General features: G+C 41.1%; 1 protein-coding gene across 6 annotated transcripts; it reads right to left on the bottom strand.

Moving 5' to 3' along the window:
* Positions 1-23,094: 23,094 nt before the first annotated feature.
* Positions 23,095-94,858, bottom strand: GLRA3 (glycine receptor alpha 3). Of its 6 annotated transcripts, none has more exons than XM_081875393.1 (10): positions 94,149-94,858; positions 71,952-72,079; positions 63,367-63,434; positions 50,690-50,913; positions 48,158-48,240; positions 41,942-42,079; positions 39,409-39,623; positions 36,407-36,553; positions 30,678-30,797; positions 23,095-25,171 (listed from the first exon to the last, which is right to left on the bottom strand). In XM_081875393.1, the coding sequence occupies exons 1-10, from the start codon at positions 94,217-94,219 to the stop codon at positions 24,890-24,892; spliced, it is 1,476 nt and encodes a 491-aa protein (XP_081731519.1). In that variant the 5' UTR covers positions 94,220-94,858; the 3' UTR covers positions 23,095-24,889. The 6 variants fall into 6 exon arrangements, with proteins under 6 accessions (XP_081731519.1, XP_081731516.1, XP_081731518.1 ...); XM_081875390.1 differs by lacking the exons at positions 30,678-30,797; positions 94,149-94,858 and adding exons at positions 75,417-75,580; positions 77,467-77,535; XM_081875392.1 differs by lacking the exon at positions 30,678-30,797 and having other exon boundaries at positions 39,409-39,491; positions 94,149-94,852.
* Between the last annotated feature and the right edge of the window lie 26,949 nt (positions 94,859-121,807).

Genomic DNA, 121,807 nt, shown 5'->3' with positions numbered 1-121,807 from the left:
AGAACAGTTTCAGGTTAAGAACGGACCTCCGGAATGAATTGAGTACTTAACCTGAGGTACCACTGTAATCAGTGGCGTAGCGTGGGTTGTCAGCACCCAGGGCAAGGCAAGTAATTTGTGCCCCCTAACCCATGGATTTGCGCCCCCTAACCCATGGATTTGCACCCCCTAACCCTAACCCCCAGATGTTGCGCCCGGTGCGGCCGGCCCCCCTGCACCCCCCATGCTACGCCACTGACTGTAATGTCCTCCTCATATAATTTGCACAGCAACCCTGTGAGGTAGGTTAGGCTGAGAGGCAATAATTGTCCCAAGGTCACCCAGTGAGCTTTGTGGTTGAGTGGGGATTTGAACCCTGATCTTCCAGGTCTTAGTCTGGCACTCTAACCACTATACCACACTGGCACTAGTACTGTGGGAGTTTTCCGCTGAGGCTAATTATGCCCAGTGTGCTAAGGAAGAGCAATTTAAATTGTTGTAAAACCTGCTGAGAGAGACTTGCCTGTTTGCATCAAGGGCATTTTCTGGGCTATAGAGCAAAGGTAGATTTCTCCATGGTGTTTTCATTAATGGCGGCTGCCAACAGATACTGTAGGTGTGTTGATGTTTGCTTTTTACAGGCGTAGTCACAAGGAACACATTAACCTGCCTAATAAATCTAAAGTGGCATAGAAAATCTAAAAAGTGCAAATGTTTACATTATTGTTTTAGGAGAGGCTTATTGGTTCAAAACAGGCAACACCCACACACATACGTGTATGGTGCATCTTATAACATTTTGTGAACCTTTCATTTGTCTTTGTGTTAACATTTTAAAAAAAGGAGGAGGGCTGATAGTCTAAATTAAAACTAATAGACCAAAGTTGGTTCAACTTGCACACTTCCTGCAATTATTATTTTTTTAAACTCCCTGTGCACAAATGAATAAGTAACTGCCTGTGTGCCTAGTATGGGGGGAAAAAGATGGTGCAAGAGTGATTGCAGAGAGGGACAGAAACACAGGCAAGCTGCATTCTGTCAAGGTCTGCCCACTGGTGTGGATAGCAAGCTGCAGAACAGCAGATCTGCATACAGGCAGAATTTGTAAAAACTCATTCTCCAATCATGCACACAGGGGAAAAAAATGAATTACTTTTGTTTAGACTCGCTCACCCTGCCCTACTTCCTCAGAGTAAGTCATAGGAATGGGGCAGGCACTCTGCAGAGAACCAAGTAGTTGCAATATCTTTGCTGGGTGAGTAGCTGGGGATGACATCAGTGGTGGATGATGAGGCAAGTTCATTCACTGCTAAGAGAAGTGCTTCATTAAAGGTAGAGGGACCCCTGACCATTAGGTCGAGTCGTGACCAACTCTGGGTTTTGCAGCACTCATCTCGCTTTATTGGCCGAGGGAGCTGACATACAGCTTCCGGGTCATGTGGCCAGCATGACTAAACCACTTTTGGCGAACCAGAGCAGCGCACGGAAACGATGTTTACCTTTCCACCGGAATGGTATCTACTTGCACTTTGACGTGTTTTCGAACTGCTAGATTGGCAGGAGCTGGGACCGAACAACAGGAGCTCACCCCGTCGCGGGGATTCAAACCGCGAGCTTCTGCTCGGCAAGTCCTAGGCTCTGTGGTTTCACCCACAGCGCCACCCGCGTCCCAAGTGCTTCATTGCATCTCATGCAAATGCCAGCCCTGAGCCTCAGTGTTCTCTAGGAACTACAGAAATAAGTTAAAACATCAAAACTATTTCCGGGATATGAATGTTTTCAGTGATGGTCCAGTCTCACATTCTGCATTTGGTGTGATTTTTGAAAGCCTAAAGAAGAAAAAAGGATTACTATGTCAGCACTCTGAAGAAGAGTTCATTACCAAAGCAGCCTGAGAAAGTGATATGAGTCAGGCTCCCAGCTCTAACTAGTGTTATCAGTGCTGCCATTTGCAAGATTTCCAAAGTAAACGAAAGTTAGGAACAAGCAAGATTACATCCGTACTAGCTAGAATACAGAAGCAATTTCTCAGGAGCTTTTCTAGGAGTTGATAGTTGAGGCCTGCCTTTAAAATAGTTATCTGATAAATCTCAGTTCAGTTTGTTATGAATGAAAATAGCATTGTTTAGCAGATGTCAATATGGTAGTGTAATCAGGCCTGAAACAAAAATTTCACTACATTGCGGGTGGGGTGGGGGTGGGATGCCAAAATTAAAGTTGTCTAATATTTCATTTTAGACTTGAAAAGCCTTATTAATGATTGTTATTTCAAATTAGGTTGCTTTGGTGAAACTTACGTTAGCTGATTAAATATGACAGAGCAGATTTGTTGCTGTTTAGGGATGATATATTCTTATTTTATGTGCAGATATGTGCAGCTGTTCTAACTTAAGATACAAGATGCAAGACCAGAACTTTATGGCTGATATCGGTAGTGTGAGCTTCCAGAAATACCTAGATCCTGCCTCTGTATAAATAGGTGCATTTGCCAGACTATTTTGAATTGTGGAACAAGAAGAAATACAGATATGATTCATTCATTCATTGTTTTTGTTGAGAATTTAAAAGCTGCACATCAAAATGACATGATTCAGAACTTTGGAATGCCATAGAGAAATGTTTGATTTCTGTGAGGAATTCAGAACATTAGGTTATTTCTGACATTTTGTCCCTAAGTGCTTCTGGGAAATTATTTCTTAGAAGCCCCAAGGAACAAAATGCCATAAATAGTCATATTATATCCATAGTAAGGAAGAATGAATCTGTCAGTTTCGGTTCACTACTTTTCTAATTTTTCCAACCTTAAATTCTGTTTTCCATATTTCTGCAGCAATCTGCAATCTGTTGTTTTATCTTTTTCTAAAAAATTGAAAATACGTCAGCATTTTACTACAACTTACTCCTAATATTTGTATGCAGTTTTGACTTTTTAGAAGAAATTTCCCCTTGTAAAACATGTTTATATATTTTATGCACATTCTTCCCTAATACGTATCTTTTGTACATATAGTATGGATAGAGTATTACAAAATTCAGCATTTTGAAGGGTAGCTGTGTTTTCATTCACATATTAGTTCAAGAGGTGTGAATTAGGTAGTTTCTCATTAAATGAAAACAAAATAAATTTTCTCCTCCATTCCCAAAGTATATGCAAAAACAATATATTTATTTAATTTGATAATACAAGAACCATTTCCTGTCTGACACTGAATGTACCTCACTTATTTACCTTCTTTCTTTCTTTCTTTCTTTCTTTGATTGATTACCTTTGATGTGTTCTGCAGTAGCTACACAGTGGCCTGCTTTTATATATATATATATAAGCAAAGTGTGATACTGAAGCTTGAGTCAAAGCTAGGGCTTGTGCAGAGTCAGAGAAACACCTTGAGCTGGAATTTGAAGAGTCACAGACAAAAAGTGAATAGAAAGCCATGCTTCTAGTACTTGTGCCATTTCTCACCAATCCAAAGGCTTCATGCAGCCTTCACTTTGGCCTGTGCAAGTGAAGGCTTCATGCCGCCTTCACTTTGGCCTGTGCAAAGTACTTGTGCCATTTCTCACCAATCCAAAGGCTTCATGCAGCCTTCACTTTGGCCAGGCAATGTTGCACACCCTGTTCTCTTCTGAAGCTCTGAGCACACACAGTTCTGAATCACAGGGCAATCCTAATCGCACCTATTCAAAAATAAGTCCTCTTGACCTCAATGGAGTTTATTCCTGAGGTAAGTTGGGTACGGATTGCGGCCCTAGCCTCATTAGGAGTAGGTCTTTTCTTAATGCCGTGAGGTTCTTGGTCTCTATGTCTCTCACCTGGGATGAGTATGAGAGAGGTGGTTATCTAGATTTGATGATCCAGATGTTGTGCCAAAAGTGGCTCACAACATATGAAGTGAACAATTAAGTACAACAGTTCAAATACAGTGGTACCTCGGGTTAAGAACTTAATTCATACTGGAGGTCCGTTCTTAACCTGAAACTGTTCTTAACCCAAGGTACCACTTTAGCTAATGGGGCCTCCCGCTGCTGCTGCACCGCTGGCGCACGATTCTGTTCTCATCCTGAAGCAAAGTTCTTAACCCAAGGTACTATTTCTGGGTTAGCGGAGTCTGTAACCTGAAGCATCTGTAACCTGAAGCATCTGTAACCCAAGGTACTACTGTGTGTGTGTGTGTGTGTGTGTGTGTGTGTGTATATATATATATATATATTTGAAACAATTAAAAATAAAAATAAATATCAATAAATACATACCAAAAAAAAACCCACACAAGTTTGCATAAAACAATACAAATAAACCAATCTAATTTAACACCTTAAAACTAAACAGGAGAGCAAATCTGGACTGAGCTTCAGTTTGTTGGCCCTCACCCATTATTGAAGCAAGACATCGGTCCAGCACATCCCCTACCACACCTGCAGATGTAAAGGAGAAGTGGAGCTGGGTGTCATCACCATATTGCTGACAACATAACTCTTAAACTGGAAATAGTAATTCAAGTAGGACCTGAACCACTGCAAAGCAGTGCCGCTCACCCCCAACTCTGACAATTACGGTACTCCAGAAGGATACCATGGTCGACCAAAAGCTACTGAGAGGCTGAGGAGAATTAACAGGGACACATTTTCCTTGTCTCTCTCCTGACAGAAGTTGTCATACAGGGTGACCCAAGCAATTTCTGTGCCAAAACAGGGCCTTAGCTCTGACAGAAATGTATCTAGAAAACTGAAATGTATCTAGTCAACTGTCCCCTCTCTCCTAGTTTTTTTATCAGCCACAAAAGTCTGATGAGACAAATGGAATACTGATTTTTGTACTTTGCTCAGCACTGCTGAGAAATGTTGAGAAATGACTTGGAACTTTCCAGTCAATGCTCTACGCTTGATTATTAGGTTTTTATTTTTAATAAAATATTGGAGGGATATTTATGTGTGCACTGGCATTTTTTACATTTCAGAAGACTCATGAGACTCTTTTGTCTGTTTTCATGATGAATTTAGGTAATGAAAGCCAGCACTGGAAAGAAAGCCAGTATGTTTGACCTTATACAACTCCTGCAGTTTCTTTCATACAGATAATATTTGCTGAATCTAGCTAAGAGATAATAGTGTGTATATTGGACTAAATGACTTTGAATCAGTGTAGTCCTAGCAAAGTCCAAGTGAAAAATGGAACCAGTCACCATAATGAATGAAGTTTATTTGACTTCTTAAGCTCATGTTTCCTGTTAATTCTTCTCATTTAATAAGTAACCATTTAACTCACTCAAAAGGTCTATATTTTGGACAAACGTACCTTTCAAAATAGTATATACCTTTCTTCTCTGAAATGGATTGAATAGTCCACATATCGCTAAATGTTAGTACAGATAGCGATACAGTATTTCTTTTTCATTCAGCACCATAACGGCACTGTGAGAATTATTACATTTTAACTGAAGCTGAAAAGAAGCAGCATGTTACTAGCTGCCATTTGAATAATAAAGCTAACAATTATTTGATTCTATTTTTATGTCCCGAGATAGCCAAAAGGCATAACTTCTGCACAGCAGATGGGTGGGGTAGAAATAATAATAATAATAATTATATATTTTCTCCATCCATACATTGTTATTATCTCCCCTTTTCCCTTTATCCACCTGCTCCAAAACACTTTTTTTTATTTATTATTTATGCCCCACCTTTTCCCTGACATGGAATCAAGGAGGCTTACAGATAAAATAAAAACACACAGAACCTATCAAAAACATACGTATAAATACAATAAAAAGTGGTAAAAACTGAATGTTCTTCCCACAGCTCCCCTGCCACCAAAACTAGTTCTGCAGGTCTGTTTAAATGTGGACAGTTTGTGGCTTGAAGTTTGAAGGGGGTTTTTCATTGCAGACTTCAGTTGCAAACAAGCAAACTACTAGTAATCAGAGATGTGCAGAACAAAGTGATGAAAATGCGCAGAAGAGGAAAACAAGTTGCAGGTTGCGACCTGAACGTATTCTGGTGCTGCATATTTTGTGATCTCATTTGAGAAGAGGTCCCTGAATCTCAGAGGTCAGGTTCTCTTGGGAGAGAGACTTGGGAAAGATATGTCCTTCTTCAATGGACACATTGGTGCCTCTGGAAAGAGAAGCCAAGGACAGGATGCCTAATCAGCAAATGTAGAGCCTCATGACAAAAGCAGGATGGCCATTCTGTAGAGTGTTTCTGTTTATTAGAAGCGGCTTCTAATTTGTGCATTTTATAGGCAATAAATAAAAACACCGTGTTCTATATTCAATTGAGATTGATAGGCGAGACACACATATAGTAAAAATGAAATAAATGTAACCACAGGAAATAAAGGAACATTCTAATGCTAAGTACATTATTTGGATAGAGGTTTATTCGAAATTGACATACTTGTGTGTGACGGTCTTAATCCAGTAACACATGCAGTAGGATCAATGTATCAAAGCTTTTAAACTTCTGTTCGCCAACAGTACTAATTCTCAAAGCACCAGAAATTAGTACTGAAACAGAGAGAGGTGGTAGAAGACAGTTTTCCATGCAGTGTTGAGAAGGCTGTGTTGTGTAAAAGAGACATTAGTCCTTCAGAGACTCGTCTATCAAATATATAGATTGACATAGGCTGCAAACCGTAAAGCTGCACAGCTTCAGTTCATTTCAGTAAGGCATTAGTGATGCATGCCTCACAATAATTAGTAAGTATGAGCAGTAAGACAATGCCTGATGGATTGCAGCTGTATTTTCTTTAACAATGAAAACAGCCCAGAAAATGAAAAATTGCATTTAATAAAAGATACTGGGAAGGAAGTTGTTTTGGCTCAAACAATATTCTGGAACATTTAATGCAGAGCCAGTATTTACATGTCAGCAGTTCTAAATGAACTCCTAATGGTGATATAATTTGAGGTATTTGGCACCTATCTGTCCTAAGATGTCAAGGAACTGTTTCCTTTAGTGTGACTTATGCATGGTGAGGGTGGGGCAAAAGCACCACAGCACTGATTTTATGTCTTAAGTGTAACAGTGTCTCTGTTAAAAAAATATTTAGGGCAAGTTTATATTAATTCTGAAACTGTGTCCAATTTTATTTTACCCGCACAATAGCAATGTAGTCATGAAGCTTTAGGGGAAAAAGACAAAAGAAGAAGATCCATTATTATATCTACTGCATTTAAAAAGGGGTAATCAGAAAAAAGATCAGGAGCTACTGGTAGATCTTTAGATCAACAAAGGTTTCTGGTTCCAAGCTGTTTAACAATAGCAACAACAAGACAACTTTTCCCAGCTACATTTCCCAGCTAAAACGAAGTCAATGAGGACTAGAGTGAGCTTTTGTGTGGATGGATTGTGAACTCAGTTCTGGTCCTGAGAACAAATTCCTAGGTCAGAGGCACCCTATACTTTCAAGCTCTGTGATTTTGGCACCTGGCTCTCACTAGGAGATTCTGGAATTCTAGTAAAGAAATAAAGTAAACCTGACAACTCTGAAATCTTCCCACTCCTGATTTAAAATGTCAGGGTCTCACATTTTGATCAGGGGTATTATTCTGGGCTAAGAGGGAGTGCTCTTTCATGCTCTTTCCACAACTCAAATCGTATGCCTGGCTTTGAAGCTATTTCATTTAGCCATTAGCCACAGAGCTCAGTGAGTGAAAGACCACTACAAGTACCTTTCTTTCTCTTCTCCTTGACAACTAATAGCTTCATGGTGTGTGTGTGTGTGTGTGTGTGTGTGTGTGTGTGTGTGTGTGTGTTGTGGGGGTAAATGGCTGATTTAAGTTAATGAATTGGTAGGGGAAAGTGTTAGTTCCTCCCTCCCTCAGTCCAATAGTACTGATCACACATCCTCTTAAACTGCTTTCAATGAAGGAACGTTGGGAGTTGTTGATGATGGATCTCCAACTTTGGATTCTTTTCCCCACCACACAGCTGAGAGATATTAGTCATGAAACTGAGCATTTGGGCCAAGCAGGCTAAAGTGAAATAGGCACACTTAAGCCTATTGACTTGTTGGATCACGCCCCAAATCTAAATAGGTTAATTATTGTTTAAAGGAACTGTTATATAATGAAGCTTTCAGAACATTTGTAGTACATTTGCAGAGTTCAATCAAACTAGACAAAATACCAAACACGGATCTTTTGATGGTGTAGGGAAGGGGATTAATGCCATTCATGCAATTTCCCCCACAAAAGTTTCCTCCCACAATCTGCTATTTGCCTCGGGAGATAAACTGTTATTTGTGTTTCACCTTGAGGCTTGTTGGATGGAAGGCACTCCACAACTCCATGATCAACTGAATTGGTGGCACTGCTTGTGTGGTTCTCTTGGAGTCTTCCAGATGCCAAATGCTGAGTTGTGGTGGTGGTGGTTGATACTAGTCAGGCCACACACCTATGGCTTCGCTCTATGGAATATGGTTTTGCCATCTTTCATGATAGCTTGGGTGAGGGAGTTGCTCTAGGGCGGTTTGGCAGGAGATTTCCCGCCTGGCAGAACAGGCTGTGCCTCACCACACTTCTGTTTGGATTCACACAAATTCTTCTATGTTATATTTTAATAAGTATACCCTTTAAAAAACTATAAATGTTTATTTATGGATTTTGGAGTTTATATATCACAGGTAATAGTGCTGATACCAAAGTTTAGGTACACCCAGTAGTCAGGACTGGATTAACTATTAAGCAAAATAAGCACATGCCAGTAGAGCCAGTGTGGTGTAGTGGTTAAGAGCAGTGGATTCGTAATCTGGTGAACCGAGTTCGCGTCTCCGCTCCTCCACATGCAGCTGCTGGGTGACTTTGGGCCAGTCACACATCTCTGAAGTCTCTCAGCCTCACTCACCTCACAGAGTGATTGTTGTGGGGGAGGAGGGGAAAGGAGATTGTTGGCCGCTTTGAGACTCCTTGGGGTAGTGATAAAGCAGGATATCGAATCCAAACTCTTCTTTTTAGGACATCAAGGGAAGAGGAGCACCAGAATTTTTTTTCCATTGCCAGATTTTTAACATTGTTGTTGTTTAGTTGTTTAGTCGTGTCCGACTCTTCGTGACCCCATGGACCAGAGCACGCCAGGCACTTTTTTTTTTATAATAATATTTATTAAATTTTTAAACAATAATCAACATACATAACAACATGATCTTTTTCAATAACCACATTTCATTCTCATCTTTGGACTTCCTCACATCTCCTGTTCCTGCATTCTGAGCACATAAATTTTTCTAGCAAATTATTTACTTAATTCAGTTTATATCATGTAATTGTCCAGTATTAAATCTCAAATCTTAGAATTTAAATCACTCTTTTTTTTAAAGAACTTAATTCTAACATATTATTTATCCAAAATTTGTCTTTTCTTTCAGTCACGTTTAAATTTATATTCTTTGTTACTAATTTGTTGGAGCCATATTATTACAGATCTTACATCTTTCTTAACATTCGTACAATTTACAGTGTTTTTGTAAATAGTCCTTAAATTTCTTCCAATCCTCCTCCACCAATTCTTCTCCCAGGTCTCGGATTCTGCCAGTCATCTCTGCCAGTTCCATATAGTCCATCAGTTGCATCTGCCATTCTTCCAATGTGGGCAAATCTTGAGTTTTCCAGCCTTTAGTGATGGGAGAGCACGCCAGGCACTTCTGTCCTCCACTGCCTCCTGCAGTTTGGTCAAACTCATGCTGGTAGCTTCAAGAACACCATCCAACCATCTCGTCCTCTGTCGTCCCCTTCTCCTTGTGCCCTCCATCTTTCCTAACATCAGGGTCTTTTCCAGGGAGTCTTCTCTTCTCATGAGGTGGCCAGTGGCTCATCAGGGTCCTTCCAGTGAGCACTCAGGGCTGATTTCCTTAAGAATGGATATGTTTGATCTTTTTGCAGTCCATGGGACTCTCAAGAGTCTCCTCCAGCACCATAATTCAAAAGCCTCGATTCTTCTTTATTAGAATTAAAGACTCAAGACTTCTTTATAGCAGTCTTCTTTATGGCAGCCTTCTTTTTAACATTAATGGTCACAAATTGCTCAGCTGAGCGTTCATTTTTTCAATCAAACATGTTAAAAATCCCAACAGAACAACTATGCAACAAGGCCAGTTGGATACCTTATCTCTACTAAGTACTGAAGCAGATGCATTACATAAGATTAGGTTTGAGGATCTGATCGAAGACTTGGCAATTAGAAAAATCAGGATAAAATTTTCCAATATAAATAAAGTGGAAGTATACCAAAATAAAATTTATTTTCCATCTTACTGTAGGTTTTGCTTCATTTTGAAAAATAAAACTTTCTTTTATAGTTTATTATTATTTATATCTTGAATTAGATGTATATGGGGGCACGGAAATCTCTTAATTGCTTAGGCCCCCTAAAGGTGTTAATCCAGGCCTTCCAATAGTCATAACATGTCAGGAATAAAGAACACTATGCCTGAATCATGCAGCAACCCTCTAGCCCAACATCGTCCCCTGATTGGCCTATATTTTTCTCAAACTATGGTGCATGTAGTCTGTGAAAAGGAAACATGCATTCCATACTTAGGACTACACAGAAGAAAAGGTATAAATGTTTATAATTGTCTTTTCCCCAGAAAATCAGGCTTTATGCTTGTTTATCCCACACTTTGATTCCAGGTGCCTATATATAATTGTGCCTATATATTTTCCTACCAGGCAAATAAACAAAGAACTGGTGCAGGAGGAAAGCATTGATCCCACATCACCCACAATGTAGCCCTAATTTGGATCAGAGGCTTCTGTAGTTACTTTTAAAAATAATGAAGAATAAGGAGATGGTCTTGTGATAACTCCTCTTACATCTCAGAAACTTAGAGACTGAAATGAGACATATTTGGAGCCAGAGCCACTGGCAATTTGCAATCAATCATAGACCTGTCTGTTGCGAAGTAACCCCACTTGAGTTCAATGGCACCTATTATCAGTTAAGTGTAGATAGCTTTGCAGTCTTAGCCCATCTTTCTTAATAGCTTAAGTCACCTTAGAGACAGGGAAACTGTACAGTCTTTGCCTTCCATGTGGTTTGGAGATAAAATTAAGTAGAAGCATGCAAAATGAATCAGATTCCATTTATTCCCCCCAAGACTGAAAAAACCCTAGAGAGATTTGTTTATCTAAAAACACGGCACTAGAAATTTGTCTAGGCAGCTTAATTTTTAATCATTTTATTAGTTGATATGAACAAATTGCCTTTCAACTGTGCGAGTTCCCAAAGAGGAGATTGTGGGTGCTATCCTTCTCCCTTGTCCTCCTGATGCTTAAGGATAAACCATCGTTTGGCTCAGTGTGTAATCCAAACCTAGGCTATGGTTTGTTTCCTCAAGACAAGGCATCCATCTTTTTCTGCTTAGTGGTATCTAACAGGACACAAGTTGAAAGCTATGCATTGTAGTTCATAGACATGTTGAAGAGGCTGGTGCAAACCCCAAATACCTCCCCAAATCCAGGCAATACCAGATTCCTCTGGCATTACTATTTGGAGAGAGGGTGTGTGAGAGGAATTGCAAAGACATTCACCACAAACTCCCTGGAAATCTTAACATGTCTCTTGATTTAATTTTGGACAGCACCCTTTACTATGAGGTCTAGCTTTCCTTTTGACTTAATTTATTATATATACCATATATATATATATATATATATATATATATATATATATATATGCGCAGGTGGCACTGTGGTCTAAACCACTGAGCTTTGGGCTTGCTGATTGGAAGGTTGGTGGTTCGAATCCCCGCGATGGGGTGAGCTCTCATTGCTCGGTCCCAGCTCCTGCCAACCTAGCAGTTCGAAAGCTGCTATATATATATCAAAAGAGAGAATATTTAGGGGCATTATTTCAAAGCTTTTAGCCAGGAGAATTCCTAATTCTTAGCCAAAATAAATGGGCACCTCACTTAAACAATGTTTTTTTAAAAAAGAATATTTTGTAACCACAAAATTACAATAACAAAATCCCCATCTCATCTGATTCACTTTGGTCCTTTCAGTCTTAGTTGTCAACATGGCATAGAAGCCAAACTTAAATTTAGCAGTGTTAAAAGAGGATCAATATTTGGCTCTGTATATTAAGAGAATACCTACAACAAACAGTTGAGCAACTTTAATGCTGTGCCTTTATGAAGTGGGTTTTATTTAAATTCCCTGTTTAAGATACTTAGCTTTATATTTCTTTCAAGTTATACAGCAATGTAGAAAGCATATGAGTGTTTATTCTTCCCTGTGTATATAATCTCCTTTATATTTGCAAAACACGTGTAACAGTAAATATAACTCCATTATATTATGACCTTCAAAGGTCGTTGGCAGTCAGTTTTGTCCTACACAGTTGCTAAATAAACTTTGCATAAAAACACCATGCCACCTACCTGGCTGGATGCATTGAGATTGAGATACCTGTGTTGACTGGTACAGGACTATAGGCCAAAATATCTTGAGGGCACCAGCTTGGCAAAGGCTATATTATACATATGCATATAAATGGAAGGCCAGTATATAGCTAACTTTATTGTTAATTAATTTGTCCTGGTGCAGGGATTGTGTGACATACCCTCAGGTCAGAAAATCAGCAGTATTGGAGTGCACACGTGCCTCTGTGATCTTTTCACATCTCTGATGAACCCAGAATTTGGGCAACAGTGTTTGAGTTAAAAATACGTTTTGAATCAGGAGTGGGGAACCTCTGGTCTTTAGGCCAAACTTGACCTGGCAGGCTTCTTCACTTGGCCCATGAAACCCTTTTCCTGGGGCCTTCCTGGGGACTTCCGGGTTAGCGCGAACGGCTAATGGCGGATTCCCTCCGAGCTCCGGAGGGAATCGGCTCTGCTGAGGACGGGTCTTGCCGTGCCGGCGACACGGGGACCCTCAGAAACCGCAGGCGCGGAAGCCTGCGGACTTGGTGACTCGGTGGGCACCTTAAGCGCCCTCCCCGACCCACGAAGAGCCTTTTTAAAGGCTGCGGAGAGGGTACGGAGAGTGGCGTGGTGCTGAGAGTAGACCGCTACCTCAGTAGAGCGAAGCCGCAAGCCATGGCCGGAGAGCGCTGACTTTCTTCCCAAAATTTGGACTGGATAACAAAGGACCCGTGAGTAGTGGAATTTGGACTTTAAAAATTTTATCCTGTGAATTCGGCACGATCGGGGGATGTGTTAAAGGGAAGTCCGCACCCCCTCTACTTATAGACGTTTCAAAGCAAGGAACGGAGAATTAAGGCGGAATGAATACTGTTTTGAGGATTTAAAAGTTTCTCACAAATTTGATAGAACAAGATTTTTGTGCTGGAGAGAAAGGGAATTTGGAACTTTGTGTGTATCCCCCCCAAAAAACCCGGGAGTGTCCTATTTGGGTCCCGGAGGAAGAAGTGAAAGGAGTTTGACAGCTGTCAAAGAAGCTGTCAAACGGGCGGACAAAGTAAAGAATTTTGCTATTTAATAACTCGTGGAATTAAAGCTGATACATTTGGACTGAGGCGATTGGAAATAAAGTATTGATAACAACAAAGTAACAGATTATTGGAAAAGGACAACTAAATAACTGAAAGCCCCCTAGGGGGAATTAGTGACATTACAATGGCTGCAGAGGGAAAATTACTGGCGGAGATAGAAAAAATGTTTTTTCTCGTGGGAATCCTGCAGGAGCAGAGTATGGCTTTGAGTAAAGTTTTTATGACCTTGAATCCTGAAACAAACAACTCTGCTGAATGCACAAAGGAGATGTACGATAAAAATTCTGCAGCTGAGCAGGAAGAGATGCCTTTGGAATTGACAGAGAAAAAAGAAGGAGTTCAGACACTACAAGTGGAAAATATCAACCAGAAATCTGCAGCGTTAGAGTATGAGCAAGAAGACCTCTGGATTACAGATCTGCGAAAGATGAGAAAGAAGAAGAGAGAAGCCCCTGGAGTACTTGGAATATTAAAACTAGAAAGAACAAAGCAATATGATTGGGACTTTTCTCTTGAGTATGGAAAACTAGATGGTCTTTCGCAGCAAACACTCTTCAACATTCTGAATGAAAGAAAATATGATCTGACTCTGACTGAACTTCTTCGGGGTCTTAGGACCATCAAAGAGGACTACCAATATAGCTGGCAGAGAGGGACTGACAGAGAATCAGACGCCTCGGACGTGAGGAATCCGGGCTAGAAATATTTTTTGTTTGTTTTCTGGACATTTGTCTAGGAAGGGACAGAAACCGGGGCAGGGGGGGGAGAGAATAGAATTATAAAATGTTATGTTTTGTTTTACTTGGTCAATGTGACCTATAATTAATATAATAAAGGGAAAATTTGTGAAGGGGAAGTTAGATCGACCTTAAAAAAAAAAGAAATTAATGATTATAAGAGAATTGGATAGTTGAATACAGATAAACAAAAGATTTTAATTTTTAAAAGCAACGTGAATATCTTTAAGAGGTTAGGTAAGAACTTGCTGAATTAATTTTGGAATTGGGATGTAAGAGGAGGGGGTGGGGGGAAGTCAATGAAAGTGGGTAAAGAAACTTAGGGTATGTAATTGTATTTGTGTGTTTGTTTGTCTTTGTCTTTGTGTGTGTGTCTGTTGTTATAAAATGTAAAAACCCAATAAAAATTATTTAAAAAAAAAAAAATGAAACCCTTTTCCTGAAACCATGTTCAGCTGTTTCTCATCTGACATCATATGGGACATTAGCTGGCAAGCAGGTAAAGATGCAGCTGCAGAAGGCAGGATTAATCCTCTAGCAGATAATTCCACAGGCAGTGTGCCACTACCAAGAAGGCCCTGTCTTGCATCGGCACCCAGTGTGCTATGCTGGCTGGTGGGACCATGAGAAGATCTCCCTCAGATCTTAAGGCTTGGGCCAGCAGATGTTGGCTTTGTGTAGGCAAAGCCCTACAGCTTCCGTAAAACTGTGCCGCCAATTCCCAACCCACAGACCCACTCCGAGAGGATGCCACTGTTGGTAGTATCCAAAGCCACTGAGAGATCAAGGAGTTGTTTTTCACCCCTCTCTCTTTCAATAAAGGTCAGGGCAACCAAAACTGTTTCACTGCTGAAACTAGATCTGAAGACATAGCCCATAGGAAGCTGAGCCAGATCATTGATCTCCCTAGCTCAGGGGTGGGGAACCTTTGGCCCTCCAGATGTTGACTCTCATCACACCTAGCATGCATGGCCAATGGCCAAAGATGAAGTAGCGAGTTTAGTTCAGCAACATCTGGAAGAACAAACGTTTCCCACCTGTGAGCTAGCTCAGTATTGCCTACACTTGACTTGCAGCACCTTCCTAGGGCAGATATGGATTTTGGCTAACATCTGTGCATATGGCTTCCTGTGGGAGTGCCCTGGATGCAGAGTAAACAGGAGTACGCACACAGCCTTAATTAGAAGAGGCACCCATATTGAAGCTGCACCGTTCAGCCATTAGCTATACAGCTGAGTGGGATGCAAAGGAGAGATACGAACGTGAGGTAGGCATGGACTTTGCTAAAGTGTTTTATCTCGTCGTCAGCACTGCTGCTATAGTGAAATAAAAGCAGCCTAATTAGGAACACAATTTCCTCTAGCATGCACATTCTCCTGGTGCCTGATCAGGGTTCCTAATTAGTAACACGGCACCTTTCAACTATGGTTTATTTGACAGTAGGAATGAAGCTCAGTAACCTTATGCATTATACTCTCGAACAGATAGGGAAAGAGAGCCATCTGGTGGCAGGCTTGCCATGATACTGATAAGTAGACTGTGCTTGTGAACAGAGTAGCATTAGGTGACATTCTCAGGAAGTGATAAGCTGTGAAATAATGGATACACGCGGCATATTTGGAAGCGATTCACATGGAGAAGAGATGGCATGTCCAGTGTTGTTGGTCTTAATAGCTTATCATTTCTATTTTCTGCTGACGTAGGCCACACAATAACCCAGTCGGAGAATGCATGAAAAAGGTCCAAGTAAACTGCTTAAAGAAACTTTTGTGTGCTTTTTAATGTCCATTTATAAAAAATAAGTCTACACTTACTTCAGTCTTCGGTGCATACTAATTTATGACACTGATCCTAGCTGATTTCTTCCCAATTTTCAGGCGTGTAAATGCGCCAAGGTAAATGGTGTTGTAAATGATTTGGAAAATGTGGCAATTAAACAACTGCAAATGTATATGCCTATATAATTCCAAGGTTACAGACTGTGTGACAGAAAGCCAAATAACGTCTTATGTGGAAAAATCTGTGATTGGATCTCCAAACATAATTGTCTTCATCTAAAAGTAACTGGGGGGGGGGGCATGTCCTGATTTTGATAATATCATGTACCCCAAGAACTGCCAAGAGATGCACAGGGGGGAAGTACTACTAGGAAAAGAAGGGAGAGTATTTTGCTACCACCATAAAAGGATCAGGTCATATGGAAAAGTTTCATCATAATAAAGTTTGGGCTGCTTTCAAACAACCTGTTTTATTGACTATTCATCCTGATTTGTTTGCACAAAGTTTGCAGGGAAGTTTGATGTTTACTATTTCATGAGCATTTTCCCCAATCTGTTTCAACAAAGTTGTTATCTGGAATGTAAGCTGTGGCCAATTCATCAATCTATTTATATACTAAAAACAGTGCTTCCCTGCCTAAAAAAATGTTTAGAGGTACTCTCATTTTGACTCAAGAAAAGCACCATTTTATATTTTAAATCAGGTAAAATAAATACAGTAAATGGACAAAAGTACAGAGATTCACAAAATGTTTAGGGGTATGCGCCCCCGAAAAAAGCACTGACTAAAAAGAACCGCACACATGAAAATCTTTTTAAACTGATCACTTTAGTTTCTATTTTATCTAAATTTCATTATCTCATGCTGTAATTCTGTACTCACTTACCTGAGACAATGTCCCACTGAGTGCACCATGCTTACATGTTCAACTTCTAAGTGAAAATGTTGAGGTTTGCAATGTTCACACGCTGATTCCATTGTGTCCACATAATAACTGCTACATGAAATCATCATTTCTATTCTTCACAACTTCTGCTTATCCCATACAATAATAAAACTGCATATTTTTCTACTTTTTCAATCAGTGAAAACATCTTAAATTTTTTTATATGCTGTAAGCTGCCCAGAGTGGCTGGGGAAACCCAGCCAGATGGGCGGGGTATAAATAATAAAATTATTATTATTATTATTACTACTATGAATTGCAGGTTCAGTCCCTATATGGGGCAACTGCATTGGAGTGGGCTGGACTAGATGATTCCCCAGGATCCCTTTCAAATCTACAATTCTATGATTCTATATAATGTGTTTATATTATGTTCATGAATGTATGTGCTTTTATGCACACTTTCCCCCTAATATATGCATTTTTGTAAACAGAGGTTGGAGTACCCTGTTGCAAAATTTGGATAAGTGCACATTTCGAAAAATGGCTGTTTTTCAGTTCTTACATTGTTTTGGAAAGTACTAATTTGATAGACAAAGAGTGAAGTGAATCAATTTTTTTCCTTGTTGTTGCTAGAGACTGAATCCAGAGTTAAACTTACTTAAAGTTTATTTTTTTTAATAGAATATTTATTAACATTTTCAGAATTAATACTTACTTAAAGTTTAAAAGGTACTGGTATTTGGGGGATTTCAGCCCATGCATCTTCTTTCAGGATAACTGCTTAGACAAGCTGATGTGCATGGACTATTGCTTTTGTAGACAAATTATTCACCTCATGGCACCCATATGATATGCATACATTATTTTTTAATATTTCCTTAGAAGCATCTCCCACTCTGTAGTGAAGCCCCTGAACTTAAGAGGGCATTTGGGTATTGGGTACTGAGTGTTGCTCATCGTGGGAATTTCCATATTAGCTGCTCTTGAAGGAGGTAGTTCACAGGATTTTGGTTTATCGTTTCCTCTCATGTTTGCTCCTGTATTTCCACCAGAAAAAGCATTCCTTTCCCTGACCCCAGATTGTTTTCTAAATATTAGCGATTTGACACTCAATAGTCAGTGCTTAAATTGTGTTAACAGTCTGAGCAGAGTCTTGAAAAATGGTAGCTTTTATTCTTGTTTTAGAACAAAATATATACAGTTACATGAACACCATAGGCAGCACACAACTTAATACCTCTGTCAGCAGAGCATGTTAGCTGTAGTGCTGAATATAGGAATACAAGAAAGAAAAGGAGTTTAATTAAACTCATGCATGACACTTTTCATTGGATTTTACTGAAAAGAAATACTTCTAGACACAAATTGGTATTTGCTGCTGTCTAGACAGAACTCACAGGATGATATGTTTAAAAATCACAGACAAGTCATTAACACACTAGTATAACCATATTTATTTATTTTTTGCTCTCACCTTTTAAGGAAGCTTGGCTCACTATCACACAAGCTACTGTATATAATGTTTAAACTCCATGTTAAAAGCTTATGGCACAGTTTCTTTTCATGTGGCTCACAATTAAATATCCATAGAATGTCAAAATTTACGCAGTTCATTTCATCCATTGATACTGTCCTGTTATAGGTTGACGTTTGCTAACTTAAGGAATGGCTCTTGCATATTTCATGGAGATGAAAGTGAAGAAGTGCAATAAATATCAAAGCATATCAAGAATACAGCATGAGCCAGCATTTCATGGACTTTAACCCAACTATTTCCCTCAGTCTCATCTGTTTGCACAAATATTCCAAACTGATAATGGTTACAAGACCACTGTGCAATGTATGTTTTGCCAGGAGGCACCATTCTGTAACCTCTGCAAAAAGAAGAAGCTCCCATACAATAGACACATCCCAAAACCTGTATGCACATCTTTGTATTTCCATATAAGTTAATTTGCAAAATAGATTTCAGAGCTGTTTTGAAAGCAAACAAAAACACCATTAACTCAATGTTCTCTTACCAAACTAACCTCTGTTAGTACAGATTCTGCATTGAGTTACAAGATTATTGTACGAATTACTATGAAGCAAATTTTGGAGAGCTATCAATGCATTGAAGCAAATTCTACCCCAACTGAGAATTGGAATTACATGTGGAGGGTTTATTTTGTGCTCTTAGTCTTACTGACTATGTCACTTTCTTGCAGTTACAATTTAAGCTGGGCTGAATGATAATAACAAACAGTTATTTCATCTAGTAGAAAATATCATGAAGTAAAAATACAATTTTTATTTTTAAGGTTAGAGAATTTATTACCCCCAAAATATTTTTAATCTAAATATTTCTTAACCCTAAAGAATATTCCTTAAAATGATTACTTATCAGTGCTGTAACAGGCAGAGCTATGTTGTATTAGCATTTGTCTTTCCTTATGTCTAAAGTGCACGTTTAGATTGCTTTATAGAACTCTACCTGGTATTACACAAACAAAATATGTGCTTTTAATAAAGATTTGTATCAGTACTCTCAAATATAAAAATTTATAATAATGCCTAAAATAAAACTCAATGAAGAAATATATATGATTAAAATGGAACTGGTGGGAAACAAGACGTTTATTTTGTAACATCTCCAAGCCCATTTAAACAAATGGTACATGCACTCAAAACTCCTCTAGCTATTTTAAATACTGGGTCATATTTCCCTCTGAAATAACACCTCTTTCCCTCCACTTATGGAAGCTTCGTGGTGAATGATAAGCAATAGCACATTAGCTGCTATACTTAGTAAACCATACAACTTTACGATATCTTGCATCTAAATGTGTACTAAGCTGGCAAGAATTGAGCTGCTTTAAATTCAGGAGACTGATAATAGTGTGATATGCCTGCAACACAGGATAAATTGTAATGAAATTGTTCCTCGTTCTCCCTTAACATTTTATGTGGTTATAATCTATAAAAGAAGCCAGATCCAGGCCTCCAAATTTCAGGTCAGATATCAGTGCTTCATATGAAGCTGCTTTTATGCCTGATCAAATCATTTGTCAAGCAAGCCCAGTATTGTCTAGTTTGACCTATAGAAGCTCTCCAGGGTTTCCCTCAGAAGTTTTTGATATGCTTTCTGCCTGATACTTTTAAATGGAGATACCAGGGATTGGGCCTTGGACCATCTGCTTGCAAAGCTTGTGGTCTTCCAATAAGCCATGTCCCATCCTCCATGGCTTCTTCTGCCACACAGAAGACAGAGTGACTAATGCTGTCCTGAGCATTAGTGTGCACCTCAAAGCTAAGTTTCTTTGTGCTTGTTCCAGAAAGAGTGCCTGCATGATTACCTATAACTTCACTTTCCACTCCTTCAACTCTCTGATGGAAAAATCTAAATATCTGCCTGCCATGTACCAGCTCAGGAAGCAGGACATGCTAGTGATCAGAAGAGATCAACTGGATTTCATCATGGTAACCTAACAACAATTAAATTGAAATGCATTTCCCATTGCACGGTCTTATGACCAAATAAATTGTTCTCAAAACATCCTGTGGTACCTTCTTCCACATATTCTACAAACAATGCTCTCAGTGAGGTTTTTTTTAATGTCCTCGGGTAAAAAAAGTAGGCTTTCACTTCAATTGGTGTCTAACATAAATTTTAACACCCTAGTGGTCAATATTTGCATTTGTGCATCTCCTGCAATGCCAGTGGGCATTGATCTCTGTCTGCCCCATTTCAAAGCACTTTTTAGGGGGGCAGCACAGATTAAAATTGTGCCCAAAATACATTAGGTATGCTGTTCCTTTTTTGGGGGGGGAAACTACATGGCTACAGTAGGGAGAATCCGAGTGTGTAAACTGGATTTTGAAGTGTTTGCATATGTTCCATAAGGATATAATAATGATACTTGCCTAAGATAACTGAGCCCTTTGATCATAATTTGGGGCTGATAAGGTCATTCATATTTCCATATGGATGTGGACTACAAACAGTTCTTGTGTTAGTGGGCTCCGTAATAAATAATAATATTTAGAGAGTGGAGTAGGAAACAGAATCCTATTCATGTGGCTAATACATGAATGAGAGGTAGAACTACTATGCTGTCCTTTATGTTGTGCATACATGTCCAGTTCTGCACCCTGAAGCTCTGAAGGTGGAATCAAGCAAACCTTAAGCAAACCCAATGTAGTTGGGAGCCCTGATCACATACAGGACCTACACAAGTACAACATATGGGGCTGGACACATTGGAGGTAAGGCCAAACGATAGGGTTCCTATCAATGCATTAGCTGTCTCCATGGAAATATTAATGCCTGGAAGGGGTTAGAAACTGAAAGAGATAAATTCCACATATCTCCACCCATGAATGTTTTGAGCTTCCCATATTTCCATATGGCACATAAGAATCCATGGTTCATTTAAGACAGCATTTTGGTTCCAGCAAAAGCCAGTCGGATGCTTCGATTCATGAAAGGGCTTGTCTACAATTCCACTCGTCCCATGTCTAGAAAGCATGGGTCCAAGTGGCTTCCCACTTTCCCTGTGCTTTCGAGGAAGGAATCTGAGTGGTTTTGGTTTTGCTCTTTCATGCTAAATCAGGAAAAAAATGGGAATCTGTGGAAAACGTGATTGCCGTTTGTTCCAATTCAGCACTTTACTGCAGCCTTGTTTAGAGGTTGTGAAGTTGCATCTGATTTTTGTTGTTGCTTTTTTTCGTGTGTGTGGAAGGACATGAAGTTCAGCCATTCTGGTGTCTCTGCCTCCTCCCTTATCCACGACTTCCAACACTAATTTCTTCTGGGTTTGTTCACAGGCAAAATAATGATCACCATGTTGCAAAACAGTGACATCAGATCAAAAGTGTTGCCCAGTTGCCTAGGCAATGCAGATACACTTCTCTGACTTTCTGTACTTTGCTGCCTGCATTACAGTGATTGAAGATAGGAAGAAATGTCCATTTGACTAAGAAATGTGGGGATGCTTCATTATCTTCCGGCAATTTGCTGGAGATCTTCCAATTTTCTGGCAAATGGTTCTTATCATCATGACTGTGAGCAGCCATGAATAACAAAATTGGTGTAAATTGGATTCTCTCCCCTGCTGGGGATTTCACACACTGGATATGTCCTAATTCACCTCAGAATTTTGCAGTGGCTTATACTTCATCTCAGTCCCAGCCGTAGTACTATAGAGCCTGCAGTAACCTGAATACAGGGGAAACATGTTTGCTAACTTTTGTCACTTTGCTAAAATAACTGGGGGTTTTGTAACAGTGCACTAAATCCGTAAGAAGCATTAGTTTGTCTGACAGGGTCTGCAACACCATTCCTGGATTTATTTGTGTGATAGGTTGTCATATGCCTGCTGGTATTTTAGACTTAATAAAATAGGCACTAGTGGGTTGCTGGTAATTTTTGGTGGCATGAGACAACACAAAACCTTCCTTTATCATTCTGCATTGTAAAGAAGTGAAATGAATTTGACAATATGCCCTTATGCCCCAACTTTATCCCGTTACCTGCACTCTATATTCAATAAAAGAATAATTTTATGAGTAATAGTTAAAACTTAGTTTAAAATGCTTTGTGCAGAACATCCCCCTAGGCCAGGTTAAAGGGTATATCTTAGTATCACACTTACGGCTCATGAACTGAGAAATACTGGATTTTCTCTGTAGGGCTGCTTGCCTCCACTCTTTCAAACTCACCACCTTTCTCATAGATTAGGCACCTCATCCTGTTCAAATAGAAACTATCTCAAGCCATTCGTATCCTCAATAGACATGCCTAACTTTTTATGTTGAGTTACCAAAGAAGTATGGCCGCACAATCTGTGACTACTGGAAAGAAAGCTGAGAGGGCTCCCTCCTTTTTTTCTATTCATAGTCATAGAGTGTCTATAGAATTCCGTTATGTTCAGAAATTGTACAAAATTCATTTGCACGAATATTTAGTTAGATTTAACAACGCATTTTAAATCCTTAACCTTTGTATCGATCACACTGAAGGCAGATTCAGAAATGTATAAACGAGATGGCACAGTCCTCACAGATTGGCCACGCCACCTCAAGTTTTGCATTGGGAATCAATTGTTTGAAAGTACTTGCTCAAGAAAATATCTCCTGACACCAATAAACAACTATGTTAGAGCTGTTTTTGACACAGGGCGCAATTTGCATATGGTTTTCACCCACCCATACTTAAATAGATCTATTTAAATCAAATTTTCTTTTTCTTATTTTCTTTTTCTTTTTTTCTTTTTGCTTTTTAAAGTCATCTTAGTAAATATTTCTATAGCAGACACATTACGGAAATAGTCCTGTATCACATTTGTTCTTATTTAAAAATCAAAGTAAAACTTCAGCTTTGATTTTCTTTTTCCTTCAAAGCAGCATGTTTTCTCTCCCCTCTCTGCTGTACAACAATAAACTTGTGTGGTTTTTCTGTTGGCACATTTTCAGAACATATATCATTCCACTGCATTAGATATGTTGTAGAGCAAATATATTCTGTCTTTGCTGATGAGAACTGTCCGAAGAAACAAAAAACAGATTCTGGATGCAAAGTTCTATTCTATATTTTCTTTTAAGCCTATAACACAAAATATAATTATTGAGAGAATTAATTTAAAGGGCTGTGCCATTCTAGAAAAAGGAAATAATTTTCCTTAATTTAAATATCTAGATGAAACATCGCACCAGGAGGTGTGCTAGATTTTACTTCCACCATTCACACTGGGGCCCTGCAAACTACGCCCAATCAGGGTTTCCCAACTACGCAGAGCAGATATTGGGAAATGTGGATGGGTGGGTGGAATTGGGAGGGAAGGGAACAAGAGCAATTCCTATTTGTGCAAGTGACAGTCAGTTGCACAAGTAGAATGCCATAGTTGGCTATATGGTATCTTTACTAAAGAATTTGACTTTCATAGGAAGGTTTTCGTTTCCCCCAATTTTGTTCTAGCACTTCTTTTGACGTTGTTCAGCACATATGTATGTAAAGTCAGTTAAAATAAATGGGAGCTACATATGATTTTCAGCATGTTTACCTGGAAGTAAGTTGAACTGATTTCAATGACACTAACTTCCTAGTGTATATTATGTGTATATTACAGAATCAAATATGCACCATTGCCCCATAATTTCAATAGCTTTAAGCATATTTAACCTTCATGGAACAAAATCCTCTCCCTCTCCAGGGCCCTGGAGGTGACAATACTCATTTGAGTGACTCAGAATATCTGACCTCACATCCTATCATGTAGAATTTATGTTACATTTTAGAGTAAATACCAGAAGCAAGTGATCTGTTTACTCAACAGAAGGTCTAGCCTGCTGAGTCATACTCTCTGTACTGGTAAAGGATGTGATTAGACAGTTTCCTGCCTTGAATGCTCAGAGAAATTTCGCCAAGGCATACTTTTTCTTTTTATAAAATGGCCAGCAATTAACAAACTGCTTATTCCAGTGCAGAACTGAAGCCTCACCAGAAACACCAGCAGCATTTCACAGAGTAAGTGGTTTGTGGATTGTGTCATTATGAAGTATTTTATATGAGATTTCTCTCTTTAATATGCAGCCTAATATATGCTCGGTGTTTATTGTAAAAGACGTTGGCAGTGTCTTTAAATTGAAAAAATGTGCTTTGTCACTTAAAGGGAAACTTCTTTTTTAACCCCCCCCCAATGGCAAATCTTGACTTATAAAGTTTAAAGGAAACTTTAAAATGGAATAGCATTTCTGTTAATATGGCACTTTGCTGCAAGAAACGTCAGAAAATACTATATCATTATGGAACAACATCTATAATCACATTGGCAGTAGAGTTTTAATCTAGAATGTTGTGGTTTTTCTTTGCAAAAGCTGGCTACTTTTAGCTAATAAGAAGTTGAATTGCTGTTGCAGCAGATACTGTAGCTTCTTCGGATTCCACTCTTCTATCCTTTTGTGACTTTGCATAGCAAGTCAAATGTGATTTTTTGCCCTCCACGCCCTTTATGAGCCAATCGGTATTTGTACCATAGTAATAGAGAACCAGAACCGTTAAGCACTGGAAACCTTAATCTTGTTTTTGGTGAATGTCCTCGTGCCGAACGATTTTGTAGATGACCCAGTAAAAAATGTTGAATATCAGAAAGGCTAGTGGGAAACAGGCTCGGGAGATGGTGTCAATTTTCTTGGCCCGATCAATAAATACCTTCCTCATGTCTTCAGGGCTTTTTGGTGCAGGTTGAACTGGATTGTTTGGTGCTTTTGGAACCACTCCATCTTTTGCTTGTATACATGGTGGCCCCATTCCATAGCCTGTAAAACTGAACCGATTTTCTCTTGAATCTTCATCCTGTAAAAATGAACAAACAGGAAAAGTCTTCACCTGGAAATTCTAACAACTGAAATCTTTGAGACCCTTTATATCATTATTCAAAAAAATATTAAAACTATCGCTCTACAGTGGTACCTCGAGTTACATATGCTTCAGGTTACATACGCTTCAGGTTACAGACTCCGCTAACCCAGAAATAGTGCTTCAGGTTAAGAACTTTGCTTCAGGATGAGAACAGAAATTGTGCTCCGGCGGTGCGGCAGCAGCGGGAGGCCCCATTAGCTAAAGTGGTGCTTCAGGTTAAGAACAGTTTCAGGTTAAGTACGGACCTCCGGAACGAATTAAGTACTTAACCTGAGGTACTACTGTATATCCTCCCCGCCCACAATATAATCAGCTGCTGCAAATGCAGAAATACCAGTAGCCCAACTACTGATGTGTTGGCTGCAATTTGATTTCTATTTGAGTCGCAATTCAATAATTCTAAAGTACTTGTTGGCTATTTCATCTATGAAGCATGTATCCTGGTTCCATCAACTCCGTCAGGCTTCTTGCATTGAATGAAATTGTCTGAATGGAGATTGTAAGCATGGCCAGTTGAACATCTTTTCTGAAATCTGGTGAATTAACATTCATCTGGACACACTAACAGTAACCCCTTCTGACCTTCCTGTCCAACATGGGAAGTCAATTGCAGGGGTTGTGGAGCAGTATGCTCTCCTTTCTATATTCACTAAAACAATTAAATCTGCATATCTGCATAGGGCTTTTGACATCTGCCCATGTGAGAAAATTTTAAAATCCAATATCTGTTCCTGCCTGTCACTGAGTATTATGTTTCTTAGGATGTTATCTTACATCTGCCTATAGATGATCTTGTTAGCTGTAGCCAGTGCTATTTTTCTAGAAAAAGAAGTGCCATAATTCACCACAAACACCTCCCTTGTTCTGTTAAAGAAGGCAGTGGCACTCACCCGAGAAGTGCCAGAACTGAGTTCTGGCAAGTTTCAGCTGGGGGGAAAAAAAAAGCCCTGGCTGTAGCTGTGTAGATTGTAGCTTTCAGTTGCTTGCTGTAGTGGAGGACAGTATATAATAATCACACCTCTCGTAATAACTATGTTAACTTGTGATCCTGGGCTAGAACTGGGCTGTTACCAGGATACATGCAATAATAGTTAATGGCCTAGCTGACCATTACAAGTGTGTACAGTGGTACCTCGGGTTACGAACTTAATTTGTTCCGGAGCTCCGTTCTTAACTTGAAACCGTGCTTAACCTGAGGCGCGCTTTTGCTAATGGGGCCTCCTGCTGCCACTGCACGATTTCCGTTCTCATCCTGGGGCAAAGTTTGTAACCCGAGGTACTACTTATGGATTAGCGGAGTTTGTAATCCGACGTGTTTGTAACCCGAGGTGTTTGTAACCCGAGGTACCACTGTACTTGGTTCAGATGGATAACAAATTTTGGGTTGAATCAGGAAGATTCAGAGATATTTGGGGATCTTCCAAGGCAAAGTGGGTCTCCTTTGAACTGAGCTGCTCCTGAAGCATCAAATAGACTCAGATTGTTGGTCCCTTTGAAATTTCAAGTGTCTAATGCAAAGAGCTTTTTTTGCATAAGGTCAGGAAGGGGACTTTAGTTTTCTTTCTGACAGATCTACCTTCCAAAGAGGGAATAGCTTTTTACATTAGGAGTTATGAAAAAGAAGGAACTGACTGTTCTCAACTGAGCATAAATTTCCCCGCAAAACCCAAAAACTGCTTTTATTGATCACAAGTCCTTATCCCCTGCACCATTTAATTCTCCTGAAATGTTACCGGCTACTGATCTGCAGACATTTCTACAACATTTGCTATTTTCATACAAACTCTGCCTAAACCACAGAAAGGTAAGTAAATCCTTTTCTTCATTTAGTTATCCAACCCCCCCAAGTGGTTTCAAAGGAACCCAACACAAAAAAATGTTGCACCTTTGCTTTTGAAATCTAGCATTTTTTAAAACCTAGAAGCACCTCTTTCACATATACTGCTTTCATACCAACTGTCTAAGAAACAACAGAAGTTGGTGAGGGTTATTGGACAACAAAACACAACAAGGAATCACTTTCTGGGCTACCTTTTGAGTGCTGGCTGAAAACTTTTCTATTCCACCAGGACTATGCAGGCGATTAAGAATGCACACTTTCACAATGGTTAAATGGTTAATGTCTGTTTTTAACTTTTCTATGTTTTTTATTGTATAGTTTTATGTTTTATTGTTCTAAAACACGTTGATATAGTTTGTATGAGGTAGTGGTATATACATATTTTAATAAATAAATAAAAATTACCTGGGAAAAGAAAAAAACCCCTTTAAAACCACCCTAAAACTGTAAAGGCTGTCTTGGTAGAAACTTCCTTGTACCTATCCTCCTTACATTTGATGGTACTCCTCCCCAGAGAAAGGGAAATGCCACCTTGCCAATGGAGTGGAAACAACTCCATCAGAAGCCCCTCTGGTTGGCTGCTGGAAGGCTCCACTGGCTGGAAGCACTGGAGTGGGGGTGCAGAGGGAGCGGACCGCCTCGGCACCACTATTCCGGTAGGGTGCCATCGCAGTGGGCCCCCCCAGATGCGTGCAGCGCACCCCTGAGCGCCGGGTGCCACACCCCCACAGGTGACGCGTCGCACCCCCATAATGTGTGTAATGTCCCCGCAGGCGGTCTGCCACACCCCCAGGATGTGTGCCACACCCCCAGGGCGCCGTCATGCCCCGGCTGCTCTCCGCCCCCGGTAGTGGAGCATGGAGCTTTGCCACTGGCTGGAAGGTTTGCTGGCAAGACCTCCCAAGAACAGGATGTGAACATAGCTAGGTGTCAGTGTGTGTGTGTGTGTGTGTGTGTGTGTGTGTGTGTAATTTCTGAATCATTGTGTTTTTGTCCTCCCCTTTTGAGCAAGAGACAGCCTGCATGCAGTGGAGCAACTGTTGGCAGACTGGGGGTGGGCCTCAAAACCAGAAGATTCCTGACTTTAGTACTGCTCAGTACTGGACAGCTTCCAGGTTAACTCTGCTAAGATAATGTCACATGAAGATTTTTGCCATGGCATTTTAGTATGTTGAATATTCCATTTCAAGGCACTCCCTCGTGTGGTGAGATGTGGTGCTTTGCCCTCCAAGGGAACATTGTTTAAGAAAAAAACCCTGTGCCCAGTGTGTAAAATGCTAGTTTCCTCAATGTGAGACCATATTCATACAAATTGAGATTGAAAGAGTTACCTCTTGGTAACCTTTTCACATTAAAAGGTGATGTGTGATTATACCAAATGATGGGTAAAGGTTGTAATTAAAATTATTAAATCATTAATTGATTTTAAAGGGTCTTAAAAACAAAAGAAGACAATACACAATTATTTTATCAAGAAATACAGATGCATTATTTCCATAGAGTACCTTCTAGAGGAAACATGACACAGAGTTCCATGACAAGGGATTATTGTTTCTAGGAGACTTCTGCGCTCCTAACTTTCTCTAGACTATGTACTTAGTCTGCAGCTGAGCTTGATTAAAAATGTTCAGTGCGAAATAGTGAAATCAGTGCAACAATAAAGAGGAAATTGCTTTCAAAGCCTGCAGGTGTATCCAGAAGAACTCACAAATAGGATGAACTGAAAACATTAACTGGTCTCCAAAGAGAGCTCTTTTCAACAAGAAAGTCTACATTGGCTTTCCTGCAGGTATGGCTCCCTCCCCACCCCTGAGATAAACAAACATAAATGAAGATTGAACACAACAAGGAAATAAATAAGCTATGGATTGCTAACAAATGAAGAATAACAAAGATATAAAATGAAAATAGGACATGAATGGTATGACATGATTCAAAATAATAAAAAAATCTTGTTTTTACTTCAAATACAGTGAAATATAACTTCTTCATTATAGTTAACCCTAGGCAATTATATATAAAGCTTGATATACATGGTCAACAAATGTCAGGCATGTAGATTCTACTAATATGGAACCCATTTTAAACCCCTAGCAATGTATTATATTATCTTATCATTTTACCCTGTCTCTGTATCCTGCATCATTCAACGGAATGAAGTCACATTCAATATAATTTTTTCCATATTATTCATAATTTAACATTCTCCTATTGACTGCAAATAATGTGATTGCAATCCTTTTACTATTACTAACATTGTGCTGCCACAGTATGGTCACACCTGTCTGCCATTTTTAGTGACATAAAGATGGATTGAACTACCAGATTCTTTTCTAGAAACGTTTTGGGGAAGTTTAATCCCACCCAAATTAGATTTTGGATTTGTAGTGGCATCTGGTAAAATGACAGACTGATTTCTAAATGGCTGTCAAATGGCTGCTATATCTTGCCACACATATGTGGTAGCTTTTCATATGGCACATGGCCATGAGGGCCAACAACACTCTCAGCCTATACTCGTTGATGGAGATGCCCACCATCAGTTATAGCAGACCGAGAATATTCTGAAGCTAGTATTACCTCTCTCTCTCTCTCTCTCTCTCTCTCTCACACACACACACACACACACACGTGAACTGGGCCTTTCTCAGATAAAAATAATAATCTGATTAATTTTTATAGCAAGAAGATCTACTTAAACATACCACTTAGAAACATTTACAAATATTCAGTCCATCACCTCTCTACACCATGTCTTTTTGAATTGTTGTGATTGTTAAAGATTGTACCTGATTTCTGCTGCTCTGTCTCCTGTTCTCCTTGACTGACCAAAACTATAAGGTCTCACATACCATAGATGTACTTTATATCAGGCCCCTTAAGCTTACCCTGGTGTAGGGCCCTCATGAAGTACCCACTTGAGTACATTTAAGATTGTGGAATGCACCTGACACTCAGTTGCATGGTTGAATCATTGAAGCTTCCAGAACCTATCCCACCATCTCCAGTAGCTTTTGAGAAATGCATATGCTTCTTTACAAAGACACAGTAGGAGTGAAGCAGACAATATTAGATCATTTCACAATGGTCATGTGCGAAGCATATTCATGCTCCTTTCAAAGAAGTAGATCTGGAGCTGCATTAGTAAATGGTGAGAGGTTGCTTCTTCTGGACCATGGGCACAAGGGGCACCCTATCACTGACTATTTTGCTTATCTACTGAAGGTTTCTCAGATCCTGGCAATGCTTAACATTGCATCAGTATAGGAAACCTTAATTGTTTCTTAAAATTTATATTGTTTTTGCAGAAGTATGGTGTACCATATTTAGATGTATTAATTTCTAAAGTGTGTTTTGAGGAGAAAGAAAATCAGATGTGAATTCTATGTTACGAGCTCCAAATTAACCACCACAAATTTTATTTCCATGATGAAGGGAGGCTGAACCTCTCTAGTTAACAATATGTATCATCACACAGAAGTAGTAATGGAAGTTCACAGAGTCCACATGGAAAGACATTAGTTCAGACAAATGGACTGGGCCTTTGTTAATGACTGGGTAGCATGTTAGGACAAATGGGACATCTTCTACATAGTTTACCCTTAAATTTATATTGTAGATTTGAGGCAAAGTCCCGTCTATGAATTCTGTACTTCTCAAGCCATTGCTACGCCGCAATGATTCATTGATTTCATTTCCATCAAGCACTCCCTCATAAAACTTTCATCAAAATGGAAGGCAGACCACAAAGACAACAAAAGAAAATAAAAGGGAAAAAAGGAAATGATTATTAGTGAAAAAACATATAATCAACCTAGTCTGCAAGTAGTATGGCATATAGAACTTGGGTTAAAAGGTTGAAGAAAAGTTGAAAAGTAAATAAAGACTAGTAAAATGTAGCCTTAGATGTAACACTATATTTTCTTCAACACAAGCACAAAATTAGTATGCATGCTTGCTTCTTTTAAAGTGGAAATGCCAACAAGCAAAGCAATATCCATATGTATCATTTATTTATGATACACCTCCAACTTACTCTCTGCAACCCCTTGTAAGTGCTTTTTAAAGGGCAAAATGGGTGTGAATTTTAGATGTATTCATCCTAAATATCTTTAGATCCAGTTCATGAATTTAGTGATACTGATTCATGCAAAGGCAAAACCCCAACTTGCACAGATGACTGCAGAATCTTCAAAATATAAATACACAATTTCCCAACGCCTCTTCCAAAAGTTTCCAGTTGTAATCACTGTTTTTTAATCAGCTGCTGTATGTTTTACATGCTTGCATTACTGATACCCCTCATAGATGTGATGTTCTCTCTTCTCAAAAATATTTCAGAAGGTACAGCTCCCCATCATTATGTGGGGAGCCCACTTTGTGCAATGCCCATGTGGCATGATGGGAGGGAGCCCCACTTCCTCCCCCTCAGAACCTCCCTTGAGATCCAGGCCCATCCTGCTCATAGAAGCCAATTGGAAGTCCAGAGGGTAGAGCTGGGCAAGCAGATCTGATGGATAACCTGTTTCCACAGGCCTGTTCCTAGATTATAAATTTGGGTATGGACCATGGGCATGGCACTTATCTTGTTGTCATGTTTCCTACCCACCTTCTTTCAGATAATGGGCATCGTTGCTATGGGCTTTGGTTCATCACTGGTTAATAGGCCTAGAAAGGAATGTTACTTGCAGCTGCAATTGACCAAGAAGCTGTGAGATATATATATAAATAAAAATGTTTATTGTCAAAACATTTATTTGGTTGGGATTCATAACATATTGAAAGGGGGACCCACATCATAAGGGGTCTTGGGAGTGTCTCACTACAGCATCAGAATATGCTTGAGGGGCTGAGCTGCCCCACATCCAGGCGTCTGAGGGGTCTATGGGTTGCCCACCATGTGGACTAGGGGAGACATAAGACAGTAGATGTTGTCTGCTTGTTTTGTCAGGATACTTGCTTATACTATGTCAAAAGTTGTGGCAAGTTCCAATCCACATCAGTTGTCCTGTGCGTGTGCCGTGCCTGTAGAACATGCCATAAAGTGTGAGGGCCACAATCTCTCTCTTTGCTGTAATAATGATTTCAGCAGGTAGTGTGGAAACCTGTCCATGAATTTACTTGTTTGTAGTATTAGCTTCTGAGTATTCTAAACAGAGCAGCTGAAGTCAATTTGCAACTGCAGCTCAACCCTGGAACTATCTGGTGCAGATTTCAAGGTTAAGCATCAATTGACTTTTCAATATCTAATATTCAGTGCTCATCCAAAAGTATCAGATCTTTGACATGTGATTTTTTATATCCATCAGTAGGCAGTGTTCGACACATTGTCTGTCAGGACTGCTGGTTTACCATATTTCCCCACATATTATTTCTCATTGAGCAATATTTGATACTTGGCACTTGATACCCGTCATTATCAAATGATTTGTTATTTAATAATCTGCACATAATACAGAATTTACTATTTAACATTTAGTTTTTTGCTATTTCTTGTGTTAGTTGGAGGCTGTAAGTGACTATTTGCTCGGCTGCCTTTAGCAGGAATAATCTCCAGACAAGTGGTCAGGATTTTAGTTTAAAAAACAAAAGAATAAGAAGATAATTGTTGGCATTTGTGGGCTGGTGGGCTCCCCCCCCTTAAGGCCTAATTTCTCATGTGGGCATTTTTTTTAACTAGAAGCTCTCCGAAGCTGGTGTTGTTTTGGGAAAAGTTCAAGCCACTTGTTTTCTCCCTCAGTTATATAGCTCACTAGGAAAAATAAGTAACACCAAAAGCATGTTTGAATTGAGGTGATACATGGAGTGATTCCATTAAATGAATGCTTGATGAGAATAATAAAAAAAGGGAAACCCAAATGGAATCTCACAAAATATTTACGTATCAGTGTTTGACTGATCACAACTTTGCTCCAAGAACTAATAGGAGGAACTGTGGTGAATTTGACACTGGAAGGGTTAAAAGGAAAAAAAAAGAGTATTTTCTACATCTTGTCCTAGAACAGAGACTGGTCCAGCACTACAGCTCTGATCATTTCACTTTTTCAGTCAACTACAGTTTGTTGACCTGAATATTCTACCAGAAACCACTAACCAGAAGACTATTTTAGCACTAATTCATGCAGTCTCAAAAAGTTGTGTGTGTGTGATGAGAGACTGTGCTCCTATGCATTTCCCATTGCATATAGATTGTAAGGAAGGTGGGACATACACATCTACAGCCATATAAACACAGGTTTGACTGCAAAAAGAATCCTTCCCAAAAGTGGAAGAATTATGGAAATCAAATGTACCTCTGTGCAAATATACATACCGGTATTTGTTCCATGCTGTATGATGAATACAGCATTTGCAGTCTACAGATTATATGGACAGAGCATTATTCAGCAAAGCAAAGCAGGGGGATTTAGCTAACAATGGTTCTCCAATCAGGAAGGAATGTAACAATTAAATGTCAATAATCATCTCACCAAGGGACAACCCAATCATTCATTCTCAATTCTTGAATGCTGAAGTCAGATTTCAAAATCATTAACAGGTTTCTAGATCATTGGCCTGATAGTGTATAAAATAGCTATCCATATGTGAGAAACTCTGAGTGGATGGCATATGATTATTGAACGGCAGTTTCATTATTCTGACCACACTTCTCATACAGTATTTAATATTGCTATGTCAGAAATGGAATACAGTGGTACCTTGGTTCTCAAACATAATCCGTTATGGGAGTCTGTTCGACTCCCAAAACTGTTCAAAAACCAAGGCACGGCTACCGAATGGCTGCAGGAGCTTCCTGTACTTAAGCGGAAACCGTGTCGGACGTTCGGCTTCCAAAAAACGTTCACAAACCAGAGGAGTTACTTCCAGGTTTGCGACATTCAGGAGCCAATATTTTTGGCAACTAAGCCATTCGAGAACCAAGGTACGACTGTACTGTGTTAAGCAGCACATTTCTTTGATCAATTTACACAGCATGCTTCTAATGTTCATGAAAGGAAATAAATGTAGAACACAACAGATACCTTATGGTTGTATCCAACTAAGTCATATTCATAGTAGACCCCATGAAATCAATGGACTTAAATGAATTAATACCAAAAAAATTCAATGGATTGACACTGAGTAAGCCTTAGTTGGATAGAGCCCTATGGAAAAAATTTATTTCTTGATCTCTGCTCATCTCCTGGTTAGATAAAATCCAACTGGCCAAGTTTTTTTTCTTTTTAACCTGACTGCAGATTAAAAAGAAAAAGAAAATTAAAAGTCCTAAACTAGAAAACTAGTGACTGTTTAACCACTGTCAGATTGATAAAAAATTAGAAACTAAGCTGTATAATTATCTGAGATCAAAAGGGAAAAGCAAAGCAGGATATTGCAGGTTGTTAATGAAATCCAATTACATGTTCTAATTTTCCAATGAGAAAATCCATTCCTCTTACAAACTGAAATGGAACCAACTATTTGCCCGTGTTCACTAAAATTCATTTTTGTTCCATAGGGACTTCAGCATGATACAGATTCTCACTTCTGCAGATTCTATCACATTATAATCTGGATGATTGGAGCTCATCTGCTAGCAATGTTAAATACTTCTAAGTTCTAGGTCACCTCCAACTGCATAAGCCTATAAAACATCTGTGCATATGTGTATGTATTTAAATTTGTGTTTCATTCGGTACCAAGAAGAATATTGGAGTTAACTCATTGTCCCATGAATACCAGTCATTTTATAATATGATAAAACATTTTAAGATTTGTCAAGACTCAATGTTGTGTGACTGAATTTTATTCCTGCTGTTATCTGGGAAGAAAGATAAATGTCAGCTTTGAAACAGGAGGACTTTACAGCCCAGCCCTCAATGAGAGTTACATTAGTCACCACCCATAAGGAGCTGTTGGGTTATGAGATCACATTGGCACTCTTCTTGTCCTTGGATACTCATTTGCATCTATTTTTATTGGTGCAAAAAAGAAATGAAAATGTATTGCAACTTATAAAATGGTTGATGTCTATTAAGTTGTGTGGGGGGTGAGTGTTAAACATCTTGCATTGTTTTGTTCCACTTACAACATCTAGAGTGCTTTACTTTGAGCATGCCACCAGCCTGGTGCTCACAGGTGTCATGGCACCCACAAAGTCTTCTAGTAGTGCTACACACTGAGTTTCCTTTCCTTCCTTCCTTCCTTCCTTCCTTCCTTCCTTCCTTCCTTCCTTCCTTCCTAGAACGCTTCTAGCCCTCCCAGCGATGAAGTTATGGGAAGGCACCTTCTAAGCAATTTATATGAAATGAGAGTGATATGGTTACCTTACACTTTCCCTCCGGTACTGAGGAATGATCCCTGTTGTTGTTAGACGGGAACAGCACCAGTTTGTGTGTGAACACCATAATCAGGACCAGCAGGACACAGCTGACTTCCCATGGTAAACACAGAGTTGTTAGGCTGATTGTCTCTCTAATTTTGTGTTATGCCATGCTCTTTGTGGCAGACATTTTGTTTTATGCCATTCCCCCTCCACGACAGCCATTTTGTCACAGGCACCCCCAGCAAATTCAAATGTGCCCACTAGTAAAAACGTGATTGGAGACCCCTGATGTAAAGAATGTGATATGGATTTGCGGTGGCCGTCTGCATCCATATATTATTTCCTGCTGCAATTTCCAGCCCCTTCTTGTCTCCAGAGGATCAGTTCATAGGTGTCCTTCCTTCTTATGATGCAACTATGTCCTCAGGGTCCTTGTACCCCTGCTCAGTTTCCTAACCCCTTGGCTATTTTGTGGGCTCATCTTCAACTTGCTGCACAACCCATTTTTAAAAGATCTTGATAAAAAGATAAACCCATATTGATGATGTAAGTGTGGAATCGAACTGCTAAATACATGCAACGTCTAATTCCCTCTCTTGCCACTCCCCAATACAAAAGTACCAAAAACAAGTCTTATGTAAGTAAGTAGATTAAACAAATGTGAATACATCTATCAAGGTCTTCCATTGAACCATAGTAGGAAATTATTTTAACACATTTCAAACCATCAGTTTCCATCGTGAAGGGGCAATCTGCTAGTATTCTCAGAGGGTGAAATTAAACTCTGTGCAGCAAGCTTCCACGAGGCTCTTGTCCCACTTAAATCCCTTTTTAATCCTTTCTCTGAAGGTTTCAGCGGGATTTGTGAATTACACAGGGCTTGTGCTGACCTTAGGCAGACAGAATGTTATCCTGTGTTAACATGTTACTTGTACAGCCACTCCTAAGACACTGTACCATTGTTACAAAGCAGACAGCCCTTTCTGCTGCCTGTATTTCTTTAACCTATGGCTGTCATATTTACCTTGTTCTTCTTCCTCTTTCGGTGGAATCTCAAAAGTTCTTTGTGCTGCCTTGACACAAAGTTTACAGCTGCATATTCCAGAAGTGCCGAGAATACAAAAAGCAGGCATACAGCCATCCAGATGTCAATAGCCTTGACGTACGAGACCTATAGATAGCACAGAGTATAAGACTGCTGGTATTAGAAACACAGATGGGAAGTGCAGTGTCTCCTAATGTCAAGGAAAGAGAAATGTGTTTCCCCAAGCCCAGAGAGAAAGCTAGTTTTACGGGGGGAAAGGGCAAAGGCCAAATCTATATTTCCCATAAAAGTAACATTTCCTGAACACTTCACACTAAAAGCACTATCCTAAGATTTCCTGTGCCATTACATATAAATATATAGGGTGAAACCTACCAGCTATTGCGCTAACACAGCATTGCAAATCATTCTTCTTTCTTCTTTGGCAATCACTCGTAGCTGAGTAAGATTGTCTTCCATAAACACGGTTTTAACAGTGAGTCTGTAAGTGACTATGGAGGACGATTCTGGAGCCACACGTCCTTCCACAGTGGGGACATTGGTTTATGGGCAGGAGTTGAATACGGTGTGGATTTGCCAAGCGTGCCTTTCTCTTAGCACATTTCTCCCTAGCGTCCTGAGTTCGAATGTCTTCAAAGCCCATGACAGCTTTGGTAAAGGCTGTTTTCCAATTGGAGCGCTCGCAGGCCAGTGTTTCCCAATTGTTGGTATGGAAGGAACAAAACCTCAGCACAAATGCTCACAATCTCGCCCACTGAATATTTTTGAATCTAACAAAAATGTATTATTATTCTAGATAGAACTATGGCTTTGAGCTCCACATGTCCCCACATGGTCATATTGTTCCCATTTCCAGCTTAGATGGGTAGAGTTCCACAAATTAACTTATTTTAGGATTTAAGCTGGTGGTAAGATTCAATGATGCCGGCTGCTTTTGGAATGGACCTGCTCATTTAACAGCACTTGCCCTTCTCTTTCCGCTGCACCCACTATCCTTGAAATCTACATTGTGGGGTTGGGGAACCCACTGTGGAAGATTGGGGGGGGCAGGGTTGCAGGAAGAACAAGAGGAGAGTCCTATTGCATTCATTTCCACAACACTGACACATACTAAAATCAAGAGCAGATGAGCTCATATCAGGCATTTAGCTTTTTAAAGTTGTTTGCCTGAATAGGAAAGTGAAAATTATCTGTATTTTGTTTCTAAGATCATGCTCTTTACAAGCAGTATTTTTTAAAAAAGAAATATTTCTTAAGTGCTAGTGAGAAATAGATCACTTCTCTTTAGATATTTAATCAGATTTGATGAAAATATTCACTGTAAGCCAAAAAGGAGCTGATTCACTTTGTTAAAGCATCTATAACTTTTTTTGGGGGGGGGAAGCATATGCTTTAACTTCAAAATAGTGCATTCCAGCTATTCAAAACAGAACTTTAGCTTTGCATCAAAAAAGCTTTGGAGCTAGAAAGAAATATTTTAACTTTTCTCTTATGAATAGATGGGATGTAGTATATATCTAGAAGCATTTGGAACCATTTAAAGAAGCAGCAAATATTCCACTTTTAGGTGCTGAACACAGTATTTTAGCCCAGTTCCTCACCACATCCATTATGACAAAAGAAATTAAGCTACACATCCAAGTGGACTATTTCTTTTCTTCAGAGACATCAGCCAATTCTTTCTCAGAACTGAACATCTAGTAGTAAAAGTTTCAAACAGTACAACACTTCAGAGCACTTTTTAGTTTCAGTTATATTGATGTACTGTTCTGTTGAAGTCAGCATCAGGGTTTCTTCAAAGTGAAAGGAAACGGAATTTGACCTTGAAACAGTAAATCAAATAACAGAGATCTCACACTAGTGATGCTTTATGTCTGCCATCACCTTGTGAACTACAGGGAATTGTAAGACCTGTATGTACAAATCAGGGTGTTGTAACTGCCAAAAATGTGTTCAGGAGAAAAATAAATAAAGCTACTACTTACAACTATATTCACTATTTTATAGCAATGGGTATCAAGTGGCTATTGCACAAGAGAGTTGCAATACTACTTCTGAACAGCAGGTTTTGTAATCATAGATTTATTATCATACCTAGCTTAGTCATTCAAGTGCAGCTATATAGAGATTTTACACATATAATTGAAATAAAGGCTGAAGTGCACTACACAAATGGTTTAGCTTTAATCCCCAAAACTTGCCCCTCTTAAAAGATCTTTCAAGGTTTATGAAGGTACACTAGCCACCCCCCATCCAGATTCTGCTGAAAACACACTTTCTCTTCAATTATAATGTTTGCAAGTATCAATAGCATGAGATACCCCATGATTTGTGAATCCACCCACACTGGATTCTTGGTGGTATCTGGAGAAAGGCCAAAACTTACAAGATGATGGGCTAAGGCAACAATGAGCATTTACAAAGATTATGACCAGGAACGGGTATTGTTTGCCTCAGGGAAGCTATTCTTGGCAGCAGCAGCATGGCAACTACAGCTTCAGCTCTAGCCCTCAGCTTGGATCTCAGCAAATCTCTGGACAGTTCCACATGTGTGGGTCTAATATAACTGCCTGTCTTAAGTACTTTCGCTTCCAAAAGTAGTTGTCACAAGAAAGCACTGTTAACTGATCCTAAGAGGTTCTGAGGGAAGGTGGCACAAAAGGAAGTAGATCAATATAAAACAAACGCCCTACTGCGCAGTAAGGAATATCTCCAATGAGAATCTACATTTCCACCACCAGCAGAGAATTTGACATAGCTGAAAATGATTAAAGCAATTAAAGGTTAATTTACAAGATGAAAATGTCCTTTGCTACTGCAGTTCTTGCATAAACTGTGCTATACTGTAGATATATTGCCAGCAGCACGTGTTTTAAGACTAGGAGGGCTAACACACGATATATGAAAAAAATAATAGCCCCATGTTCAAGGAGGAGCAAAACACACAGAGAGTGTTATATAAAGTCCAAGAGCTTGCATACCTTTGGCAGGGAAGCCCGTGACCCTGAACTCTGTGTTGTCATGGTGAGAACTGTTGTTATTCCTAAAGCCACTCTTGCTGGCGCTGCATCCATATTGATCCAAAACGACACCCAGGAAAGTATGACAATGAGGAGGCTGGGTATGTACATTTGAATGAGATAATAGCCCATCTGCCTTTCAAGATGGAATCGAACTTCAATGCATGTAAACTTGCCTAGTTACAACAGAGACAAATTGTTAGCGGAATTAGCTGGGGGTTTTTTTAATCAGCAGTAAGAAATGCAACAATACAGCAATTTTTAAAAATAGCTTTCTGTTTATAACAATTGATGAAAGTGACTAATCCAGGGGTTGGCAACCTAAGGCCCATGGGCCTCCGTGTCGGAAATAGCGTTTGAGCATGCGTGCATCCGTGCGCACTCCAGCCCACCGCAGTGTCTGCAGGACAGGAACTGGCCCAAGCTGTAAAAACTTTGCCGACCCCTGCACTAATCTATAAATTTTTCCAGGCTTTTCTTGCTCTTTTCCATTTCTATTTGGGGGGGGGGGAATACATTCATGTGATTCACAGTATACTTAAATCATGTTACATGCCAGAGACAAACAGCGGGTAGCCTTTCATGTCATGATTGTGAACTTCTAGAACAGGTGATACTGTTCTAGAGAGAACAGTTATGAAGAGAATGCTGGACTAGGTAGACTTTTCATCTAATCAAGAAAGGAGTTTCTTAAGACTACAGTCACAACACAACTTTGAAGGCCACTTTAACAGCCATGGCTTCCCCCAAAGAATCCTGAGAACTGTAGCTTGTTAACAGTGCTGAGAGTTCCAGTTACAGATAGGTAGCCGTGTTGGTCTGCCATAGTCAAAACAAAACAAATTCCTTCCAGTAGCACCTTAAAGACCAACTAAGTCAGTTCTTGGTATGAGCTTTCGTGTGCATGCACACTTCTTCAGATACTTCAGATAGTCTATGAGGGAAGCCATGACTGTTAAAGTGATGTAAGAGTACTTGAATTGTGTGGTGAGGCTATTACCTAAGTCAATTGGAGTGCTTCTCATGCAAATAGGTGTTTTAACCCACAATATTACAAATGTCTTCATCATAACCTGCTTCTGCATTAAGGAATCCAGTTTGAGCTTTGTGCAAGGCCTGATGAAAACTGGAACATTAATTTGGGAATACAGGGAGTATAAAGAGCAAAAATTAAATTCATGATAAATGCAAGAGAGTGAGTGAGAAAGAGAAAGAGAAGCAAGCAAAATACCGTTGGCTGTGTGTGAGGAAAGTCGTCATGCTGTTTTCTTGGGAAACTGCTTACTTAAATCATTGTTAATAATTCTCCATTTTCTCCTCTGATCATTTTATTTAATCAAGGAACTCTTATTACAGGGATTGGCATATGGTTTGTTCCACAGGTTGATCAACAGAGGCAGAGGCATAGCTCTGCCAGCTGACACAAAGGTGATTAAATTTCTGTTTTGCTATCTACCCAGCAGCAGTCTAGCTCTACTATATTTCTGTCCAGAAGCTAAAATATAGGCTAGGGTTGTTCTGAACATTCCACCTTGCTGAACTTTTGGTGGGTTCAAAGAGGGACCAATTTTTTTTAATGCTAGAAATAATGCTACATTACCAGGTAGCACAATTTCCAGGGACATTCCAGGGCTGGTTTGAAAGCACATGGCTTTGTAGCCACATGCCCTAGCTCTTACTTTTAAGAAAAGTTTTTTTGTTTTTTTTAATGGATGTAAAGTCCTCAGACCACCTCATAGTATTGTAAGCTTACTATGTACTCTCCAACCCCTCACATGACTTTCTTTCTCCCCTGGATATTGCCAAATTCCTTCCCTTTTATGCTTTTCTTTCAGAGTCCATGGATAATTGGTATTGAGACTTAGGACGCAGGTGAAAAGATGTGGTGGTATTATTATTATTATTATTATTATTATTATTAATTACCCGCCCTTCACCCTAAGGTTTCAAGGTTACAATTTTTTTAAAATAGTATGTTCCAGAATGTGTGAGACTTAGGTTCAAATCTCTGTTCAGACATGAATTTATTGGCTTTGGTTCACTGAGTCTAAAAAGAGCTCTGACAGGATTGTTGGAAGACTCCAACAATCTACCTGCTTTCATTTGTGTTTCATTGCATGCCTCTTCCCCAGCTTCTTTGGCTTTCACCCAAAACCAAACCTCCATGCACTTCTGCTCCTTTGTGTCTTCCTGCTTCCCTCTTGCCTTTCTTAAGCTCCTACATGTAAAATGGGCTCATAAAACTATACTTTGGATTCTTTTTTTCCTACTTCAAAAGTCTGGTGCTGTTTTTCCTATGAGATTATGATCCCCTTGGTTGCCACTTGGTGGTGGCTGCCATAATGTTCAGCAGACAACATCCCCATCACTCTCCACAAGCCATTGCTGCTTTGTTAGCACTTGTTTTGAGTACATTGCTGAATACTCCCAATGACTAACAGGAAAGAGAAACAATGGAACTTTCAGTTGTCAACAAACTACGTGATTCTTCTACCTGTGTTGTAATGCTTGGTGCAGTAACATAAATCTTTATCTTCTTTCAAGAGAAATTGTGGCAAAGTGAGTCCATCGGCCACCTGGACAGCCCCCTTTTCTTGCCACTCAAAGATGAGATCGTTCATCGTGTATCCAACTAGGAATTAAAAACAAAGCATACAGAAGATGTTGTCATAACATAAAATTTGCTTAATCTCCAGATTCCATTATGAAGGAAAATTTTCAAATTTTGCCTGAGATTTTCCTAAATGAAGAAAAGACTTTTTCTTCTTTATCATTATTATTATTATTAATCATCATCATCAGTGCAAAGTGTAGGAGGAAAAGTTTTTGACATCCTGGCTCAAATTAAGCTCAGAGTATCCCCATTAAATGTGCTGATCTATGAAATCAGTCCTTATTAATTTCATCAAAATTGACCAGATGTTCTGAAATATTCAGTCTATTTGTTTGTCTTCCATGAGGTTTTCCTTTGATGCTTAGCTGGGCAGTGATGAGAACAATGCAAAAAGGTGTAGTGTAAATGTTTCCTGTTTTAGTTTGGATTCCTGTGTTCTTTTGTGTTTGAAGTTTTTAATAACTATCTAGAAAGCAACCTTAGCTCTAAAATGGTGTTATCATGTATATAACCTTACTGCTGTGTTTCTCAATGAACAATATCATGCAATATTACCCTATTACAAATCCACAGAAGAAGCTTACAGAGAGAGAACCACAGATGCATATATTTTATCACACCTTGTATACATTCAGATGAAAACCAGCTGTGTGTAAAACAAATTATCATTTGAAGCATGTAGATTCTAGCCAGGAGTAAAATCTCATGAGTGCAACTCATTGAACTGACAAGGAACAACTGCTATGTCAAAATGGATTTTCAGAAATGAGATTCATTCATTTAATATGTATTTTAATTATAATTATCTGCCATGGCCACTAACTCGTTCTATGTTACAATTCATTTAACTATGAAAAATGCATAGGCAATTGCTGATACAATATTTTCTTTCTACCTTTTGTCCTTTTGAAGACATGAGACAACCTGGAATTCACCTTTTCACTGCTATGTTTTAAAATCACTAAGAAAAAGATATCAGACTAGTGAAAGTTGAGATAGCATAAATTATTCTACAGGGTTGTAGCTGGGTTGAATTTGTGCTTTTCATATATACACACTATATAGCCTGTGCCAAAACTTGCATTGCACCAGCGTGTACCTAATCTGTAACAACAGACATGCCAATTTTAATAAATCTGGCATTATGGGAGCAACAAGACAGCACCCTAGGCAGATATGCCAACATAACACATCTAAGTATTTGGGTTCCATTATCAAAAGTAAACCATTTTAGCATTATATAATAGGCACATGGAAGAGACACTTAAGGGATTTTCTCCACAGATAATACATAAATTAAGGTGAAAGCCTTGGATACTCAGATAGTCATTAACTCAGCAATCCTATAGTTCCTTGGAGGGCATCTCAGGGGCCACATGAAACATCAGATCTCACTCTCTGAGTTCAGAGAGAGCGCTACAATAGGAATGGTGGTCTGATTTAAATTCCTCCTCCCCAGTGCTAGGGAAAGATGTAAAGCCTGGCCCCAAAGTCAGGAGAGTTCCACAAAGGGATCTGTTGGGGTGGTTTGGATCGTGTGACAGAGTGGTTTAAGAAAAGCTTTCTCAACCTTGGGTTCCCAGATGTTGTTGGACTAAAGTTCCCATCATCCCTAGCTAGCAAGACCAGTAGTCAGGGATGATGAGAGTTGTAGTCCAACAACATCTGAGGACACAACGTTGAGAAAGAAGGGTTTAAGGGAATGCGCACTAGCTCAGGAGCTGGTGTAAATGAAGCATCAGGAAAATCAGGAAAAGTACACAAAACACGCCTCCACCTTCACTTTCATCCTACTGGGGGAGAGCTCAGTGGGGTGTTTGATAAGGCAGAGAAAACACCTTCAGTCTCCTTTTCTTCTACCCCATGGTCTTATGGATGTTCACAGGAAGAAAGGTTCTTGTTCTATCCTTTCCCCTCAAAATGCATCTCTGGAAAGTTGTGGGGGTCGTGCTCCATCCCTCATGGCTCAGGAGGCCCCCTCAATTGTTCAGAGAGGCTTTGAGGACAATCATGTGCCTGTGAGGCACTATTCTTGTGTGAACTTATCTAAGGATGGAAGCTTTTAATCTTAATGTGTACTTTACACACCAAGGAGACCCCCTTTGTGTCTCTTCCATATACCTATTATATGACAGTATGTGTTGTTTTTAAAGATGTGACCTAACACTATATAAGCCTGATATTTTACGCACTTCTTGTCTATCAAAGAATAAAGAGTGGTGGCATCAGCACTATTTTTAGGGTGTCTTTCTTCGCCAGTGTATGATCCCAAACAATCAGGAATCACAAGGAGAACATGGTGTCCTTGCATCACATAGCTGGTCAAATTCATGGTGGTGTCACCAAGGGTAGACAAAACTTTTCCACTGTTCTCTCTCTGAACTGGGCAGGGAGAATGAATATGTTTGTACACATTACCCAGGCAACAATTCCCTATTTTGCCACAATGCGCTAACAGTTATATTATTTTCCAAGGCTACGGTGCAAGAATTTTGCCGGAACCAATTTATAGTTGCACTAGGTTCTGCATGTCTGGCTGGGTCAGATGGTAGACATAATGTAATGCAATCTTTACGTGCACCCCCATTTACATTTTGCAACAATGGGAAGTTAGTTAGGATTGGTGAAAGGAATTCTAGCACAGTTTCCTCCTCCACTTTCCCTGGACCAACACTTCCCTTTGAACAATGGTACAGAAATTACCGAATAGGAGAGAGATGTTATGTGAGATCAGACTAACACTTCATGCATTAAGTTTGTACTGCAATAAATATATTACAGCACATTCCATTATCACATTCAGTTCAATGGGATTGCATTTTAAAGTGCCACATGACTATTTTCTGCCTTTGCTATAACATTGTCCCATACATGACAATGTCAATGAGAAAGCTATGTATCTTTTTACATGGCTATTTAGTTCATTTTAATTTATAATATCAAAATTTATAAGTGATCTTCATGGAAAACTAGGAGACAACATAAAATACTAAAGTATGAGTGTATCATTGGCTATAGTTTAGAAATTATTGGAACAGCCTGCCAAAACAGTGAGACTTTGGACTGATCCTGTGAGCAGTTGGCAGTCCCCCGTTCTTTCCCAATTCAGTAAGATTAGCACTTTAGACTGCTTTGTTGATAAGAGTGTCAAACTTATTTCATTTCATTGCAATCATGAGCTGACCCAAGACATAGAAATATATTAGGAGAACTCTGTGTTAATGCACCAGAAATGACATCATTAACAAATACAGTTTGTGCACCAGAGGGCAGAAAGTCACTGCGCTTGCTTCAGTGGGGAAGAGTGGGATTGTGAAGAGATGGGAGCAGACAAGCAGACCATGGTGTGTTCAAACAGCCTTTCAGAAGCCGCCAAGCAAGCTACATTTTTGTAATTCTACATGCTTGATACAGGGTAGAACCAATAGGGATATGATTAACAGTCAGTATGATAGGACAGACTTGGATAATAAGCTTGTAGCATGATGCCTACATAGCAAAAATATTACCCATGGGCATCAAAGTCTTATTTCTCCAGCCTACCTTCTATGATTGCCATATTTTGAAGAGCAAAAAAGAGGGCACTCTGACGACTCTGATTTTAAATACCCCTACTATATTTAGCCTATAGAAGTTGTGATATATTGCTGAGGGGGGCGGGTAGGAGAAGAGAAGAGGAAAGCAAGTTTTCAACCACCAGTTATGTCTACGTCTCATCCAAAACGTATAGACAGAGACATTTTGGCAAATTTGAAAAATCCACTCAGAAGAAATTTAACCCCTGAAAAAGCAGTGTCCTGGAAAAAGAGGCACATATTACCCTACTTATCCCTAAGCTTTGACTATGTGCCATCTGCAGCCCAGTCATCCTGGATGAGAAACAAGCCCTCTTCAGGCATTGTCTGCACACAATCCAATTCCTGTGGAGGAAGGCAGTGGAGATACATCCACTTGTCCTGCTGCCATCATCACATCCTTGTAGCCTGCTCCTCCATTGCCCACATGTTGGGGTAGTGTCTGAAGAGTGGCGCCTATTCTATATGTGACAGAGGTTCTAAAGCACAGGGAGACAAGCAGGCTCTTTCTTCAGATATCCTACCCGGCAACATGTAGCCACCAGGAGTATGGGATCTGTGAAAATGCTAAGGAGATCGTGGGAGCAGGAGACACAGCTCCATGCTCTTCCTCCATGTGATTATGGTCCATGAATAACCATAGTTTAGAGGTCCTGGGCCCTAAGGAAGTCAGACTATCCTCCACCAGGGCCAGGACCTTTTCAGTGATGGCTCCGACCTGGTGGAATGCTCTGTCCCATGAGACTAGGGCCCTTCAGGATTTAACCTCCTTCCGCCAAGCCTGTAAGACAGAGCTATTCCACCTGGCCTTTAATTTGGATCCAGCCTGATCTTTTATTTCCCTTCTCTTCCCTCCCTCTCCCTCCCCTTTTATGAAGATTACCCGCTCCAAGACCCCACAGCTAATTCTCCCCTGGCCTCCTCGCTGGCCCAAGTAGGACTAATTCAGCCAGTTAGCCCTGGTGACTATCTAATGCTTTTTAGATGGATTTCCTCCAAATTGATTTCTGAACTTTGAATACTATTGTTATTCATGTTTTTATACTGTATTTTATACTGCTTTTACAATTAAGTGTTTTAAATTTGTTGTTAGCTGCCCTGAGCCCGGTTTTCTGAACCAGGAAGGGCGGGGTATAAATAAAAATTTATTATTAATTTATTATCATGATCATATGGAGGAAAAGACCTTAAACTATGGTGAGGGGCTTTACTAGGGAAACTGGTGGCCTATATGTGTCCCACAAAGCCTAGTCTAGTCTACATGTTGATAACTAATACAAGTGGTGGACTCTGTGGCCTTAAAATAGAAAAAAGGAAAACTGGAAGAAATCTTTAATTTTGTTTTTCAGTGTTACTTTTTCATTCTGCAGAATGACCAGCATTTATTGCTGGATGTCATCCCCCTCTCTTAGTTTTGTCATATACACAAAAGTGCCCTCAACACAATGGAAGGCTCCATAGTGTTTTTGTATAGGAAGCTTTTGTTCACAAAGATCTCGATTGGTTTAGACATTTTGCCTTATAGTTCTCTGAGCCGAAGTGACTTATTTGAGTTCTGTTCTCATTATTTTTTTACAAATTACTATTTAGGGCACATGTTCCAGAGCAGCTTTGCTTTGCTGACTGAATCTGAGCGGATCTCTAGGAATCCCGCTGTGGTTGAAAAATATCAAAATGTTGACTGCAGTGATTTTACTACTTTTCTGCAAAGCAACCCAATAACATGCCTTTAGCAGGCCCAATCCACTTGAAGAGTAGAATTCTAGGAACTAGATATATCAAACATGCTTTTCAGTGTGACCCAAGTTCCACTGAGAAAAACAAGTGGATACTATGGTTTAACATTCCAGCCCGCTTATTCTAGTCTGACTAGAGGACGATCACTACTATTAATATAAATCTCACATACATACAATATATATCACCCAATAATTGCCATTTTCTGCTGCCCTATATGAGGACCATTACAGGTAACTACCAGTAGCAGGGCAGTTTGGCTATGACATAGAAAATGTGAAAGAGAAGGCATCAGTGACTGTGTTTCCACTCTCCAAAATTAGGGGTATCATTCAAAGAGATTGGGGAGATGAGTATATTCTTCATGGAGAAATGTGTATTCTGATCCCGAAACAAGGGGATCATTATTATTATTTAGAATTGATTTTTAGCATAATTCAGAAACTTTGGCCACTATACTGCTGCTCATTCAATCAGACTTCCCTTTTATCTCTTCCCCTGCAACCCCTCATGCTCCCCAAATTAGCTTTGGAGGGTCCTACAAGCAGAAGGAGAGGAAGGTCTGATTGTGCAGAGGGAAGTCCATTCCACTTCTGCATGGATACCATTGGATTTCACCCATTACTGCCTATAATATTTGATCCATATAACATCAACATGAAACATGATGCATTTGAAGAAGGCAGCTTTTGCCTATGAAAGCTTATGCTGCAATACTTAAGTTGCCTTCAAGGTGCCACAGGACTATGTGCTATGAACATGAGAATACTATGTTCACACTTACAGCTTTCCAGCTGCATGATACATGTTTGGACATCCATTGGGAAATTTTTGAGGTCCATTGGGCAGGAGAGTATTAAAGTCAATCTGAAAGAATACAGAAGAACTATTATAAAGCGAATGTTGGCCAACACATTGTCTCATATTCAAAATTACTACACACACATCCATTATGCAATAAAGAACAAGTGTCTTGGAAAGCAGGCAGGTATACAAACCATTTAGGCATTTGGAAAATAATATGAAGTCAATATGCTTAATTTGTGGAGGAAAATTAGGTTTTCAATTCTACCTTACTTGGAAGTAAACCCCATGAAAATAAATGGAGCTTACCCCTGAGTAAACAAGTTTTTCACCACAGCATTTTCTAAATACAATTCCTGCCCTGATCGAATTGTATTAGCCTAGACCCTAATCCTGCAAGTCCGTATTAGTTGTTTGTGATATTACAACCAACAGCAATTTAAGTCTTTCAAATAAAAGCCCTCTGAGCCTGCTGGAAGAAACCTTCTGTTTCCTACAAGGAAAGCTGATCCTTTATGATTTCAGTGAAAGTGTTGCACTGGTATCCTCTGTCTACAGGTGCCAGAAAGGTAGAATGAGTTAATGGAAGAATCCCCTAACAAGAGTGCAAATGAAGGACCTTTGGGAAACAACATTCACAGAGTTGTTTTTTGTTTTCCCCCCGGGGAGGAACTATCTAAGAAGGGGTGAAATATAAACAATGTTACACTTTGCACAAAGTTGTACAATTATCTACACATAGATTTCTCAAAGGATGAAAAGAGTAGCGCCAGAACTGGCTCTGTGTGTGTCTCCCATTTCATAAAGGCAGCAGGGAAAAGTCACTTTGTGTCTGAGACGTGACCAAGGGGCAGCTATTACTGGGTGATTAACTTTCTGGATCATGGTCAGAACTTGGGTCCAAGTCAGGTCTTGAACCAAGAACCTGAGAAACATCCAGCAGAGATTTCAAACCCAGGTTTGAAGGTTACTTCAGTTCCAATTAACTTTATCAGTTTAATAGATTGTATATTGCTGCTGCTACATGATTGTGGCCATGGAGGGGGAAAAGGCAATTCTGCACAGCTCTTATTTATTTGACTTCACTTTAAATGTTTTCATAAAGGTAAAGGGACCCCTGACCATTAGGTCCAGTCGTGACCGACTCTGGGGTTGCGGCACTCATCTTGCTTTATTGGCCAAGGGAGCCGGCGTACAGCTTCCAGGTCATGTGGCCAGCATGACTAAGCCGCTTCTGGTGAACCAGAGCAGCGCACGGAAACACCGTTTACCTTCCAGCTGGAGCGGTACCTATTTATCTACTTGCACTTTGACATGCTTTCGAACTGCTAGGTTGGCAGGAGCAGGGACTGAGCAACGGGAGCTCACCCCGTCACGGGGATTCGAACCGCCGACCTTCTGATCGGCAAGTCCTAGGCTCTGTGGTTTAACCCACAGCGTCACCTGCGTTAAAACTACTATTATCTGCTACATATGCTTAACTGAGTCATCAACACACCCCAATTGGTGGGAAAGACTTCTTTTTAACACACATTGCATACTTACACTATGGACTTCACTAACACTAGACAGCCACCAGGTTAGATGGATTTAAAAGATTATTCAACTTCATGAAGACAAAGCTATAAACAGCTACTAGTAACGTGCTACCTCGTGGATCAGAGGCAGCATGCCTGTGAGTATCAGTCACCAATATTAGGCAACAGTCGGAGAAAATATTGCCCTCATATCCTGCCTGCAGCCTTCCTATAGGTATCTGGTTGGTCACTGCAGAAGCTGGATGCTGGACCGTTTAAGATTTGGCCTGATCCTGCAGGGCTTTTCTTCCATCATGTTTTTTGTTCTTATTTTGGTAACTGCTGATCTATTGTGGTCAACAATATATGAGAAATTAAATATTACAAATCTCTAGACATCTAGAAGTGAATAATCACTGAACTGTTACTGAAGTAAGGAATTCAGAGTAGACATTTATCTAGGACTTCCATTCAACAGTATTACTTTACCAGAGAAAAGACTCGCCCCTAAAAAAGAGACACAACTCTTATTAGCACAACACTTTCCTCCCACATCTAAGCTTTTTGTTGTTGTTTAGTCGTTTAGTCATGTCCGACTCTTCGTGACCCCATGGACCAGAGCATGCCAGGCACTCCAATCTAAGCTTTAGTTTGTTAATAGAAGGCTAGAACCAGTAAATAAAATTAAAAATAATGGGTTGTGGGTTTTTTTGCTTTCAGAAGAAAATTCAGCAGTGAGACCTCTGTGCGCAATTGAAAGAAATGGCCTCTACATGGAACCATGGCATTTTAAACAGCCTCCAGTTATTTCACCAATTGAATTACATATGGATGACTTAGAGAAATCAGCCTATGTCCTTGTATCTATGTATGTGAACAATCCACAACAAGGGAATGCAGTGACTGTTTTCATTAAGGGAATGTGCACCACATCCAAACTAAATCATAACCTCATTGCTTCCATATCACATCAGAGCCTTTTATTTGCAATTTACCTGATGGAATAGAGAACATTTCCATTTTTAAAAATCCGTAGCAATTTGTTGTCTGTTGTTACTTCATGAAAATTGGCGCCTTTTTCATTGGCAAAGAACAAGTCAGGTTTCCAAATAGAGTCCAACATGGATGGGTCCAAATCTAGAGAGTCATCTGGATATTCACTATAAGCAAGACGGGGGTCATTCCAGTTCTGACGGAGAAAGATGTTCACACGATAATCCTAAAGTAAAACCAAAAGTATTTAGTGTTTTTAGCTCCTACCTTTCATTTGGTTGAATAATATGGAATTTACTAGCTGTATCCTTCAAATAAACTTAACTCCCTGGAGTCCTTGATTATATTACTCATCCCTGGCTTCAACCTTATACTGTTTAGTCACTGAACATAATACTGTATTAAAACCTAAATTGCATTACAAATATTAATCCATCAATTTGGAAAGAAATGGTCACAGTCCTGAAACACTAATTATTTACAGAGAATAAAGCTTAAATGATTCAAACATGTATTATTTTGTACAATCAAAGAGCAGATTTATATTTACAGAGGTAATTTGCTTTCCTGTAAGAGGATTATTATATAATAATTCAGTTTCTTCTGTTCTCAATTAGTATTAATGGACAAGAAATAAGCCTGACCTTATATAAGCCTAACAGAACACGTGTGTGAAGTACTTTCCCAAAACTCTGGAGAGATATTTGGGGGACTACAATATACTGTTGTATGGCATGCCACTGACATTCTTCAATGAACTCAGCAGCTTCAGGTGTGGAGCAAAGAAGAGAGAAGGCAAATCCTCCTGGATAAGGAGTTGCCTCCTTTGTTCCTAAGGTTTTTTCAAATGTCTGCTAGGGCCAGTGCAGTGTAGTAATAAGAATGTGTCATCTGACAGAGGACTTACATCACTCCTGAGCTATGAAACTCACCATTGTTTCTTATTTCATATATCAAGTTTTTCAAAAGGGAATGAATATGTCTCAAAATATAACAAAACAATGTGCAAATGATAAACATATAATATCCAAGAGTGATGCAAATGTATATTGGGAGCTTGTAGTGTAATACATTATGAGGACTGGGATAGCTGATAGTAACTGTGAATGAACAGGAACAAATGCAACAGTTGGAGATGTGAGCGTCGAGGGTGAATCCGTTGCGGGGAAAGCTGGATAGTGAAAGACATAATATAGCCCTTCTGGTGGTAAAACAAGTAGATTATTTGTGCATTTGTCTCTAGCCAGTAGAAATATATATGAATCTGGAATAAATGGGGGGAGGGCGTATAGTGGAAAAATTAAGAACATGCACTCGACCATAACATGCACATAGTTTTTAGAGGAGGAAAATCCGTAGGCATGCCACCCGTAGGCATTCCCTCCATAACACGCACAGACATTTCCCCTTACTTTTTAGGAGGAAAAAAAGTGAGTGTTATGGTGCAAAAAATACGGTATGTTTTAGACATTAATTTCCACTCTTTCTTTTCCATTTCCATTTTCCATTTCCCCTTTTCAAAAAAGGGAAAGTCCAACATTTATATGATGATTATATTTACTAATAGTTTACAGTGAATGTTCACCTGATACATTTTGACAGCCTTTCTAACTTTAGGAACAACTCAGTGAGCCATCAAGGCAGAAACAAAACCCCTCCGGAAATTTTGAACTTTCTCTAATAAAGCCTATGAGAGTGCCCTCAAATTTGGGAGTTTAGAGACAATCTCCCCTGCTGTTCTGCTGGGGTAGCATACATGCTCAGTGACATTATTCTTCCCATACATCTTTTATTCCTTTAGACTAGAAGTGAGAACACCTTTTTTAAAAAAAAACACACACAAATCTCTTGATAGTAAAATCCTTTATGTGGAATAGTTGTCGTAAGTGTGTGATGAAGAGACCGAAAGCTGTCAGCGCTGTCAGTAGTGTGAGTCACAATAGTGCTGCTAATTTCATCAAGGTCATGCAATCAAAAGAACTGGACACATTTCAAGGGAACAACAGGCTTGCACAAAACAATTGCTTTTCCTGCTGCACCAGCCCTTAAAGGAACCACCGCAGCTCCTTTCCTTGTCACCCTCCTTTTGCTTCATTTCAATCTTTTCTTCTTCTTTGCTTAAAACACAAACACAAAAGCACTTTTAGCTGCTTGAATGAAATCTGCAGTGTCCCCTGACCTTCTAATTTCATTACTGTTTGCTCAAACTTGGATGAGCACACTGGGTGCATGTGCCAACACCCCCAAGCAGCTTTAGCGTCTAATCTTTTTAAACCTCACATGGTAGAACTGCATTCTATAATTAAAAATACAATGAATGGTTTGCAGTTAATTTGGATTGCATGCTTTACATGCTTACAACACAGAGATGTTTTTAAAAATCACAAAATGTTGTTTGACTAGGGCAAAGGATGAATGCAGCCTCGTTTCCTCAAACTGCAGACTCTTACAGTGCGTCCCTCCCAGGAATTGCATGCTCTGTGCCACAAGGTTAGCTTACCAGAGGAGGGAGCTGATAACCTCTTTTCTGCTGTACTTTGATGCAAATGTAGCAGATTGAAATAGGGCAGTATTGTAGGAGTTAGGTGCCAGAGCTGAGCTGAAACAGTGTCTTTGGTTTTGTTTTCAGTTTCATTACAGTGGTACCTCGGGTTACATATTTCAGGTTAAAGGCTCCGCTAACCCAGAAATAGTACTTCGGGTTAAGAACTTTGCTTCAGGATAAGAACAAAAATCAGGTTCTGGCAGCGTGGCGGTAGCAGGAGGCCCCATTAGCTAAAGTGGTGCTTCAGGTTAAGAACAGTTTCAGGTTAAGAAGGGACCTCCGGAAGGAATTAAGTACTTAACCTGAGGTACCACTGTATTGCCAAAAAGCACTTCCGTTTTTCAGTGCATTTTCCACGGCTTCCTGAAATTTCATTTATTTTTTCAGTTAAACTCTGCACATTAAACCTCAGACACAGTTGTAAAAACCCTCAAAGGATGTTTGTTTAAGACACTGTGGTAGTGTTCAGGCCCTGAGCTAGCTCAGGGATGGATGAATCAGCTTGTTTCCTTACTGTGCTCAGTCATAATTCTGTTCCACCCTGTTTCCACATTAATCTGTGATCTGCATGCATATTTGCATAGTATTTCAAAGACACATTTCTTCTCCAGATAAGCATTTCATTTCTCAAGCTAGGATTTCTCAAAATATATATTTTGAAATGCACTTTAAAAAAGAAGACAATAAACGTGTCGCCGCAGAGCAAATCTGATAGACAGCTATGCTCTGATCGACAGATTACTCCAAGAGGTCCAGATCAGGTCAGTTCATATCAGGATTCACCAGAATAGATTCCTCCTGCATCCTTTGCTCATCGTGCATAGCTCAGGTGAGCTCCAGAGCTTTTGAAGCAAATGAACTGTGCAGACAGGCATGTTGGAAGCTCTCAGACAGAACAGAAATGCTGTGACAACTAATCCCTAATCTTGTGTAACCAAGCCCAAGGAAGCTCCTCACCCAAAATTGCTCTTGTAACTCTTCTTTGCTATGTAGGGCTGCCAAATCTTTAATCAGCTCCTACTACTTTGTTTATAAAGCAACATCATCTGCAGGCAGGTGATAATATTTATCTCCATGCTGTGAAAAGCAGCTTCACTTATTGATTTTTTTCGGAGTAGCTCAAACTGCTGGTAGACTGTTTAGCTTTGATCTGGTCAATTGGCAATGCTGGGAGGGTTTTTTTTTTGGGGGGGGTCTTTTCCGCTTCTTTGCCCACCAGCCATTTAACCAACTCTACAGCTGCCACCATACAATGCTCAGAAGGTGATGGAATAGGAAATAAGGTAAGATCAGAACAAAAAGAATTTTGTCTCACTCATATAAATAGTAGGTAGGCAGTCATCAATACCTTTTTAGATTATCTTGAATCTTTGCTGTCTACAGAATTAACGATTGGAGAAACAAGTCTCTTTTCAGATGGTGAAAGAATTTGACAGACAGGCTCAATAATGAACCATGTACCTAAAGGTGTGATTACTGACTGTGACAGCAGGCGTATGGATTTTAAAAAATGTAATCCCTGTGTTTATCATCAGTGCTACTGCAAATCAGTCACCAGGGAAGTGAAGTGTGGCAAACAATTTGCTAAAGGCCTGCTTGGTAAAACACACAGACTTTTTGCTATTTGCTCTGTCCCAGCTCCTGCCAACCTAGCAGTTTGAAAGCATGCCAGTGCAAGCAGATAAATAGGTACCACTACGGCAGGAAGGTAAACGGCATTTCCATGTGCTCTGGTTTCTGTCATGATGTTCTGTTGCACCCGAAGTGGTTTAGTCATGCTGGCCATATGCTATTTTCTACGTACCATCAGTAAGCTACCAAAAAAATAAAATAAAAATAAAATAAATGGCGAGCCTGATCCTATGCATATTTACTGACTGTGTTCAGTGGGCAAAGAACAACAGCACTGGAGTATGATATTGTTGTATCCTTTGTGTTTCTCTTGACTCATCTAACACTTTACATATAGAATTCAAAAGTGACTAAAACTATGGAATGCACTTGCTGATACATTGTAAATGGTTCTAAAGTTAAAGGGACCCCTGACTATTAGGTCCAGTGGCGGACGACTCTGGGGTTGTGGCGCTCATCTCGCTTTACTAGCCGATGGAGCCGGCACACAGCTTCCAGGTCATGTGGCCAGCATGACTAAGCTGCTTCTGGCAAACCAGAGCAGCACACGGAAACGGTGTTTACCTTCCCGCCAGAGCGGTACCTATTTATCTACTTGCACTTTGAGGTGCTTTCAAACTGCTAGGTTGGCAGGAGCAGGGACCAAGCAACGGGAGCTCACCCCATTGCGGGGATCCGAACTGCCGACCTTCTGATCGGCAAGTCCTAGGCTCTGTGGTTTAACCGACCCCTCTCGCTCTCCAGGCTTCAGGAAGCTATCAGCAAGCCTGGGGAGCCGGCGGGAGTTCCCACAGGGCTCCCCAGGCTGTGGATAGCAGCCTGCCGCCCGGCGCACAGGGTGCCCTGAAGTGGAGCGCCCCGCGCACCAGGCAGACATCTGCAGCCTGGGGAGCCCTGCGGGAGTTCCCGCAGGGCTCCCTAGGCTGCGGATAGCAGCCTGCTGCACGGAGCACAGGGCACGCTGAAGCAGAGCGCCCCACGCTTCGGGCAGACATCGGCCAGCCCCACAAGCTCGGGGGACAGTGGGGAGGTGCAGCGCCGCCATCCCGCTGTTCCTTGACCTGGTTTTGGGGGGGAAATAAAGGAAATTTCCCCCCTTTATTTCCCCCCAAAAAAACTAGGTGTGTCCTATGGGACGGAGCGTCCTATGGGACGAAAAATATGGTATATTTACATGTTATTTGTCTCAAAAGTTTTCTTAAATGCATCTTCAGTTGATTTAAAACAAAACAGAACAAAACATGGGAACAAGCTAAATGAAAGACAGAAACTTGGGTAGTAAATACTTCAATATTTACTGTATGCAGGGGACGCAGGTGGCCCTGTGGTCTAAACCACTGAGCCTCTTGGGCTTGCTGATCAGAAGGTCAGCGGTTCGATTCCCTGCGACAGGGTGAGCTGCCATTGCTCTGTCCCAGCTCCTGCCAACCTAGCAGTTTGAAAGCATGCCAGTGCAAGCAGATAAATAGGTACCACTACGGCAGGAAGGTAAACGGCATTTCCATGTGCTCTGGTTTCTGTTACGATGTTCTGTTGCACCCAAAGTGGTTTAGTCATGCTGGCCATATGATCTGGAAACCTGTCTGTGGACAAACACCGGTTCCCTCAGCCTGAAAGTAAGATGAGTGCCGCAACCCCATAGTTGCCTTTCACTGGACTTAACTGTCCAGGGGTCCTTTACCTTTACCTTTTATTTACTGTATGCAAAATATTGTACTTCAGTTTCCACATGAGAATAACTTTATATTGGTTTCTTCTTTCATTTACCTTGGTAATCACTTCACACAAGAGTTAACACAGCAGATTCAATTTTGAGTGTGCAACAATTTCTGTTACCATCATGCAATTTATGTATATCTATACAGTTGCCCTTATTGTGTCAGATGCTTCCCTTGCTTAATTTGTGAACGTACTGGGACCAGTCTAAACATAATACGTGTTAAAAACAAAAAGTAGCCAGAGGGAAATAATTTTTTCCAATGTCTTCAGCATTTAGCTGTCTCTCCAAGTGTGTAGGTTAATCTCAGCTTGATATATATTAGAGTTAATGGCACTTAAACTCGCAAATCCCTCTCCATCAGCATAATGCACTCTTCTAGCCTATATTCCTTTTGCAGCTGACAGTTTATTTGCAGTCTTCTTTCAAAGCCAAAAGTCACAGAACTTTACAATAATGTGAAATCTGAAATAAACACAGAAGCAAAACAACCTGCCAACTTCTTAACCATCCATGGTAGTTGCACCATTAACAGCTGCTTGCTGTGCATCCCTCAGCAGGTGACAATGTTTATTTATCTACAAGGTGCAAAAAGATTTGCCTGTTGATGTCTGCCAAGCAAGTGATGGCTGAAGGCTTAAAAAAAATTCTCCGGCTATTGTAGATACAGTACAGTACAACATTCTGTTAAATTTCTTCTCAGGACCAATGGACAACTGAAGCCTGAAACTTTCTATGAAAGTTTCCACGAAGCTTCTATGGGTAGTCTAAAAGGTGGTGTTTCTAACATTTATAGAGGTATTTTATCTTGTTTAATGGTTTCCAACATGAGTTTAAAAGGAAGTATGGGAAGCTGATATCGGTTTGACAATAGATGATAAAACTTGGCAAGCATGGTGGCAAAAGCCTCCAATTAGTGTTATGTTTGCTATCCATGATGAAAATAATGTTATGCTAGTATTTTACCCCTGCGAAAGTTGCTAGGAAAAATGCTGGTCTTTCAAATATATATTGGAGAGGGTGTCGGGGGTGGGGATTCTTCCACCCCTCTCTTTTTATTTTAAATTAATAAAAGTGTTGTTTTTTTAAAGAAAAAGTCAGGCCCCATTTTTTCTCCATCAGTTAAAAACCCCATACATTATCATTTCCTTTATGATTATGGTGCTTCAGTTCCTAAACACTCAACAACAGTTGCCCTCTCAAACACTTAATTCAAAGCAGTCTTATTGACTTTCGTCTGCTCATTATGAATGATGTATGGTCTGCCACATTTTGACTTTTGAACATACACAAGGCGTGTAGCCACTTCTTTTTTACACCAGCAGCATGCAACCCGGTGCCCCCACATGATGCTGATCTACAGCCTCTATCATCTCTGACCATTGATCATAGCTGGGGTTGACAGGGGCTGGAATACAAACACATTACTGGGAGGGCATCACATTGTTCATTCATACTCTCTGTACCCTGGATTGTCAATGAAATGCAAAGCTACACACTTGCTTCTCATGAGTTTTCTGGAGGCTAGCTGGGCTAGCAGCTTTGGAGTTGGGACAGCTGAGGTTGTCACATCCAAACAATAATTATCATTTTTGCTGTTCAGGTTAGGCACTGTTGGCAATCATCTCCTTGTGTCTTTAAGTCTATTTTCTCAGTATGAAATGCAGGGAGTTAAAGTTCCACTTGTTGAATTTTTAATTGTCACACAGCAAGGTATATGGAGTAGGGACGCGGGTGGCGCTGTGGGTAAAACCTCAGCGCCTAGGACTTGCCTATCACATGGTCGGCAGTTCGAATTCCCACAGCGGGGTGCGCTCCCGCCGTTTGGTCCCAGCACCTGCCAACCTAGCAGTTCGAAAGCACCCTCGGGTGCAAGTAGATAAATAGGGACCGCTTACCAGCAGGAAGGTAAACAGCATTCCGTGTGCTGCGTTGGCTCGCCAGATGCAGCTTGTCACACTGGCCACGTGACCTGGAAGTGTCTGCGGACAGCGCTGGCTCCTGGCCTCTAGAGTGAGATGAGCGCACAACCCTGGAGTCTGGCAAGACTTGCCTGTACGGGCAGGGATACCTTTACCTTTACCTTTACCTTAAGGTACATGGAACCTGCCAGAAGTGAGTTAGCATGCAAGCCTAATTTCCTAGGTCTTCTTCAAACTGTGAATAATGTGTTTCCAAGGCTGACTCTCTCTATGATTATGAGATTAACAGCCTCTTTGACCTGAGCTTTCTAAGAATAAGACAACTAGACAGCCTCACACCAAAGAGCAGATCTAGTGCCAGCTTCAGCATGCAAGTCAGATCAGTCACTTCCTGTTCCTGGTCCAGTCAATGTGCCTATTAGCAGCCAGCCTTGAAATGCCTGTGAGGAAAAGCTTGGCAGGACTAAGCAAGAGACATGGTTCCTTTACACAGATAATTGGCTCCATTAAAGTCGCTTGCTGTTCGATCCCTTTCCAAGTGTCAATGAAACAGTGGCACATTTACTAGTCTCTTAGGATCTCCTGCTTATTTCAGAAGTGCTGCTGTACTCTGTTAAGCAGCTTAAGAACAACGAAGAACAATCTCTCTCATTTGGGGAGATCATCGCAGAACTACGGGAAGGGTCACTGGCAGGATCTAAAGAAAGACTTCCTGAAGAATGGGAGATTCCTGATGACAGGAAGCTGGCAAATACAGGGCTGACTTGCTGCCTCCTCTCCTTCTAACCCAATGTGACATGTAACAGCCATGAAAAATGCTGAAGGGCACTCTGCAAACAATATACAATGGTACCTCGGGTTACATACGCTTCAGGTTACATACGCTTCAGGTTACAGACTCCGCTAACCCAGAAATAGTACCTCGGGTTAAGAACTTTGCTTCAGGATGAGAACAGAAATCGTGCTCTGGCGGCACGGCGGCAGCAGAAGGCCCCATTAGCTAAAGTGCTGCTTCAGGTTAAGAACAGTTTCAGGTTAAGAACGGACCTCCGGAACGAATTAAGTACTTAACCCGAGGTACTCGAGGTACTGATAATGAGAAGAAGAGTCTACAATAAAATAGGCAAAAAAATCATTACAGTTTCAAAACATACATCCCAGCAAGACGTACAAAGAACCATATAGCACAAACATTATTACTGTATATATGTCTCTCTTGTATTGATCTCTACAGCCACAGCAGGTGTTGCAGCCTTCCAACAGTATGACTTCACCCCAAAGGCGCATTCCTCCATAGTATCCTGGGACAGATGGATGCCAGACCCAAGAATTCTCTAAGAAGCAGATGAGAGGCTTGCAGGTAAGATCCTGTTTGAAAGAACTTCCTAAGATGGTAACACCTTAAAAGCATTTTTTTAACTTAAGGCCTTGATTGCAGTTTTCACAAATGGGTGGGGAGACTTCAGGAATGTTTAACTCTCCAAACTAACTTGATTCCAGGAGGGCAAACCCACTGCAGAGGTCTAAAATTATAGGCAGGTGATAATTTTGGGCTGCCTGGACATTCCTTGAAATCCTTTATGTGCAGTTTGGCCATTAGGCAAGCATGGTGATGTGGCAAGTGTGTGGTTACATAGAATGGTGCCCTTGCATTTGATTACCCCCCCTTTCTTTTTTGTACAGTGTTCTGAACTGCCTAGTTCATGGGTAGGAAAATTGTGTTCCTACAGGGGGTGTTAGACCTGCAACTCCCATTGTCCCTGATCTCTAGCCATGCTGGCTGGGGCTGATGGGACCTGGAGTCCAAAAATGTCACCCAACGGCTATAGGCTAGCCACCTTCTGCTCTCATTCATTAGTACTCCTTGCTGGTGACAGGCAAACAGTGCTATCAGGCTACAATTCAGGATGCCTCTGTAACCCCTCCCCACAAGCAAGGGGGAGGAATGCAGCTGTGACTACCAGCTCTTGCATTTTTATTCCAAGTTTGATGGAAAGGAGAGACCAGCTGAAGAAGCAAAGCAGTCCCATCCTCTCTTGGAGTATGTAAAGGTATAAACTAGTAGTACCATATGCAGGCGGGGGGTGGGTGGTAACTTAATAAAGCTCAGCCTACTTGGATACTGTCACCATCCTAAAATTTAATTTTAAGAATTTATTTTGCATGTAGATTTCCTCTTCTTCATTTGCTCCATTACTATGTTTTCTACATTAGCTTCTAGCATTCTTTGATAAATGGGGCACAACTGAGCATGAGTTGATCTATGCTTAGAAACTATAACTGACCAAGCACATTTCTGTTGTGTTTAGGAAGTTCCCTTCACACTCAGCTTCCCTTTTTCACTTAATGTAACAGAATCAAGCATGACCCATTTGGGAAGGGCCAAGTCTTGGTGGTAGAGCATCTTCTTTAAATGCAGATCACCCATCCAACCCACAGCATTTCTAGGTAGGACTAGGAGAAAGCTCTGTCTGGAACCCTGGAGAGCTACTACTGTTCACTGTAGATGATGCTAAACTAGATGGACCAATGGTCTGAATCTTCAGAAGGCAGTTTCCTATGTTTCCATTATAGTTTAAAGAGTTATAGACAGGGTATAATGCAAAAGAGGATAAAGCTCCTGCGTCATTATTAGTTGTAGAGAAGAGGGAATTTCATCAGATGTAGCTTGCATGACACTCTCGTTGAAGATCTCTAACTTTTTTAAAGCAACCATCACACCCACCCACCCACCCACCCACACACACACCTTGTTTTGAATTTACTCAGCTGTTGGTTGTTTTGTTATGACCAAGCCAGGGAAATAACAGATTTTGGTCTACATATATTAGAGTTAACTACATTAAAATAAAATGGACTTTAAAAGTATTTATTCGATTCCTGTGAAATATCATGAATGCACATTTGAGAAGGTATGCATGCTAAATAACATAGATAGTTCAGAATATAGAACATACACTTAATATTTTTGTCTGCTGTGCACTTGGAACATAGTAAAATGTAGGGGAAATGTTGCACCCCTAAATTCTAAGCTTTCTTCAGAAAACTTCTCCTTCATCCAAAATAGTAAGTGAAATGTAATAGTGTCATGGATAAAATAAAACAATATCTGAAAGGTGACCAATTGTTCAAGAAAACAGCATCAAAATATTCCCAAGCTATATTGAAGTATCAGATGTTAACCTGTAACTAAGGTACATAACATCCCTACTTTAATTTTAAAGAGCTTTTCTTGTTCGGTACAGTGAAGTTAAAGAATATAGATGCTAAACCAAGAGAGAGGTTACAAATAGAGCTATGTGTGTTTTAAACATGCTCATATTCTCAAAATGATGGCTTTGATTCTGACAGAATTTGACAATTGCTGACCGCAAGAAAGTCCTCCTTTGCGCTGCATCAATGCATAATTTAGAAGTGAACTATTACAGAGCCCTGGCATTCCTCTACATTCAGAGCAGCAGTTTACTAGGGAGTTCTGAAAATGATGTACTATGAGCAGTGAAATTTTTTTTAAAAACCCTATGCAATAATTCATAATTGACTGCAGCCAAGGCCCTAGAGATGAATATGTATTGCATGTACCCACCTAACTGCAGCATTCATTTTAGATGAGTGAGTTTCTGACTCTTATCATGGAATGAAAAGATCTCAATGTGTGTGAGGAGGGTCTGCCAAAGACTGATAAACTATGGAGTCAGTATGATCAGGATACAACATTTCTGTATATATCTGTGCATCTTCCTCTCTTCCCTAGGACCTTCCCGACTTTGTCCACAATATAGTTCCACTCAGTTGCTCCAGTCCAGTGGTACCTTGTTTTGATAGGATTCTTATGCAACAACTTATCCATTCACTTCAATGTAAAGAGCATCTCTGCACATGTAGATCTTTCACTTCCATTCAAATAAGTGTGAATGTTCTCATATTGTTTCATAATGTGCAAATATGATAAATTAGGCTTGAAAGATGAAATGCATTGAATTTCTCCTTCACAGTCACCCTTCTTTGAATTTTGCAATGCAGTTCTCCAAATTTTTTATAAAAATGTACATAAAAACAAATACAATAGTGGAAGTAACACAAAAAAATGCATTATATTAGCAGAAATTGGTTGCAAAAATGTATGTGTTAGTCAAAACTACATACAAAATGTGTTTATTAGGAGAAATCCACTCTGAATTTCCGTGAGGATTTGGTTTTTTGTTTTGTAAATTGCTGCAGAAACACTGAGAACTGAATTTAAGATTAGCAAAATGAATTTAAGATTAGCAAAATGAAATTGGCAGATCCTTCCATCCCTAGCAGTAAGGTGAAGGAAAATTAAATAAGGGCAGAGTAGAAAACAAGGGATGAAAAGAGCACCAGGTCACATAATAGCAGAAAAGAAGTAAAAGATCATGCATTTAAAATAAACAAACCCAGATAGGTTTGTTTCCTTCAAAGGCATTCAACAGCCAAGTCAATCCTTAGCATTTAGAAGTTAGATTTTAATACAAAGTTCTGGAATTCTAATACAAATTTTCTTGAATGTATGACATGAGGAATAATCCTTCATACTTGGCAAAGGGATGCAGACATGAAGCTGCCCTTTTCAGTGAAAGGAATGGAGATGCTTATGCAGGAACCCTGCAAGTACATGGAAGCATATGCCCTGCTCGGCACTCAAGGGTTTAACCACAAATGAGTGTGTTTCATTTTAGAAGGCTCCACCTGCCATCTAAAGATCACTGATCAGGATTGCATGCAAGTAAATACAAAGATAAGTGCTAGTAAGATCTGTAGGACTTACTTCCAGGTTAGTGTGCACGTGATTGCAGTCTAAATAATTTGAAATGTAATTGTTTGTGATAAAGAACATCTTACCATGGTTGTTTCTGCAATGGATCCAAAACTGTTTATGAAGATGTTGCATGTCACATTTACTGGAGGCCCTGTAAATGAAATCAAAACATGCAGAAATTACTTCCCACACCAAACAAACAAGCCAAAACCTGTGGCTGCTAAACCAGGGATGGCAAACTTTTTTTTAGCTCAAGGTCCACATTCTCTTCTGGACAACCTTTTGGGGGACCACATGCCATGGCAAAAGGAGACGGAGCAATGAAGGTGAGGCTTATCTTTGCACATACGCTAGTTTCTACACACCCACCCACTCTGCCCTCCATCCAAGCCAGAAAGAGACATTGTCAGGAGAAGGCAAAGCAGGGGGGCAGGGTGGGGTGAGGATCATTACTTGAGAGAATGTGTGGCCTCTGAGGGCCAGGCTTTGCCCTCCAATTTGGCCCCATGCATGAGCTTCCCTATGCATGAGCTAAGAGAAAAGGAGGTAGTACTGCAGCCCTAAGACCACCTTTCATATATCCTTTTCTTTGAGTACCTTTCCATTTCTATGTGCATTTTAAAGAATTTCCCCTTAAAACTCCATAGAGAAATGGCATAGGATGGGCTTACTTTCATTCCCTTGCAGAACTGGAGTGGAGATTTTTCCACAACATCTTTTTTCTGTAATCCACAATAGGCTGCCACCCAGAGACTGTGAAAGCCTATGCAAAGTTCATCTGAGGGCCAGATGTTTGGAGAAAAGGCATGTGGGTGAGTAGATGCAGAAAGTCCCCGGTTCGGTCACTGGTATCTCCGAGAAGCTGAAAAGGCTCCTGAATGGAGCTCAAGGACAGCCACTGTCAGTATGGGCAAGAATGAACTAGTTGAGCCAACAGTCTGACTCAACAGCAGGACTGGGACCATGTTGTGCTGACAAAATCACAGAATTGTAGATTTGGAAGGAGTCCAAAGGGTCATGTTGTGCAACGCAGGGATCACATAGAGGTTTAACTCTATTCCTGTGCACTAGAGTTTCCCCAAATACACTCATATAGCAGATACTAGCAATCAAACTTTCCCTCCCAGAATTCATATCAGCTTCAGGAAATTTTTGGGCAGGACAGGCGGAGAGTAGAATTAATCTGGCTTCCAAAATCCTTGGCTCTGCTTACATGCATGGTGGTGTCATAATCTTTGTCCTTTTGGTTTTCAAGCATCTCATTCCGCTGCCCCCCCCCCCATTTGTGAGTGGGAAGAAGAAAAGGCTGTTGCCAGAAGGAAGGTGATTAAATGCTCCAATGCACGCATGGAATACCATTATTCCAACACCTATTGCACAATTGCGCAAATTTAATTTAAACTGGATGCTAAAATCGTTTACCTTTGGAGGAGAAAAAGCAATCCAGCTGGTGCTACCAGTTGGTAGCTGATCAGCACGATCAGCTAAGTGCCTGCTATGAGACCTATAATAATGGGCAGTATGCTTGTCACTTTCAGTGGAACAATGTACACTGCAGCCTTTCGGTGCAATGACTGAAAGTGACACTGTTTCAACAGATCTATTCCTTTAAGTTAAATCAAATCACATTTTACCACCCTGACAAGTTAGACAGAGTTGTCAAGTAGAAGAAAAGGGACACACTCCCTCAGGTATCTGTCAAAGGCAGTCTAGACATGTTTCCTGCCTCAACATCCAACATTTGCAGAGGTCCAAAAAAACATACAAAAACCCTACACCCCATTCTGAACACTGGTTGTGTAGCCCTTTGTTTCACATGCATTTGAATGTATATCACTGGATTTTTCTATTCTTTGCTGGGAGATCTACTAGTGAGGGTGGGGAACTTGTGGACCTCCAGGCATTGTTGGACTCTGGTGCCCACAGTGGTGTGCCTAGCAACTTTACTGTTTTCCTTTTGCCATGTGCTGAAGATGCACCTCTTTACCGCAGCCTTTGACAGCTAAGGTACTCTTTTGTTCCACTGGGATTGGTTTGATAGTTGTAATGGTTTTAGTTGTTTCTATCCTTGTGCACTTCGTTGTTCTATCCTGCTCTGGGACCTTGCGGCAAAGCGTGGGCATGAAATCTTCTAACTAAATAAATAAATGAGACCCAGCCAGCATGGTCAATGGCCAACGGATAACTGGGCACTGGATCGCTAGAGGTTTGCCATCCCTGAACTAGGAGAACTGTATGTAAATTGCTTTGCGTCCAGTGATTATTTTCTGGGGGTACTCAAGTCTACGCAATACTGGCACCTTCTCCCCCTGCCCCAATGTTAAAAGTGTGTCATTTACTGTAACAACTTCATGGTGAGTACCAGCACCTTTTTTTCTTTAAAGAAAGCACTGTTTGTGCCACTTAGTAAAGTGATTAATTACTATTATTAATAATAAACACCTGTGGTTCTGCTCACAGACATGCCCATCCTTCATGTGGGTATTGTGAGGATGAAATGCCCCTCAAACCCAACACTTGGGAGTGCGTTCAAACTGCACTGCTGAAGAGATGGAGCAATTCAGAATTGTTGCATAAAGGGATTAAATTTCGGAATAATAATCATTCAATCAGTGCTTGTTCTGTCTGAAATGCAGCTTTTGTATGGCTGATGTAAGAAATAATGGATTATTCTTCTGACGGGAAAAGTGCTTTTTGCAGAAGTAATGATCTCCTTTTAAAAAAATTATTCTTATTAAATATTTTCTTGGTTTACAAAAGTAGATGCCCTGTCTCTTTTTTCAGGTTGTGCAGTCATTCTTACAAATCAGTTACATTTGTTGTGAGACATTAGTGTTGAGTACAGTATAAGGTTGGGGAAGAAGAGGGGGGAAGAGGAGGGGTGGGGTGGTGAGGCTTATATTCTTTTGTATAGTGTACGTATGTGATCTCCTTTAAAAAAAAAATCAAATAAGGTGTCTTTTGAGACTCATTAGTACTTGGTTATTGACACTGTGCAGTGGTACCTCGGGTTAAGTACTTAATTAGTTTCGGAGGTCTGTTCTTAACCTGAAACTGTTCTTAACCTGAAGCACCACTTTAGCTAATGGGGCCTCCTGCTGCTGCCACGCCACCGGAGCACGATTTCTGTTCTCATCGTGAAGCAAAGTTCTTAACCTGAGGTACTATTTCTGGGTTAGTGGAGTCTGTAATCTGAAGCATATGTAACCTGAAGCTTATGTAACCTGATGTACCACTGTAGTTGGTGTAGCCTCCTCTCTTTTATATATATGGTAACAGGCCAGTTTTGTTGTACTTTCCCTCTTTTCTTCTAACATGCACTGGGTGCACTTGTGGGGCTGAAGGTGAAATTCATAAATGGGAAATGGAATAAACTGTCATGTGAATGCAGCCAATGTTTCTCTCTCTCTCTCTCTCTCTCTCTCTCTCTCTCTCTCTCTCTCTCTCTGTCTCTGTCTCTGTCTCTGTCTCTGTCTCTCTCTGCAACATATCTAAGTTTCTGTCTGTTATTCAGGGAATAAATGTTTGGAAGGTTTAACTTGAATTTTAATCACGAGGGGCAACTTGTATTAGTCTACTGAATGTTAACCTAGAATGTTTGAATTCCTCTCCCACCATCAACTACCAAGTGGACTTGGATATCCCAGACTTAGATACACATCTGTAAAATGGGAATAATTATATATTATCCAAAGTAGTTATAACAAAAGGAGGATATTAGTGCATTTTATTAATTTCCATTCTTATCTAATTCCAGGAAAATTAAACTAAACCTAAGAGCTCCCGTCTTTCGGTCCCAGCTCCTGCCCACCTAGCAGTTCGAAAGCACCCCTAAGTGCAAATAGATAAATAGGTACCGCTTTATAGCGGGAAGATAAACAGCGTTTCCGTGTGCTGCTCTGGTACTGGCTCGCCAGAACAGCTTCGTCACGCTGGCCACGTGACCTGCAAGTGTCTCTGGACAGCGCTGGCCCCTGGCCTCTTAAGTGAGATGGGGGCACAACCCTAGAGTCGGACACGACTGGCCCGTACGGGCAGGGGTACCTTTACCTTTACCTTTTAAGGTCCTTCTTGGATAACACAATAATTAACATGCAAGGTAGAAAAAAACCATTAAAAACCACTATGAAGAACCATAGGGCTGTGTCTGAATGAATAAAGCAATTGAATCACTGGAAGATTACAACGATGCTTTGCCACCATTTTGCTACAGGCTAAAAAACAAAAGTTTTTTGATTTATTTATAATGAGCTAGACTGTCATAAGGGATAAGCGGTTGTGTCACTGCTAATGCTTTCCTGCACAGAAGCCAGTAGTAAGAAAACAATGCGCTTGACAATCAATAATTGAAATAATAATTTGCCTGCCGGAAAGTGCTTGAACCATCCTAGAAAGAACCTCCATACCCCCTCTCTAAGGTATGCAGTCCATACACGGCAAAGCTTTTTCAGATGTAAAGCTGATTGAATGGTGTCTATCAAGCACCAATTATACTCTACAATAGAGTTTGCTTTTTAAATGATTTTGCATTAGGCTATGGTTTACCATGACCACTTGAATGTGAGAGGTCCCAGAGAACAATTTGCACCTCCTATGCCCCTCTGTGGTTTTTTTTTAGCTAACTGAAGTGTGGCAGAGTTTGTAGAAGATTTAGGACGGATAAAAGAAACCTCTGCTTCATGCAGTGCACAGTCAAACTATGCAACTTGGTCTCCAGGAGGCAGTGATGGCCACTGATTTAGATGGTTTTGAAAGAGGATTAGACAAATTCATGGAGGAGAGAGATAGCTATCAATGGCTACAAGCCATGATGGCTATGCACCACCTCCACAGTTGGAGGCAGCAATGCTTCTGAATACCAGTTGCTGGAAACCACAGGAGAGCAGAGTGCTCTTGTGCTCCTGTTCTGCCCTCCTGGTTTCCCACCTTGTTGGCTGCTGTGAGGACAATATGCTGGACCAGATGGGCCATTGACTGTTCTTAGCTCATTATGAGTCTTTCAAACCAGTAATCACAGCCAGTGGCATAGCGTGGGTTGTCAGCACACGGGGCAAGGCAAGTAATTTGCGCCCCCTAACCCGTGGATTTTAGTAGGGGCAGAGAGCTGCTAGTGCGAGCGCGCCCCCCCGATGTTGCGCCCGGTGCGGCCGGCCCCCCCTGCACACCCCACGCTACGCCACTGATCACAGCTAAGGTCTCTCCACCTTAACCATGACCTATAGCCAAGGTTTGTTCCCATGCTTACAGTTTGTAAGCATACAGTTTGTAAGGAGGAGAGACCTTAACTGCAACCCCAAGTTCAGATTACATCCCATTCCAAACTTTGGCATAGTTGATGCTAAAAAGCCCAGGGAGGAGAAGGAATGTGCAATTCTGCCCATTTCGGTTTCTATCGGGCCTCATCCACGCTCTTTTTTTCCCTGTGCCTAGAAAGCACAGATCTGAGCAGTTTTCTGCTAGTCCTGTGCTTTTCTAGGCATGGTTCCAAGTGGTTTTGCCTTCGCCCCACCACTTTCCCCCAGAAAACCCACTCTTTAGCCCTAATTCAGAACCAACAGCTATCCATGGAAAAGCCAATTGCTGTTTGTTCCAATTTAGCACTAAACTGCTGGTTTTCCCACAGGGAAAGCAGTGGGGCACACAGGGATATGGATAAGCCCTTAGTTTCTCATTTCCCCCACATATGTTGTTTTCCACATTTCCACATCAGTTTGCAGATTTTTTGAAAAAAACAAACCCCTTCATGATAATTCAGCCTTTTAGTGTGATTTTCTCCTAATATACACATTTTTGTATGCAGTTTTCCTTATATACACTTTTTTCAATGCAGTTTCTCCTAAAAAAGAATGCATTTTTGTATCATGTTTTCATTAATATCTGCATTTTTATGCACACTTTAGCCTAGTATTTGCTTTCTTATACATGCTACTTGTCTGGAAAACAGCACTGTTTAATTGGGAACAGTGTGAAGTTCAAGGGGTGTTGTGCCTTGTTTAAGAAAGTGTGAATTAGGTAGGTTCACATTTAAATTATAACTGAATTGAAATTCTTCCCGTTCCTGGTGAGAAGCAATGTGGCTGCCTCAGGAGCCAGGACATTTGAGCATTCATGCTAAGTCATTGGTTGGCTTTAGGTGCAGAGTCCAAAATAATACGAAATTCTATTTGGCAATATTTTCTCTCACAGTATAGAAACACACACAAACCAAAAACTCAGCAAAGAGGATGCTTATCTGAACAATAAGTCTGAACCTCTCGTTGCAGGTATTCCCGCAACTGACATCTTTAAATGGCATCTCAAGATGTCCCTGTTTATCTTTGCTTTTGGAACATGAATTGTATTGTTTCTGGGCTATGATTTTACAGATATTACTTAGTGCTTTAGTATTTTAATTGCAATCTTGTGATTTTATTGATATTTTTATAGCATGATTGTTTCAGTTTTATGTTTCTATTAAGCCACTCTGTGGCAGGACAGGACTTAAAAACATTAAAACTAACTACCACATAATAGTTCAGATTTATTTTTTTTGCAAAGTACGCTTTTAAGAAAGAGAAAAATGCCAAATTAGACTTGTGTCCCTTCTGTATTCCAGCAATTACAAAATAAGGCTTTTGATATTTGGAAAACATGTTGCAGAAGAATTCACTACGTGCTCAACATCTGCCCTATTCCACAGTTGGCATGACCTCCTGGCGTCTATAATAAGCTCAACTATCCAATCTCCAAATGACCCTCCATGCCTTCAGCTTTCTACTGATGCTTTCCCCTGGAGATCTTTAAAAGATTCCAATAAAAAGTGGAAAGAGATTGGATTGCCTCCTATTATTTGCCTGAAGTCATCTTCTGTGCAGCGTAGCTAAGGTAGATTGAACTTGAAGTTTATGTGCTAATGGGAATAACTATGGTAAGTAAACGAGAACAGCTTCGGCTGCAAAGCAGTGGCAGTGGGGGAGAGAGAGTAATTAGGAAGATGATACCGCCACAACATCAGGAAAGTAATATTAGAAGTGCATATCTTATGTAACTGTGCAAGTTCACTTATATAGCAACCTTCTTTTTTCTCTCACCAAGCAAAAAACCCAAGCACACAAGGCTCAGCACATATGGAACAGCTGCCCATGGAGGCAGAATTAAATGGTTCCCTATGGCTAGGAAGCTGTTTGTGTGAAGTGGTTCGCTGAGTTGCTATGCAGATGAAGGAATTCAGGCTGCTCCTCTGCACATGTTTGGGTTTAAGGTTTCGAGGACACTGAGAACACTGATAGCTTACTATGTGGTCCAAGTCACCATGGGGAATGATTTAAATAAACCTCCCGATGGAAACCATTTTGTGTGAAAGAGAATATCTAGAAAGGGGGGAGCACCGTATGCAAGCAAATGGGATAAAATGGTCTAGCAACCTACATTCCCACATTATTCTGAGTTTAAACTCTGCCACTGAAGGCTCTCTCCTGCATTTTGAATCCAGGCACCCAGCCAATCCATACACATGGGTCAAAGGGTTTCATATTTTCCTCCCACATATAATTGCATGATGCCGTCCTCCACAGGGATGGTATGCACACGGATACTGGACACGAATACTGGAATCGTGGGCAGGACAAACTGGGTGTGCCTTTCCCAATTAGGTGATTATTGTGTTTGAAAGACCCACACAATTGACTTATTCATACACTATTGAATAAGATTCCAATACAAGGGTAGAGCCAGGATCAGCTATGGCTGAGCCATCTGAAACCCATGTGGTCTTCTCCCTCCTTTAGGAATGGTGGGCATTGCTCTCTATTCTTACCCTGACCCAGTGTTTTAGTTTGCCCACAACACCTGTGGGGCCCTGACAGCATTGCGGCATCTAAGTTTTAGTTCTGACCAAATCTCTAGCACCTGATGGCTTGAAACAAACAGAAAAATTGAATAATGTAAGTTCTCAGCACTACCCATAACAGTCCATCTTTTCAAGGGAGCATAGCAGAGTACCACTGGCCTAAGGAATCTCATATCTGTCTATTTTTTATTATTATTTCTAGCCAGTTCTAGAAATACTTGCACCTTTGTATATTTACATAAATGTCATGCAATTTCTGTGGTTGCTTTTAAACTATGTGGGCATGTGGATGTTTAATTGCAATAGGGTGCATTTTTTCACCCCATGCCTACTGATAACCAACTGTTTTATCGCTGTGCTACCTGTTATAGCTACCCGCTTGTGTGATGTTTTGGGGACTTTCTGCTGGATAACAGGGAGGACTAGCTGGGGCAAAGTCAGAAGGTTGGCAAACTAGTTCTGCGTTCTTCCCTTTTGTTGACAAGACTGTCACATCCAGTTTGACACTTCATAACAGGCACATTACAGAACTGTTTGGCACTGAATAGCTGCAGTATCCTTTAATGTTTCTAACATAACCTTAACTACATTTTGTAATTTATATTCCGTCATCCAAAAATGTTGCAGGAATTCTCCATTCCAACTGAAATTTAGCACTGTAACATCTCTAGAAGTTTGAACCAGCAGAAGAACATGTAGTTGTTGTTTTAAAAAAGAGAAGATTGCTGAAGTGTCAATGATTGAAACCGTATTATCAATTATAAGCCAAACATTTTTCTTGCTTCTAAAACAATTCAAGCAACATAGTAACCCAAATGGACACCTGGGAGATGACATTACCTTTGAAGTTTGGTCTTATTCTTGCATCGTAGCCAGACATCCTACCCATTAATTTATCCAGGAAATCTGATGGAGACATTGGCATGCTGCGTGATCTTGCACTGTCTGTTTCCTTCGTGGCCACCAAACTAAAAGCAAGCAAAATCCACACTTTTAATCAGCTTAAGCATCCAACATTTTTGAGATTCAAAAATGATGTCTTTGTAAGAATGAGCTTAAATGATAATTGTTGAAAACTAAATTGAGAATTTCATTGGTACTACTTTCCATATTTTCCCCTTACCCTAAATTAACCAAACATATTTTAACAGAATAACACCAAATGAGAAAATGAATATACAGTATTTTGAAGGTTGCCATCCTAAACAAATATCAGTGGAAACCAAAGTTGTGGCTTAGTGGAAAAAAGTTGTACCAAAGCTCTTTTAATAAATTTCATCTGGGATGCCCAAGAAGTGAATGACTCCCATTGTGAAATATATTTCCATGGGAAATAAACCCTATTCAGGAGTTCAACTCATGAGTAAGTGGCCCAAATGCTACAACAGAGGTTCTTACATGCAAGTAAGGAGGAAAGCTTTATTTATGGCTTACAATGACACAGGTCAGGCTATGGGTACAGATTGCCAAAAGCACAGCTAGAGAATTTAAGATCATCAGGGATCTAAAACTAGATGAAAGCTGAAAAGATGTCCCAACAAATGGTCACACCTCCCTGTCAGATTTTGAGTTCAGCTGTGGCGTGCTCTCCCTGTGAGACTGACACACTTGGAGGCACAAGCTTCTATGAAGAGCATGTATCTGTTACCAACAGCAGAGGCAGCCCTGAGTTTTCAGTGATGGGATGGAGGTCAGTCCCACAAGCTGAGGTACCACTCCAGCTGCCCAGACTCCCCTCCTGGCAGGTTAAAACCCTCATCCATTGCAAGGGAATCTTGCTGCTCCATGGCTAGAGCAGGATAGGCAGCTAATGGGACTGCCTACATTTCCCCCCACATCTAAATGCACAGGAGGCCACATCCTCCCTCTCAGCCTGCTCCCCACCTGTGGTGCCTTCCATGCTCTGCTCCTCATCTTCCTCATTGAACACCAACAGCTGCTCCACTTGGACTCACGATAGTAGAACATGGGAGTAGAAGTGAATACCTTAAGCTTTGGCCCCTCCTTCACCTGCTACAAACTGTGGCCTTTTCCTATTCATGGGGGCTTCCTGCACCACATATAATCCTGATTTCCCAGAGCTCCTCTTTGTGTGGGGAACCTACACAGTTAGGGCAGCATTCCCCAACCCACAGCAAATAGTTACCCTCCAACTTACTGAGGGAAACAGCAGGGGTAAGAGACAGCACATTCTGTTTGCCACCATAGCTTACTGGATGTCCACAGGAAGACCACAAGCTGAATTTGAGGGTAACCACCCTCTCTCTCTGCTGTTCTCCAGTGGTTAGTGTTCAGAGCACTGCCTCTGTTGATTCTGGAAGTAGCATACAGTGGTACTTCTGGTTACGAACTTAATTCATTCCGGATGTCCGTTCTTAACCTGTAACTGTTCTTAACCTGAGGTACCACTTTAGCTAATGGGGCCTCCTGCTGCCACCACGCCACTGCCACACCATTTCTGTACTCATCCTGAGGTAAAGTTCTTAACCTGAGGTACTACTTCCGGGTTAGCGGAGTCTGTAACCCGAAGTGTTTGTAACCCGAGGTGTTTGAAACCCAAGGCACCACTGTATAGCCACCATTACAGCATTACACAAGAATAAATTACAAGACTGACTGGTAATGCATACAAAGATTTCCCCAGTCACCCACCGATGACCTAATCCTCTGTACTTATGCTGTGTTGTATAAATAACATACAGTCATACCTTGGATCCCAAATACTTTGGCTCCCAAACAAATCAGCTGCCAAATGATCAAAACCCATAAGTGAGTGTTCTGGTTTTTGAATGATTTTTGGAAGCCTGGCATGGCTTCCACTGCTTCCGATTGGCTGCAGGACACCCCTGCAGCCAATTGGAAGCCGCGCCTTGGTTTTTGAATGGTTTTGGGAGTCGAATGGACACCCAGAATGCATTCTGTTTGAGAAGCAAGATACGACTGTATAGGAATGGACTTGGTAGCACAGCCATGTGCATATATTCACAGTTTTCTGCTGGGTTTACATCCATTTAAATGGGCATAGATTGCAGCCTCAGAGTCTGAACATGCAGCTGAATGCAAGCAGGTTCCAATAATTAAGTGTCTGGATGTTGCAGCAAGAGCCACCCCTGTTGGGTTTTATGAGTGAAGGTGCCTATGCAAATTTGACGGCCAGTCATAGACTTTGAGGGTGTGGCAGAGAGAAATTGGGTAAAGCGATCAAATCCCAATCCCTTTTACGCATGTTGGATCAACCATTTGCACAGAGCTACTGCTGTATCACAGATTAAAAGTGTTCCATGTACTGCCACCCAATGTCAAGGACACCTCTTAATGTCAGGGGGAAAGCATTAGAGTTTCAGAACAAGATGCCACCCATTATCTTTCATTCTTGTCTTTTTAACTTGGATCATCCTTCGACATGCTTCCTTCTGAATCTACTTCAACGGTTTGTCTCAGCCATTACCCAGAGCAACACAAATCCATTTCATACAAACGGTGAAGTAGGTGACTCCATATGAAAGCTCGGCCCACAGGAAAAACACATAAAGTACCCCTGCATCATGTGACTTTTGCTGCTTACACACTACAGCTTAAATCATATCACACACAGCTCCCTAAGAGGCTTTGCATCACAACAATTTGGCACGGTGGCAGCAATGACACTACAAGAGTAAAACAAGTATTAATCCTCCAGTGACTACTCTTCAACCAGGCCTTGGACTGATTAATACTCTACAGCCTTTTAAGTGTGTCTGTGGGAAGGGGGGGGCGTTATTGTTTTGTTGTTTTGGTTTAATTATTTACTCGTGTTTTACCCTGTATTTTATTCTGTGAACCGCCCTGAGATCTTCTGATGAAAGGCCGTATATTAAATAAATAAAAATAATAAAATAAGAATCTCTTCTACATTTTACCTGTGTCACACATTTCGGGGGGGGGGGATACATTTTCTTCTAAATCCATTTGAATGACCCTACAGCTGTGCTTCTAAAACAGTGGGGCACATGACCCACTAGTGACCTTGGTGCCACAGCCTACCCTGCCCTTTGCTATTCCACCCCCCTTTTGCTTGGACTAATGCCAGCATCATAATCTTTTTGTATGCTGAGTAAAAATGGCTAGAAATCAAAAGAATTTGGAGGGTAGAGGAAAGTCTCCTTCTTCTGAGGCAAAAATGCAAGAGAAGGTGCTGAAGGAAAATTGAAAGTGAGATAAAATGTGTGGGTGGCATTCAGTTCTTGTCCAGATTAGATCAATTGAAGTTAATGGACATGGCTAACTTAGATTTATTATGGTATGTTCTACAGAAAGACAGCTTACCTAAAACTGCCAGCATAGTGCTTGAGGTGTTGTTATGCACCCCATAATCTGGATAAAACAATATCTCCCCTGAAGTAAACTCTTCACCCCAGAAGGTCATATGGCACCAGATTGTTCCCGATAACTCATTGTGCACAAAGTTCATCTTCCTTTAAAAGAAGCCTCTGCAGTAGAATTACAACTAAAAGCAACTCTCTCCCAGGCAAAATTGTCATCTTGGCCCAGCATGAAAAGTGTCATTTTTAATATCTTGCTCTTCTTGTGCGTTCTGAACTCTCTGTGACATTCTAAAGGATGTTCACATACAGAGAAGATCACAGTCCCGGTATAACCTATTTCAACTACAATGTTAGTTTATTTTTATTTTGAATAGAATTGTAGGTCCCCTAAAAAGAATCTAGTCAATAAATACAAAGAATTATTACAGCAGTCTGTGCTGAAAAGAACCCAAACACCCCTGAAGGGGAAAGAAATGTAATGTTTGGCTTCATACTATTTTTTACAAGTGCTTGACCTCCTCAATACATCACTCAGTACTCATCACAATATTACTCCAGTTACCAGGAGTCATGCCTGATTAATAAAAAATGTTTCTTTACTCAGTCTCTGCTGTTGCTTCACCTGCTCCCGAGCCTCAACACTAAGAATTAGGTGTGGTGGAAAAATAAAATAAAAACCAACCTATACTCTGCACAAACTCAGGCATTCTTGATTCTTCATATCTGTAGTACATGACTTGAGTCCTGGCACTGAACTGAAAACAACATGTCCCTTCTAGGCCTAAGTCACTGACACAATGCTGTTGCTTGAGTGCAAAACCAAATGATACCAAGAATCATAGAGTTGGAAGGGACCCTGAGGATCATCTAGTCCAACCCCCAGCAGTGCAGGAATATGAAGCTCTTCCATACAGGGGTCAAACTTGCAACCTTGGCATTATCAGCACCATGCTCTAACCAACCGAACTATATAGGCTGACATACAGTCGGAAAGGACCTTAATGCACAATGGAAACAAATATGTTGATGCTGAAGATCTGTGCTGTGAACATACAGCTATAGCTCAAGGACTTCCAAAGTTTATGCCACCACAAGGAGTATTTCTCTTCATATGATAACAAAAATTCCTGGATAATGTACCTAATGTTTCTGTTGCTCTAAGGGTCCTTCTAAACACTTCCAGTATCAGTGGCATGTGGTAACTGCAGTTTCTGAAAGTGCAAACTTATAAGAACTTCCATATGCTCAACAATGTTTCAAAAGAGACTACTTGGTTTGTCAATTATATCATTTGAACATGCTCAAGCATCAGCCCTTGACCTGAAGGAACTGGTGGCCAAATCAGCAAAGGAAAAGGCATGCAAAGTGATATTTTGATGTGCCTAAAATTGAAACTTTTTAGAGACAAGATTATTCAAAAAGATTTGTGTGCTAAAACATCTTCTGCATTTGAGAAAGATAATAAAAGATTGTTGTGTTACTTATTATTGCAATTTAAATGAAATTTAGCAGTTTCAAGTTTTCTGCTTTTCATTCCCCCCCCCCCCCCGCAAGGTATCTGTTTTTGAAAATTGAAGATAGAATTCTTTTTAGGTAGGATGCAAGTGCCTAGCCTTGCCTAGGGCACAAGATAACCCTGACAGCTGCACTGAACACAATACATGCCTGAGAGATGGCCACCCAACTTTCTCTAACATCAAGGAATCATTTACAACATTCTGAGATGCTGTGAAGGAGCCCACCTTGGACCTAAACACCCATATTTCTGGTCTGACTAATGAAAGAGCAAAGCTTCAGCTTGAATGCTTGCTAAAAGCTGAAAAACACTTTTCAGTGGAGTGTGATAAGGGAATTCATGGAAAAAACACATTCAAGCACAGGCAAATAGGCAAGTACTTACAGTAGATGGGCATTAACAACATCAAAGTTTTATAAGCAGTGCACTGAAGGAAAAACTGATATCAGTTTATATCTACATCTGACAAAGTATCAGTCTTGTGTGGGCATGCATATTGAATATCAAACATGTATACTACATCTGAAGAACATACCATACTATACTGGTCTGACCACAGCTGGAGAGGACATCATTCTTGAATAGCAGTTAGGAAAAAATGACAGCCACATGTTAAGAAACTGTCCTTCCAAACAGACACACCCTAAATAATATCAAAGTCTGCTGCTGACAAAGAACTGCCAAGAATATTGCCACCTGTATATGTATTGTGCATTATTAAAAAAATATTTGCAGAATATTTTCAAGAGCGGAAGAAAAACAAACCAGCTTGGGTACTAGTTTCTTCTCCCACCTCTAGAGACTGGAAGCAATAAAGCAGTAAAGTCACCATAAGTGCTTCCTTACCAAGTAAAATCTTAGTATTGTGTTGTTATGAGTTTGGGGTGTTGCTGAGACCCACCAGATACCCTCACCTGGTTTAGCTGGCCAGTCGAAGCCATTCCCAGGGTGTGGCTGCTATCACACACCAACAGCTTCTAGGAGCCATGGGTGAGAGCTGAGTGCAGGGTGGGGACCAAAGGTGGACAAACTATCCCAGAAGGAGTGTGATATGTCACCCACCAAAGGTACTACCCCTCCCCGAACACCCCATACACCCCAAATACACAAGCAACATTCCAAACATATAGTACATTGTCCAGAGGCCCCATCCAGCCCCCACAAGGACGACACACAACTAGAAGTTTAGTTCTTTATTGGCAAAGGACTAAATTACATCAGCTCCGAAGGCACAAGAATTACATGCACCACTCCTGCTAAAGAGCTTGCTAGGCATGTCCCTCTTCAGACCTGTGCTCCTACCCAATAGTTGGAGCAACAGCATGCCATGCCCCCTTCAGCACATTTAAACCCCTCCTCTGACATGGTGTGCACAAGTGTGGCATTCGTATGGAGTCCCCAGTTGTTTCAGGACTATTGACCCATACACCACTAATCCGCTGCCACCAACCAGGTTCTCCCCGGTAAATCACTCAGTCTCAGTCGAGTTCTCAAGTTAACAATGAAGACTGTAGTTTATTGCAAACACAAATAAACTTTAAATGCATTCGAAATGCTGTTACCCTTTACCCTCTTAGTCTTATTTTATCCTGTCTCTAACTCTTCTACCGCCCCTCACACAAGAACCAACTGCACTAACTGTCTCTCTATTTCCATCTGTCTTCCAACTGCTTTAACTCCCAACTGCTTTTCCCCTACTGCTTTTTCCCATCTGTCTAACCTCTGGTTAAGTCTTTTTAAAAACAGGTAGGCTCTGCCTCTGGCTTTTCTATTGGTCTACCTATTAACCCTTTCTCTCCCCCTGTACTGACATTTCCAAAAGAACAGGCAAATGCCACAACAAGCAACCAGCAACTTCTCCTGCACTGCATCTCCAGCTGCTCCTGAAACTTTAAGCCCTTCCTTGTCCTTGGAGACAGTAGGGGAGGTGATGGAGGAGATTCTAACAGCCCAACTCTCTTTGGGACTGTCTCTTCCACCTCTGCGCCTTCCTGCAACTCTTCCCCCACCTCTGAGTCTTTTCTCCCTTCTTCACAGGTGGAACAAAACCACTCAAATCACTGGCCCATTTCTCTGGATCATTCTCCTGCCCCTCTGCCTCCTCTGCACAACCTTCAGATTCCTGCCTGTTCCTGACATAGAAAAATGCAAACAAAACAAACAAACAAACAACAACAACAAATAACAACCCCCAGCTTTTCAGGTTTTTAGTCCAGTGTCACAATGACTAAGTTCTGTATGTTTAGCCTAGATGGTAGATTTGCTAGCCTAGCCTAGCTCCACTGTAGGTCACTTCTAGTTACTGTAACATCGGCAAGTGAAGGAGTAAGTAGAAACACAGTTAGCGGCTATGTATTTATATATTTGACAGAAAAACAAACTCATGCAGGGAACCTTAACAAGAAACTAATGAGACATATTTTGCTCACAGATAGTTTCTGTGAAGAATTGCCCAGTTATATCACATGCTGCCTTTGCAAAACAAGACTCTTTAATGAGTGGGTGCACAATATAAAGTCACATTTCTTTATTACCATTGCAGTTACAGCTTCCATTAGTAATAATGCAAGTTTTATATATGCAGAAGGCATGGAATTATTCTCCCCATGTTCTGCATATCTTTATTAGCAGCTTTAAAAACAACACAACACTCGGACTTCAGGTGTTTAGACCAGCCTTCACCAGCTTGGTTCCCTCTAGACTACAAATGCCTACCAGCTCCAGCCATCACTCTCATGCCTCTGTTGGGTTGGCAGTCCAATGCATCTAGAGAGCAGTTGGTTGGCAACGGCTGGTCTTAAGAGAAGGTAAACTAGAAACTGGATGGAGGTCACCAAGAGAATTTTCACTAACTTGGCTTTGGAGAGCTACATTGTTTATATGAATGGATGGGAAACATTTTAGTTCCTCTTCCATGTCAGAGATGTGGACAATAACATTTTCTAACTTCTTGGATTTCAGCAATATGCCAATGAAGGTGAGAAGGAGACACTGCAGCTGGGTCCCTCCCATCAAAGAGATGAATGAAGGTGCCCAACCATACTCCTTTCCCCACAGCTGCAACCCCTGGGCAATATTCAAATATGGTCTTGTCAGAAGCCATCACCTGGCTGATGCTTGGTGGTGCAGATCAGGACCTTCTTAAAGAATTGGTGGGCACTGGAGGCCTATCACATCTGGGGAGTTCTCTGGGGCCATAGAAAGAGATTTCCCCACTCCTGCTATAGGTCATACTGGATGTTCTTAGTACCATAATGGAAGGCAGGGGGATCCCATGGGATTTAAACTTAGTAAAAAGCAGTAAGTAGAGCTTGTAAAATAAAATAAAATAAAATAAAATAAAATAAAATAAAATAAAATAAAATAAAATAAAATAAAATAAAATAAAATAAAATAAAATAAATAAAACAAAATAAAACAAAATAAAATAAAATAAAATAAAATAAAATAAAATAAAATAAAATAAAATAAAATAAAATAAAATAAAATAAAATAAAATTTAAAATGCTGGTTTTAAAAGCTTAGGCTATATTAAAACCAAGGCTATTGATTTTTTCTTTACAAATGCATTGCTATTTCATAATAGCACGTTGATTCCAAATGCTAGAAAATTAAACTCCTCTGAATAATTAAACAGGATGATACTGTTTGGTTAAACATTATAACATTATTCATATTTTGAAGAGGAGAGGAATCCCAAAGGCTCCGTCGACATAAAGTGTTCCTGACCAAGAAAGGGTGGGTGGGAGATATCATCAATAAATCATGCTGCACAGAGCTACAACTATTCCATGTTATTTATCAAAATCTATTCTCATCTGAGTGAACTGTAAAACTGAAATACTGCAAAAGGCAAATTACAAGGCTCTCAATGCAAGCTGCAATATATATTTTCTTCTTTTGTTTTAATTTATTCCTCAAAGTGAAACAGGATGGTTTAGATCAATAGCCTCCAGATGAGAGATGTAAAACTTCTAGAAAATTTGAAGCCATGGGAATGAAAACCCTTTCATTTTGCTTGTGTATGTGTGTGTAGGAAAAAGCAGAAATTATATATGCTTCCTTTTTTCATTGTAGAGATGGGCAAGCTCTCCCCAGTTTTGGATTAATTTAGAAGTGATACAAGTTATTAAAGAAAAAAATCAGCAAGAACTCTGAGACAATCCAAAGCTTAGATAATCATCCCATCCCATTTTTGCCAGACCTACCAATCACTCAAACAGCTTCCCTCACAGCCCCCAAACACAATCCCCCTTTCTCTTCATTTTCCAGTGAAGCACTGACATAAACAACAGTAGCACATGGAGACAATGAAGGGATGGAGGTCTTCTCCTTTCTCCTCTCTCTCTTCACCACTAAGGTGTGCTGTGGAACAGCATGCCAGGAAGAAAGTCTAGGTGGCCCTTTGGACTGGTAATTTACCCAGTGGCTACTGCAATGTGAAGACTATTAAGTTTCAAGGGCCACAGTGCTCTTCAACCACAGCATGCCAAAGCACAGAAGCAGGGAGGAGACTATCTCCCCTACCCTCATGTCCTGCTGTTGCTCCTGTTGCCACAAGTTTAGTAAAGGAGAATGGGAGTTTGTTTGAGAGGTGCTGGCAGGAAGGATGTTGACCACTCTTTTGGACTCAGATTTTAGTCTGAGCTGGAGAAGAATTGAAGGGCTTGAAAAAGATTATTTCTCCATTCAGGAGAACTTTTGCAGTCTCCAAAATTCTCAACGGAGGCTGAGTTTGGAGAAGGTTGCTGGCATCTTGTAATCATTTACCAAAGGTGTCATGGACTTAGAAGACGCTCAAACTCAGGACGAAAGAGAGAAACGTGCAAAGGCACGTTTGGCAAACCCTCACCATGATCAACTCCCACCCTGAAACGTATGTCTCCAATGTGGAAGGATGTGTGGATCCAGGATTGGCCTCCACAGTCACTTACGGACTCACTGTTAAGACCATGTTCATGGATGACAATCTAACTTGGCTACGAGTGATCACCAAAGAAGAAGAAGAAGAAGAAGAAGAAGAAGAAGAAGAAGAAGAAGAAGAAGAAATCATTTGTGAGGAGAAAGCTACATGATCAATTTGTGATCAGCACACAAATGGTTCAGTCTGTCAACAGCATCTCATCTTTCTGGATTGACTTAAAATTGACCTCTCCCTGGCCAATTTGTGCACATTTGCTCTGATTTCTGACATGCTACCACATTCTATGCAAAACAGAATCAGGTGATGATGAGTATCATGTTCCAGAATCAATGGGGAAAAGCTGGGGCACTTGCTAGACCTATCAAGAGCCCCATCAATGCATCCTAATGCTGTGATGAGTTGTGGCCAAATAGCCTTTGCAAATGTTACAACACATTTTTTCATAGAGCTACTCTTGCAGAACAGATGAAAAATGCAGGGGATATTGGATCTTCTAACAAAAAACAAGATGGATGAATAATTATTTTTGCAACCCCTGCACTGGCTAGGTCAACTTAAGAATAAAACAAATTCCTTCCAGTAGCACCTTAAAGACCAACTAAGTCAGTTCTTGGTATGAGCTTTCGTGTGCATGCACACTTCTTCAGATACACATATCTGTATCTGTTACCTTGTGTATCTGAAGAAGTGTGCATGCACACGAAAGCTCATACCAAGAACTGACTTAGTTGGTCTTTAAGGTGCTACTGGAAGGAATTTGTTTTGTTTTGACTATGGCAGACCAACATGGCTACCTATCTGTAACCTCAACTTAAGAATGAAATTGAAGGAGCTGATTCTTACCATTAAAGAGCCCTTGTGTATCTTAAGAATATCTCCTTCCGTAAAATCCCATCCATCCACCCACCCACCCACCCACCCACCCACCCATAAAGATCTAGTGAAGGAGCTCTTTTCATATCCCACCTATGCTGGAGATAAAATTTCTTGTCCATAGAGATCTCAACCCTTTGGAACCAATTGACTTACCATCAGAATAAGATAAAAAAATTCCTTCCAGTAGCACCTTAAAGACCAACTGAGTTAGTTCTAGGTATGAGCTTTCGTGTGCATGCACACTTCTTCAGAACAAGTTCTGAAGTCTTTAAGGTGCTACTGGAAGGAATTTTTTTATTTTGTTTTGACCATGGCAGACCAACACAGCTACCTATCTGTAACTGCATCAGAATAAGATTAACCTTAAAATTATAATGAGGCAGCAGTGATGCCTTCTGTTATTGGAAGACTTTCTAATACTGGTACACTTCATTTATTATGACCCATGGCTATTTAGTAGCTTTCTGAAAATATGGCTGACTTATTATTCCTTATGACACTTAAATGACTGTTGAGTTTTTAAACTCTTACTTTATTACTTTGTAAGTGACTTAGAGAAGTGATGATGTATTTCAGTTATCGATAACTGAAATGTGGGGCATAACAGTTTTAAATTAAACTCTGTCTTGAATACATTGGAGGCCCACCAAACTCAATAATGTTAGAAGACAATTCAATAGAAAGATAAATAGCGCTCCAATGGATGGTGGAATTAGTGAGGAATGAATGTTATAATATCTTTACTTCACTGTTCAAGGAGAGGTTTAGCCCAGTAAAACCAGCAATCATTACTATTTGGAAACTTGCATTAATACAGGAGCTAACACTTATTTTCTCTGTTAAGTTAGCGCATATATGTGTTAGGGGGAATATAAATTGGGCAGTTAATGCGCATAACAACTGGCCATTGTGCACCTTTACCAGGCCTCATAGAAAATGTGCAAATAATTTGTCTATGAAGAGGGAATTGTGAAGATTTCCAGGTCAAAATAAATAATCTTTAGCCAGAGCTGGCTGAGGTGGGGTGAAGCAGCTGCCTCAAGTTGCTGAGATGCAAGAGGTAGCATTTTCTACCCTACCCCACTGCTTCAACCACTGGTGGAGAAGCTCTGCTTTGTTGCTGATCTACAGCACCAAAGCTTTCTGGAACTCTCCCCCCCCCCCACTTGCCAAGCTTTGACAAGAGTGCCCTTGCAGAATTCTACCACCCAGCAGTAAATACTTTGCAAAGACTTTTCCCTGAGGGGAGGGCAGCCAACCCTGGCTCCAACAGGCTCCTGAGAGCATGCATATATTGCCCTAATATTGCACATTCTTCTGTCATTACGCATAATCTTTAATAGGCATAGTCTCTATAAGACCTAGTGAAACTGCAAATTGGCCAGTTATTTTGCACATTAACTGTTAAACTTACATTGCCCTTAAAATATTTATCTGAAATATATTTATTTTTAAAAAGCAAATAACGTTGTCTTATACAGTGGTACCTTGGGTTAAATACGCTTCAGGTTACAGACTCCGCTAACCCAGAAATAGTATCTCGGGTAAAGAACTTTGCTTCAGGATAAGAACAGAAATCGTACTCTGGCAGTGCAGCGGCAGCAGGAGGCCCCATTAGCTAAAGTGGTGCTTCAGGTTAAGAACAGTTTCAGGTTAAGAATGGACCTCTGGAACGAATTAAGTACTTAACCCGAGGTACCACTGTACATGGAAACATACGGTACATTTAATTACTCATAATCTGAATTGTGGGCCAACCATACAATTATCAGACATGCACATCATGTAACCCTCTTACCAATAATTATTAATCATATTGACTTAGCTAATAGTATGTACTTGATTCTTTGTACATTGTGTATATTAGTAAATGTTCTCAATCTATCTGTTAAAAAGATTTATGTTGCCTTTCATCAGTACAAGAACCAGAGTGGGGAACAATATAAAAAAACTAAACCTATAAAAGACACCAGTAAAACCAAAGCCCACTTCTTAAAACACCAGTAAAAGAAGACAATTTTAAAAGGATTGACAGAGGTGAAGGCTAAAATAGATATATCTTTATGTATTAAAGTGGGAGAGCATTCCATAAATGGGGTGCCACAATGAAATGAGCCTCTCTTGACAGCGGAATTCAAGAAAGAGTCCCCTTTGCTGCTTCTAAAGCATGGACAGGCTGGTAATAGTGAGGAGCCCTTTTCAGGTATTTATGACAAGGGTGAGAAACTGCATCTGGATGGAAGGCCGGATCATTCCAGATCATTATCTCTCTCACCACCCATATGCCAAGTTGGACAGGTGTGCAAGTCTGACAACTGGGCGAGTTAGACAAGTGTGCAGGTGACCCTTTTTTTTGCTTGCATGGTTTGAAATCAAATTACAGATAGGTAGCCGTGTTGGTCTGCCATAGTCAAAACAAAACAAATTCCTTCCAGTAGCACCTTAAAGACCAACTAAGTCAGTTCTTGGTATGAGCTTTCGTGTGCATGCACACTTCTTCAGATACACTGAAACAGATACACTGTTTCAGTGTATCTGAAGAAGTGTGCATGCACACGAAAGCTCATACCAAGAACTGACTTAGTTGGTCTTTAAGGTGCTACTGGAAGGAATTTGTTTTGTTTTGAAATCAAATTGTGAGGGCAAAGGCATTACCCATGGTCTTGGAAAGCCCCATGGAAGCCCCACCTCCAATCAGTTGGACAGCAGCGCTTGCAACCCTCATTTTGACTGAGTTGGCTTGGTTGAAATGGCCTTGTGGACACATGGGAAGGCCTGGTGAGCCTAATCAGACCTTCAGGCCAGAGCTTGCACACCCCTGATGTGGGGCTTTAAAAGTAAGCAGCAGCATCTAGTACGGCACAGTTTACTGCCTCTTCACGCCTTGCTTCATAATTTCACTTTCCCATAGGGAAATTAGTATTATTTTGGAGGAGTTTGCACATTCTTTGATTGCTTTTCCATGCACAAGTCCATGTAGTATAGAGTCATCAATATCTAAAGTCCTTAATATCTAAAGCTGAAGGGATCAAAACTGATACTAACTTTTGTATTTTTCTTTACTTAACTGGTTTGTGGTTTGGAATTCTAGTGACATGTGTTGTAAAGAATAACAATATTACTTCCAATATTACTGTGTATCTGAAGAAGTGTGCATGCACACGAAAGCTCATACCAAGAACTGACTTAGTTGGTCTTTAAGGTGCTACTGGAAGGAATTTGTTTTGTTTTGACTATGGCAGACCAACACGGCTACCTATCTGTAAATATTACTTCCAGAGTGACTCACCTCTATTTGTAGAGCAAGTCAGTTAGCTTGGAGCATATTAAGAATGGTTAATAATAGGAAAATGAGTTTAGCACAGCATGAGGTGTGAAATGTAAATAGAAATCAAAGCATCATTTTAATTTGGTTGTCTTATAAACTGCCAAGTCCCATGATAGTTTCCAGCCTTGGCTTTTCCTTCATCTGAAAGATGAACTGTCTCACTTGGACTTTCCTATCGGCAAGCCAATAATGTGCGTTGAGTCCATGTGTGCAGAATGTGGAATGTAGACAATCAACAAGGTCTTATGTACCATAGAGCAATCACATAGCCACTCTGTAATGTGTCAAAGTCCGCATGGAGCCGTTCAATTTCTAGTTTAGGCATGGCAGTCCCATTGCTCCCACGACTTCAAGAAGAGAGTCATTTTCACTGTCTTGGCTGAGATGAAGTCATCTGAAATCTGCAGCTTTGGTCACATTTAGTAATTTTATTATCAGGTTTAAACCTTTCTGTACTGGACATTCAAAATTCAATAGAATATTTTTTTTAAAACAAAACAAAACATTTATTCACAAAACCATTTAGAAGCCTGTACTTTGCTTCTAAATGAAGCGTAGGCAGGAGCAAGATGAGGGGAACCATTTTAATTCCTTTTTGAATGCTTTGTAGGTTGCTACCTTTGTGGCCATCAGAATTCCCACCCCCCTTGCTAGCGCAACAACACAACCAATGTAACAGACATATACCTAACAGTTGTACAAGCGTAGCAATCGACTGTTTGCATGGGCATTGGAGAAAAGATGGTGGGATAAGGTAGTACAGGAGATGACACATCTGTGATGCACCATAACAAAGGCCTTGCCTGGTTTCCTGGCTCTATGCAATTCTACATGCCAGTTGTATCAGGGTAAGCCATGCTAATGGGATTTAAACGGATAGGCAGCATAGTAGGCCAGAATTGCTTCACACAGAATGCCTCTGAAGCTATGTCCTAACAAGCCTCTGTGTGCACTTCTGCAGCTACTCATCAGAGTGTGAAAGCGGAAAAATCAAAGGAGATAACAAAATACTGGTTTTCCAAAAGCAGAACAATCCTACTACATTTTCTTTTGATATGAGATATTGTTAGACCAATTTGTGAAACGTATAAGGAAACCTTAGCTGACAAAGAATTTGAAGCCCTGACCAAAATTTGTGAAGAAAATGAATAGAATGTGATGGAACTGGCGGAAATGACTGGCAGAATCCGAGACCAGGGAGAAGAGTTGGTGGAAGAAGACTGGAAAAAGTTTAAAGACTATTTACAGAAATACTGTAAAATTAATGAATGTTAGAAAAATGTTAGAATGAAGTTATATGGCTTCAGTAGAAATGTTATAAGGAATCAAATATAAACAGATTAATAGAGTATTAAAGGAAAAAATAAGGTTAGAATGTGTTAAGATAATTATAGGATAGAAAACAGAGGAAGATGAAAAGGAATTGCTGAAACAATTAACAGAAGTGGAATACAAAAAGGGAGGTGTGAAGAGGTCATTGAAATAAGTGAATGAAAGATAAGAGATTGAAATTGTTTGATGTGTTTTAAACTGTTTTTTTTTGTTTTGTTTAATGTGTTTGTGTTATGTTTTTTTATCTTTGTTGTTTGTAGTGTTTAAATTGTTGGAAAACTAATAAATATTATTTTCAAAAAATAAATAAATCAATTTTTTTAAAAAGATTGCCACGTAATATATATATATAAAGAAAATGAATAGAATGTGAAAACAAGCATAAAGATTCGTGACAGATTAATTGTACCAATCCTTAGCTTTCTTAATAGCAAAGTAGTGGCAGTAGCAGACAGCTATATAGGAAATACTAAACAATGAACTAAAAGAATAATGGCCTATATCATGTTTTTCCTGTAAAAAACATGGCCAAATAATATGAAAACAGGACAATATTTTTTCCAGTTTTCAGATTTCCCCCCCAACAAAAGCATTAACACTATTAAGGGGAAGTATCTGATGGCACATCCCTCCCCTATATTGAACTTTTGGAATTAACTTTTTATTTCTGGCTGAAAACCTACTTTAAATGCATCTGCAAAGTTTGAAGGCCATAGAAATGGCTTGAATTAATTCAAATCTATATCTCGTTCTTTGAAGACCTTAGAATGGGTCAAAACATTAGAACAAGAACAATAATAAAACCATAAAACAACCACAACCATCCTCCAACTATCTGTAAACATAATAATACACAAGCCAGACATGCAAAGCTGTTTTCGGGGGGGGGGGGACAACAATTAAAAAACAGTGTTCATATATCAATAAAAGTGTTGTGGGTGCTCTATGCAGCAAAAATAGAAGTAATAGTATTCTGTACTGTTAAGTGCTATCACCAAAAAAGCAAAAAGCAAAAGCAAAACAGTGCAGGTGTATCAGTCAAAGGTATAACAAAAGAGATTTTTTTCTTTTAACCTTCCACCTAACAATGGACAATGATGTCACCAGCCAGACCTCTAGGTGTAACATATTCCACAATCTGAGAAAGCTGTATGCTGGGCTATAGATTCCTGGGTTTCCCTAAGAGATGGCATTTCCAAAAGGACCTCATATCATGAACAGATCTCAAGTCGTGGGCAGGACTAAAAGAGAAGGAGTCCTTCAGGTAACCAAGACCTAAACTGCTCAGGAATTTGTATATCAAAACAAAAAACTTGAATCAGGCTTGGTAGAAAATAGGCATCCAGGACATGTCTTTTCAGACTGGTGTTACATGGCGTTACATCTATCAGGTCCATCAAGATCCTGGTATCTGTTTTTTGCACTAGCAGCAATCTTCATATAGTATTCAAGGGCAGCTGACATACAGCACATTGTAGCAGTCTAGATGCGAGTTTACTAAGTAGAACATGGATTACTGTCGCCTGGCTATATCTATTGAGCCATAGCTGAAAACAGGTCCTCTGACCCTTGCACTTCTAGCAATGAGGTAGAATCACCTCTAGATTATGCACAAATGCAGATTTAGGACATTGCGACTGGTTCCCCAACACAGGGTGCAGGGGCCAAAGAGGTGTCTTCTGGCCTCCTTCCCAATGTGTAGCTAGTGCTTGCCCGGATTTGGAAAGAAGTCAGGAGGGCCAGAGCCTCGTGCCTCCTTCCCAAAGCCCAGCATCCCCTTTGGAAAGGCGGCTTTGGCCCAAATTTTAGCCTCACACAGGGTGCCATATTACCAAGGTCCCCACCCCTGATATTCACCTGGTCCTTCAGGTGCAATGCAGGCCCATTTAGAACATACCTAATTCCTGCCTACTTAGTATATGTTTATTAAAGTTCTATACACTGGTACCTCGTGTTAAGTACTTAATTCGTTCCGGAGGTCCGTTCTTAACCTGAAACTGTTCTTAACCTGAAGCACCACTTTAGCTAATGGTGGCCTCCTGCTGCCACCGCTCCGCCGGAGCACGATTTCTGTTCTCATCCTGAAGCAAAGTTCTTAACCTGAAGACTATTTCTGGGTTAGCGGAGTCTGTAACCTGAAGCATATGTAACCTGAAGCGTATGTAACCCGAGGTACCACTGTATATGTTTCAGAATTCAAAAGAAATAACAAAGAAAATTATAGATGCAAAGATATGCCCCACAGAGTCACAATAAACTGTTTATTCTAGAGTAAGGTTTCCCAAACTTGGGTCTCCAGTTGTTGTTGGACTACAACTCCCATCATCCCTGGCCACTGGTCCTGCTAGGTAAGGATGATGGGAATTGCTGTCCCAATACAACTGGAGACCCAAGTTTGGGAAACTTATCCTAGAGCAACAATAGGGAACCTGAGACCTTCTAACCAGCCCCAGCCAGCCTACCCCAGTTCAACTACATCTGGAAGGCTTCAGGTTTCCTATTACTGATGTAGTTTGGAGCCCAGTATGCATTCATTTTGAGATTTGGTTCCTATGCCTGAAATAGTAACCTTCCGAGCATGAACTATGTATGACCTACCTTAATGTCTTCCCAGTTTGAGGCAGCCTTCGCCAACCTGATGCTCTTCAGATGTTTTGGATTACAACTCCCATCAGTGTTGGCTATCATAGCCAATGGTCAGGTATAATGGGAGCTGTAGCCCAAAACATCTGGAGGGTAATAGGATGGCAAAGACTGGTTGAGATATGTGTGTGTGTGTGTGTGTGTGTGTGTGTGTGTGTGTGTGTTTGTGTGTGCAAGCTCCCCTGTTCCCTATTTCATTATATAATCTAAATGTGATACTTTGGAATCAATATCAGTGCTTTTTTATTGCTCAGTATTCTCACTCATGGGAAAAAGGAACATAAAGCACTATCCTGGACATGTTGCCATGCTTCTTATAGTAACTATTTCTAATTATGTTTATACAAGTACATATTTATACAATGTTTATAAAATCTTGCAGTGTGGAGTGCTCCAGTCCATGAGTTCAGCTAGCCAACCACGTGGTCTTCTAGGCTACTCCATTCCATTCCCTGTTCCAACATTTAGCATTATATTACTACCGAGCATTCACAGTCCTCATTTGGCTGTTTAGTCCCCCCCCCCCAATATTTTTGGTAGTTCTGCAAACCTTGGGGACCCCTGGGCATACAGATACTGCTCTCTTGTTTTTCAGTGGCCTTGAAGTGGCTACAGTCTTTTCAGCACCCATCAGATCCACATAATTTCACCCAGTCTCACTTCACTCTGGGCGTTGTAGTCTTAAAAACTGCACAAACTCCTTCCCTTCCCATCTCATCTCATCCCATGTCTGTTCTCTGTCTTTTATTTTGTTCTATAAAACCTTTAATTATCGTAGGATGAACACATAGTGAATCCAAAGCAGTGAGAATATAACTCAATCTTTGTATGGTTTGGTAAACAGTAGTCTTATATTTCACACAGGGATGCTTAAAGACTATTTCACCACACAGAATACTGCAGCAAAAAAAGGTCTGTTTCTGGAGATTTTTCACATAATACATATTCTTGTGAATTTCTTGTAAGAATGGTTGGATGAGAACATACACCTCCAAGTGAAAATTAGTTCTAACTTTAAATTATAGGATGATAGCTCTTATATTCTATGCTCCTACGTTATTGCTCAACACACCCACTCGCTCCATTTCCCTGTTGTGACTCAAGAACAGATCCCTCCAACTAGAGGTCACTCTCACTTGTCACAAACACTTTTATATGCGTCATTACCTCTCAACTATTGTCTGAGATTATTTCTCTCTCACTCAGATAGGGGGCTGAAGCATTGTGGCATCTATATATAAAAAAAGCAAAATGTACTCTTCTCATTATTGTTGGCTTTTTTTGAAAAAAATTAAAGTATATTACCTTTAAGTTCTGGCACATTTGCGAAATTTTATCCAAAATTAGAAATACATTTTCCACAAAAAGATCAGAGGTATTATCTACTGATCTTCAGCATATACAGGTCTGCTGGTCCCTACGTATTGGACATGAAATGGGGTGATGTTAGGCACATTTGACTAATTTTGAGACTACTGCCTCTACTCTCCAAACAAGTGGGGCACATGGCAACAAAGCAGGTGAGGAGTGTTTCTGTTCTAGATTCAAGCCATAACATCTCCCTCTCCCCAGTTGTTCTTTTCCCTTCCAACAAGCAGTTAACATTCCATGCCCACTGAGCATGCTCAATTGTCATTGAGATGGTATGCCCCTCTCCATTTTGGGGTTTTCCTTGGGCTGGGTTGAGGGTTATTTTTCTACGGGGGAGCAAGCTGGACATGATCTCAGTCCCATTACATTCTTAATTTTTCAGTTGATGCCTACATCAACTGTCTCCAGTACCTGAGGCATTAAGTAACTTCTCAGTGTTATCGAAGAACTCACTTGCTCAAATAGGTAGACAAATACAAATATCTTCTTCTATTCCAGGCATCCCACTCTGTCCCCTCTCCCCACAGTTGTATGCTTATCCCCCTCTCATCCATTCAACATTCTATCCCCTACAAAATTAAATATTGTCAATCCCGGAACCTCTCTCATTCTCTTAGAATGGCAATGGCGCCCACCAGAGAGGTGCTGGAACCCACCAGAGAAATGCCAGGACTGAGTTCCTGTGAGTTCCCCCTGAAAAAAGTCCTGCCTGTGTGTATCTCTGGGTTCTGCTGTGTCTGCAAGTATTCCGTCTTGTGCATCAGTGGTTCACATAAGCACAAACATGGGAAGACTCAGATTACTATTAGCATATAGACTAATACCTCACTTTTTAATAGTATACCAGGAATTCTCTCACTCTAAGAAAAACCAGGTGCACCTACGTCCCATTGAAGTAAGTGGATTTTAAGCGTGTGCACTTTTTATTTCAAGAGATTTATATACATTTCTTGCTTTTCCAAATAGTTTTTGTCATACATTAAAAAGCACATCTGCTTTAGTAAAATAAAATTAACAGCTAAAGCTAAAATATGTAGCTTGTAAATAACATGCCAATGGCATATCCAGTGAGGGCTCATTTCATTTCATTTCCCCCTCTAGCTCTGCATGTCCTCACAATGTTGTGCACTTTCTCCATAACAACCTGATTAGGAGTTCCTCCCTTTGACCCTCTCACCCTTCCTAGTACCATCATAGCTATTATCTTTTAACCAGAGCTTGATCATTTTACCAGTCTGCGAAAGTGAAATTAAATGAGTCCATCCTGGCTGGTGTTCAACTGAAGATATAACCCAATAACCTCTGGAGTCAATATGAACTTGAAATGAGTTGGGGGTGCAAGGCTTCAAGTATAATTGCCCTGTTGACTTCTGCTTCTCAGAAATGCACCTAGCATAGTACCACTGAATAAAAATGGTTTAAAGAGCCCTTTGTAATACCCTTTCACCAAGTTGAGAATGGAGGCTCAGTTACTTGTTTTGTACATGAGCCCTTAAAAAAAAACAAGATTTATCTTACCAGCCATGCCATAAAATAATCACCAGATCTACTTCATACCATTCCCTTCCATTAATGTTAAAACCATCATGACATTAAGGCACAACCTAAAGAAATTAGTTTTGCATTTCATAATGCAAATTAGCAGCTTAAGAACATGCAGACAAACATGCAGAAGCTTCAGGTGATACTTGCTAATTTCAGTGGTCCCTCCATGTTTTTGTAGTGCAGCTCATGAATATTTGTATGTGAAAAGGAATTTCACTTACACAACAGTTTTCTTCCTGCATGTTTCTGTATTTGAATATGAATATGTGCATAATATTTCAACATCTCGTGCATGTTTGTCATGTATGCTGTATGAAAAGTTCTTCAGATAAAAACATGAATTGCCTAATATTTCTGTTATTTTGGCATGCTTTTCTTCACAATAGCTGGATATCACTGTTGTGAATTTTATTTTTATCATGAAGGGTTTTATATATATAGCTTGGATACTCCTTTACGTCGTCACTTATTTCTAGTTTTTATGGTTAGGTACTTGAGTTGGATTTTAAATAAGTTAAAATTATTACATTTAAGCCAATTTTGATGCATTTTTTTAAATAAAACTAAACTGGCTTAAATTCAAACATGTAAACTGAACTGTGGAATGGGCTATATCATTATTTTTAGGGTTCTGTGTGAAATATCCCAAGTGAGAGTGGAGCAACCCACTAAAATACACATTTGAATATCTGGCACAGAGAGTACACAGTGTAGTTTGGGGAAAACAATCCAATATCAAATTCTTTCTTTTCTTTGTGAAGCTGGCAGCTACTGGGACCTGGGATTGGCTCTTAGGGGTTAGTTGTCATATATTTATTTCAGTATGAAAGAATAACAGAGAGATTTCCAGTTCTGAATAAACACTGTACAATTCAAATATTGCTCAGTAATATTCTGTGCTTCGTAACATAATAGCGGACAAAACAGGCTACAGAACTCCAGGAGAACCAAACTTGGGGAGGGGGAGGCGAAATTTAAACGTCAGGCACAGGAGTACAAAACAACAATGGCATGGGATGCAAGAGACTATTGCACAACAGTATCAGAATGTCCACATAAATCTCGCTTGCTAGTCGACGTCTGTGGGGGCATTACGAGTGGAAGAGGCATTTTCCACAGCTCCGTCCATGAGTCCCGTTGCCTCTGCCGCTCAATCACACCAAGTAAGGCACATCTGGGAGATCTAGCGGAGACTCACCTGAGCAGCACCGCAGCTTCCCACAGATAGAATCCCGAGACAGCTGCACGCAGGTATCTAATCCGGGCCATGATATGGTGAGGAATTCACAACCTCCTCCCAAGCGAACGTGTCCGAGTCATGAGGGAATCCAGGAGGGAAAGCGGAGGAAGGGAGAGTTCAGCCTGAGAGCTCTTGGAGAGGCTGCCGAGTGTTCAGCACCTTGGAGAGCTCCCCGGCACCCTCCAGCACCTGTAAATCCAATCGCGCGAGGACGGCTCTGCCCCGGGTCGTCTATTCTCCAGCGCCTGGGACTTCGGGCATTTTGGGGTGGTTGTTGTTGGCAACCAGCTCGCCAAGGGTTGCGCTGTGCATTTAAAGAGAGAGGCTGATCCCAGGGGGAAAGACCAGGCAGTCGAGCAGAGGCATCGGGAGAAGCGAAGCAGCGGCAGGGAAGACCTACTTTCCGCCTTCGCTTCCTCCGGTCCTTCTTTTTCCGGCCAGAAGCCAGCTCGCCACATTCCTGAACACTGGGAATGCCAGGGCTCGGGAGGGGAGGAGAGGGGAGGGGGAGGGGGCGGAGACGGAATCAAAGCAGTGGACTTTCCTCAGCCAGTCAGGGGAGCTCCCAGGACGACGGAGCAGATAGGCAGAGCTGCCTCGCGAAGACGCAGAAAGGGGCGCTCGGTGGGAGCGCGTTTGCACAGGAGCACGGGGATTGACGAGGGATCCTCTAGGCAAGGATGCTGTGGAGAAGGACGGAGGAAAGGATTCCCAACCGCCTCAAGGAGGAGCAGTGGCGTAGCGTGGGGGGTGCAGGGGGGGCCGGCCGCACCGGGCGCAACATCTGGGGTTAGGGCAAATCCACAGGTTAGGGGGCGCAAATCCACGGGTTAGGGGGCGCAAATCCACAGGTTAGGGGGCGCAAATTACTTGCCTTGCCCCGGGTGCTGACAACCCACGCTACGCCACTGAGGAGGAGGAGGGAGATGAGGGGAAGTGTTGTTTGGGAAGGGGATTGCTCCTTACTGTTGCGGAAAGACAAAAAAGACCTTGCCCGAAGGGACACGTGTCCCCTTATTGCTTTGTCTCTTCATGACGGGAAAGTTTATGTTATGCAATGGTGTTGTGGAAGCAGTGGGGTCTCTCTCTCTCTCTCTCTCTCTGTGTGTGTGTGTGTGTGTGTAAACATCTGGAACAAATGTGGTGAGGTTGTCATGATTCTCCGGGTCGAAGATGCTGATGGATGACTCGCCCTAGAGTTCAGAAAGAGGACTGTTACAGCCAGTAAGTGTGACGAGTGACCATCAATGTCCAGCGCAATCAGTTATCTAAAATGAAGAAGGGAGGGAAAGAGAAGGATCGGCAGTACAATCCTGTGCATGTTTGCTCAGGACTGTCCTACTGTATTTAGCAGGGTTTACTCAGTAACTGATTTCAGGATCTCAGCCCACATTTGTATATTGGTGGTGGAGCCGCTTCTGCTGTTATCTTCATTGACAAAGCAACATGAACAACCTTCTTCTCTGCAGATGGTTGGGATGCATACAAATTGGCTTCTGCTCTTTTTGGTAGCATATCAGTTAAATTATAAAATTAGACCAATTTAATGACTTGGTTTAAAAAACACGCACACAGGCATAGTACTCAAATTTGGTTTTAGGTATTCTTCCTCACATTCATCTTGGGCAATGAATCCACCCACTACAAGAATAATGTTAGAAATTGCATTCCATTAAAATAACATTCTATTATTTTAGGCTGCACTGCTAACTCTGTACTTGGATATAAACCCCAATGAATTTCAATGGAACTTACTTCTGAGCAGGCATGATAAGGATTGTGCTGTTAGTTATGTAAACATTGGGGGCCGGCCAATGTTGGTTATACTCAGAGTAGACGTACTGAAATCAACTGGGGTAAATTAATTTCAATGAGTCTTCTTTGAGTAAAAGTTAGTTGGATTCAATCTCTTATTTTTAAGAAACTCTGAACTGGCACTTTAAGAGAAATGTAAAAAATTCATTCAAATTAGTTTCTACAATCAGCTTTGATAAGCATGTGCATGTATCAAAGGTGAGAAAAGAGGCATAAAACACATCTCCTCATATTTGGAGTACTAACTTTTTAAACTAAGCCATTTAATTTGTCCTGTTTCCCACAGAGACTTAAGCAGATGTGTTTTTCTTTTCACAGTATTAATTAAAACTACTGTCAGGAGGTTTCTAGTGTAAATAGGCTGCAGTTATAATTTATATACACCATCCTAAGTATGCCTTATTCAACTATGGAAATTCTTAAAGCGAAAGCATGTTGTAAGTGCTGGTTTTTCTCATTGTTAAATTCACTAGGCATATTTTGAATTGGTTCACTGATTGCTTTGTTCTTTGTTTTTAAGCTTATAGAATGGGGAGCTTGTGGAATGGGGAAATGTCTGCAGTATTGTATTAAAAAAATCTCTTTGAACACACACAAGACAGAGGATGCACAGTACATTCAAACTTTCCATATTTTACTGGTTTTGACTGTGTAGTCACAACCTATTTGTTTGTGACTGGGATTGAGAATCTGTGACACTTTAGATGTTGTGTACGACACTCACATCCTTTTACTGCTTCTTTCATTGTTAACGCCACTAGACATATTTCCTGGTTAACTTCTTGACCATTGGCCATAATGGTGGCAGCTGATGGGGTGGAGGCCAGCAACTTCTGGAGGGACACAGGTTTCTCATACCTTAGGGTATGATCCAGGCAAAGTTAAGCACTTAACACCTACTGGGGAAAGCATGTGCTCTTCACACGTAAATCAACTGGATTTAAAAGTACAGTGGTACCTCAGGTTAAGTACTTAATTCGTTCTGGAGGTCCATTCTTAACCTGAAACAGTTCTTAACCTGAAGCACCACTTTAGCTAATGGGGCCTCCTGCTGCTGCCACGCCGCCGGAGCACGATTTCTGTTCTCATCCTGAAGCAAAGTTCTTAACCTGAAGCACTATTTCTGGGTTAGCGGAGTCTGTAACCTGAAGCATATGTAACATGAAGAGTATGTAAGCCGAGATACCACTGTATACATTTTTTCCCCTAGGTTGTATACTGATTTGTACTTTTTATTCCTACACCAATTAATAAAAACTAAAACTGACAAAGGATCAAAAGAAAACCTAATCAAGTGCTGAGCAATGCCTGGGTTCTATTGGACTGCATAGCTATTTACACGGATCCAAGGAACCTTTGGGTTTGTTAGTCCTGTGCTAGATAGTACACTTTAAAAAACAACAACAATAAACTAATGGATTTTTTTTAAAAAACAAACCATGTTATTTTATGGGCCATGGGTCTGCTATTCAAAAGGGGGGGGGGGATCCAAAACTACTTCTTGAGTTCACCTATAATTTATTATTATTATTAACCAGGGTTTATTAGTCAACTGACTGTAATACATACCAGTAATCTTAGTGCCTGGAGTGTGAGAGCAAGCTGCATTCTTTCATCCTTCTGTAGCAGCAACATAAATAAGTGGGCAGCAGAAAGTTGGAGACTAAAGGAAGGGAAGGCTGGAAAGGTTTCAGTTTTTCCTCAGAATCAGATCTGAGCTAGAATATAATTTAGGTAGTCAAAATACTAACCACAAAATACTAACCATCGCGGTCATGTGGCTGTTCCCCCTCAAAGTAGGGGGCAAGTTGACACCTCTGATTGCAGCTTGCTTGCTTGTTTTGTTTAACTAGGAAGCAAACCTTGTTCATCTTGAAGTCACAAAGGTGATGTGTGCATGTAATTGAGTTCTGTGATGTGTCTTACAATTTTCCAGCTATCATTTATACACACAAAATTGTTCCAGTGTTTGGACAGGGCTCAGAGTACTCTCCCTGTTTCAAGTGTTTGCTAAAGCCCATTTTAAAGATTAAAATTCCCACACAGTGCCATCCCAGCACAACTAGCTATGAGAGACTACTACTTTATGGAATGATGGAGAACAGATGGAATTAACCGCTTAAAGGTCCAGGCCCACAGAATTTCTAGGCATTATCTGGGCATAAGCGCTTCAATTGCTGGGCACCTCCTTGAAATCTAACCTCCTTAAAATCACGATGGTCTTTTGTGCTATGGCATTATAGCCCTCCTGATATTCCTGAACTCCAATTCCCATCAACCCAGACAAGCATAAGATGATGGGAGTTGTAGTGTAACAACCTCTGGAGGGTCACAAGTTTCCCATCACTTGTCTAGATCATTTACATGCCAACTATTTGCATAAATCTTAAAGAACTAATTGTGGCGAAAGGTGTAAAAAGAAAATACTTTGTCTTACTCACTATGAATGGCTGGTGCAGTCATATTGAGTGATTAACTAGGGTACCCAGTTAAAACAACAAGAGAAATGGGTTTCTAACTTGAGAATTCAAGAAAGAAAAGAAAGAAAAGAAAATGTGTCTTCACAGTTACAACCCCCAGTGGAAATTATACCACTATAATGTAGGGCTTAGGTTTCCTGATGTCCTTAATATCTACAGGCTTATCTAGTTGAATGGTCTGTTCCCAGAGAATGATAGATTCAGATGGCTTTGTGATGGTTCTTCAGCACTTTCTTTTTGCCATTGCTTGCCATTGAGTTCAAGTTCTTGACAATATTGAGGATGCAGTAGTGTCTTCACGAAACCACTCACCTGGTTTTCTGAGAAACTATAGGTAGTGAAATGGAGGGATGATGGTAGACCAATTGGAGAGGGAAAACTAATGACCGATCTGATGAAACACAGGTTTTGTCTCACTTACAGGCCCACTCCATGGTGATGATGGTGGCAAAAACTTTCCTACCACCATTTCGATTGCACCGTCAGTCAACATAGCGATTTTATACATGTCTGTTCAGAAGTAGCCTCCACAGAGTTCAACAGAGCTTACTCCCAGCTCAGTGTATATAGGCCTAAAGACTAAAATGTCAAACTAAACTGTGACAGCAAAACTTCATTTGATCCAATACTTGTTTCTCTTCTGTTCAGATAATTAATGCCTGTTGCTTAAACTGATTCTCCTCTTCTGAGATGATAGATGAGAGGATAGGTGTTATTTCTATTTGCTATGTTCCTCCTCATAAACCTCTGACTGCTGAAGGTCTGGAATGATAGATAATGTTCTAAGCCCCCTAAACAAGATGGTATGGAACATAATCCATTATGTTTGATCTCCAGTAGCCTAGTCCAATGAAAAATACTATATTGCAATGAATTATGCAGTTCATATTTTCGTGTTTATTTATAAAGTTAAGAATGGTTTAGTTATGTCAGTTATGGTGGTTTTCTCGACCCCAAAGTTTCCTCAAGATGTAACTCAATCAAGTGTGCAAGCCCAGAGGCTTTAAGCTATCATTAAACATACAACCACAGAGAAAATGTCTTTGATTAATACTGCCTCACAATTCAAGAGACCAAGGAAACAGAAAGGACTGAGGGCAATAGTTGTTTAAAGTTTCATACAATGACACTGATCCTGAAAGCAATTTAGGATACAAACCTAATAATTCTTACTCGAAATATCAATGAAATTAGTAAGACTTACTTCTCAGCAAACCTACTTAGAACTAGGCTCAAGACACTGATTTCTATTGTATGTAGCAGCTCATGTTAATTTTAGAGTAAGCAATTTGTCAACTACTGTGGAACAGCCTCCAGCATCTTCAGGCATTATGGAAAAGGAGGAATTACCATGTGAGATGAGACAATGGAGATGGGAGGACTTAGTCCTCCCACTTCCACTCCTGGCTTTATTGCTTCTCACAAATTGGAAAGTAGCTGGGAACGTCTTGTACCTATGGAAGTTCCTCATGTATTTTGGAGCCCTGGTTTTCCACAATACATATTCAGCTGATTATTTGCCAGCAGGGAGCACTTGCTGCTTGATGAGTAGTATCTTCTCAGACAGTCATGGTCAATTGCCTTAGAAAAATGCAGAGTGTCTGCCAAATGCCGATTAAGTAGCTGCTCATAATTATCAGTGAACACCTATCAGATGCTCTCAACTAGCCTTGAGCAGCTTTCTGTTAAATTGGTTATCTTAACCCACCAACTTTTGTGATGTTTCAATAAAGGAGATTGGGTAGGATTGTACCTGCTAGCCCCCGTCTCTAGTCTCCACAAATTGATCAGGTCATGTAAACAGAGCTGTAGGCGCCAGCTACAAGCAAGTTTAGTTATATTTTAGTCATGGAACATAAAACCCGAATTGACTGTATCCATAAGTGGAATTGTTATTGTTTGTGGAGCAAAAGAGACTCGCCATTTTTATGATAAGTGTAAACCATTACTCATGGTGCACTGGAAGCTGGACGTGTATTTTGGTGCCATTGTGGTCAAATTGTAGCTGAATATTATGCCTGCTTTTCTATCAATGGAACAGTGGTAGGAATGCACTAATAGGGAAAACTTTTGGGGGGAAAGGGCCAGAATAAAATGCATCCTAATAATGAGCGTAGTATAGCATTCTGCACTCTTTGAAGACTTGTTACTACCCATTTAAAAAGCCATTAGGTAAAGGTGTGCAAGCATGTAAGAAAGGTACATTTGAGAGCTCCCCCTGTGAAAGCATCTAATTAAATGTCTAAGAATAGAATGCTTACACATTAGTCATGGAACTTTCAAAATGAATGCTGATGCTTAAATACAGAAGAGCAGGTGTATAAATAGGATGATTTGTATTCCATTAACAGCTTGCCACTGAAATATGAGTTCTGAAATTAATCTCGGGTGTTTATTTCTGAAATTGTAAATTATTAATGGGGTTCTGATTTGTACTCTTAATATGATAATGCTATGCTAACCTACATAGACTCTCTAGTTGCATCTTGAAACAATATACTGTAAATCTTCCAATTATTTTAATGGATTTTCATTGCACTCACTAGTGCCCAGTTATAAGTACTTTGGTTTCAGTCAGTGTGATATAGTGCATAGTGCTGACTTTAGATTAGAGCAGGCATAGGCAAACTCGGCCCTCCAAATGTTTTGAGACTACAATTCCCATCATCCCTGACCACTGGTCCTGTTAGCTAGGGATGATGGGAATTGTAGTCCCAAAACATCTGGAGGGCCGAGTTTGCCTATGTCTGGATTAGAGAGAACTGGGTTCAAAACCTTCTCAGTCATAAAGCTCACTAGGTGATTGTGGGTCTCTCACTATCGCTCTAATTAACATCCCTCCCAGGGTTGCTGTGGAGATAAAATGATGGATGAGCAGGATGCCCTTGAGGGTCATTTCACCCATTTAAAGCCCATCATGTTGTTGCCCATCATTAAACCCATCATGATCATTTCAGTTACTGAAATGATTCTCTGTTTTTGGTTCTCCATTGAGTTGGAAGGTGCTTCTAGATGGATGTTTATTGTCAGATAGGTGATCTTCATATATACAATGTTCATACAATCCCAGTGGCATCAAAATGCCAGCCCATATTTCCCCTTCCCAATTTAATCTGGATTTACCCTTTCCAGGAAAGAGCCAATAACTTTAAAATAAAACATGCTACAAAGGACCCAGTTGTGATATCTGAATGATCTGTTTTCACTATTAAGCCCACATCTGGAAGCTTCCAGAATGTAGGACTGCAAAGGGCTACCAGAATGTAGATACTGGATTTAAATTAATTCACATGTAGCAGCTCATTTGTGATCCTTCTGGCTTCCACAAGGCTACCCAAAATGTTGTATATGAAACCCCTGGTATGATCATCATTATTAATGGTTGTGAAACCATTCAACTGCCTTTCCCTGTCAAGATCCCCATTTTCTCCCCTGTTCTTGCTAGCGATTGAATCATTAGTCATAGCTATTTAAGCACAAGTTAAATGAGTCAAAATGAATTTCAAGGAAAAGAGACGTTATTAACTGGGGTATTGCTTTATAGAGTAATAGAAGTAAGAGGGGCTTGCAGGGTCATCAAGTCCAATCTTCTACTCTGCAGCAATGCTCACTAAAACTAAATTGTTCCTGACAGGCATTTATCCAGTCTTGCTGTAGAAATAGAAACCTCTAGATATGGTGTTTTAACAATTTCTCCAGGCAACTGCTTCCATACAGATACTCTCTTGTGACAGACTCTAGATTCCATACTGGTTGCTTTACAGCTCAGGGCAGGTGCCCTGGCATTAGTTCACCAACTTCTCCTTGCCTAGAGCACAGATGTTACCAAGTTATGCTACAGGCCAAAGCACCTGGGCTTCCTCCTCGGCTCTTCAGTATAGAAAAGGTTAGTTGCTGTCCAAAGCAGGCTGGAGGGGCCTCACAGCTGAGGCCGAAGAAATGCATTCCTATGTTGATATGAAATAAGCAGCCAAATATTTGGCTTTATATCTGCAGCCTTGTAAACAGATAGTACCTGCCACAGTGGAAAATGCTTTCAATTTGCTTTACATATTCTGACTCAGGAGCTCCAATTGAAACAACAGACTTAAACAATGTGAAAACGAGTGTCCCTTTGTACTGTTTATTGGCACTGTTGCTGAATGAGCTTTGATCTTATTTGGGAATGCCTCTCAGATGAAAATCCCCACTCACCTCCTCCCAACGGGTGGGCAGAGTTTGCGACCCCATGTAGGGCTTACCTGGCCGGGTGCCACCCACCTGGTAACAGGGTGTGATTGGCCCACCTCTGCCTGGCAGGCCAATGGGATGCAGGCAGGAGTGTGGCCAGGAGCAGGTACTGGGGCCGATCCTTCAGCCAATGCTCATTCTTTTTCCTTCTTTTTCAGGATTACCCACCCAACCCTCCCTAAATAATAAATTCTGCTTTCTAGTCACCTTTTCCTTCTTTTGCAGCTTAACCTTTCACATTCCAGGTTAGTGGGCGCTGCTATGGTCATAAGATGGTTGCTGTATTCAGAACCAGGAAGGAATTTTCTCTGCATTGGCAGGTTTTGCCTTCCCCATAGCTATTTGTCACAACTTTGGCGGTTTTGGGGCCTTGTTAGGTATCCTTTAGTCTATCTTTGAGTTTTGGGGGAGAGCATCTCATGCAACCCTATGCGGCGGCGTTTGCAGAGCCCGTTAAAGGGTGATTGTGGGAGTCACTGGCCCTAGAGCGGCGGCAAGTAGGTCAAACTCCCAACAGGTGCAGTGCATGGGCACGCTGTGTAAGTTTACACTTTGCAGTTCCCTCACACGGCACCTGATTGACCCTACACATCCTCAGCCTCAGTGGCCTGAGAGGGATACCTTTCAAGGCCAGGGCCAAGTTTCCTACATCTGAAGTTCAATAAAGTTGTGTCCTAATTTGAACCCATACCTTGGTGTCTAGTCTCTTTCTTGTCGGGGGGGGGGGCAGGCTCCAAGGACAGGGTTTAGCACATGGGCTTGCAAATTACCGTATTTTTCACCCTATAGGACGCACTTTTTCCCCTCCAAAAATGAAGGGGAAATGTGTGTGCGTCCTATGGGGCGAATTCAGGCTTCAGGAAACTATCCACAAACTGTGGGAGAGCTGCGCGACTTTGCGCAGCCCTCCCACGGCTTGTGGAGAGTTGCCTGTTCTGGGGGCTGGGGTCGGGAGAAGCTCAGTCTTCCCCCGCCCCAGCCCCGCACCTGGGGGGGGGGGAAATAATTTTTTTCTTTATTTCCCCCCCAAAAAACTAGGTGCACCCTATGGGCCGGTGCACCCTATGGGCCGAAAAATGCGGTATTCAGTGGGTTAGAGAAAATTCTGAGCATCAGGTTGGTTCCCTCTCCCCTGTTCAACTTCAGGAAATAAAGGTACCTATTTCTCTCATACACACAAACACACACACACACACACACACACACACACACAGCCTATTTTGAAGGCCACAGATATGGCTTGACTTAATATTTTGAATATATTTTTAATTAAAGAATTATACATGTTACACAATTTAAAAATAACACGCAAAATGAGAGATGCAAATCTTACGTCACATGAAGCACTTTTACAGCCACTATGAGCTTTGTATTCTGTGAAGAGTAACCAAAGGTGGTGATAGGGCATCTGTGATAGAACGTGATTAACTACATGCCATCTTCTAATAACCAAGGGTAAAAGAGAAAGATGATATTTCATCTGGAACCTGAGCATAATACGGCAATAGATAGTGGATTTCGGAAATCTGACAGTGGCTATTTATTGCTTATTCCCAGCTTTTTGCATATTCTGTTTATTGCCATTGTTTTAGTAATAAATTGAACACTTAAAAGAATGAATACTTCCACACCAATCTCTTCATGTATCTTTATTTTCAGGGTTCCAATCTTGACAGGCCATGCTGCAGAAGGCAATTTGTAACTTTGTTCGTTTATTTTTTTTTAAAAAATATTTTTATTAATTTTACAGGATACAGAGATACAGAAAAGAAAAACAGATAAAAGAAAAAGAATATAAAAGTTTCAAATTTCCGTAATCCTTTTATCAAATCTACTGGACTTCCCCACATCCTCCAGACCTTGCATTATTTATAATACAAACTTCAGCAATTTGTCATCTTATTTCATAACTTATTGTATCTTTCAATTTATCATGTTATCAAATTCCAAATATTGTACACCAATTCTTATATATTTTAATTAAAACACAATAAAATTATTTCCTAATTCCATCTCAAATTTCTTGTACCTTAATTTTCATTTCACCTAATTGCTATTGCTGGGGCTAAGATTTCCTAAAAGGTGCATTTTCTTAGCATTCATACAACTTATAATGTTTTTGTAGATAGTCCTTAAATTTTTTCCAGTCCTCTTCCATTGCTTCTTCTCCCAAGTCTCGGATTCTGCCAGTCATTTCAGCCAATTCCATATAGTCCATCAACTGCGTCTGCCATTCCTCCAGCGTGGGTAAATCTTGTGTCTTCCAATGCTTTGCGATGAGAATTCTTGCTGCAGTAGTAGCATACATAAAAAAGGTTCTATCCTTCTTTAACACATTCTGGTCTACAATGCCCAGAAGAAAGGCCTCTGGTTTCTTAGGTAAGGTATATCTAAATACCTTTTTTAGCTCATTATAAATCATCTCCCAGAAGGCCCTCACTTTCGGACATGTCCACCAGAGGTGAAAGAATGTCCCTTCCGCCTCCTTACACTTCCAACATTTATTATCAGACAGGTGATATATCTTAGCAAGCTTGACTGGGGTCATGTACCACCGGTATATCATTTTCATAATATTTTCCTTCAAGGCACTACATGCCGTGAATTTCATTCCGGTGTTCCATAACCTTTCCCAGTCTTCAAACATAATGTTGTGTCCAATATCCTGTGCCCACTTTATCATGGCGGATTTGACTATCTCGTCCTGTGTATTCCATTTAAGCAGCAAGTTGTACATTCTGGAGAGCAGTTTATTTTTTGGTTCTAACAATTCTGTCTCTAATTTCGATTTTTCCACCTGGAATCCCACCTTTTTGTCCACTTTAAAAACCTCCTGAATTTGGGCATAATGCAACCAATCTCGCACCTTGTTTTTTAATTTTTCCAAGCTCTGTAACCTCCAATTGTCTCCAATTTTTTCAATTATTTCCCAATATTTTGGCCAATAGGCCTCCATATTGAGTCTCTTACGTGCCTTGGCCTCCACCGGTGAAAGCCACCTCGGGGTCTTACTTTCCAATAAGTCTTTGTATTTTGTCCAGACCATACAAATTGCTCTTCTAACAATATGGTTTTTAAACAGTTTATGAACTTTAACCTTGTCATACCACAAATATGCATGCCACCCAAAAGCATTATCAAACCCTTCCAGATCTAGGACATCAGTGTTCTCCAGCAAAATCCAATCTTTCATCCAGCAGAAGGCTGCAGATTCATAATATAACCTCAAGTCTGGCAGGGCAAATCCCCCTCTTTCTTTCGCATCAGTTAAAATTTTAAACTTTATTCGGGGCTTTTTGCCCTGCCAAACAAACTTAGAAATATCCTTCTGCCACTTTCCAAAACATTCCACCTTGTCCACGATCTGTAGGGTCTGAAACAAAAATAACATTTTCGGCAATACATTCATCTTTATAGCTGCTATTCGACCTAACAAGGAAAGTTTCAATCTTGACCAAATTTCCATGTCTCGTTTAATTTCTGACCAACATTTCTCATATTTATCTTTAAACAAATTCAAATTTTTGGAGGTCAGATACACCCCTAGGTATTTCACTTTTTTAACCACATTTAATTCTGTCTCTTTCAGGAACTCATCTGTTTCTGTAGATGTCAAATTTTTTGCTAAAACCTTAGTCTTTTGCTTGTTCAACTTGAATCCCGCCACTCGACCAAAATCAGAAATTAATTCTAAAACTCTTTTAGAACTAGAGACTGGCTCCTGTAATGTTAATACCAAGTCATCTGCAAATGCTTTCAGTTTGTATTGTTTCACTCCGACCTCGATTCCTTGTACCAACCGGTCCTTTCTGATCATGTTCAATAGCACCTCCAGGACTGAAATAAATAATAGAGGTGATAGGGGGCACCCCTGTCGTGTCCCTTTTTCTATTTTGAACTCCTCTGTCACCACATTGTTAACAATCAATTTAGCTTTTTGCTCTGAATAAATTGCTTCTATTCCATTTTCAAACCCCCGTCCCACTCCCATCCCTTCCAAATTTTTCTTCATAAACATCCAAGAAATGTTGTCAAAGGCTTTCTCCGCATCAATAAATATTAACACCGCTCTAGTGTTAAGATTTGTTTGTAAAAGTTCCAAAATGTCGATGATGTTTCTTGTGTTATCAAACAAATGCCTACCAGGGAGAAAGCCTGCCTGGTCCTTATGGATCACTTCATTAAGGACTTTTAAAAATCTATTTGCCAAAATATCCGCAAAGATTTTATAATCCACATTTAGGAGTGAGATGGGACGGTAGTTCTTAAGTTGGGTCTTTTCAGTTGTAACTTTGTTCGTTTAACAGCAGTAAAAATAGGGGGATTGTGCAAGAGAGTGATCTGATCAGAAGTCAACAAGATGTTGTTTGTGAGACCCTTTCACCCCTCTCTCAAAAATCAGAGAGAAAACTAATTAATTTTCCAGCACCAAATGCCTGTGGCCAAAATTGCACAAATTATGTTTGGAGCTTTAAAAGTTAATGCAGTTTGAGCCAGCTGACTTGTGGAATGTTTTATAAATCTTGTACTCATGAATTGTAGAATTTGCCCTTTTAACACCGTTTCATTTCATTTTTCCTCATCACCTTTTAGAAACTTTCATGCACCTTCAGTGGTCCTCTAGCCTGTGAAGTTCTTCAAAAAGGTTAATGAAAAGAAAGATAAAGGTAACTCGGTGGACATAATTTAAGTGATTTTATAAAACTTTGATAAGATCTTTGTAGGAGAAGGCAAATAAATAACACTGGTCTTAGTCCACTCCAAGTTATCATATATTTTTAAAAGTGGCTGCTGATAGGAAGAAAGTGTTAGTGCACAGATAATCCTGCAGTATGTCCGGGGGTTAATGTTATCTGCAATGGTAAACTTGAAGTCAGAGTTCAGAAACAATTTCCCTTGAACCAATGATTAATCTTTAACTTCAGCAAATCATTTTACAACTTGCACTCTTAACTTTATACGTGATGAAGATTGAAAGCCAGGTGTAACCAATGAGGCCATTAAAAAAAAGAAAATTAAAAAAAGAGTTATCTCCATTGTGTGCTGAAAACTGCTCACAAATCAACATGGAATAACCAGACCAATTTGCTATATGGACATTTATAATATATACTTAGTTCACTTTTGCGTGCCTTGCACCTACCCCACATCATGAGGAATTTATGAGAGATGGGGAATTCCCTCCACACTTTGTATGTTTAAAAAGATTCACCGATACTAACCGTGCTTGAAATATATATATTAAAAATAACAATTGTCCAGTAGCACCTTAGAGACCAACTAAGTTTGTTCTTGGTATAAGCTTTCGTGTGCATGCACACTTCTTCAGGTATCTTAGTTGGTCTCTAAGGGGCTACTGGACAATTTTTTATTTTTTTATATATATTTTGACTGCGTCAGACCAACATGACTACCTACCTGAATCACTAACCCTGCTTGTTTATGAAATCGTGTCCTCCCTAAAAGAGGGCATGTGTTGCGGTGAGACCTGGAGACCGACCACCTGACTTGTGGGTGGGTAAGATTGGTCAGCCACAACAGCTGATTGGTAGATCCCTCGATGTTGGGTTCAATCTGGCCAATGGGGCACAGTCTAAACAGATCGAGGGACCTATATATACCCATGCACATGACCCAGAGCTTCCTCTTTTGGTTCATGCATTCAGAACACTCACCCACCTTTCCCTACTTTTAGGGCATTTTGCGATTGACCTTGCTATGACATCGTGTGTCATCTGTCATTGGGACAGGGGCATGGCAGGAATTTCCCCACTTGGCTGACTGGCTGTTGCCATTTGGGTTTCGCCTGCCGTGTAGCAAATCATCACAACTTGTAAGGTTGTGGATAGGCACTGGTTCAGATGATAGAGATGGGAGAACAGTTTCACCATCGCTATGTGAAGGCTATTCTGTTAAAAGTATCCAGGGACTCAACTGGTTTGGTCAAGCCCTGAGAAGGGGTTGTGCCCATGCCTGAGTCCAGGGGGGCATCTGAGGGGTGAACATAGTCTGTTCCCGGCTTTTCGCCTACCCAGGTGTTCACCCTTGGCTGACCTATGCTGGTGCCCTGGGTCAGCGCTGCCTGTAAGGGTGCAGGGAGCTAGTTGAACCAGAGCCTATGCAACTACTCACCTTCTGTAATCAATAAAGTTGTGGCCTAAATTCTTCCAAAAACTAAAATTTTAGTCAAGTGTGTTTTTATTTAGGGGGGAGGTTTCTGGAATGCACAAAAGCAAAGGCTGTTGTAGTGATCCATAAGGGGGGGGGGACAACCACTGGGCAAAGCTTTTGAGTTCTCAAAAATGCTTAATTAGACTAGATGTGACACAAAGCAGTGGGAAATGAAGGGGGGGCAAATAAGGGCAAATGCTAAACTGGGTGTTTAGCCATGAGACCCGCATTTAGACTAAGAAACTGTTCAAAATCATGTTTAACATACTAAAACATGCAAAATTTCTCAGGGATACAGTCCTTTGTCCATAATACAGTCAGGCATTGCAAGCTGGACACTTGCTCACTCACACATTAATAATTGTATTTGTATGCTGCTTTCCACAAAAAGACGCATGCTCAAAGCAGCTTACAAGAAAGAAAAATGGAATACATCTCAAAATCAACCATCAGAATAACATCATGATAGCAAATATGACAACATACAAAAACAACATTTCAGTACAGTGTCAGAGAACTGCCATCGGAGCTTAAGGTGGTGGAGAGGCTCTTGGATGCTGGGAGACCCTCTGATGCTGAGGAGGGAACCAGCAGGGGGAGAGGGAGAGCTTCCGCGGAAGCAGGAGGGGAGGCGGAGGAGACAGAGTCGGAGGTGAGGCTCAGAGATGCTTCCAGCGAAACCAGTGGGGAGAGCTCAGGACCTCCCCTTGGCACGCCTACTCTGCGCAGAAAGCTGTCACATAGGGAATCAAGGAGGAGACTTTCTGTCAAAGAACTTTTATGCTGGAAGAAATTCAGGAAACGCCCACTGACGGATTCTGCCAGCGATTAAGGCAGCCATGCACTGATGGCTCCGCGGAGAGGGAGAGTTTTAAAACTAACTACAAAACTGTGAGAGTCTTAGCGCTCACGCACAAGCAGCCCCTTATCCCATTACAGCAATCCGTCAGTCCTTGACGCTGCCTGTGCGAAGGAAGGGCATCATGAGCAACCCAACCGGAGTCGGAGGAGCGGGGGGAGCTGGAGGAGGACCAACTCTGGAGGAGCGAAACAGAGATTTGGAACACCAGCTGGCTCTGCTAACGTCGTGGCTCGATGAAAGGAGAGCTCAGGATGCACAGGGGAAACCCACCCCCATTGCAAGGAAGGTACCGGGACTGGTGCATAAATTCGGGGGTGACCCAAGGAACTACCAAGCCTTTAAGACAGAGATGCAGTATGCCCTGAACCTGCAGTATGATGATTTTGCCGACGAAGAGGCGAGAGTAGCCTTTGTGATCGGACACCTAGAGGGAGGGGCTAGAGAATGGGTTAGACCCCTGATGGCATCGAATAATGACGCCTTGAAAGACTTGAGGAAATTTTTTATAGCTATGGACTTGATGTTTTCCAGCCAGATTGAACAGGGCATGGTCCGCAGGCAGTTGATGGCGTGCAAACAGGGAAATCAATCAGTCCGAGAGTATTGGGCACAATTTGCCATGCTCATACACAAACTGGGTTGGAATCTGGCTTTGGACCCGATACAAATGTTATTTGAAGAAGGCCTAGCCCCAGCGGTGAAAGATGAACTTTCCCGCGCGCCCCGTCCGGAGTCCATGGATCAGCTGACCAAGGCTGCACTTGCGATTGGCGCGCGCCAGGAGGCGAGGGCTCTGGAGAAGCGGGAAGGCAGAGGAGAGCGTTGGAATGATTTCCGCATTCCTGAGATGCCAGAACAACCTTCCCAGCCAGTGGAGCCAATGGAAATTGGAGGCGCGCGCGCGGGGGGGGACTTCAAATTCCAACGAAGGGCGGAAGAAGGAGGGGAAAGGCGCCAAAAAGTGTTTCCTCTGCCAACAGCCAGGACATTTTGCCAGGGTCTGCCCTCAAAGAAAGGCATGGCAAGGAATGGTGGGGGCTGTTGGGAGTGAGGAGGAGGGGGTTAAGGAGCAAGTAAAAGCCAACGCCTGGCTGCCAGCGACAGGGCACAGCAGCCAGGCCAAGGATCAGTGAACGTGCCCAAGCCTGAACCCCCCCAAGCAGCCATCGCCGTAGGGGTGGTGCTAGAGCTACCCAACGGACATCCACTCACGATAAAAGCTCTGTTAGACTCAGGCAGCTCTTGCAATTTCATGAGTAAGGAATTTGCATCAGAGCATCAGATACAGACTCTGCCCTTAAGTAGTCCTTTGCAAGTCACCACGATTGATGGGAGGGAACTTCTGGGAGGAGAAGTAACCCAACAGAGGGTCCCCATGACAATGAGGGTGGCAAGGCACGCGGAAGTCATTGCCTTTCATGTAGCCACCCTGGCAGGACCACCCATCATATTGGGAATGAGCTGGCTGGCGCTACATGACCCGTTAGTGGGATGGCACCAGCGGACGGTCTCTTTCGGGTCAGCTCATTGCTTGGAACACTGCAATGGGAGGGGAAACCCGGGGATGGCAATGGCAAGTTTGGCAGGGCTGGCGGTGGGGGAAAAGGGAGAGATACCACCACAATACGCCGATCTGAGTGACGTCTTCAGTGAGAAGGAAGCAGATAGACTACCCCCTCATAGACCCTTTGACTGTCAAATCAACCTACTCCCGGGAGCTCAGCTGCCAGTGGGCAAACTGTACGCCATGTCGGACAGAGAGATGCAGGAGTTAAGGGAATTTATAGACAAGAACCTAAAGAGAGGTTTCATAAGGGAGTTGAGAGCGGTGGGGGGCAGTCCAGTGTTTTTTGTGGACAAAAAAGACACGAATAAGCCCAGGTTGGTAGTGGACTTTCGGGCTGTCAACTCGGTGTCAGAATCAGTAGCCTTCCCCATGCCCAGGATTGACGACATTTTGACCAGGGTTAGGAAGGGAAAGATTTTTACCAAGCTGGACCTAAGGGGGGCGTACAACCTGATACGAATGAGGGAAGGGGATGAATGGAAAACCACCATGTTTACCCCCCCTGGGGGCCTTCGAGTACCTCGTTATGCCTTTTGGATTACAAGGGGGCTCAGCATGTTTTCAATCTTTCATGCATCACGTTCTAGGACCCTTGCTGTACAAGAACTGTGTAGCCTTCTTGGATGATGTGCTGGTCTACTCTGAGGACGAGGAGCAGCATGTCAGAGATGTCCGGGAAGTACTAAGCAGGTTACAAGCGAACCAGCTATGGGTCAAACTGGAGAAGTGCCAGTTCCATACAAGAGAGGTGGAATTCCTGGGGTACCGGTTGTCCGACAAGGGATTATCAATGGATCCGAGCAAGGTACAGGCGGTACTGGAATGGAAGACACCTAAAACCAGGAAGGACGTGCAGAGATTCCTGGGGTTTGGAAATTTCTATTGGAAGTTCATCAAAAACTTTGCCCACTTAACGGCACCCATCACCGATTGCCTCAGTAGCAAGAAGAAGTTTGTATGGACGGAAGAGGCGCAGCAAGCGTTTGACCGACTAAAGAAGGCGTTCGCTTCGGAAGAACAGCTCTTGCACGTGGATCTGCAGAAACCAATGAGGGTGGAGACCGATGCATCAGACCGAGGGGTAGGGGCAGTACTGCTCCAGCCGGGAAGGGATCCGTCCGACTGGAGACCGTGTGCCTTCTTCTCGCGGAAGTTGAATAAGTCGGAAAGGAATTACACAGTGTACGACAGGGGACTGCTGGCCATTTATGAAGCATTTCGACGCTGGCGACATCTACTAATAGGGGCACAACACAAGATCCAGGTGTGCACAGACCATAAGAACCTGGAATACTGGAGAACGGCAAGGGTACTAAACCAGAGACAAGTGCGATGGGCACAGGAGTTCTCCAAGTTCCATTTTGAAATTCGCTACGTACCGGGGGAAGAAAACGTAAGGGCGGACGCTCTCTCCCAGAAACCAGAATATATGGAGGGGGAGGGAGCGCCGGAAGAAAGACATGTGATACCCGAGGACCACTGGGTGTGTGGGGCAGCATTGGTGGGACAACGAGAACTGGTAGAGGGGACCGAGGGCGACGAATACGCCCAAAACAAGCTCAGAGAGCTCAGAGGAGCAAGGGAAAACCCGGGGGGGGGGTTGAGGAAAGAAATGGGGCGCTGTACTACAGGGGGGCGTTGTATATACCAGAGGGGCAATTGAGGAGTAGAGTACTCAAACAACTGCATGACAGCCCCACGGCGGGGCACTTTGGGCAACACAAAACCATGTTGTTAGTCACCAGGCAGTTCTGGTGGCCAAAGGTGAGGGAAGACGTACGAGAATATATAAGGGGGTGCGACCGCTGCCAGAGAGCCAAAGGGGAGAGGGCGGCACCGGCGGGGTTGCTGGAACCATTACCCACACCAGAACGGCCATGGGAGGCAGTGTCCATCGATTTTATGACAGATTTGCCCAAATCCAAGGGGAAAACGGAGGTCATGGTGGTAGTAGACTTGTTAACCAAGATGTGTCATTTTATAGCTTGCTCACATGTTGTAACGGCGGAGGAAACCGCCAGGTTGTTTGTAAAACACATTTTTAGGTTGCATGGCGCCCCCTTGAGGGTGGTCTCTGACAGAGGAAAACAATTCACGTCCAGGTTCTGGAGGAAGCTCATGAGCCTACTGCACATGGAGGTCAATTTCTCGATAGCCAGACACCCAGAAACCAACGGGCAAGCGGAAAGGGCAAACAGTATTTTGCAACAATATTTGAGAGGCTATGTAAATGAGAGAGAGAGTGACTGGGTAGAGAAATTAGCCCTGGCCGAATTTGCCTACAATAACGCCGAAAATGTGTCCACGGGCATGAGTCCATTTATGGCCAATTATGGGTGTCACCCTAGGGCCTTTCCAGGGGAAGGGGAGGAAAGATGGAGTGTACCGGCGGCGGAACATTTCGTGGAAGAAATGGAAGCAATACATCAACAGCTTAAGTTGAATTTAGACAGGGCCAAGGAAGCGTACAAAAGGCAGGCAGATAGGAGCAGAAGGGAAGGAGAGACTATAAGGGTTGGGGATCGGGTGTGGTTGTCAACACAGGGGTTACCGTTCAAGGGAGGTTGCAAGAAATTGAGACCGAGACGACTGGGACCCTTCGAGGTTACACAACAAGTCAATCCGGTGGCCTTCAGGCTCAAACTGCCGGACAACATGAAACTACATCCAGTATTTCATAGGTCATTACTATCACCATACAGGGAAGGGCAGGAATTTCAGGGACGAGAAGGAGAGGTTCCCACGGCACCACAAGTAGTAGAGAGGGAGCGCAGCAGTCATGTAGCAGAAATACTCGACTCTAGGTGGAAGGGTAAACAGGTGGAGTACCTAGTGGCGTGGGAAGGGGAACCGGAGTCAGAAAATGCTTGGGTACCAGCAGAAACCGTCAAGGATGAGTTTCTCTTGGGAGAGTTTCACCGTAGGTTCCCAAGGAGGCCCAAGCCCTTAGCTAGGTTCTGGGAGGAGCAATTTGGCACCACCGATGAGGAAGAGGAGTTTGAGGGATTTCCGGACTCAGGACCGGAAGAGGAAGAAGAATCTGAAGAGGGGGAATCAGATTGGGAAGATTATTCAGGTAGACGGGATAGTAGTAGATGGAGAGCAGTTTTCGAGTCATCCGAAGATGGGGGAGATTCTTTCCGGGGGTTCCCAGCCTCACCGCCCAAAGAAAGGGGGAGAACAGGGGGTGAGGGGGGTCCTGGAGGGGAGGTGGATGTCAGAGAACTGCCATCGGAGCTTAAGGTGGTGGAGAGGCTCTCGGATGCTGGGAGACCCTCTGATGCTGAGGAGGGAACCAGCAGGGGGAGAGGGAGCGCTTCCGCGGAAGCAGGAGGGGAGGCGGAGGAGACAGAGTCGGAGGTGAGGCTCAGAGACACTTCCAGCGAAACCAGTGGGGAGAGGTCAGGACCTCCCCTTGGCATGCCTACTCTGCGCAGAAAGCTGTCACATAGGGAATCAAGGAGGAGACTTTCTATCAAAGAACTTTTATGCTGGAAGAAATTCAGGAAACGCCCACTGACGGATTCTGCCAGCGATTAAGGCAGCCATGCACTGATGGCTCCGCGGAGAGGGAGAGTTTTAAAACTAACTACAAAACTGTGAGAGTCTTAGCGCTCACGCACAAGCAGCCCCTTATCCCATTACATACAGTAAATACAATAATATGATATTAACAGAACCTCCAGGCAATAGCAAAAATAACAAGGGAGCTAGACATTTTCACCTTGGTCCTAGAAACACCCATCCCTTGATGTTGATCCTAGTGCTTCTCCTGCAGCAACTTGCAAGGCTTCCAAAGGCAGAGCGGGCTTGCTGGAAACATCTCTGCCATGATGTTGCAGCTTAGTATCGCCCAAATTCATAGGCCAAATCAGATGGCTATGAATTTCATTGCTACTTTGTACTGATTTCTGATCACAGCCATTTTGAGGGGTAAAATTAGCCCTTGGTACACAACCAACAGCATACCAAACTAAACCATTATGATAATAAAAACCATTCCAAGTTTTCAGTTTCTTTCAGTAATGCACAGGTAAGTATTATTTCAGCTGAATAGAAACTGCCTTACACGTGTTCCCTGCCGTAATCCCCTATAGCAACAGTAGTCCTTTGCAGTGGCGTAGCGTGGGGGGTGCAGAGGGGGCCGGCCGCACCGGGCGCAACATCTGGGGGTTAGGGAAATCCACGGGTTAGGGGGCGCAAATCCACGGGTTAGGGGGCGCAAATCCATGGGTTAGGGGGCGCAAATTACTTGCCTTGCCCCGGGTGCTGATAACCCACGCTACGCCACTGGTCCTTTGACCATGTATGGAGTTTTGCTAAAGGTATCAGCCCTCTCCATCATTACATCACCATACCCACTTAGCTTAGCTAGATCTGAGAATTCTGTGATGATGAGGTAGCACATAGGGACAGGAATTGCAAAGGAGAAGTGAAAATTCTATTTTGCAGTGGTGAAGCATCAGAGAACTGGGAGTCCATGATACGTAGGTATCTTATGTCCTTTGTTCTGTAATGTCCCAAGACCTTTCTGATTGTGCAGTGTTGAAAGAGGACCAACTTGTGCCCGAAAAATATGCTTGTCCTGTCCGTTTATGACATTGTCTTGTATTCAACTCAGCACATTGGATGAGCCATGCAATATTCCACAACGTTCCTGAGACCTTAGCAGTCAGCAATGTACACGAAAGGTATTTGTGCTCGCCACAAGCTGGAATAATACCTGTCAGCAGGTTTCTTCTGTTGAACACATCACTTTGCAGCGTATAATCACGTTGGAGACAGCTACAAACACAGCTGAAATTCAAATGTGCTCAGTATGGCTAAGCTAAGAAACATCGTGATAGAAGAAGAAAGCAGTAAGCCAGCAAAACTTACCATGTAGAACTTGTTACTGAAAAGTTTGGCAGATGGCAATTACAAATGCCAGATGGATTTTAAAAAAGAAAAAAGAATAGCTGCGCAACAGATGTGGTAATCAACACTGGTAAAAATAAGCTAAACTTATGTTCATAGTTGTACTGTATGCTTGCAGGATCCTTTGATGAAATCATTTCTGAGTTAAACTGGCAAATCAAAAGTCCAGGTTATCTATAGGCTAGAGACAGGAATGGCCCTGCCATTAGGTGGTTGACTCAGGCAGCTGATTTTGTGACAGGACAGGAAATTGGTACTTTCAGGATTATTGTAATAATATTCCTGGGGAATAATTTTCTGTCTCAAGTGTCTAGGATGAGCAAATCTGTCAATTTCAGTTACTGTCAGATTCTCTTCCTTTCCAGTTTCCAGTTCTCCACATTTCCACACCACAAAGGGCCAGCCAAGAGGCAAATTCAGAGCAGTCCATGGTCAGGTTTGGTATAGACAGGCAATCCAGCAGCAGCAGCAGGAAGGGCACAGAGCTGGTACACAGACGTTCCAGCAGCTCTTCCAGCCCACCACTGGGATATTTGAACTGCTGGAACCACGTTTAAACCTCAGCTGACTCCTATCAACTCCCTTCTCTCCAGAGGTCTCCTTGATATGAGCGTCTGACTGCTGAGGACACCTGAACTCCTGAGGAGTCCTTGTCTATAGTCAGGCCCTTCTCTGGATGTGCTAGGTTTCCACCTGGCATTTAGCATGCCACCTTTTCCTGAGGCTTGGGACTTATTTGGCCTCAATGTCAGAGACTGAAGTCATGCTGGGTATGAACGGTCCTCCTTGGACTCATTTCAGGATCCTGGCTCCTCACTCTCAGATGGACTTCCTCAGCTGGGACCAGACACTCACCCACAGTTTGGTTATTGGTTTGATCCCATACCTTGTTCCCACTATGTAGAATGGTTTTGTGTTTAACTAAATGTGGCCCAATTTACCCAAACTTTGGGGCCTTGTCACTTTATTTCCCCTGTGTGTCCAGCTTGATAATTACTGTTAATATCTTTATCATCATCATTATTTTCAGTGTTGTAGTGGTGTTTGATAGATTCCTAAGAGGGAGCAAGGAAGTCCAGAAAACGTCTAAAATGTTTTCCAAATACACAGCTCTTAGTCTGGTCTAGTCTAGTCTCAAATACTCTTGTGTGCTGATAAAAAGTACTGGAGAGAAATTATGCAGCCTAAGCAAGAGGTGCAGAAATTAGAATGCAATCTGGAACTGCAAATGTACAGTAATCACTTGATGGAAATAGCAGTGCAAATGAGATTTTCTTAGGATTTTAAAAACTTGAAAATTTTGTCATAATGGAGTTTCACATTAACACTGATTATGATCATCTTGTAATCAATTTTTTCGTGCTGGTAGGAATGCTATTTAAGCACACCCTCCCCCCAAAATGTAATTCAAACACTGAAGTAATATTCTCAACTGTAAAGGAATAGCAACATCATTTTCAGACTTTTTAAAGCATATTTGGAAGAGGTTATTCTAGACAAGATCAACAGTGAATTGATGAATGTCTGATAGCTGCAGTTTTAATTGTTTTCATATTGGTTTTAAATTACCATGGGAATTTTCTTGTTATACTCTTTCAGTGTACTGATGTTTGGCCCTGAGATCGTGACTGATGAAGGGCAGTTCAGAAATAAATCAGGAGAAATACTGTAATAGAAATGAAAATTTGCTAGAACATAATCTAAACTGCATTGCTACAACTGCTGGGTGGTAGGTACACTACCAATTAATAGCTCAAAATGGTTGACTGATGGTACATAATGGCCATAGTTGGGAATCTCTTTGTGTGTTTGAATGACGCCCATTTGGAAAGGACAGACAGAAAATGAACTGAGTTGGCTGGAGGCACTTTGGGAGTCTGATGATGGGGAGCTATTGGTGGCCCTATGGTGTTTTAGAGGTTTTGTTGCTCCCAGACCTAACCATGAGCCACCATTCCTGGCAGTGGTGGTGGGGAGGCCTCACAGCGTGGCTTTGGTTAGACTCTGAACTAGGGGTAACTAGCACGTTGCCCTCCAGCTGTTATTGGACTACAAGTTCCATAAGCCCTAACCAGCATGGCTGAAGGTCAAGGATGATGGGAATTGTAGTCCAAAAATATATGGAAAGCATTACACTGGCTTCCTTTGACCTAGATGCTGCTATGAGCCTTATTCATTATAGCATATAGAGATGCTGGGAACCACATAAAATGTAGTTCCTTAGGGGCATCAAGAGTCAAGAGAACTATATTTCCCATGGCTCCTGGTGGTGCTGGATACAGTGGCAGATAGGGACTAACATAGCACCTGCTGTGAGCCCTCCCAGGCATTAGGTAAATAATGCTGTGATGTTGTACTTCTTATCTGTTAATTCTCACCCCCAAATAGCTAAGCAAGCTGTAAGTTACTTGTGTTGACTGGGATATGTGAGAATGACATAGTTATAACAGGCATTGTATTGACATTTAAAAACAAAACAAAACATTACTTTACTAAAACAAGCAAAGCCTTATCTTAATTTCAAAAAATCTAATGAGATATTTATATTATGATACGATATGATATGATACACAAACAAGTTTGAAAGCCTAGTTGTAACAAAAAAAACCCCCTCAAATAAATCTTTAAGAAATTTGGGAATGTATTTAAACCAAAAATTCTGTCAGGCAGCAAGCCTACCTTGCCATATGTGCCCTAAAAAAAGAGTATAAAGACCTAATAACCCACCAAAAGATTGCCTATAACAGAAAATGTTGGCTGGAATTAATTAGTGTGGCAAAAGCAAAAAATATCCCTTTTATGATGAGGCACGTAGAGAAACCATTGACCCCCTGCTGGTGAGGTTTGCTGACCTCCTGGTAAAGCAAAAATTCGATCTTCTCCTGTTAGGCAAAGATCACAATACAACCCGGATGGTCACCAGATTCTGCGCACAGATTTGGAGGCACAGACCATCCCCCGATTCAAACTAGTTTGTTAAGAAAATTCCCAAACTCGGATCCACGGGTGACTCTGGGTCATTTCTCTATGATAGTCTATCTTAAAGATTTTATGTGTTTATATGCATATCTCATTTTTAAACTTAAAATCCATTGTTGTATATTGTTTTAAATGCTTGTTTTGCTTTTGGGATTGTAGTTCCATTTGTGTTTCACAAGCTGGTCTCTGACCGTAAAAATAAATTATTATTATTATTATTAATCAAGATATTTCTAGTTTTCCCAAGAGAGAAAAGAGGTTGAGTTAAAGAGTTGATATCAAGCTTCCTAAATTTTCTGACCCTCTTATTTACACCTGGAACTTCATGAGCTTGCAAAGAAGTTATTACTAACTTGAATGAAAACCATCTCTTCACAGTAAACTGTTTAAGCTTCAGGTTATACCTTTAAAATGTTGTTTACTTCATGCTCATGCCAGCATTTCCAAACAAAGATTTCAACAAACAAGACTCTTGACCTTAGATAATATTTAAATTTCCACCCTTTAATCCCTGTGCCACTGGGTTAGCATTATTATTAACTGCCGAGAACTCTTAGTGATTTCTTTAAAATAAACAAAAAACCCAGCATCTCAACTTCATTAATTTCAGCATCATAAAGAATACCATTCCTCCACCATCTCTGCAAGATCCCCGGGGTTTCAGGCACTTACCCAGGGTTCCTGTTTCCTTTTGGAAATGAGGCACAGTGGAGACTGCGGTGTCTTTAGGATAGATGGTTTATTTACACATATATGCAGTTTGAGATTACAGTGGAGGGCTTCACAGCATTGACACCCCAAAAGGTGTCTTGCTTCTCCTGTGACCACAGCCGTGGATGCAGAAGAGAAATCAGCCATCGTGGTCTGACCCTTTCTCCTGCTTTCTGCCTTAACCAAGCTGTAACCTTTTACCCCTAAAACATTCCTTCCAACTCTGACTTTGGCACAGAACCCCCCAGGTGTGCAACAAACGGTTTCCCTGTAGAAAAATAACAGCAAAGGTATTAGAGCACACAATCAAAAATGGATCATAAAGCACAATTACACTTTTAACCCAACACCAACACAGTAAGAGCTTATTTGTAACTAGCAAGTTCCAGGCCATTGGAAACAGGCCTCCTTCTTTCTCCTTGCTGCACACTCCTAGTCAGTTCTTCATGCTTAAGCAGCTTTCTGACTCACAGTTATCAGAACAATTCATAAAAGTAATCAAGTAGTTCCTACCAGCACAGGCATGCAAAAATCAGAAATCAACCACATTTCAAAAATCATGGCCAAAATTGCAGGAAGGATAGATCAGCTGCTCCTAGAAGTGGATTAACAGCTACCAACCCATAGCAGTATTTTTACTAACTAGCTCCTCCACTGATTTGCTGTGATCATTATCAATGAATTAAAAGAAAAGAAGCATGAAGGTTCTGACAGCATACATAGACTGTTTCCAGTAACTCTTAGGGGAGGGGGACATACCGTACTTGTTTCAGGTCACAGTTAATGAGGACCTACTTTATTAGCTCTTCCCCAAACAATAAATGAACCAAAAAACACACAGCTGTCCTTCAACATTTGCACTTTTCTAAATTTTGCAATGCAGTCCTCCAAAATGTGTACAAATATGTGTACGGTAGGAGAAATGGGACATATAAATGCACGTGTTAGTGAAAATAACATACAAAAGATGCATTCACAAAAATGTGTCTATTAGGCAAAATTGCGTACAAATATGTGCATATGAGAAGAAATGATGATTGATTTTCAGGAGGATTTTTTTTTTTTAAGATTGCAGTCTGATGTGGAAATGCGGCATACTGAAGTCAAGACTGGAAAAATAAGAAACAGAGAGATATCAACATTGAAAAATTCATTCCTCACTAGTTTGTAATCTTATTTTACAGTAAGGGATTTGTCAGGTTTGTCTTGTCACTACATCAACAGAGACAGAATGCAAAGGCAATATTTGTGTCCATGCCACAGAGCTCCCTAGAACCGGAACATCAAAGACACAAACCTGGGGAATTTATTTGTAAAGGAGCACCATGTACTCCACTACTTCATTTCAGACTTGCAAGAGAAGCATGGGAAGTGTTCTCTGGAAATGCAGGGACAAGGTTGCGCAGGAGAAAGCAACATTTGGTCAGTAGCAGATGGCATGACAGAGTAGCAGTGTTCACCTGTCCTCCTGACAGCTGAGTCACTGCTGCTTCCTTGGACAGAAATGGGGAGGTGGCAGAGAGGTTGGTGTGGTACAAACACACCAGCAGGAACATTTGCGCCATGCCAACCTTTCCATCACCTTCCAGGTAAGCTGCAGCAACCCAGCTTTCAGGAGGTTACATGAGCTCCACCACTCCACTGTTGCATCTAGTACAGGATAGGCTGTTTTGCCAATATTCTTCGATTGCTTATTTCTAATGTGCACAGGGACCAGGGATCAGCAGGGCTAAAATACTGTTACTTTACAGGAACTGAAGACAGTAAATTATAGACCTAATATGATTATGATAATGTCTTCTGATGTACCCTATAGCTTCTGCTCCCTGAATTACTGTGAGTTTAGATACTGATGATGATGATGATGATGATTTAAAAATTACTT

Source organism: Podarcis erhardii (genome assembly GCF_964252035.2).
Source record: "Podarcis erhardii genome assembly, chromosome: 9".
NCBI classification, from domain to species: Eukaryota; Metazoa; Chordata; class Lepidosauria; order Squamata; family Lacertidae; genus Podarcis; species Podarcis erhardii.
The sequence above is the reverse complement of the archived record's forward strand: the minus strand, read 5'-3'. Positions and strand labels throughout refer to the sequence as shown.

Bases quoted from the DNA above. Each gene is read 5' to 3' on its own strand.
- GLRA3 (XM_081875393.1), bottom strand. From the start codon at position 94,219: ATGGCCCGGATTAGATACCTGCGTGCAGCTGTCTCGGGATTCTATCTG. The intron at 63,435-71,951 runs GTAATGTCATCT...TTTCATTTACAG, and splicing joins AATAAGACCAAACTTCAAAG to GGCCTCCAGTAAATGTGACA. The intron at 25,172-30,677 runs GTAAACTATGTA...TCATTTTTACAG, and splicing joins TCTACAATATAAATTTAAGG to GATGAAGATTCAAGAGAAAA.